General features: G+C 35.4%; 8 protein-coding genes across 8 annotated transcripts in view; 1 reads left to right on the forward strand and 7 right to left on the reverse strand.

Annotated features, from left to right (window-relative positions):
• The window catches only part of LOC129004370 (ATP-dependent RNA helicase p62-like), a 19384-nt gene extending 13093 nt beyond the window's left edge, over nucleotides 1–6291 (reverse strand). The window contains exons 1-2 of the mRNA XM_054432938.1: nucleotides 6184–6291; nucleotides 5943–6049 (exon numbers count right to left, since the gene is read on the reverse strand). Of these exons, the coding sequence (XP_054288913.1) occupies nucleotides 5943–5944 (2 nt within the window). The 5' untranslated portion in view covers nucleotides 5945–6049; nucleotides 6184–6291. The remainder of the gene's footprint in view (nucleotides 1–5942; nucleotides 6050–6183) is intronic.
• A 5542-nt stretch (nucleotides 6292–11833) lies between these two features.
• LOC129004025 (10 kDa heat shock protein, mitochondrial-like) lies at nucleotides 11834–13211 on the reverse strand. Its single transcript, XM_054432398.1, has 2 exons — nucleotides 13189–13211; nucleotides 11834–12285 (listed from the first exon to the last, which is right to left on the reverse strand). The coding sequence occupies exons 1-2, from the start codon at nucleotides 13194–13196 to the stop codon at nucleotides 11904–11906; spliced, it is 390 nt and encodes a 129-aa protein (XP_054288373.1). The 5' UTR covers nucleotides 13197–13211; the 3' UTR covers nucleotides 11834–11903.
• Nucleotides 13212–13358: 147 nt separating this feature from the next.
• Nucleotides 13359–20411, forward strand: LOC129002861 (galactokinase-like). Its single transcript, XM_054430961.1, has 8 exons — nucleotides 13359–13641; nucleotides 14683–14866; nucleotides 15564–15690; nucleotides 16169–16294; nucleotides 17439–17620; nucleotides 18073–18223; nucleotides 19110–19230; nucleotides 19970–20411. The coding sequence occupies exons 1-8, from the start codon at nucleotides 13483–13485 to the stop codon at nucleotides 20087–20089; spliced, it is 1170 nt and encodes a 389-aa protein (XP_054286936.1). The 5' UTR covers nucleotides 13359–13482; the 3' UTR covers nucleotides 20090–20411.
• An 866-nt stretch (nucleotides 20412–21277) lies between these two features.
• On the reverse strand, nucleotides 21278–40241 carry LOC129003521 (protein arginine N-methyltransferase 7-like). Its single transcript, XM_054431817.1, has 16 exons — nucleotides 39593–40241; nucleotides 38281–38529; nucleotides 35700–35849; nucleotides 32564–32791; nucleotides 31758–31975; nucleotides 30669–30813; nucleotides 30141–30343; nucleotides 30013–30102; nucleotides 29885–29974; nucleotides 29757–29827; nucleotides 29501–29609; nucleotides 29031–29301; nucleotides 28026–28172; nucleotides 25707–25940; nucleotides 22364–22506; nucleotides 21278–21671 (listed from the first exon to the last, which is right to left on the reverse strand). The coding sequence occupies exons 1-16, from the start codon at nucleotides 39863–39865 to the stop codon at nucleotides 21386–21388; spliced, it is 2907 nt and encodes a 968-aa protein (XP_054287792.1). The 5' UTR covers nucleotides 39866–40241; the 3' UTR covers nucleotides 21278–21385.
• Nucleotides 40242–44596: 4355 nt separating this feature from the next.
• LOC129003522 (threonine--tRNA ligase 1, cytoplasmic-like) lies at nucleotides 44597–48285 on the reverse strand. The gene is made up of 2 exons (XM_054431818.1): nucleotides 48282–48285; nucleotides 44597–46716 (listed from the first exon to the last, which is right to left on the reverse strand). Exons 1-2 carry the CDS (start codon nucleotides 48283–48285, stop codon nucleotides 44672–44674), a joined length of 2049 nt encoding a protein of 682 aa, XP_054287793.1. The 3' UTR covers nucleotides 44597–44671.
• A 1379-nt stretch (nucleotides 48286–49664) lies between these two features.
• Nucleotides 49665–54150, reverse strand: LOC129002809 (NADP-dependent malic enzyme-like). Its single transcript, XM_054430884.1, has 2 exons — nucleotides 54006–54150; nucleotides 49665–51667 (listed from the first exon to the last, which is right to left on the reverse strand). The coding sequence occupies exons 1-2, from the start codon at nucleotides 54148–54150 to the stop codon at nucleotides 49899–49901; spliced, it is 1914 nt and encodes a 637-aa protein (XP_054286859.1). The 3' UTR covers nucleotides 49665–49898.
• Nucleotides 54151–54535: 385 nt separating this feature from the next.
• LOC129003523 (facilitated trehalose transporter Tret1-like) lies at nucleotides 54536–89478 on the reverse strand. Its single transcript, XM_054431819.1, has 11 exons — nucleotides 89280–89478; nucleotides 88060–88319; nucleotides 80929–81105; nucleotides 80076–80245; nucleotides 79745–79811; nucleotides 78325–78399; nucleotides 73058–73258; nucleotides 63712–63855; nucleotides 62207–62618; nucleotides 55107–55175; nucleotides 54536–54546 (listed from the first exon to the last, which is right to left on the reverse strand). Exons 1-11 carry the CDS (start codon nucleotides 89371–89373, stop codon nucleotides 54536–54538), a joined length of 1680 nt encoding a protein of 559 aa, XP_054287794.1. The 5' UTR covers nucleotides 89374–89478.
• Nucleotides 89479–94820: 5342 nt separating this feature from the next.
• On the reverse strand, nucleotides 94821–105550 carry LOC129003792 (facilitated trehalose transporter Tret1-like). Its single transcript, XM_054432093.1, has 5 exons — nucleotides 105302–105550; nucleotides 103774–103950; nucleotides 100000–100200; nucleotides 96069–96212; nucleotides 94821–95554 (listed from the first exon to the last, which is right to left on the reverse strand). Exons 1-5 carry the CDS (start codon nucleotides 105542–105544, stop codon nucleotides 95027–95029), a joined length of 1293 nt encoding a protein of 430 aa, XP_054288068.1. The 5' UTR covers nucleotides 105545–105550; the 3' UTR covers nucleotides 94821–95026.
• Between the last annotated feature and the right edge of the window lie 4773 nt (nucleotides 105551–110323).

A 110323-nucleotide genomic window follows, 5' to 3' on the forward strand; every position in this document is an offset into this window, starting at 1 on the left:
GGTATTGGAATTGCATTACAAGGAATGTGAGTCATGTAAGGCCCAGCGCACACGGTGTGACTGTTTTACAACAAAAACAACTGTTGCAAACCAGTTGCGTCTGGAACCAGTTTGCAACTGAAACAAAACTTCTGTCCGCACACGGTGTGACTGTTTTACAACTACAGTTGCGTCTATTGTGCAATCAGTGGAGTGCAAATTTAGTGCAGTTACGTTGTTTTAAGGCCTTAAGTGCGCTTACTACGTCGGACTCAGACGAAGAAGATGTTATTAGCGTTATCAATACCGAAGACAGCGAAGGGTACTGAGAGAGCATTGGGTTCACCCTTATTTGAGCAAAAATGTTAGTACTAGGCTGTTTGTAGCAGATAGAGCTATTCAGATAGGAAATTAAAACACTATACGGCCGTCAAATTTCCAACAAAATACCACCAAACACCACAAAAAAAACCCCCCGTGGTCTCGTGCAACTGAAGTCTGCAGCGCAACTGCAACGTCGGGCCCACGGTTGTATGTAATTGGTTTCAAACTTTTTTTGAAATCGCATACAACCAGTTGCGTCGTGTGCGCCTCCCCACTGCAATATACATTGCCGAGGTCTCCAAACAGTTGCACGCGCAACTGGTTTGCAACGAAAGTTGTAAAACAGTCACACCGTGTGCGCTGGGCCTAAGGAGAGATGAGTGTGTGTTGACCTTTGATTTGTTATTGCTAGGTAACGTTTGTTAAGTACAGCATTTATGTGTATTTTCAAGATATATGTTTTCCCAACTTTATTGTAATTAAGTTATTAGGCCTACCAACTTTATCACTGTTTACAGTTGATAATTCGTAAATATAACACAAAAAATGTCATGTTCAGCAGTTCGAAACTGACTCAGTAAGCATCTAACATCCATTTTCTTCCAATAAATTTGTTTCAAAGTACCTACTAAATCTTTGTGAATTTTTAAACTAAACAATTTTAGATGTAGCCTAATAAGTATCAATTTTTTAGAAGTTTACAGTTAATCGTTTGTAACAGTAAATATGGTAAATAGGCCTATAACTCAAAACAAAAATGTTCGAAACAGCTTCAGTAGGCCTAGGCCTAAGAGACTCATTTTCTATTAAGAATATCATTTAAGTTAAGTAGCCTAATGAATCTTCGTGGAATTTTGGAAAATAATTAGGTACAGATTTTATGACAGTTAACAGTTTATAGGTAATAAGTTAAAGTTTAAATTTGAGTAAATAATTTAAAACGAAAAACATAACGTTCAGTATTTGGAAGTGCTGTAGCCTAATTCCAAACTTGTGTTCGGAACTTACGCTTGGCATATATTTTGGCATTCTAATTCTGAGCGACTTAAATTAATCTTACAAGAAGTTAGTCGCTATGTCTTTATCACAGTTTTAAATAAAAGAAACCTGTTTAAATCATAACATTAACAACTAACTGCTCTTAATCACAAGTTATCGTTATTAAAGCCTGTGGAAGTTGACCGTTATCTTAAGGAAACGGTTTTGAAGGAATTTGCCAAAGATGTGAACAGTATGTAAGTAACCAATGAGATATTGATATATATAAAGTAGCCTGACGTTGTAGGCCATTCGTGGCGCGACTAGGCCTACCAATTGATATACTTAGTCAGCACTGAACGTGTTAGCGGAAGATAAAATACTGAACATTTTGATGTGACTGACGCCTTTGTAGGGTTGATAGTTACTTAGCTGTAAGTGGTTAAACCATAGACTAAGCAACACAAGTAGACTCCTCATCCCATTGTAAATTTTGAAGCTTGTTTTTTGCGTCTAGTTCATGTACGTCCACACTGATCGCTAGTGTAGACAACATTTTGTTTCTATTATTTTAGGGTTATTTTCATGATTTGTGCTTTACTATTTGGTTATATAACTAGGAGACCAGTTATTGCTTATGATTATATCGTTTTATTAGGTTAAACAAGGTTTTAAATTATTGCAATAACAAGAAACTAATTGTAAACAAAACATAACCTCTATAGTTGGACGTACAGAACTAACAATAAAATTGGCTTCAGCTGTTCCATTAGGATGACTAATCTACTAAGGGAGTATGTTTTATCTATGGTTAAACTTAGACATTTGTATTTGTACGTTTGACGCTGTGTGAGACGGGCCACAAGGTCAGAGCGTGACATCACACCTAGGTCGGCTCGAGGTTCCACGCGTCTTATGGCATCGAGGCAACCTCCTATATACTAACTTGAGGGTAGGCAAGGCCCATCCCAATTTGCTAAGTTAATATAACTTAAGGGTGGCAACGTTGGGCAGCATTTAGAACAAGTAAGTTAGGGCACAACCAAACTCACTAACATTTCTCGGCCATCAGATATCATCATATTTCCCGATTGCGGCAAAATTCAGTTAATGTGTTATCTTGCGGTCATGTAGACATTACCATCATCTTCTGCGGTCCAACGTGACAGTTGTATAGCACAATCACGCCAAAATCATTAACATCTCCTACGGTCGAGTCTAGACAACTTCATCGCCACCCGCAGTCAAGGTAAAGTGGTCATCTTGACTTAACACAATAGCGAACAATATCATGAAAATCTCCCGCAGCTGTCTAAACAACATTATCATCTCCCGCAGCTGTCTAAACAACATTATAGTCTCTCGCAGAAACGAAAACGTGATTGTTGTCTAAGTTAGCGCGATTGCGGCAAAATAATGAATAACTTATTTAATTTGACATCAACTTAAGTTAAGTTACGTGGTTCATAAAATTCCAGACTGTGACAACAAAATAAGCTAACTTACTAGGCTAACTTAGACACCCAGCAAACACAAATAAGTTATGTAGGTATAGGCTAGCTACTTAGCAGTAAGTTAACATAAAATAACTCAAGTTAGGCCTAAATGTAGGCCTAACCAATGTTGGGGAGTGTGTTTTATTTTAATCAATGCTAGAAGAGTATGCGGGTTAATGAATGAGGTTAAATTCACTTAATTAAATGACAAAAGATCAGAAGAAAATCTAGCCTATAAGTTAAATTCATTAACTTAATGGTGATCATCGATGGTCGACCTATCGTTAACCCTTAGAGTGCCAGGCGAGAAATAAAAGTAACGCTCAAAAAATGCTGATGATTTTTCCCGAAGGTCGCGCTAAAAATGCCGAGCGCGATCTGGCGATTTTTAGGTTAAAATTTTGTAAAAATCGAATTTTCGATATTTCGACCAACGAAAATTGATGTATCGCATCTAGTAACTTTCGACTCAATGTTAATATATGGGTTATGACAACTGTTCGATCATTACGAAACGTCCGGTCAGCCGGACGTTGGCACTTTTGGCTCGTTTTAAAAACGTCCGGTTCCCCGGACGTTGGCACTAAAAGGGTTAACTTAACCCTAGCAGTGGCCGATCGACTCCTGGTGACGATCTGACGTTGATGCTTAGAATGGCCAACGACTCCTTGTGACGATCTGGGCCGAAAATTTTTTATCGGTAAAAAAAAACACTTACAATCAACTCAGATGAGAATAATATATATACCATTCGAAAGATCACATTCTGAACTTTCATTTTATTACATAAACAAACTCTGTAGCAGGTATATAACAATGTCACGACGATTAGAAATCAAATGAATTTTCGACGCGGCACGACTTTTGCAGCAGACACTTGGGAACTGGCTAAACACGTTTTGTTTGGCATTACCCTGCTCGGGTAATTTTCATCGTGGGATGTTGCGAGTGGTACCACTGGATAGCCATTGATTTTATCTTCATTGTGGTAGTAATATTTATAACGAAATATTGATTGCACAACCGGTACGATTTTATGAAAACAGCTGTTTTCGAAATTTTTAACAAATGGCCAATCGACTCCAGATGACGATGTGGAAAATACGAATTACATACAGTGTAATTTATTATTACTAGTCATATAGTATACCATTTTGAAGAGGAAGAAATTTAGATTCAGAGAGTGGCAGCCCTGCACTCAGGGTTATTTCTAAATGCTCGCATGTAGACGACGGAAGTGAGTCATTACTGCTGCAGTCTGTCAGCTGTCTTGTATTGCCATTGTTTGTTTGTGTTGTTGCCGGTAATAGTTTTATCCGCGATTTATTACTAAATATGTTATTAGTTCGTAGTGTTAGTGTTAGTGAAGTGTTGTGTGTGTGTGTGTATAACAGTAATCTTCATGCATAAATATTACTGAATAGTGTGAAATAGTGTTCATAAAAGGTTGTATTTTGTTAGCATCATGTCCTAAAATGACGATTCTGACATTCAGAGATTGTTGTACCTATATAATGATATACCCAAGGTGTTATACATTTTTATAAAGGTAAATGAATACACTACAACATGTTTATAATGGTTTGGGGGTAAAACACTTTCTAAAAAAGTTATAGCCTATACTAAATAGGCCTAGGCCTACTACTGTATTTTGTTAGCATCATGTCCAAAAATGACGATTCTGACATTCAGAGGTGCTTTATATGCTATATAATGATTTACCCAAGGTGTTATACATTTTTATAAAGGTAAATGAATACACTACAACATGTTTATATTGGTTTGGGTGTAAAAAAATTGGTAAAAAAATTATATAGGCTAGGCTACTAAATACTGTACACTCCATTTTTTCTAAATGCGCAAAAAATTCAAAACGTTCTCAAATTGATACATAATCATAGGTGAAAATAACTTTTTACCATCATTACCTATGACTTTTTTGGATTCCTTACTTCATTTAGCTTTACAAATATGTAGGCTACATATCATCAGCCTACATAATGTTTCACAACACAAGAAAACACTGTAGGCTATAGTTTACACTTATTTGCGGTTTTGCGGTTATTGTATTATTATGTCCCTATTGCGTACCTACAAAAAAAATATTTCTAACATGTTATACATTTTTATGTAGGTAATTGAATACACTACAAGATTATTATGTTGGTTTGAAGTAAAAAAATTTGATACAAAAGTTTTATACTAAGTACTGTGAATTTTTTTTCTCGGGAAATCGCTAAAATATAAAAACATTATTTTATATACGTATGTTTATAGGTAAAAAATTATTTTTACCATAAACTTTATGACTTTTTTTGATTCCTTACTTTATTAGTTTTACAAACATGTATATATTATTAGTATACACATATATTATAGAACTTTTTACAACATAAACTAACACTGTACGGTTTTCAATTTTTTCGGTTCTCCGTTTGTCATTATATTTTGCCTCAAAAACTTATAAAAAAAAAATATTTTCCTAACATGTTAGGCCTATATATTTCTATGTAGGGAATTAGATTGTCTACAAAATGTATATAATGAATTTCCCATAAAAAAATCCGTAGAAAAAAAATACCGAGGCCGCTTTTGAAATTTCAAAAAAAAAAATCAAATTTTTTTATTTTTTTCACTTTACCGATAAAATACACTGTCTAAATCATTATGATATTACTATTTCTAGATTCTCCTCTTCTTTCCGAACAAAATGAATATCCTAATGTGAAAAACATTAATTATCAAAGCCAATCCCTGCCAAAGACAAGACCTACGGCCTAACCTAAGTTTTGCAATAGGCCTACCTAAGTTCAGGAAATAGCCTAAGATAGGCTAGGCCTAGGCTAGCTTACCTCAGACTGAAGAAAATTTTCTACACAGCATTACAGTAATCTAAATAGGCCCTACCTACCCTAAGATTTCCCCTATATAAGATGTAGGCCTACTAAAAACATTTGCAGGGAATATAGCCTAATTACTGGAATTATTGGCTGTGGCCATGGAATTAATGATCCACCAAAATGGCTGCCAAGTGAATTAACTTGAAAATTCAGCTTGAAACTCACTAAAATTGCAATCGAGAAACCTTAAGAAGCTGTAAATTGTTGTGGGTATACAACCAAAAAGGTGTTAAGTAAAATAGATACAGTTAAAATGTTAACTTACATTGCTGCAATATGTTCCTTTTGAGCAAGCGAGAAATGCCCCAACACTTGCACGGGTGGTGTATGAAAGAGGGAAATAACCCTCTATTTATAAGTACAGGAACACGCCTGAAACAAAATACACTAATGAACAATGATATAGTTCTATCCAGCGAATAACTATGTACACAATTAGGCCACACAATGGAATCTAACATCAAAATTCGATAATTAAGATAGAGTAGGACAATAGATCAACTTACCACGAAGACAGCAAGATGGCGAAAGGGAAGTGCAAAATGTTGGAACAGCAGAAGTGGCCAAGTGGGCTTTGTGAAAGGTGGATGAATTGATTTCCTTTTCCTTCCCCCTCCACTAGATTTCCAAAACATGCGAACAAAGTATTGAACGAGTCAACGTGGTGCAACCACTGATTATATACAGTATTTAATCATACAAGTCATGCACTGGGATACGGCCGCCTGGCCCCACGTATGGTGAACATCTCATATAATCAGCATCTCATATAGTTGACATAATCGGAATATTTCAGTCTTGGCCATTGGAGATGTTGACCGTCTGACTGGGACCCCACTTTCAAAAGTGAGAGTGAGCCCATAGACCCCAACACAAGCAGCAGACCACTCATCCCATTCCCATTGTAAATTTTGAAGCTCGTTTTCGTGACTAGTTCATGTCCGGTGACACTTATCGCTAGTGTCGTCAAAATTGTGTATCGACAATGTTATGTTTAATAATTTGTGCTTAACTATTTGGTTACATAACTAGGGGACAAGTTATGGTTTATGAATAAATTGTTTAATTTGATTAAACAAGGTTTTTTTTTAATGACTGAAATAACAAGAACCAAATTGTATAAAAAACACGACCTCTACAATGCACCAGACGGAACTGGCAATAACGTTGTCTTCAGCTAATTCAAGAGGATGAGAAATCTTCTAAGAGAGTACAGTATGTTTGATCTATGAGCCCGATCGCATATAGAAACCTGCAAAACTTTGATTTTGCTTAAATCATAGCCTCCTCTATAATATGCGTTGACTGAATACTGCACTAATTGTAAAAGATATAACTGATACTCTTACGTATTGTGGTGAGGAAAATCTTCTTCGTCCACCACCATATTACGGAAACATAATCATGGTTTTCCATGATCACAGAAACGTTTATTGTCAACCTCTTCGTGGCAAAATAATGAACGTCTTCGCGGTCACGCGGGTCAGCCAATTAAACATCAGTATATCATCTCCAGTGATCTTGGCAAAAGTGCTAAAAATCTGCAGTGCTCACGGGAGCATTATACCAATCCTCCACAATCACATGCGATCAATAATGTAGGAAGCTAATTTTTTGGTAAGCGAATTTCCCATATAGGGAATAAGCTATTGCCGTAGTACTCATGGTAAGACCTGGACGCGGGGCCGATTTTTCTTCGTTTTGAGGTCCCTAGAGGCAAAAAAACCATCCGTTCAAATTCATATATATATATATATACAGGGTGACAAAAAAGTCTGAAAACAGCTTGATATCTTTTTAACTAAATTCGTTATAAAATTCAAACCTTTCACATCAACTTATGTATGAAAACTACTTTTTGCAAGCATTACCAATTTTTGACCTTCACCAGGGGACGGCCCATGAGGAGCAGGTACATAATCTTTAATAGGTTGATATGCACGTCACTTAATAGGTCTGGTCAAGTAGAGTTCATTGCCGGAAACCGCGTCAAAAAGGTTCATCCATAAGTTGATGTGAAAAAGGTTTGAATTTTATAACGGACTTAGTTAAAAAGATATTAAGCTGTTACCAGACGTTTTTGTCACCATGTATACATTTATATATATGTGTGTCCGTTAGCACGATAACTCGAGCAAAAATGATCCGATTTTTATGAAATTTGGTATAAACCTGTAAACCTACATTTATTCGAACGAGATCGCGAACCAGCATGATCGGACAAGGGGAACGGGTGTTTATGAAGGGTTTTATGGGGTAAAAATAGGTTTTTTCCCATTTTTACCCAAAATACATAAAATTTAGCAATTTCTTTCCAAACCATTTTGTAGAGCTTAAAAAACAAATAATTTAGTATATTGAAGCGTTATTATGCGCCTAACGGTCAAGGAGAAAATTCCCAAAAATTGTAAATTTAAAATTCCTATGTTATTCTTATGGGGAATAAGCAAACAGTTTGCTTGTCTATGAACATATTTTGATCAAATTTGGAAAACATTTTTATTTCTTACTAACTATTAACAAAAAAAAATTTACCCTCCCTGATGCAGCAAACCAAAGTTTGCACTACTTGTTAAACTAATTCTATTTAAATAGGGAAATAGGGAATACATGTTATATTTTTAAGTAGACATTTTAGTGTAAATCCAATGTGGCAAATGGAAATTCGCTTAGTCTGTAGGTTTGCTGCGGTGGGGGTATTTTAATAATGCTCCTTATTTGATAATTTGCCGTTTCACTGAATTAGAGTCTACATATACGAGCTTTGCTCATTTTTTTCACTTAAAAGGGTACTCAGTTTAGTCCAAACTATATGTGTGTGTCCGTTAGCACGATAGGTAACATAAGTCAAAATCACCCGATTTTGATGAAATTTTGTACAAACTGCAAACCTATCTTTATTCAAAAGAGTTCACGAACCAGCATGATCAGAATATTGGGATGGAATCTAATGGGGGGTTTAAAGAGTCAAAATTATTTTCCCCATTTTTTACACTCAAAACGTTACATGCTACAATTTATTTTATTGAGCTTATAAGTAAAAATATTTTAGTATGAAGCGTTTTTTTTAATGTTAAATGGTCAGGGAGAAATTAAATAAAACTGTAAATTTATACAATTCCCATGTTATTCTTTTGGAGAATAAATTATCTACAGTCATTATATTTTTGAAGATTTTTTAAATTATGATGACTTGGATAAGGGATTTTGGAAGTTTAGCTGGAGGATTGAGTGATTGGTGGCTGGGCATGGCATTAATTGAGATCTTAACCAGGGAGACAACCCCTCCCCTACAACCTCCTTCCCATCAAAATATAACTGTCTGCTGCCCAATAAGGACACACACACTGCTGTCCTCGTCCTGACCTGACATCAACAAGTGGATGGTAGCCTTGTGCCTACGTGTACTATATTAGATTTATTTTATCTTAAGTTCAATACAAAAATAACACACACACACACACACACACACACATTATTACTTTCTATGTAGCAGCAAACCTAAGTACTTGTTTAACATAATGTTAAATAGGGAATAAATCTGACATAAAGAAAATATTTAACTGAGAATCCAATCAGGCTAAGGAAATTTGCTTAGTCTACAGGTTTGCGGACAAGGGTATTATTTGGTTAATACAAAGTTTAACTAATTGATAGAAAAAAAAAGTATTTACAACTGCAGTACCCTACTTAAAAATATTTAAATTATGTACAGGAGTTTAAATGATTTTGATGGCCCATACCAGTTTATCTGTATATCTGGGACTTAATTATGCTTATAAAATAGTTTGTTTTAAACTTATCTTTTACAGTAATATTAATTGAAACCCTTGAGACAGGCATGTTAGGGTATTTAAATGAATAACACAATGTCATTCCACTTTTTCCACAATATATGCTATGAGACCGTCTACAATGCATCATTGGTTAAAATGTTAAAATGAATGAAAACTGTAACAATATTAGTTTTATAAATATTTTATAATACGTATTTCTGTATCCCTCAATCATTTCCCTATCAGGAATCATCAGAAGTTTCCAATATCTCCCCCTGTGTGTCAACCGGGATTCAATTTATTTGTTTACTAACGGAAAACTCCATTTTACATATAAATGGAAAGGTGGCAGAATAAAGTAATCATTCTACATCTGACACTACATATTCAATCTAAACCATTGTATTTTTTCAAACTTGAATAATTAGGCCTAATATAGTTTGGTAAAAGCGAGAAGGTAGCCTAATACCTTTGACTATTAATACAACAATAGTATAGACAATAGATAGTGTAATATAGTATAATAGACTTCTGTATCCAATAGTCAATGCTAATGCATAAATTGGTTAAACAAATTTTGCTTGAAATCAATTTGATTTATACATTTTTATTCAGATGGTACCTTAATTCTGTGATGATTTATGCAGAGATATGGCTGGGGTAAAGGTCATATCAAACATTCTCCTAATCAGCTGTAATGATAACCCAAGCTGTACCACAGAATGTAGAAAGTGACCATAACAAGTTTCAAGAACAACTTTATTTGACCTTTAATTGGGAGATTGGAGATCGAATAAACCAAATGAAAAGGGATTTCAAAAAGCTGTTTAGTTGAATTTAATGCAGATATAATAATTTATGCAGATAAATATCAAATGAATAAGTTGCAGAAAAGTAGTTGTTAGTTTATCTGTAGATCGAGATCGCTAAATAAAAAAAAATCGAAGTATTTAGGCCTACTAGAACACAAAGAATAGTCTAGGGGTATTCTTGACCACCTTAAAAGCTCTATAGTGGCTAAGTTATTGACTTAAGAACCTCAACAGAAAATTGGGTGCTATCTGTTGGGATTTTTTAGTTTTATGATTGTTTTACATATAGAGTGTCCAAAAAGTTAGAGACAAGCAAAAAGTTTACTAAACATATGACATAATATATTATGTCCTATATCGTTTCCTTGTTTCTTTGGCATCTGTCTTAACTCGTTAACGGTTTGAGCTATAGCTGATTCTGCAAAAACCGATAATGTTACCAAAAAAAATACCAAAGGTCCAAGATACATGACATTTAGTTAATGTCATGTATATCAAAACGATATTTTCAAAAAACGGGTCGATTCCAAAAGAGGCTGGTTTTGGAACCATATACCACGTTTCAATGGAATATTTATGAATGACTAGCTGTAACCCGCGGGCTTTGCCCCGTTTAACTTCTTAATTTTCAAGATTATCTCGTTCGCATGGCTCAATCACGTCCTGGTTGAAGTTTGTTCGCTACGCTCACTCACCTTTAGGTTGGAGCTCGTTCGCTACGCTCACTCACCTTTAGGTTGGAGCTCGTTCGCTGCGCTCACTTGCCTTCAGGTTAGCTCGTACGCTACGCTAACTCGCCTCCAGGTTGAAGTTCGTTCGCTACGCTCACTCACCTTTTGGTTGCAAATTAGCTGTTGTCATAAATGTAAAAGCAATAATAGTGCTGCACCCTGTTGGTAATCCTTGTAACTTTAATGCTATTGAACATCAGAACAGAACCAACTTGTTTAATTGAAACAGCTGTTAAGATTCAATAATTCCATTTCTCATAAGGTTAACATGGGAAACTCCAGAGCCACTGGGGCGGAGCCCGAAAGGATTTTTGAAATAAGAATATGTCTATATGTTAATCGGGAATGTGAACTATCATCATGCCAAATTTCAGCCCAATCCGACCAGTATTTTTCGCGTTCACTTGTCACAAACATACATCCATACATCCATACATCCATACATCCAAACTTTCTCATTTATAATATTATTAGTAGGATGTTATCTAACAACTAGTCAATGTCATAGATGGCAAATATTCTGTACCCAGGTCTTGTCGTACTCTTACAAAAAAGTAAAAAAACTAAAAAATGGCAAGCATTGAGAAACAAAATAAATATAATTTTATTGCAATACCAACTTGTAAATATAGAGCAAACTTTTTTTACAACTGATTTAATAATTTCAATTAACAAGCGTAAACTATAGCCTAATGTTTCAGTAAAAAATCAAGAATAAAATATAGTTTTGTAACCCTTTTATCAATCACATACATAATCCTAAATCATCCCCTGAAACTGTTTGAACAGTAGCCTTCAATTTCACGAACTCACAATTTTCATTATCTCGAAGTTTTTATTACAACAAAATAAATGAAGGCCTGCTGAATCAAGTCTTCTTGTTCGTGTTCATTTCAAATATCTCATCTCATTCTAGTTTAGCAAGGATGGAAGACTCTCTGAAGAGTTGGTACTCGTTGTCATCTTCCAGTGTCACTCTGGTGCCCCCGTAGTCCGGCAGAAGCACCTTGTCTCCCACCTGTACACTCGGAGGTATAAGCTCTCCTTGGATGGTCCTAGCGCCAGGACCAACAGCCACCACCAGCCCATGGACGACCCTTCCTCTAGACTTTTCGGGAAGATAAATACCTCCCTCAGTTTTTGAACGAGCCACAGCCTTCTGGACCAAAACTCGGTCCATCAAAGGCAAAAAGTTCTTCAATGATGACCCTGACCCTGCCATGACAATTAATGAACTTGATGAAATTAGGCTATGTTTCTGAGTTTGTTTTCTACGTTTTTTGACAACACTAAAACCACACAAAATTCAAACACTCTTATTGTTGTTAGGAACGTTTGTTTTGATGAACATGTGTAAATAGTTAACTGTTGAAAACAATAGGTTGGAAATAAAAGATGTGCAGCATTGGTTATAGAATATGTCTGTTATATGATAATAATAGGCCTAGTGTTATAAAAAAATGTTTGAATAATGAATACACTCTTCTTCACGTTTTCTACTTGGTTGGCGTATGTCTGATTTTCAATTGATGAACGGCCAGTTGTGCTGTTCTTATAAATAAAATATTTGCCATTAATACCGATCAAGTGAGAGTGAGAATTTGAAATCCAATGTGAAATGGGATACAGTCCCGAATAGACTAGCCTAACCCGGAAAAGACAAATCGGAGGAATAGGGAATAATTTATTTTTAGGTGATAGCAAATATTTGATTATTTAGAATTTTAAGGGTCAAAACCTTTATCATAAAAATCGTTTACGATTAAGTTAGATGACAAATTAAATATACATGATACTTGTTGAGTTTTGGGTCAAATATTGGATGTTATTATTGTTTGTAAAGCATACTATTCAATTATTAGTATTTGACCTATACAAATTCTCATTGATGAAATTGAAATATTGACGGACAATCATAGGTACTATTAATAATCGTATAAATATAAACAATTAACAGTTAATTCACTATACTAAATTAACATAATGACAACCATGTAGGTCTGACGGTATCAAAACGTTGGTAAGTACTGTATTCTTGTTAGTTAGCGTCAGCTCAAGTGTTAGTTATTTTTTGGTTGTCCACTATTCATTATACGGAATATATTATTGTATCACTATGTATTTTACATTCAACTACAACAATGCAAAATATCAGCTGTTTAGCCAAGAACACTAAAAACAATATCCCCTACCCCAACATCGTTTGAAGCAATCATTCGTTGTTGAGTGAAACAATGGACCAATTAATTATCACAGAGGTTAAAAATACTTCACTCATGGCTGCTAGTGCGCCTGCCTCTGCCACATACTGAACCAGCTGTTCTGTTGGCAGCCATTAAAGTTTATCACGTTGACAACTCTTTGATAAGAATGACCTTCCTTATCCAAATAAAGTCATGTGAAGGACCGCCTTATCAAATCTGGTGCTGATCGGTTACTCTTGCAGTTGGTAACAATTTATTTATTTCCTTTGGTTTGGATAAAACATGGAAGTGAAAAACAATTTGGAGGAATTATTAAAAAAGGCTGTCGATTTTTTCCGTTCAGAGTTTGGTTTAATTCCCAAGTTCGCTGGTTATGGTCCCGGCCGGGTGAATTTGATAGGAGAGCACACAGATTATAATGATGGATTTGTTTTGCCAATTGTAAGTACTTTTTGTGGTTTATGTTTATTATAGATAAACTGTGCACAATAAGCAATTTTTGAGGAGTAACCAAATTTCCCTGATATTTCTACACAGTAAAACAATATAAAACACATGTTTACATGTGAAACATGTGTTTTTTAGTTAAATTATGATTGTTGTAACTTAGTTGTTGCCAGGTTGGATAAACAGCTGTATATTTTTAGCAACTCAGAAAGTTCTAAAATAAAAACAAAAAAAAGGGGGAAATGTTCTAGCTATTTTACTTTTAATTTGATTACTTTATGCTTATCATGCAGGAATAGATACTAGCCTATAGAAATTAATTGTAAATTTTAAACCTCAAACAGAATTAATATCAAACACATTAAAGTTTTATTTTAAGGTAGTTTTATCAAGTACCGGTACCGTATTTTATAGTTTTAGAGAATAACAACTTCAAACTCTCGTTTTTTTTGAGGTATTGGAAACATAAAGGTACCCTCACCATTTAATTAATTAATTGTTTTAACAGAGAAAAAAATGACCATGCTTTAATAAACAGTCTTTCTAGTAGGCCTTTTATTGACAGTATATTTTTACTGAACAACTAACCAGGAGTGGCAATTTGGTGTCTCCGCCCAGACTGATTTTGACTAAGAAAAAATATTACTAGAATCTTTATATAATTTACTACCATTTTGATTACTGGTATTTTGATTTGACAAACGATGAAATTTTGTAAAACGATGAATAGGAATGAACCCATAAGTTACACACTTACCAGTTAAAGATGGCACATTTTTAAATACATTACTGTTTTTTATCAGTTCGCTTACTTATATAAGTCAAATTTATTGAGTTTTATGGCAAGCTAATAGCATGAATTTAATCATGCTATTAGCTTTGCCATAAAACTAAAAACTATTTGACATTTTTCTATCAATTTTCTAATCCTGCCTTTGAAGTCTTCTGGTTGCTCATCAGAAAGCTAAAATGCAGTACGCTTACTTACAAGTTTTATTGCCTAAAGCATTTAAGTTTATAAACATATGTTTTCAGGCCCTGAATCTCGCAACGCTTGTGGTGGGAAGTGCCAACAACTCCGATAAATGCAGGGTAAGAACTTGTCTCCAGCTGGAAGAAGAAGCTTCTGCGGAATTCATGATACCTTCTAAACAAAAACTAACTCCTGGCAACCCACAGTGGGCTAACTACATTAAAGGAGTTGTAGCGAATTTCAAAGGTAAACCGAGTTTAGTAATACTCTCATTAATGTGGCTGGAAGATTTTATAATATTATTCATTAAGCGTGTGGACAAGATAAAATTATGTCTTCCCATTGAACCCTTGTGACCCCAAGCTCAAATAATGGGCGCTAAGCTAAGTCTTGATTCTAGAGTGACTACTAAGCTGAACAGTGATAAAATATCCCTAGAAACACAGAGAGGAGGGGAACAAAGGAAACAACAAACTACATTGTTTTGGTTGACAAGTCTACCTGTTGAATCTTGATGAGATGGCAACAGGAGCATTGCCACTTGATCTTTCTATACATATATAACCAGTAGTAGGTCCTAGCACTGCCCAGCGCATCAACTATTGTAACTATCTTAGGACTGTCTACAGGACCTAAAAAATATTCTTTAATCAATTTTCTTTTTATCTTTACTTATCATGATGAATCCTAAAAATAACTTCCCAAAACTACCCTAATCTCTTAACAAAATTAATCTTCAATACCATAAACATTATGGTTATCTCATACCCAATGCAAATCTAAACAATGTGATTTCTGCAGGCTCTCTTGTTCGATTTAGTACAGAACAAACACCCTGATTCTAAAAACATTTCACGTTTTCATAAGCTTTAGAGGGGTATCAATGCAGCTCATGAATAGATTTATTTTAGTTTTGGTTTAATCAGGATAATATGTGTGGCAGGAGAAGTACAAGGGTTCGATGCTGTAGTGGTGACAAGTGTCCCTCTCGGAGGAGGACTATCTAGCAGTGCATCCCTGGAGGTTGCCACTTATACCTTCCTTGAGGGTCTGTTTGGAAAAACCACCAGGTATAGTCGAGAGGTATCAAAGATATTTCTTACGGTAGTAATCACAATAATTTAGTATTACCATAGACAAAAAGAATTAAATATAGACTGTCAGCCGTGCTGCGGTTACCATAGGTTCCGGCGCACACCGCTGTAGTTTACGTAGCGCGTACGCCGTAACTACATGGCGCATCAAGCGGTGTGCGCCAGAACCTATGGTAACCGCAGCACAGCTGACGGTCTATATTTAATTCTTTTTGTCTATGGTATTACTAGGTATGCGGCCTCAGGTATGCCAGTTGATGAAAACTAATAATATTATGTCTAAATACGATAAAAAATATATATATCATAGTATATGATATTTTCATATATGGCGACACCTTACAGGATGCCATATTGTATGTCATGTTCTATGAAGTTTTAGTGATGAATTATTGTTTTTAAGCAAAAGATATATGTATGTTCAGAACATATTCAGATATCAGACAATTTTCAGCCCAACAGACAAAGCCTTGGCCTGCCAGAGAGCTGAACATGAGTTTGCCAACACGCCATGCGGGATCATGGACCAATTCATCTCAGTCTTGGGAGAGAGGAACAGCGCACTTCTGATTGACTGTTTGTGAGTAAACATAGCCTTGTGATATCAGCTGCTATGATAATACAGAGGAACCTCGATCAAGTTGTATTTAATCATCCCAATGAGAGACTTGTCGAAGTTCTAATGTTGTTTCGTTGAGGATGCAGTCCCAAGATTGATATTACATATTTATCAACAACTTTAGATGATTAGTGCCCTTGAGGTCACAACTCACAACGGGTTTGTGAGAGTCGTGTCACTTAAAAACCTATTTTATTTATCACATGGCTTTCTTCCATGGTGTTCTCCAATTCGGTAAAGGTTATTCTCGTCTGGGGCACATCCTTTATTATTCTCTAGAGGAGCTCTGGACCACCCGGTACTATCATGGTTAACGCTATCACAAGGACAGTCATAGTACATTAAAATTGCAAACTATTGGCTATAGCTAGTCAATGCTAGTACTGATGTTTTTATACGTTGCTAGGACTACTGCCATATACTGCTAGTAGTAGTAGTAGATATATCCAAGTTTGCAGCTTGAAAGACCTGTGCTGAAAGCGTAGCACTCCAAAACCGCGTTTTTGCACTATGTGGAAAAATATGAGTTATGCATAAAACATGTTAGTTACCTACTTTTAGCGAATTTCCTATATAGGGAATAAGCTATTGCCGTAGGTCTCATAGACCTTGACCCGGGACCGATTTACTTTTTCGTTTTGAATGGCTTCTCCAGCAATTTATGATGATTAATGATCCGTTAAAGAAAAATATGCTTCCAAAACATGATATTTAACAAAGGCCCTAAGTCATGATAGCTAAACTTTTTTTCAATTTTCATAACAGTTAGTTACTAGATGGATTTTTTTCTTACAGATACATCTAAAATATATTTAATTTATTTGATTCTCTCAATTCCCATACTGAAACCGAAGTCTCTCTATGGTCCCCATTTCTGAAGGGAGATGGTTACAGTTGGAGTGTTATTCCAGGCCTGTTGAAAATTAATTGTACATTTTGACCCTCTTAACCTCCAAACTTAAACCTAACTCTCTCTACATTTCCCATTTACTTTCAAACGCAACTTTTCCATATTTCTTCCCAAATCAATTATCAACATGCATGACAGAAGCTCTGTGGCAACATCATTGCTCCATCAAGTGGTTATAACCTTTTCCTTCCACAGGGAATTGACCAGTAAGCTGATCCCCATGCATATGACGGACCATGTCATTGTCATCACCAACTCCAATGTGAAACACAGTCTCGGCTCCGGTGAGTACGGTGTGAGAAGGAGCCAATGTGAGGAAGCGGCAAAGAAGCTTGGAGTGAAGAGTTTACGCTACGCCACTTTGGACATGCTGCTTGGTTAGTAGCTGATACTGTACATATTATATTGATGTTAGGCTTTCAGAGGTAAGGTACAGAGGACAGACGTTTATGGGATGACCGTGCGCTTTCAGCTCTGGTATGTCGAGCTGGAAATATACTTGTGATGGGCAAGGAAGAGTCCAAACGGCGAGAACTTTGCTGAAATTCCGATCGACAGGGCACACAGTCATCCTCCACTGTGAGCGTTGTAGTACATAAGGCATGAGGGCAAGGTGGTGGTGTCGGACTTTGCCCTAGACACCAGTATTAGTGCTAGACACCACTTAAGTGTAACATTGAATGTGTTTCTCTGTACCTTACTTCTCTGTGGCTTAACAGTTACAACCCCAAGCAATCAACTTGATTTTGCTGATTAAAATAAATCTTAGAAGAGAGTTTCAACAGAAAAGAGTTGTTTGGTAGTCTTACCACTTGTTTCTGCCAGGCAGCCAAGAGGACGGAGTTGCCTGATGTGATTTTCCGCAGGGCAAGACACGTCGTCACGGAGATTGAGAGAACCAAAGCTGCAGCCGAGGCACTGCCAGCCGGGGACTTGATCAAGTTCGGACAACTCATGTACCAGAGCCACGAGTCATTGAGGTTAGAAAATATTGAAATCCATTAATAAAAATATATTTGGACATGCCCTTTCAACTGTGCTAAGCTATTCATGGTTAAAAACCAACCCTTTTTGCTCTTAAATACAATTTAAAAATTTATTTACCTTTACCATCTTGCAAATATTTACATTATAAGCTTAGACATTTTGAGGTGTGTATGAGGGTGTATTTTATATATTCATGAATTCATGTGAGTGTAAATTCAATACTTTTGAAATTGACCATTTCAAAAATATTTGTTAGCAATTAATTATTACCCATAGTTAAAATTTCCCTGTTTCAGCAATAGAAACACATTATTGTGTGTTTATTGTGTTTAAACACTATTTGATTTTACATATCAGTAATTTTTAAGACTATCGTCAAGAAACAAGTTAAAATATATTTTATTTTTTATTGAAATTTGTACTGGTAACCTATTCTCTATTAAACACAAATAATGAACAAAAATTGTTCTGAAATTTGGATACTTCTTTGCAGGTTTAGCTATTAATAACATTATTATATCTTTTAATTAGAATATATATTTCTTTGTGTGAAGCTAGGGTTTTTACAATACTATTAGTTACTCCAAAGAGAAGTAAACTGCAGAGGAAACAAGTTTATGTAGAAGAAGACCGTGCGCTTTCAGCTCTGGTATGTTAAGTCGGAAATATACTTGTTACAAGCAAGGAAGAACCTGAATGGCGATCCATTATGTGGAAATTACTATCGATCAGGACACAGGGTCTTCCTCCATCGTGAGCGTTGTAGTACATGAGGCCAAGGGGCAGTGTTGGACTTTGCCCTAGACACGACTTAAGTTTGAATGTTTCCTCTTAAATTAATTTCTCTATGGTTACTCTACCTACTGATGTTTTGTGTAGACATGACTACGCAGTGTCGTGTCCAGAACTGGACGAGTTGGTGGCTGCGGCAAGAGAAGTGGAGGGAGTTTTAGGCTCTAGGATGACAGGAGGAGGATTCGGAGGTTGCACAGTCACTTTAGTAAGTGTACATAATACAGTCTACTCTTGGTAATTAAAATATTTGATAAATCAAAACAATCGATAATTCAAAGTAAAAGCTCGGTCCTTAGAGAATTCTCTTGTATTTCAAAGTTTCACCATACATTTTGATACACTCGGTATTTAAAAAGTTCAAGCAGAGGGCAGGAATGTTCCTTGGACTGACTGTAGCACGCAAAGTAGCTAATTGCTGCATTTACTTACTATTGCCCCACTCCAGGATTACAACCAAACTGCATGCTTTTATTAGGCACGTAATACATGTACGCTTGAAAATAAGTTGGCAACACTTAAAGATACTATGACCACGATAAACTGGTGCAGCGGTGAATCTCATTTTGTTCAACGCTAGGATTTAACCTAACCTAAAAACTTGTGTATAGTGTTTGAAAGTTCGCACACTAGTTACACAAACTATAGCATAGCAAACATTATTTTTGTGTAGTAAACAGTGTCATGATGAATTGCTGCAGGTGATAAATAAATAACAGGTTATTTCATAGTAGTGTAGCGAAAATAAGTATTTTCATTAATTTAGTTCATTAAACCTATGTTGTACTGGAGTTAACAACAAAAATGTTTAAGACTTTTTGTGGCTTTGATCTTTATCGAGGTTCCTCTGTTTTACTCTTAAAAAAGTACAGAATACAACCCATTTTGTAACAAAATGCTAATGAAAAATTACTTTAGTTTTGTCTTATTTCCAATCTCTCTTTCAGGTTCACAAGGATGCTTTAGAATCTCTTAAGGCCAACATTGAGACTAAGTACAGCAGCACTCCTACTTTCTACACGGCCGTTCCATCTCACGGCGCCAGACTTGTGGACCTAGGCTTGTAGATCTTGCCTCACTTGATATCATTTCAGAAATTCTATTTTGATATTCGACAACCTTATCAAGAATTTGTTTTTTACGTTTTATAATACTGTTTAAGGAACCGCATTTGGTGGGTTAACAAAATAAGCAGTAGACAGTTTCAGAATAAAAATATGATTGCCTTATTTTTTAGAAAAAATAAACATGATAGGAAAAATATTTTTTTTATTTATGCTTAGGATCAACTCTTCTATTTTTGTTGCAACCAAAGATGTAATACATAGATTTGTTTATGATAGTTGAGATTTTGTAACTTTTGTTTAGTAAATAAAAAATACTTTGTTACAGGTTGTTCCATTTGTTTCTTCCTGCAGACTTAGCGAACTTTAAGTACAATTGAAAATCTTTTTGTTCTAAAAAATTGCTTTAAAATAATTTATTTGATTAAACATATAATATAATTGTACATTTTATCGCAATATTTTTATGATAGGTACATGAAAACTAAAAACGTAATAGTATATTACATTACTAGTCCTAAAAAATAGGTGTTTAACGGACAAGTGTGGTCGTTCCCGTGCGAGACAAAGTCGAGTGTGTGATTACCGTACGAGTCCGCTAAACACATTTTGGATGAGTGAGGTACGATAACAATCACTGAGATAACCTCATCTAAGAGAGGTTATGTTTTTGTTTATAACCACTCATCACCAAATACAGTATAATCAGCTGGTTAGAGTCCGGTAAAACTCAATGAAACCCCATTTGATTAAGCTGGCGGCAAACAGCTGTTTTCTGGACTATATCCTTGCGTGGGAAGTTCGACAAAATAGTGTGATGTGGCGTAAAATGGGTTTTTAAATTAAAAATGTGAAATATATGTTGGGCAATGAAAAAAATTTAATCAAATAAAAAACTTCTTCTTACAACGTTTGAACAAGAAGCATAAGCACAAAGAAGTAAGGTACAGAGGAAACTTGCTGTTGGGAAGACCGTGCGCTTTCAGCTATAGTATGTTGTGCTGGAAACATACTTGTGATGAGCAAGGAGGAGCTCGATCGGTGAGCATTGTGCAGAAATTACTATGGTAGAAGGTCTTCCTCCTCTGTGAGCGTACTACAGTACATACAGTACATGCGTGTGTACTACAATACATAAGGGGTGAAAAGTGTTAGACTTTGCCCTAGACACTACTTAAGTGTACCATTGAATGTTTCCTCTGTACCTTACTTCTTTGTGGCATCGGTAAAAACTTCAACGTTACTTATGATGTGTTCAATCAGGTAATAAATGGTAGTCACACTGCATTCCCATGTCCTTTAATGTTTATCAGTCCTTTCATTAGTCACCATGCAATAATTTTTTTGCAATCTGAATGTAAACTGTATATCGTTTGCATTGTATTCAAACTTAGCGTTGTACGAATAAAAGTCTTTGTCTGCATGTACAGGGACTTGCGGCATGAAGTAGACACCTTGACGGGTGTACGGGTCCCACTGGACAGGTGACCCGGGCACTACAGGTTGCTGTGGACCCGTCGATACTACAGTGTCCTGATCAAGGTGGAAATCTACCCACAGAGCCATGGCGTTCCAACAGCCAGAACTGAAAAAGTGAATCCAGTGGAAACGTACAAGTCAACAAACCTTCAATTGAGAAAAAAGTGAACAATTTTAGGAAAGGAATAAAGAACTTCGGAAATTAACTATAGGTCAACAGAGAATATTTTTTATTGTATTATACAGGTTGTTACTGAGGTATTAGGAAGGAAAAATACGATAAAATAGTAATAATGTGGTAATGTGTGTGTTAATGTGCCTTACACAGGCAATAACAATATACAATCATACGTTTAGTTGCAAAAACCTCTAATTAATTCTTAGAATCTCCTGGTTTCCCAATTTATTGGGAAATGTGGTGTCAGTTTAGTTTGTAGCCCCACTCATCTCTTGGTCCAAAGTTTAGGTCAATCAACAAATTATAGCACTTTTTTGTCCTTAAGATGCTAGGCACGAGCCTGGGGGATTGTTTTTCACATTACTCCAGTCTAGGCCTAGGGGTTGCGACATTATCACTTAGATAAAATCCATTGGTGATGTGGCGGGATTTGAACCCGGGACCTCAGGGACTGAAGACCCGCGCTCTAACCACTAGACCAGCTCGCTAAGGTCATATCAAAGAATTTCTATATGTTTGAATTTTTATGAACACATTCCTATGTTCTGGGGAAAACCCTAAACAAAAAAAAATACAAAGAATAATACAGTACAAATTGGTTAACTATTTTATGAACTTACACAATGAAATTTGTATTTCCCATGGAGAAAAAAGGCTGTCTCTTTTCAAATGTAGAAATTTTACTCGGTTTGCCCAAGCTAACCCCAGGATACTCCCACAAAGGGTGCACTTCAATGCTGCTGTCGCTAACTGCACTGGAATTCTGTAAAAACACAAAGATTTATTAGCAACAGCGACCCTTCACAAACATTTAGAATATTAACACTACAAACTAAGTCCAAATGGTGACCGACAGAAACCGGATGTTTTTAAACAGATTGCAAACACTTCAGTTATTGTAGCTAGGGGGGTGGGGTGTCTTTCATTGCTGTAAATTATGCTATTTTAGTAGCCCTCTATCATGACAGTGCAGCGTTTTTTTTTTAGTTCACTTTCATCTTGCGCCATGACATCCTTTCCAACCAAAATACAATTCTCAGGTGGATTAAAAATTGTATTTTTGAGACAACAAGATCTATCTCAAAAAAGAAGCCGCTAGCGCCAAAAAAGGTTAAGACGTTACAGAATGTTGAAATGGTTAGGCGAGCTTTGATTCGTGAATGTTTATATGTTCAATAAATTTTTGAGACTATAGAATACAGGGGCTGCTCTCGTCTTTGATGTAGCACTTACAGTAGACTCCCTCTTATCCGGACATCGTTTTAACCGGACTACACTCGGCGGAAATTACATCTCTTTAACCAGAAAATTTTTATCAGTACATTGGTTTGGCCGGACTAGATTGGCAGGAAAAGGGTAGTACAGTACTGAAACGTCTGTTCTCGTGGAAAAGATTTGGGACCAGTGATCACGTGTCTTAATACAACGCTCTCCTAAATTTAAGTTGAATATCACAGTAAACAGTCCGTTTTAAAGAGTTTTTGGGGACGTCGGTTAAACCGGAAAACAAGGACAAAAATGGGGGAGGAGCTTACAGCAGCACTGTCCTGTGTGAGGTAGGAGCTTGTCTATTTTCATGTTTGTCAACAACATAGGTTGAATGATTAAACTTCATCTTCTGAAAGTAATTTTAAGTTTAATTATTTACATTGTTAATTTTGGGTTTTGACTTTTTTCACCTGAAAATTTCATTTGTAAGTCTCCCGTTTATTTCTTTGTTAAAGATAAATATTAATCATGAGCTGTGTGACTCGCCACTTTGGGATGAATAATAAACAACTTGTTGGTTTTATTGAGAATTTTCAGACTAATTATTGAAGTAGAACTATTAATAAACATTTTTCTCACTCAAAGTTTATTCCTATCCCAAAAAGTAAAAAAAATCCTCGCTTAGTGACTTTTTAAAGTTAATTAAGTACACAAATCCAGTTGGCAGGCAGGCAGGTTACTTGCTTCTAGTGCATTTCAAGTTATATACAGCAGGTGAGGATTTAGTAACGATACTCATGATGGTCTTCGTAAACCTTATCATTTTTTCGCTTAAAAAATTATTATTGGTCATAACTACAATATTTTTTGACCATCAGACTCGGTAGTTATAGTCAATGCAGATTACAACGTATAAGTTTCATACGGATAATTGAATTGTGTTAATGTAGGGAAGCGTGTAAATGAGCGGTGTGTATATGGGCCACGCGTTAGCTAGACCTGTGGACTCCGTGCGGTGACGTCACAGCCACACGGCAGTGGAACCACTATGCTCGTCGACAGGAGCCAGCCCCTGTCCTGTATTCTATAGTCCCGTTTTTGAGGTCACAGGCGAGACAGTAATGTTTAATAAACAATTAATGAGGATGTGGTGACAGTTAATGAGTGTGAAATAATGGGACATGTAATGAAAAAATTTAAGAAAGGGATTGAAACCTGATTGAATGAAAGTGGACACCACAAACTTGCATTGTTTTATATAGGTAAAGGACATCTGAAAAGTGGAGCCAACTGTGTTTAGTAATAGTTTATTTCTTAAATGGCAATAGTTTACAAACATTTTAATGTAATAAAAGATGTTCTGCCATAAATTATTCAGTACTTCACTATTCAACACTGTAAAATTCTACATACAGTAGACTCCCTCTAGTTCGGCCACCTCGGGACCGGACCACTGGCCGTACTACGAAACGGCCGGACTAACCGGATGTAGAGCATTTTGCATAATAAAAATACAAATAATAGTATTGCGCAATCGTGATATGTTAAGTCATTAACCATGGTTTAGTAATAAAAACTGTAACGTTTAAAATAACGCTTACTCAAGCAAAACAAAAGTTACACAACACTGTACGTACAGCAATAAATAACGTAAAGAACAGAACAATAGAAAGTCTAGTATTGCAAGCTACTGCTACCGTAGTCAGCATAGAATACTACTACAGTACATGTTGTTTCAGAACATAAGAATGTCGATAAAAACATTAGATAACTCATAAAACAGCATAAAATCAAAGTAATTAGTCTTAAAGATATAATAACGACAGTCGTAAAATAGGATAAAGATAACAATGGATGACGTGAAACTGAAACACCGCTTATTCTTTCTTCTCTGTTCTTGTATTCTTTCTTTGGTTTCTCTTCAGCCACACATTCAATAAGTCGTTATGGTTACTAATCACCCAATCACAAACTGTTGTGAGATATCAAGCGCACAGCAGACATCAGTTGTGTAAAGAGCAGATGATTGTCAGTTGTCAGTGCAAGCGGATAGCTTGACCTTGAAGCTAAACGATGGTTATTTTTTTGTTTTGATTCATATATTTTTGTCAAATAAACCGAGGTGTTTCAAAAACAATAATGGGGGAATCTACCACATAAAAAATGGTCCGAAATATTTAATCATACACTGCATTTCAACATATTCGACTGAAGAAAAACTATAAAATGTTCTTGGGATTTTTGAGGTTATGTAGGCCTAACATAGTTTACCATGGGTAATATGCAACAATTCATCCATATACGCACCTATCAACCAAATTGACATGAACTGTTTACTTCTATGGCCGGAAACTAAACATTCAAGTTGAATCCTGTCGAAGGTCATTCGCCCGTAATGATATGACTTGTCCCCCTGAGACCGGGCCGGACCATCCGGCGGCCGATCCAACCGAAGCCGAACTAGAGGGAGTCTACTGTAACTTCAAATAGGTGTGTAATGTAAAAAATTCAAATTTGGTGAATAACTACATGCATACTTTTGCAGTTCAGTACACAATTTACTTGTTTCATTATTGTTAATGTAAATGAAAGTGCCAACATTTTAAATTTGGAAACTTTTGAATCTTGAAACTTGCCGATCGAATCTTGAAACCAAAACTTTTCCAAAGTTTTGAGATCTGAGATTCGGTTTTGACACATCACTAATAGTTTCCATAACAATAGATTGACTTTACTCTCGGATAAACTATTTACCTGGATAAGCTCGTCAAAAGCAGCCATCTTGAAGCCACTGATGGTACCCAGTGGCGCTCGTATCTTGTGCAGGTGGTCAAACTGCATAGGCATGGCATATAGGGTCGCTGACACAGGCATGCTAACTGCCGCGGGACACTGTGACTTCAACCACCACCAGTTGTGCAAGTGCCATGGGAAAATTGCATTGGAGGAGTACGGTTCTCCTACAACCAGATTCACTGATTCTGCAATCTAAATGTTTCAAATTAGATTGAATTATAAATTCAAACCTGAAACTAAATAATCTGAGTCCAATTAAGTTATTTAAAAAAATATTCAAATCAAATCGCTTGTAACCCTTTGATCCCTTAGGATTTTTCATTGGTTTGAATGCGAATTCATCACAAACAAAAAAATAAAAACCACCAACAATCAAAACATACTATTTGAAGAGTAAATTACAAAGAAACCACCTATCTTGTCATCGTCCACCTGAGCTATCAAGTTTATTTCAGGTGAACCCCTCCTTCGATCTCGCCATAATCATGAACGTTTCATGTGGCCGCGGAGGAATAGTGAATATCTTGCGTAAGTGCGGAGGCATAATCTTCGTCACCTTTATGACGAAATCGTAAAGATTTTCCGAGTTTGCAGGGACATGATCTTCGACTCCCACAGTCACGATAAAATTTGGGACATCTTCCGTGATCGTGGATGAAAAGCAACAATTCCTACATAACGGCAAAATAGCGAAATTCTTTTGCGGACGTGCAAATTTCTTGAACGTTTCCTGTGATCGAGGAGAAACACATTATCGGTGAAATACATTTATCAAGTAAAACAATTTGAGGCCCCCTCCTAGGCCAAGGCAAGGATTAGCATAGTTTGATGCAGCAACCCAATATCCTCCTGAAAATTTTCCATGAGAAATAACATCACTCTGCAAATTAACATTCTGCATGCATTTGGTAGAAAAAAGGAAAGTAAAATGAAAGACCAAAATGATCAAATTTGAGAATATGAAATATCAACACATAGGATTTTAATTTTTCTACTTTTTTAAGTTCTTGGGAGGTTTACCTTCGTATTCACCTTTATGAGCTTTAGAACTAATCTCTTAGCTATGCAAAACAAACCTAAGCCTGGAAAGTACACAGATGAACTATAACGAATCAGTACGGGTAAAGCCTGTGGCAGCGTTAATGATTTTGAAAATAACTATAAGTCAGATAGGTGAACCCCTAACAAGTCACACACCAGACTTCACTTAGGCGGTATTTGAACCCTTGATCCAGCCGGAAGACTTACAAGCTTAGATTGCTCAACCGATCAGCCTCAACTTCTGTTAAACTCCAATACAAGCATAGTATTTATTTATAAACTTAGTAACAGGCTTCAACACAGGTACAACTTTCAGCAGTTTTAGTTCTGTTAAGCCGCGTTCACACAAATCCAGTTGGCAGGCAGGTTACTTGCTTCTAGTGTATTTCAAGTTGAATACGGCAGGTGAGGATTTTGGTAACGATACTCATGATGGTTTTTGGAATTCAAAGGGTTACTTCATATGATGTAATTTATTTTTAAATTAGGGACAGCGCGAACACATCCCTTGAGTAGAGCTTGTTGATTTGAACCACAAACCATGGATAACAAATAAAAATCTTTTTGTAGTTTGTGCAATTTGCCCAATTTGAGGTGATATCAGAGAGTATTGGTTTGGAAAACAAAGCATGAATAGGGAAGAGCACATAGAATACTTTAACGGAAGGGATTGGCGTAAATTAGCAAACTTTATGAGAGAGTCGTGGACAAGATTGTGGGAATTAATTAGAAAATTTAATTACGAATAAATCAAGTGAAAGAATGATTTTTTTCCTTTCAAAATTCAAAATGGTTTCCTTCTCTTTCAAAATTGAAAACAATTATTATGTCATCAAAAACTTGCCATCCTGTCTTCTACATTGAATATTCATAGTAATTTTCATGGATTTTATCCATGCAAATATCTATAAAACCTAATAGTTTTGAAAAGTATTAGATAAATAAAATAAAATTTATGTAAACCATTATGAAATAGTTTATTTTAGTTTTGTATAACATCAATGTAGTTGGACATTTTGTTTGTGTATGCTAGGAATTAAGTGTATTTTGTTTTAATTTTATTTTTAGAAATGTGTTTTATGTTTTAACATTCAGGTGTGCCAACTGCCAACCAAACAGTGGGTTGTAGACCATTGTTTAATTGCTTATGCTATGAGGAATGTTTATTTATAAAATAAAGCACTTTCTTCATTCATATAATGTAAATTTTACTTTCTTGATCAAATTCATACCAACCTTTTCATCAAGAGTCCAAAGGCCAGTCCAAGGGTTATCGGATCCATATTTTATGAGGGTTACTTTAGAACCGAGATTATTGTCCTCGATCAATTCCTTCATTACTTTGTAAGATTGTGAGTGTGAGTCCTTTTCAAGATGATACACCTGAAAATTAAACCATACAATGCAATAAGAAATACCGGTAATCTATAACCACACACTCATATTAATAGCACTCTTATTAAGAATCAAAATATTATGTCTACCAATATTATATTCTTACATTACCTTAAGTTAGTATAAATACCATACAGCTGCATATTTATATTATACAGCCAAATGAAATTGCTTTAGTTCATCAAATTGACTTCACACTCTTATTTTACTCTCTAATTATTATGATTTTTTTCAAAGATCTAAATCAACCATGTAATAGTTTTTAATATGACTTATTAAACATGTTTGTCGACAGTTTTTAAATGTCACACATTATTTAGGAAGGAATTGTATGAATGGGTTTTAGTAATCTACAAAAATCCTTCTATCCTATATTCCACTTAATTTTGTTTCAAAATCGGGCCAACTACCCACACCACAAAGGACAATTTATGTTGCATAGTTTTCCAATAGATTTAATTTTTCCCATGCTTATGGTTCATTCGGGTTTCTAATTGTAATACCTAATTTTACAATTTTACAATTACATTAGACTCCTTCTTATCTGGTCACCTTTTATCAACTAATCGGTTTAACCAAACTGGTTCGGCAGGAAGCGAGCAGTACTAAACGACTTTTCTCAATGGAAATATTTGAGACCAGTGGTCACGGGTCTAGATACAATGCTCTCCGAAATTTAAGTAAAATATCTGGGTTGGTTTTCGAGTGATTTAGGGGATGACGGTTAACTGGAAACACTATATACTAAACTGGCCTTGGTTCCGAGGAGTGTGGATACCTCCCTCCTATCTAGTGTAAATACTTTATTAAATAGTTTTTACCCAACAGTTTGTTTATAAGACTCACATGTTTTGCACCCAGACAAGCAGCTTGAAGACCAAGCAATGAAGTGTCTCCAATGGAAAGCACAACACTGTCTGGGGTCACCAGTTTCTGCAGCACACTGAAGTACTTCTGTCGTCTGCTGGGGTCGTTGAGCATGCCGATGCGCGTGCGCGAACATGTCACATGCATCATACACTCACAAATAGGCTTCTTGGTCTCTTCAGAAGTTGTGCTAGATGAAAATGTATACTGGAAATGTTTCACCAGACTATCTTTCATTGAAGAGCTGAAACTATTGACAATTGCATTAAGGTTATGAAGTGTAGGAAGGAAACATTCTTTTTAAAAATTTTCCCATCTGCTGATATAATAATATGATATTATAAAATAAAAATATACTGATCTCTGCTGGACGGTAGCCACAGTGACTGGCCCTGAGTCATAGTGACAGGGGAAGGAAGGTAGTACACAGCTACAACATTCCTAGTTACCTTCTGCTAGTAGCCAGGTTGAACCACAAGCTGTACTGATCTCTGCTAGACAGCAGCCACAGTGACTGGCCCTGAGTCACAGTGACAGGGGAGGGGAGGTAGTACACAGCTAAAATATTCCTAGTTACCTTCTACTAGTAGCCAGATTGAACCACAAGCTGTACTGGTCTCTACTGGACAGTAACCACAGTGACTGGCCCTGAGTCACAGTGACAGGGCTGGGGAGGTAGTACACAGCTACAACATTCCTAGTTACCTTCTGCTAGTAGCCAGGTTGAACCACAAGCTGTACTGGTCTCTGCTGGACAGTAGCCACAGTGACTGGCCCTGAGTCACAGTAACAGGGCTGGGGAGGTAGTAGACAGCTACAACATTCCTAGTTACCTTCTGCTAGTAGCCAGTTTGAACCACAAGCTGTACTGGTCTCTACTGGACAGTAGCCACAGTGACTGGCCCTGAGTCACAGTGACAGGGCTGGGGAGGTAGTAGACAGCTACAACATTCCTAGTTACCTTCTGCTAGTAGCCAGGTTGAACCACAAGCTGTACTGGTCTCTACTGGACAGTAGCCACAGTGACTGGCCCTGAGTCACAGTGACAGGGCTGGGGAGGTAGTAGACAGCTACAACATTCCTAGTTACCTTCTGCTAGTAGCCAGGTTGAACCACAAGCTGTACTGGTCTCTACTGGACAGTAGCCACAGTGACTGGCCCTGAGTCACAGTGACAGGGCTGGGGAGGTAGTAGACAGCTTGCATCCAGTGATCTCTCCATGGTATGGCATCATATCCAGATGGTTTCGAAGGGTGAGCCCACCATGGAGCACAACTCAGAACTACCTTGCCCTGCACACAATAGATAAAGTTAACAAAGCTACTTTCCATTGTTTAGTTACACCAATATTTTTAAGAGTCAAATATATGCACTCTAAATTATAAAACACTACAATATGAGCGAGAGCTATGGCATTTGTTTCCTTGCCTTTTTAAATTTTCAAATTCCAAAAACAATTAAAAAAAAAACAACTTAATGATTTCTACTGTTGGAAATATTGCTTACTGCTGTAATATCGCAGGACTCGTATTAGATGAAAAAGAATCATCACCAGACCTTCTATTGTGTTTACTGTGATTGATCTTATTTGTGTTACTGATTGAGATTGATTCATACCTGAGGATCCATGTTGAGCGACCACCACATGAACACCATGTGTGCCGTGCCCGACACGGCTGCCTTTGTCTCCACGGCTGTCTTGTCATTTAGTGGGATAGGAGGGCCTCGCCCGCTTGTGTGGTTGCGACCCGTAAAGTCAAACCTGCACATACATTGTGGACAATAAACAAAGTTGTATTGTGCATTACAATTCATACAGATTACAGGAGCAATTTTCAAGCTGGCACATAACTTATTCTACAGCAGAACTTCAACTATCTGAATTGACTGGGTCAAATAGTTAAAAATTCATATTAAGTTTTTTTAGTTTTATTGGATTTTCTAAAAAAGTAGGCACGATGCAGATGACACATGTCATGCTGATTGCCATAACACAGTGACATATAAAAATGTATTAACAGATTACCGATATCACAATTTGCTTAATCTGCCACAAATTTAATTTTCCTAGCCTATTTTTTCTCCTTGACGTGACCCAAATGGGGTCAGATAACTTTTTGAGTTCAACTGTATTTCTAGGATTTGTGATATAAATGATCCTACAAATTGTAAAGCATTAAAGTATATCGTAAAAACATTTTTTATTTTGAAATGAGCTTTTAGACTCATTTTCTCTGTTGGTTGGGATATAAAATTGGCTCATCGTTAAGTCTAGTAAAAATAGGCATAAAGTAGATGGCTGATGATTTGGAATCTCTTGTAAGGAGGTACAATTTAAAAGTTTTTTAATGATCTGAGCATTGATAATTTTTAAAATTTATTTTTTGTTTGGTTCTTGTTGTTTTTTCAGTCTTATAACTATGATTTGATTTAGTTATAAAGATCTAAAAATATATAAAGTTATAAACGAACAAATAATAATAATAATAATAATGAGTTTATTAAAATATAAAGAAATTGTAAAGTCAATCAAATGGAATGTTTGTAAATATGGTTGAAAAAAGGTAATGAGGTGGACTCCCAGCAAATAATTTTACCAAAAATGGATATCTTACACCTGGCCTCACAGATCCATGTTTCGATCCTCCCGTGAAGCCCAGTAACTGCTAGCGCATATACACTCCCTAAGCAACGAAGGCAACTTACCTAAATACAGGCTCGGGAGGTGAGATTGGTCGAAAGTCACTCTGGCGCACCTGACTGAGTTGCACGTCGTGCACGGCCGCTGCACCGGGACACTGCTGGATGGCCTGGGACGGCGCCACATCGCCCCATTGTGCCAGTTTGTTCCATCTCTGCATCCACTCACTCTCCACTACCTGGGCGAACACTGTGGCACTGCTAGGCACCACCAGGCAGTCTTTCTGATAACCAACATTAAAAACCTCAATTTTCCCAAAGCCATGTCTGTTTTCAACATTTGCAAAAGTATTCAGTTGTCATCGAGATTATTTACCCAGGCCTGGGAACGGGACGGGAATATCCTTCCCGTACAATAAGGAAAACTTTGGTTCCTTGAAAATCTTGAGTAAAAATTATTGCAAACAATGTCATTGACAAACAAAATCAATTTTTAGTTTTTATGGTTTTACATCATTGTGGCTGCAATCTGTGATTGGAGCACTGTTGTTATAAAATTTCGCAATCGCAGGAACATAATCATTGTCAACCACAATAATGGAAAAATCCTCAACCACGTTACAGAGACGTTCGCAGAGACATCATCATCGTTATCCGCTACAGCGACAAAGTCGTGACCATCTCCCACAAATGCGGAGATATCATAATATATTACGGTGTACTGACTAGACAAGAGATCCAGCTTATTCATTTGCCATCCTGTTAATTTAAAGCTGAGTTTTCAGGGACAGCTAAACTATTTTATACTTAAGAAATGTATACCTACGTTTAATCAAACCCTGATAAGTTTACTAAGTTTATCACAGATGTACCTCCAGTAAGTGTGTCAGTGCATGATTGAATGTTTCGACTGCCCCCTCACCGATGAGCTCGGTGTCAAAGACCTCCGTCACCAGGACATTACAGCGACGAGGTAGATCTCCTTTTTGTTCGTCTCTCACAGTCAAGTCTGTCGATCGCTTGTGTATCACTGTGATTCGGTCGGACAACCCGTTTTCCTCTATCACCCTTTCTGCGCACTTGGAAATCGGTTCAAATGCCTGAAAATTGTAGAACATAACTTATCTCTTTCCACCAACCCAAAGTAATACATTCAATCGTGAAACTGAAATAACATTTTATCATTGCTGAATGTTTGTTTTGAATAAAGACTGGCATCGAAATGATAGTTTAGGACAAAACTTCAAATATAAAACAAAAAATAAACCTCTCTGAACGTCGATAACATAAATAACATTTCAAACAGCTTTGACACTTTTATATGCAATAACTAAATCTTATCTACTTACCTAAAAAAAGAGCCTAGGGGTGTTAAAATTGACAACTTATTTATCATGCTGTACTATTACAGATACAACTGAATATTTATGTATAAGTCATTCAGTAATTGTATTTGTAAAAATTCTTTCCAACCAAAAATATCTCAAGTAAGAGATGAAAAACAAAAAGTTTAGCTTAGCCTAGGACTGACGATAACGTTCTGACTTAGAAGCCTAGGTCTCCACAATAATGGATCGTAAGGTAAGCCTTAGATTGTAACAATGTTCAATAACGATCCAGAAGCTATATCTCCAAATGACAACTTATCATAAAATATAACATGTTTATGAGACATCAACTATTACCGTAAAAACAGATTACAAGGAAAATGGATTAATAGTCTTTCACAATATGTAAGTGGCTCGTAGAGATAGGAAATACCGTACCGTTAGTTTGCAATAATAGTCAGGAACATTTCTTAACCCTCCGAGTGTTATTTGTCGCTGCAGCGACCCACAAACACTGTTTATGGCGAAGGCTCTATGACTGACAAAATCGGATTGAACTGGATCGAGTTAGGTATCGTTTTATTTTACAGATTCAGAGCTTTCTCCGGAGGTCTGTCTCTAAGCACTTTTCATTTTAGTTCCGAAAATATTGTAGCAGACAGCTGACGTGCGTATTTGTAAACAGCTTGGTTAACCTTGAACCGATGACTGATGTGTTTTATTACGTTTATCATTGTTTTAGTGTTAAAAATCAAAAGTAGTGATATACGTGGTGCATTATAAGAAGATTTAAGTGATTTTGAATGGCTGGTTGATGATCCTGAAGAAGTAGGTAGTGATATTGATGTAAATTATCAGCCAGATTCCTAGCTATGGTTAGGCTATGCATTCTTAGCTAAACACTATGTACTGAAATCTGTTTTTTGCCCATAACTTATTTATTTGCAAATCTACTTCCTTATATTACTATGTATTTGTAATCCTCATAAAATTTAGAACAAAGTGGCTATTTTCAAATATTTATAGGCCTATAATTTACACAATTTCATTGAGCGCAAACTTAATTTTTTTTACCTAAAATTTTTTTTTGAAACAAATGTTCCTTATGTTTTATGTATAATATTGAAGCCCATGATTTTCCAAACAAAATGGTATATAGAACAGTATAATTAACATTGTTTTCAAGCTTCTCAGATCCGTTTTAATGAAACCTTGCAAATGAGCAAAAAATAGGTAGACGTTAAGGCCAAAACAAGGGACACTCGGAGGGTTAAGTTATTGGTAATAGGGGAAATAATACTATTTACAGTAGACCCCCTCTTAACCGACCCTAATGGAACCGGACCTAGGTCGGATGATTCAAAAGGTCGGATAAAACGGGCAATCCCTAAAATCATAACATAATAAAGTGCTATTCATTTGGAATTATATAATCATTATTTTGAAGTCATACTTGCATTATTTATAAAATAAACTACTCTTATCTCCTTTTTCATATTGATAGAAATGTCACAAATAAACACAAAACACGGTTAAGTCAAATAGGCCTACTTTCAGTAGAATATATTATAATACTAGGCAAGAGTCAATAAAATTCCTATTTCAATAACTTTACTACTGTAATGTAATAATTAATGCTTTCCAAATACATCGTAATACAGTACAGAACCTTTTGTGGTCATTAAAGATACAAGCGACCATTTTGTTACAAGACAGGACGTTTATTTATAGCCTCTCACTGGAGGCTCGAGGCAAAAAAACTATCTTGACCTTGGAGTTGTTAACACCCCTTCCCTGCCCTCCCTACAAGTTGTGTTGTTTCTTTACTCCGGCGATAAGATAATCAGTAATCAGTTCTCAAAATCGTAACGCACTTTATGATGTTATAAATTTGCCGCACAGATAACAAATCAGATCAGATGTGCTCGAGCTACGTACGATGATGACAAACTGACAATAGGCTATGCTATATTTTTTGTGATCTTCACAAGATAACTTATTGTTAGTCATATCCTGTGGAGATAAGCGTATGGTTCAGTTCTCATTGCCCAGCGTGGGAGCGGAAATGCCGAGATTCCTAGAAAGCGGCGGTTAAACCGAGCTGCTCTCAAAGCAAGGTCGGTTAAAACAAACTGTATTATTTTACGATCAAAGGCGGATAATCCGATTATCGGTTAATACGAGGTCGGTTAAGAGGGGGTCTACTGTAATTTGTCACCGATTACATCCTCATCCAGTTCCAGCCAGTCGCTGTTCACAAGGAGAAAAAAATCTGCAGATGATGTTATAAAAATTTTCCATATTCTCAGTAATGTTTACCAAGGTACAGTATTATTTCATAATTTTAGCTGTTAATATTAAGACACGTTCAGCGTTATTTTACTAGCTCGTTCTAACAGTCCAGTCGACGTTACACAATGATATTCTCAGTAACCAAGATACGTTTAATTCATTATGCTAATGATAATAGGAAGAGAAATCAGCCAGATAGTATCGTTTGCTCTAGTTCAAAATAAGTTGCAAATATATGTATTCTCAGCTTATTACCAGAGGTTATGGGTGGCAAATCAGTAATAATATTCATCCTACATTAAATAAAACCCACCTTTGGTGGCTAATTCAAGTACGGTTTATTCTTTTTTAATAAAAAATATGCTATGCGTGGTTGTAGGTTTGTTACCTCGCAGGCGTGGATGGTGTCAGCACCACACCGAGCGGCCATCATGGCCAACAATCCAGTGCCAGTACCAATGTCCAGAACATGGGCCTCCTTGCCTTCCTTGTGTAACTGGTCTATTGCCATCTCGATGGCTTGGTAGTACTTTTCATTCTAAAAATATATTTTAAAAAATACAGTAATTAGCAAGAAAACAGTTTAAAAACATGATAACAACATTTACAGTATTGTTTTGCTACTTGAATTGACAACTGAAAAAAAACGGATTAAATAAACAGCTAACAGATAAAGTATTAATGGACCTGAGGTTCAATGGACTTGATCATGTTATAATTATTTTTAAGTCAGTGGGTTATAAAAAAATACCCCCGCCGCAGCAAACCTGCATACTAAGCGAATTTCCATTTGACTGATTGGATTTACACTGAAATGTCTACTTAAAAATATAACATTAATTCTTGATTTAAATAGAATTAGTTTAACAAGTACTTAGGTTTGCTGCATCAGGGAGGGTAAAACTGTTTTTTTTTTTTTGTAAAATGTGACTAGTTAGTAAGAAATAAAAACATTTTCCAAATTTGATAAAAATATGTTCACAAACAAGCAAACTACATCAGTTTACTTATTCTCCATAAGAATAACATGGGAATTTTAAATTTACAATTTTTTGGAATTTTCTCCGTAACCATTAGGCGCATAATAACGCTTCAATATACTAAATTATTTTTTTTTTTAAGCTCTACAAAATGGTTTGGAAAGAAATTGCTAAAATTTATGTTTTTTGGGTCAAAAATGGGAAAACCCTATTTTTACCCCATAAAACCCCCCGTAAACCCCCGTTCCCATGGTCCGATCATGCTGGATCGCGAACTCGTTCGAATAAACGTACGTTTACACGTTTGTACCAAATTTCATCAAAATCGGATTATTTTTGCTCGAGTTATCGTGCTGACGGACACATATATATATATATATATATATAAATATATATATATATATATATATATGAATTTGAACGGATGGTGTTTTTGGCCTCTAGGGACCTCAAAACGAAAAAAAAAATCGGTCCCGCGTCCAGGTCTTACCATGAGTACTACGGTAATAGCTTATTCCCTATATGGGAAATTCGCTAAAAAAAAAAAAAAAAAAAAAAAAAACACTTGTCACAGACCAAACTACAGACTGCTAGTTGTATTAAAGTTCATTAATAATTACAGGCAACATCATCCATAGGCTTAGGCTTATTTCATGTCAAAAGAAAATTGTAAGATCTAATGGCCAAATGATGAGAGGTTGTGAGTCGGTGGCTCAGTCAGTAGCGTCACAGACTTCGGGCCCAAGGCAACAATGTCGTGGGTTCGGATCCTGGTCACTACCGCAAACATTTTATCAGTACAGATCACCTTTGTACTGTACCGGCTCACTCCTTGCTTTGCTATACGATCCACGCATGGGCAGTTAGTCCATATGGACGCATGGACTGGCAAATAAAAGGATAAAAGAGGCTGTGAACTTCTTTTTTTTAAGCGGTTTACCAATGAAATATTCCTACACAAAGCAAGGTTTTTAATCTCAACTGCCTGTAACTATAAACTTGTTGTTTTTTTGTCTAGTCTGTGGCAACTTAGATTGAAAGAAGTAGGCCTACTACCATTACACAGTATAATTTAAGTAGGCCGGTCACTCTTGATTGTATGGGGCTGTCCGTAAATTAAGGTTCTCCCATGAGCTCCCTGATTAATTTTGTCATAGTATTCAAAAAGTTGTGAAAGAAAATTAACACTCACGTTAATTGTCAATATCAAATTAATGACACCTCTCTGGATTATCAAGGACTACAGTCAGCCCTAGAAGTCTGAAACACGCCAGATTATCAAGCAAAGTTTCCTCAAATCCAATTACTGTGTCAATGGAAACTGATGAACACCCACTACCGGCCACGTTGTAAAAATCTTCGATAGATAGATAGATACCTAGATAGATAGATAGATAGATAAATTTATTTGATCATTAAACATTATACATAAAATGCAATAGATCATGTCTTCACAGCCTTTGGCGAGCTCCCTAAACCACTGATGTATATTTACTACGTCACAACACTTTTTTGCATTCACATGTCAACTGGCAACAGTAATCAACTGGTATTGACCGTTTCCAACACAAACTTAATCACAAACAAGATTCATAATCAGGAGCGTTAATTTTTTACACTACGTTTTAGAATACCGGTACTATGAAAATTTTTCAAAACTAAATCGAAGTGGGAACAGTCTAGATTATTAGTGGATGAAATAAGGAAAACAACAGGTCTCAGCTTTGAACAAGCGTTCTTGTCTGCGAAGGTGTGGCCGATGGAGGCCTTAATTTATGGACAACCCTCGTATATAAGATAGTCAGGTAGTCTCAAACCAGCTTGTCTGATTTATCAGCCTAAGACCCTCACCACTGAACGATGTAATCTGTAAAAATCTTGTTCTTTGCTATAAAAGGAGAAAAGATCTCATTTAGCCTGCTACTGAAAAAATAAGAAATGTTTTACTCTTGTTTATTAAGTAGCCTATGACTATAAATATAATCTTACCCTTTCTGAGTCGTGAAGCATGTCAGCAAAGGCTGACCGAGCAATCTCCTGATGATAATCATAAGAATCATCTTGAACCTCCCAACCATACTCCCCAGTTACTGGGTCAAACTTTTGCGTCAAAATATTACTGCTTTCAATTGGCATAGTGTTATTGCTCTGTTGGTATGCTATTTGTTCGCTTGTTTGTTTTGGGTATTGCGGTACCGGTATGTTCTTTATAGTGTTTTTCTTCTTAGCTGACTTTACCTAAAAACATTTTGATACAACTTTAACATGCTGCATTAATTTTAATTTAGGATTTCATCAAGTAAACTTAAAATATTCTCTAATTAATGGACCTATGGAGTAAACTAATGGTAATTGTCATGAAAATTGGAGTAACAAATTACATGTCTTAACAGTAGGCTATTGCATATAGCGCTTTTAAAATCTTGGTGACCAATAGGCAAATTCACTCACTTGCTAACATGGCTATTTATGCCTCTCCATCTCTTTCTATCTTCTGCCTCTTGCACCGCTGCACCGTATCTAATCTAAAATCAGCCCATGTACTCCCATGCTTATTGTAGGCCTACTGCTTTATTGTATTCCTAGTGCTTACTAATAACTTGTTTAAGTAAGTGGATTCGATCCATTATAGTCCCTTTTACGAATCCCGTCTGAGCTTGACTTAGGCTACAGCTACCAACCGGCAGGCAGTGATACGTTCATAGTAGGCCTTAATAGGATTGACTTAGACCTGTCCTAGAAAATAAGTTAATCAATTTTATGGGGAATAAGTTATGTTAGGTAAGCTATAAGTTACCTAATCAATTAATGTCTAGTCAGTTAATTTGAATCTATTTGTATTCAATCATCATGTGACTAAACTGAACTGACATTGAAAAGAATGAGTTGGACGTCAGGGTAGACAGCTAGCTTCTATCCTTGTAACTAAGGCCTGTTAAAATAACATTATGAACGTGGCTACGGCCATAACATTTTGTATTTGGCATAGGCCTATCCCCAACCAGTAGTTAGTGTGTAACACCTAAGGGATAACTCAAAGTTGAAGTCCAAATATGTTTAAGGCTTCAAGACTGATAAGAGTGGCTGCTGGGTCTTCCATTCTACACTGAATTCTCCAACTGGTGGAGCGGCTGAATATCATCCAACATTTTTAATGTGAAGCAATTAACTGACCGGTATGCACTTTGTATTTTTGACACTACTAATTTCAATTTTTGTATTTTTGACACTAGGGTAGGTTAATTCAATCTTGAAGATTGCAAATAATATACCTACTTCTCTCTCTATCTTGCACTCTTACCTCGTTATGTTGTTGTATGCATAGTAGAGGATTTTGGTCTGAGATCCCATTGGTGTGCTCTATGTGCTGATTCAAAAAGTCTTCAAGTGATTCATCTGGAAGCAGTATTTTAGCGGTGCAGGGTGGTCCATTGTGTACCTTAAATGTCTCTTTGTTTACTGAAGAGGTTTCAGAGGCGGGAACATGTCCACATTGAATGGGCTTAAATCGAGATTCTGAATTTGAGCTACTCTGAAGGGTATTCAATTTCCCTTTGGTATTAATTAAATCCATTTCTTTTATTTTGTATTAGGCCATAAGTTAGGTCGATCTGCTGTCCTGGTAGACCTAACTCAGCTTTGGTACGGTTTTTACCTTCAGTAGGGGTACAGTTTCTTAACTGGGCTATGCTAATATCGAAACCAACATTTTAAGACATAGCTTGGAGTTAAAGATTGGAAAACTTAAGCCTTTTAAAGGTCTAGCTAGGCTAGGCCCTACCTAAATAAATTATCTAAAAATTGTATCTCACCAGTTTAATTGAAAATGACGACAACGGCCTTAACAACTTATACACAGTATAAATATTCATATAGACTTAATAATGGTTTTTAAAATAATCAGAGTAGATACTTCCAAATTGGACAGAACAGTTTAATTAATCTAACTAACTAACCTCAATTGCTCAATTGTTTTGTTATTCTGTCCTGTCTCCTGTCTGTTTCGTGTTTCTGTTTCTATTGGCACTGTCCTCTTCTTCTTTAGTTTGCTTAAAAAAGCTAGCTTGTTTGAGTTACCATGTAGCTCACTATTTCACATTAAAACATGACTGCTCTATATAATTTTCCCGGTCTTTTCGAATTGTTAGCATGATGGAAATTATTTTTGTTTTTCTAACAAATTGAGTTTCCCGAGGTTCATAGCTTAAAATTGGTGTGGTTAGATGTTTTTAAGTTTGAATGTCTTGTTTATTTATTTCAAATTCAAGTGGCATAATATTATTTCAAAGTTGGATTTCCGTTTCTTTAAAAAAATTTAGTAATGGTGGCCATAGCTCGCAATTTTTTTTCCATTAGGAGCGTTTATACAGTTGGGGCTGACTGCCAATTAACTTTCTTTATTTTTACGTAAAAGCATTGTCTCATCCTATTGTAGGCTTGACACTCTTTATAAATAAATACTTTGAATATATTTTTATTTTTTAGAAATATGGAAACAATTTAAGTCACAGAGAAGCAAAGGTACAGAGAAAACACTGAATGGTACTGGTACACCTAAAGTGGTGTCTAGCACTAGTTGCTGATGGTGTCTGGGGCAAAGTCCAACCAACACTGTAACGTTGCTAAACTGCTAGTAATGTTTAAAACAAGGGGAAATCGGACTGACCACCCGACAGTGGCCGACAGAGATTATTGCTGTTTATAGGACGCCTTCAATTTCCCCAATACAGAATATTACTAACACAGTTCTTGCAATTGCCACCTCTCCACTGATGAAGGAGCCAGAGAAATTCAATTTGTAGCCAAGGCAGCTACACGTGCCAACCATCAGTAGCCCTCATATCAGGTTTGTGCATGAGTACTGATAAGCCCAGCTGATGAATAAGGAAAACTAAGCATTACGAAATTTGTCTTTTGAACTCCTCCACCATTTCTTAACCGATTTTGACCATTAAGGAAAGAGCTCGTGACCTTACATTTTTGAAAAAGTCCCTTGGGCTCTGTCCCATTGGCTTTGTTATCCTTGAAAAACATAATTGTTTACATTTTGATCAGCTGGATAATTTAATTGCTGTTAAGTTGCAATTCAAAGAAACACATGATACAAACAATAAATTTTACTTACTTGGTTCGTGGTTGAAATGAAATTTTTACTATTTGAATTTGCATACACATAAAAGAAAAAAGTGAGAAAGCCTGGACAATTAGATTTGTTTCATCAAATAAGAAAAACGAATTAACATAGTAATTTATTTCTTGAGCAATCATTGAAAGAAAAGATTTGTAAACTATGGATAAACGTCATAGAATGCCACCAAGTAGAAGAAATAGAGATGCCTTTTTTAATAATTTGAAGATGTTTACAAACAATGAATGAGGATGTTAGCTGAAGTTCTACAATTTTTAGTAGGAAACATGGTAAAGCATAGCAGAGGAAACCCCTCTAAGGCTAAATAAAACTGGTACGGAAAGGACATTAAATATATGTCACCATAAAAGTCAAGTGATTTTAGAAGAGTATGACTACATCTAAGAAACCTTTCTAAATTATCATTGAATGATTCAATTATTATTCACAGTTAAGTGAAACAAAAAACGAAAAAACCATCTGAAAATCATCGGAAATTATTACTGTTATTCGTTTTTAAATAACCCTGTACTACTTTGTAATTGTTCAAATTCGAGCAACATGTACACGTGATAATTCTAACATTGACTTATTTTCATGCATAGACAATCTCAAAAAGCACATGTTTCTAAAACTTTGTAAAATAGGTAAAATATTATTTTTTATTAGGAATTTTTGCTGAAAATCAAAGTAAAATAAACATTATGAGTGTTTAACTTGATATAAAGGATAACTTTAAACATAAAGCTAACTATTTTTGCACATAAAAATTAATATTGAGTGAAGTAAATTACAATCATTGTTGGGCTGTAAATATTATATTGCGGCGGGGGTCATTCATATCTGGTTACAAGAGCATGAGCAATTTATTAAAATCACATTAAAAGTTATGTTTTGACTTACAAAATGTGGGACTAAACTTTTTTTTTTTGAAAAATTATATACCATAGCCTATTCTGGTTATGGTGAGATCATGTAGGTACTATTCAGTAAGGAATTTTGTAGGGTGTTTGTCTACTGCTGCTGGGATTTGATCTGACAGCCTGGTCACTGCTTCGTACCGTACCCTACTGCACTTGGTCTACCCACTAATATGTTTCTGGACATTTGGACCTGGACTGCCTGACTGGTCAATCACCACTGATGCTGTGGACCTACCGACTCCAGACTGAGCACAAGATCATCTGTCTTCAACCGATAAGTCAGACATATTATTATTTAGTCCAAAACATCTTACCATCTCATTTCACAGCTTACCCCTGATTAGCCTATAACAAATCAACTTTTGGCTAGCCAAACATTTTGGAGACTTGGTGCTTGAGTGCCCCTACCTCTAGGTGTGTGTGAGACTAAGTTCTAAGGGAGTAATCGAGTGCCTGGATGTCGTCGGGCATCATCAAAGAATATTTTTTATAAATTATTTAGCCTTGTTAGATTTAAGTATTGTGCATGTTCTTATTTGATGATATATTTATGCTTGTGTATATGTATTTATGAATTTATATGTACCTATTTAAAATGACTTTTCAGAATGATGGACACCTGCAGTTGCACTCAATTTAATTTCATGTTGTATTTATTATTAAATATCTTGGTTTTTAGTTTGTAAAACAACACACTTATCGTTATCTTAAACTTATCGTTACTTATCATTAAATGTTGTGAATACCTTTTTAAAAATATTTTTTGGCTTTAGTGACAATCCTTATAATTAAGATTCAGACCCCGCCCTACTCCAATGACTTGGCCGGAGAACATGGCAACACCACCCCTCTTGCCACCATAATACGTGAAGGTGATTTCTACGAAACACTACTCCTCTGTTAACAATGGACGGAATTTTACAAACGATGTGTCAAAATTAAGTATTTTTTGTGTAGACGCCCCCTTTCACCAATTCCTGTAATAAAAGCCCTCGGGCTTTGCCCCACAGGCCATCAAAATACCAATGTATTTCTTATGAAGAAAATGTACTAACCCAGCTGTTTAGTAAATCTTACTTCAGTAGTGGAATTTATCAAAAAGCGTCAAGATATTTTGTGTCGTAATGTAAATGTTGTTGTTAAGTGAATATAAACGAACAACACATGATTTAATATAAAGCAAGTATTGGGTTAGAGAAAGAAATATCAGAATTCAATAATATTTTCTGTAGATTTTTAAAAACCAAATTATTCTCTTCTATATTCTCACCCCGTAGCGAAGCAAGGCCCCTGGGCAGAGCAACTAGTATCTTTTAATGGTTGTTACATAAAATTGGAGCCATTGAAATTATGTATTTTGCATGTGATGATCTGACAACTGAATAAATATTGTGTCTGCTAACTGGCTATCATCTATTTGCCTGTATAGACACAAAATAATTAGTGTAAATCTACAAAACAATTTGAAATCAATTCTTTTGAATTCTTCTCACATCTTTTGGTATATTTTGAGTGTACATAATTTATTTGCTGAATAGTTGTAAAATTGCATGAACAGTAAACTTTCTTTATCTTAACAGTAATTATCTGCATTACCATAAAAATTATCTTGTTATCTAATGAACTGACCCAACTGGATGGATTCCCCATTGCCATCACATGAACTCAAGGGTAAGATTAATGGGGTGGCGCCCTTTAAAAACCAACTTAACCGATAAGGATAGAGTTTTGGATAGCTTTTTAATATTCCTCAAGGCAAACTTTGGCGAATTAAGATTTAGACCCCGCCCTACTCCAATTACTTGGCCGGAGCACATGGCAACACCACCCCTCTTGCCACCATATTACAATGCAGTAGAGAAAGACCTTGTGCTCTGTGCGACAGGAAATATCCTCACAGTGCTCGGCGCTCAAGCTCTTCCTTGCTTGTCACAAGTATATTTCCAGTACAATATACAGTACTAGAGCTAGAGCTGGAAACGCACAGTCGTCCTTCGTGTCCTATAAGCGTGCTTCCTCTCTACCTTAATTACTTCTCTGGTCTCTGTGGTTAATAAGTGTAAAGGGAATCTTAGCAACATGGCTACATTTATAAACACACATTACACTATAAAGGCTCTTGTGAATTATTGGATAAGAAAATTCATACAGAATTCACTTCAAATCAAATGTTTTTTTTTTAAATTCCAAATAAAGTCAAAATGTTGTAGTTTATGGGAGTCACTAAACCTTTTGGGAGAAATGATCTTTGTTAAGCCAAGATCCAATCCATATCTAATTGGGATTGAGTTTGTTTCCGTACTGTTTCTCAAATAAAACAAAATTATGTTTAGTAGAATCGATCCGTTGTATTTTTAACCTCAGTCAAGTGTTGAAACTTTTGTATAATTTCTGGAACAGTGAAGATACCTTTTATATAATTATTTCTAGATCGAACATTCACAGTTTCTGTATTAACCTCTCTTTGTCCAACAGTCAGAATAAAATTATACCCTCCAACTTGAGCATTTTTCAACTTGTTATCAAAGGGTTTGGTTGGATGTTCATTTACTAAACACTCAAAACCGGCGTCAACAAGCTGCTGCCTCACCTCCACTGCATATTTATTGAACTTTGGCACTACTGGTATCACCATAGCCTGATGAGGAGATAACCAGAATGGCCATTTCCCTTCATAAGACTCTGCAAGTATCCCGATCATCCGCTCAACAGAACCTAGCATAGCTTGATGAATTATGACTGGTCGAGACATTTCATTGTTCTGATTTTTATACGATAGGCCAAATCTGATTGGTAGTTGAAAATCAAGTTGGATGGTGGCACACTGATGGCTACGTTGCTGATAATCTTGAATTTTTACATCGATCTTGGGACCGTAAAATGCTCCTTCTCCTGGACTTTCTTTCCAAGGTTCTCCAAATGCATTGAGGCATTCTACAAGTTGGTTCTCGGCTTCGTCCCACAAGGCTTTTTCACCCATAAACTTCTCAGGCCTAGTGGAAAGGAGAAGATGAAAATCTAAACCCAATACTTCGTACACATATTTAAGAAAATCAAGAGCTCTTGTGATCTCTGATTTGATCTGACCAGTGGTGCAGAATATATGGGCATCATCTTGTTGGAACCGGTGTAACCTTGTCATTCCCAAGAGTCCTTCAGAACATTCCTTGCGATGTAGGACCCCAAAATCAGCCAATCTTAGTGGTAACTCTCTCCATGATCTCGGCTTATGGTCAAATATCAAGCAGTGACCAGGACAGTTCATAGGCTTCAACACAAACTTTTCCTCTTCTGCCTCAAATGAAAACATGTTTGATTGATAGTGTTCCAGAAGACCTGAGATCTCCCAGAGTTTGGCTTTAAATAAATTTGGAGTGATAACCTCTTTAAAACCTCTTTTACAATATTCAGATTTCATGAAGTTGACCAGTTTGTTAAAAATATGAGTGCCTTTTGGCAGAAAAAATGGTGAGCCAGGACTCATCTCATCAAAGAAAAATAGCTCTTGATTCCTTCCTATGGAGCGGTGATCTATTTTAATGATATTCTTTTGCCCCTTTTCCCATTGATTCATCTTTTTTTTGTCTGGAAATGAAGTACCACATAACCTTTGAAGTGGTTTTAGTGTGGGGTCTCCTTTCCAATGAGTGACTAGCGTTTTTGTAATCTTGAAGGCTTTTATTTTACCAGTATGTTGAACAAGCGGGCCTTCACAAATGTCAATAAAAGAACCGACACGATACATAGTTACAGTAGGAGTTATCAGTTCATTTATTATTTTACGTTTATACTCGTTAGACTTAAAAAACTTAAAAACATCTTCCTTCCTTACTACCATTCGCTCAAATAGAAGTTGCTCATTTACAATACTCTTTACCATATTTTCAATCTCTGGAAAGTCAAAAAAAGAGATCTTACGGTCAGGAATGTACATGTCATAGCAAAATTCTGTTTCCCCACACAGGTGACTACAGGCCTTTCCTCCATAAACTCTCTCCAAGGCAGCGCCCAGTAACAATGCGCTAGAATTCTGAAACACTTTCTTTGCCCTGGGATCGTTGTATTTGAGAAGAATTAGCTTGCAACTGGATTCAAGAGGTCGGTTGAAATCCCACAGTTTATCGTCCACCATAGCTACAACCCCCTCTCTAGCTAATCCCTTACTAATGTTTCTTGCTACACTGTATGGCGTGGTTCTCCGAGATTTTCCCATTACTTCTTTGCCATCAGGTAATGTTACTATAATTTTTTCTTGAAAACTTCCGCCTCTCTCATTGTTGTATCTGACTTTAAGATTGCACCATGTTATGACTTTCTCTTGAAGAATGGAAGGAGTCAGTTCAGTTTGTTTAGAATTTTCAAGTTTGACTTTACCTATAAACCAGAATGTGTTCTTATTTATTTTAAATGAACAGCAGAATAATTATGTCAAACTATATCATTTATGAGACGATAAAATACAAGACAATACAGTACAATTTGAATTTCTCTTAATAAATGAACAACACTGTTTCAAAGGTCTAAATAGTCTTAAATTCCTAAATAAATATAGCACAACTGAAAAAAAACATTAATAAGATTTAGATTTTAATTGCAATCATTTTCCCTTTTTGTCATTCACAATTTGTAATTAGGCAGAACCGCAGAACTCATCATTTGAAAATTATCTCCCATGAAGCTTTTAACCTTTTGTCTATTAAAATTAATCATGAGTGTAAAATTGAAGTGTAAAGGTAATTTTTACTAGCATAAATTGTACTGAAAACATATCACTACCCAATCTTATATTGGATTTATTTTTAAGTTCCCTCGACACGTAACCAAAGTTATTAAATGTGGTAACTCTCTACATCAAATAAAATAAAATCAAATCAAAAGATCTTTATTCATATTTGTAAATACATGTTTACATGAATAGTGCTGCTTTGTAGAGCATTTCAGACACAATGAAATTAATGGTGAACATTTTTGTTTATCAAAGTTGAAAATTGAATCCTTAAACAATCAACAGCTTATTAAGGGTTCACTAAAGCTGTCGTCCGTTTAAAAAATGAAAAAAATTGACAATCTCACACTGATCAAATCTATTTCTACGAATAGTTACTGGCATTATTGGAGTGTATGTAGCAAGTTCTTGTAATAAATCCACCAAAATATAAGTGTGAAAAGTGCTCCGCCTTATAGAATTTATGTGGTATTCCCAGATTCACGAACAAATGATTAATTATGTTGTTTACCTTTGATTGCCACTGATTATACTGTTGATATAACTACATTCTGTCCCTACATTTTCGTATCAAAATAAAGGTTGTTGAATATTAAGCCATCAACGGAGTACACTGATTACTGATTTCTGTCACATATGCCAATTTCTTAAAAAATAAAATTGATAGGACAACCTATAGTAAGATATAGCATTTTTTCTGTCTCGTCAACTACCTCAGTAATAAAAACTATGGGTCTAAAATAATTTTAGACTGTGTAGCACAATCTGCGAGTAGCTCATTCAACTACTGAGGCTAGCGAATGAAACCAATCAAATCGAGCAATCAGTAAGTCGCCGGGCGATGTCCAAATTGTCGGCAATCTGATCGAAACGCCCCCTACATTGGGCGATAGGTAATATGGTTGCCGGTGATCCAATCGCCATCGACGGGCGACAAAATCGCCTAATGTATGGGGGGCTTAAAACTGACTGAAAACCTACAATATCCAAAAAGTACATGCTAGTTATTCTATACTACTGAGCTTAATTTGAATCCCTTGTAGATCACTTTGAAAATACCTTTGTTCCAAGATATTTTAGCTTTAGAAGATAAATCTGTTGCCTAATCAACCTTTTGAAAAAAGTGCATCTGCATTTCAAATGCGATTTCTACCATGTACCTTGGTATCACGAGTAAGAAGAAACTGTGTGTTTGACTGCGGTTTCGCATTACCCATTACGTGTTTTCCAATTTGAAGATAAATTTCATGAAAACGTTTCTCCATCTTGCACTTAACCCATTTGCCTAGTCATATGATACATGTTAGATAAGGGTGGAAATTAAATATAAATTTTCTTAATATTGATGCAAGTTAATATGATTTCTGATATTTTTTACACACAATCCTTTGTCTGTTAATGCAGAGTTAGATTAAGTTTCATGATTGATTGTTGTCACAGTCATAGCGGTTTAATCTCCTAAAGTTATTTTTGTTACTGAAAATGTGTCAAAGAAGCAGAACTATTAAAGCTTAGGTCTACACAGCACCATCACCAGAACATATTCCGCTTCTTTAGCTGGTTCTTAAATATATGGTTAACATACATTTGCTTTACCATTGTCTCCCAGGAGCACTAAACTAACATGTCAGACATGCCAAAAATTGGATTGTTGTGAAAACACAACCGTTTATTGTTGGCGTTGAGATAAGAACCATTCCCAAACCATCATTATATATAATACGTGAAGGCGATTTCTACAAAACACTACTCCTCCGTTAATAATTGACGGATTTTTACAAAAGAGGTGTCAAAATTAAGTATTTTTTGTATAGACTCCCCCTTTCACAAATTCCTGTAATAAAAGTCTTCGGGCTTTGCCCCACAGGCCATCAAAATCCCAATGTATTTCTTATGAAGAAAAGATTTTGTTTACTTAAACAGACGAATAATTTGTATTAATTACATCTGTTCAAAGTAAACACATGATACACACTAGAGTGTTCGTTTTCAGAGTGAGTTCGTTTTCAGTTTCGATAGATGGAGTGGAGTGATTGATTACGTTATCTTTGGGATGACTCTTAAGTCAACAGAAATTGTGACTGTTATTCGTAAAAAAAAACACCTTTAATATTTTGCAATTGCTCGAATTCGAGCAACAGGTGCACTAGTTTTACTGTTAAATGATCTACTGATTCTTCCTATTTTATTTCCAAAGGTTCCCCCTTTTAAGATTTAAGCCCTAAGAAGATTTAAATGTATCTTTGAGATTAAAAAGATTTAATATGCAATTTAATTGTTTTTCACATTGAAGTTCTATTTTTGCTCTGTGTTTGTACTTCAAATGTTAGTTTACAAAAGAATGAAATAGAAAATATTAGGAATTTTGGTTATTATGTATATACGTGCATGTCATAATTTAAAAGCTAACAATCTTTAATACTTCTGCATAAAAGGTGCTCAGGTATCAATTTTGTAAAGAGAACCATATATAATTTACTTACGAAGTGTAATATATCCATAAAATAGGGTATGGAGGAAATAAATAATCTTTTATAATTATTTATTGTACAATAAATTGTATTAAAATAAATACTTCTTAGGTAAAAGTGTTGTAACATTTATCTTTTTAGTTTCACATTAGATAACAGTCATAGAAACTGCAGGAAAGCTTAATTTATACAATGTTTATCTGTTAAATTTTATTTGGCAGTACTCTCATTTTTAAAAGTAATAATACTATTTTATTAGGAATCTGAGTTGCACAGTTTGGAAAGCAAACATAATGCTAGTCTCATTTGCCGTTGCAATTCTAAATTCTAATAACTGCCACCAAATAATTTTTACATCTTTAATTTTCTGGCCAAGGGAATACAGTATGTGTTGAAGAAGAGTACGTGGTATCATAAAGTTGGTTTCTAACAAAACCTTCTTTATCAGCAGGTTCGGGATATGTGAATGCTATGCCTTTTTGATAAGCATACTCCATAATTTTTGTGGCTATTTTAATTGAGATAATTTTAATATTGGAGAGAGGTGGGTATAAACTGCCTTTCTTCAAATCATCATCTGATACAGCTTCAGCTAATGCTGAAGCAGCAATGAGGAATATTTCGTCACTGATGTGCCTGATGCCTGCACAGATAACACCAAGTGACACACCAGGGAAAATATACGCATTATTTCCTTGGCCAGGTTTGTACTGACAGTCTTTGAAAGATACTGTGCCAAAGGGGGAACCACTAGCAAAAAATGCTCTTCCGTCAGTGTACCTATACGCTTGTTCAGCTGTGCACTCTGCTTTGCAAGTCGGATTACTAAGTGCAAAAATTATAGGATGCTTGTTATTGGCTGCCATTGTTTGAATGATTTCTGGGGTAAAAGCTCCTGACATTGCAGATGCTCCAATAAGTATATTAGGTTTTATTGACTTCACAGCTTCAGAGAGATCTTGAATCGGTTGATGAGACTGTGCAAATTTGGATTTTTGTCCAGTTATTCCACCCTCTGGGCGATCATTGACAATTAATCCTTTTGAGTCAACCAACCAGATCTTTGCTCTGGCATCTTCCTCAGAAATTCCCTCTGCCCTCATGGCCATCACACAAAGCTCTGCAATACCCAGGGAAGCACCTCCTGCGCCCAGCAACAGGATTGTGTTTTCAGAAAGTTTTGTATTGGTAATCTTCAGCGAGGCTAGTATTCCCGCCAAAGCAACAGATGCGGTTCCCTGGATATCGTCATTGAATGTGCAATATTTGTCCCTGTATGTGTCCAAAAGCCTGAAGGAATTTGTGTTGGCAAAGTCTTCAAACTGTATAAGAGTGCTTTGACCGTAACGGCGAACAACAGCTCGCATGAATTCGTCCACGAAATCATCATATAGTTCCCCTGTAATCCTCTTCTGTCTAAGTCCAATGTACAGAGGATCGTCTAGTATGTCTTGGGTGTTTGTTCCAACGTCCAATGTTATGGGGAGACAATGTTGTGGTTTTATACCCGCAAGCGCAGTGTACAAAGCAAGCTTTCCGACTGGAATCCCCATTCCGTAAGCTCCTAAATCTCCTAAGCCCAAAATACGCTCTCCGTCGGTCACAACAATCGCTCTGACATCTGATTCTGGCCAGTTTTTCAAAACATCGTAAATGTGGCCTTTATCATGAATCGATATGTAGAGTCCTTTTGGCCGACGGTAGATCAAGCCGTATTTCTGGCATGCCAAACCAACTGTGGGAGTATAAACTACTGGCATCAATGTTTCTACATTTTCTGAGAGAAAACGATAGAACAGTTTTTCATTTCTGTCCTGTAAATCCATGAGATATACGTATTTGTCGAGATTGTCCTTGTACCTTTCAATGTTGAGTCGACACAAGTTCAACTGTTCCTCTTGTGAATAAATGCGAGGAGGTAGAAGTCCATGGATTCCCAGCGTCTGTCGTTCCCTCAGTGTGAAGGCCAAGTCTTTGTTGAGTTGAGCGTCCTTCAGATGGTCAAGTCCTCGCACCAGATTGGAGGATAAACTATCCTTGTGTCCTTTACTAAACTGCCTCTGTCCCAGGCGATGCCCAGACTCATCAATACTCAAATACTGATTGTCATTAGGTGTGGCTCCAGTCCCTGTACATTGGCAACGATTTGTCATCGGACGGAACTGCAGGTTTAATCAATAAATTACCCCATAAAGGTGAAAATGGATATTAAAATGTATATGAGTGTTATATGTGTAGTTTAAAAACATAAAAATTACATAAAACTTAAAAATTCAACTAATAAGACATATAACTCAATTTTATTGAAAGAAATTTTGTACTACTCTTCCAATCTCTTTGATAACTTAATAATAATGTGGGCAAGTTTGTCTGCAAAATGGTAATGATAAACATTTTCTGTTTTGAAAACTAAACAAATGTTTAAAAAGTTAATCATGCATTAAGATGTAATGGAAAGGAATAACTAGGGAGAATTTGTTGTGTTTCATTGATAAACTTGGACAACATAGGAATTTCCAAATCTTATTATTTCCTGAACTTTTAAAGTAATAGCTTTGACTATTGATACAACTATTGATACTTCCTGTATCCAATAGTCAATGGTATTAGTCAACAACATTCTTCAACACTCATAGATTTGGATTCTGACAGAATTATTAAATTTAGTTTCCAACAAATATCCTACCATGAGTATATTTTACAGCAATTTAAAGAAACGTTTTCAAACATTTATTTATGACGAAGCTATAGTAGATGTCTGGAGATGCCACTGTGTTGACAAATCATGTCACAAATTAGCCACGAATAGGAATGCTAGGGATTGGTGTTAAATATTTGCATTTATGCGATCTTGTTTGTAGCTGAGTTGCTACCGGTTTCAACTCACATTGGAGTCATCTTCAGGCAGTTAGATGTCTTCTCGCTTCATTCGAAGGTCGTCAATAGATAATAAATAAATAAACAAAACACAAACACGTACACGGACATGAATAAGAACATTTAAGGCCTTGTATCATGTTGATTCTGACCGGCAGTCTAGACATAACTTTCGCCCGATCATGTCGTGTCGTGTCCCGTAGGCCTACCGTTTTCAGTATTTTATAGCCTTAAATGTTGTTATTCATGTCCGTGTACGTGTTTGTGTTTTGTTTATTTATTTATTATCTATTGACGGCCTTCGAATGAAGCGAGAAGACATCTAACTGCCTGAAGATGACTCCAATGGGAGTTGAAACCGGTGCAACTCAGCTACAAACAAGATCGCATAAATGCAGGTATTTTACACCAATTTATAGTATTTAAATGTGATCAGGAGGCTAAAATTCAATATAATGAATGCTAGGGTTTTAAAGTACAATGTACTCCATCCCTTAGTACAAATGGTGGCCAAAGTCTCGCAACTCTATTCTTCAGTCCAGTTTTATATTAGAGGTTAAAACATTGTCAATGTCACCTGTTTCACCAACTGTGCTTAATTTATTTGTGAAATGTATCTATTGTATGAAAATAAACTACTTGACTTGTTGTTTGTGGATGTCATAGAGTACAAGGGTTGTACTCTAACCCTTATACTCTAGTTTTTTAGGATTTTTTGAGAGGATAGCAGACTTATCTGAATGGGAAAGAGTCAAAACTAGCTTAATATTAACTTTAATATTATTTTTGCTGATTCTTCTATATTTCTTCACATAACCTTAAATTTGTAGTTGTGTTGGCTGTTAGTGTACATTTATTATATATATTTTCTCAAATCTGTATGTGGTGAATATTTTTTTTATTTTTTTGTACCATGGGTCAAAAAAGTCTTCGTTTTGAACTTAAAAAATGATCTCGAGGTGGCAAAACCTCAATTTTGGTCATAGGTTCAAAATATAGCCTACTATTATGTATATGATGCACATTTGTGTCTATTGGGCCATTTTGGACTCTTTCCCATCCAGGTAAGCCTGCTATCCTATAAAAAAAATCCTGACTTGTTTCCTTGATTTTTCAACTCTACCACACGTATGTACACATAAACAAAACGGCTCTGTGACAAAAGCTAAGCATATTGTCCACATCACTTTAACTACAACGTACAGAATCAGTGAGCTTTGTGATATGACTTTTTCATTGTTCATTATTGTTTATTGGTCTGCAAGAATAGTGGAAAATGAAATGAGTGAGTTTTGTGGAGGGAGATCCCCCCATATAGTCGCTCTCTTTTTTTTACTTGATAAGAGAATCTACGTCTTGTGGACCTATGAACCACTGGACCCAAGAAACACATATTGTGAATGACTGTTGGGGATTGGCAAGATGTTAACCCTAGACTCCAGAGCTGAAGTCCCACATTACACTTAACTGAGCCCTCTAGTAAATCTTTTACCATTATTGAGATTAGTACTGTAACATAGTAATTTTAGTTAACTATAGTTTTCCTGTTCTAACAAAAGTATCCTGTTTTATGTAAAAAAAACCCTCACCTTCAATTTTATCTGATCCTTCTGTTTGTTTATCTACAATTTCGTAACTGGGACCTGATTTTGACGATGTCCAATCTTTTCTAAATTCAACAAATGCTTCGTTATTCAAAATATTTTCTTTTGTGGAATTTGTCTTGCCATCCATAAACTTATCATTGTGGTTATTATTTATATCATGTCCCCCAGTCGAGTTTTCTGATTGGTTTTTCAGTCTTGTATTTAGGTTATTTATTACTTCTTTTTTATATGTGGCTTGACTTTTGGAATTTCCCTCAGAGCCTGGTGTAAACATGAACAGTTTGTTAAAAATAATATTTCAGTCAGCAAAATTAAATTATTTGAAAATAGGTATAGATATGGATGGTATTCAATATAAAATCAATATGATTGTAATGAATTATAAATTACTAGCTGTAGTACCCGTGCTTTGCAACGGGAAGAGGACACAAAATAGAAACATTTTAATCTTTAAATCTGTTGCATATAATAGTTACACATCCGCCAACGCTTTTAGAAACAAAATTAAACTTTTATGGCTTTGCTAAAAAAATCAAACGATTAGCAAAGAGACACAACATCTACTTGTAGTGTTAGACTGAGATTAGCAGTGAATATTTCAGGCCTACAGTAAATTTGACAACAAAAACAAATTTTTGGAAAAATATTCATTTTAATTATGAGAAAAACTGTGGAAAATACATGTTAAAACACCAATTCTCATGAACATTATTAATTACAAATTTTCTTTTTACAGGCAAAAGAAGGAATGTTTATAAATATTTAACAAGTAGTTTAGTGTTTTTTTCTGTTTGTCTAACTTCAAAACTACGGGTACTGTGTTCTTATATAAAATATACAGTATTTGTTTCAGAAACAATAATTGTTAACTGTTCTATTCGCTATTTATATGTCATCCATAATCTTAACAAATCAATACACAAACAAATGTGTAACTAATACTAAAGCGGAAGATTTTGAATAGCTTTCCTATCTAGCATTATTCGACAACTAACATATAACAAAACAAGCATTAGATGTTACAATGGTATTAGAAAGTTTATGATCTATTCATATTTTATCAATGGTTAAAGGTTTACTTACCCTGAAATGGATCGCCAAAAGTTATTCCACTCTCACTGAAGCCATTTGTTGTCAGATCTTTGTTAATTCCTGGAAAAAGATAGTTTAAGCTATAAACGTAAGCAATAAAGTAAAAAAATATCAATTAATTAGAGTACTTATTAATTAGATTAGATTTCTATTTGACACTGTCACATGACGGCAGATGAGTGTTAAATTAATTAGATAACAGCTGTGTTACTGACTAAGATCAGCTGGTCAGTCAGGATCATTAAAGTCTCATTTGTCCAGATTCAAACCATCAAAGAGTTTGATTTTATTTCAGATTCAAACTGGCAAACTTCTGTTCTGATTACTGGATCACGAACTTTAAAAAATCAATATTGACTTAGTTTTAACACAGCTTTGGAATATTGTTGAAAATTATCCATACTTTTTTAATGCAGTTGGTATTTTTCATCGGCAAACAGTTCTAAAGGTGTGAAATACAGTATTAGCCAAAATAAACAGTACTGAAACTGAATCAGCTGTAGTTGCCTTCTCGATCAGCTGATTCAATAGGTGATTGTTGCCACGGCTTTGCGTTCATTACTTCTTTCTTATTTGAGGTTAGTTTTTGTTAACATGGTGCTAACAACTTTAGAAAAAACTTTTATCGTAGAGCATTATTTTCGCTCATACGAAATTGGACGTGCGGGTGGTCCAAGCTTGTCACACACTGCTTTACGTTTTCAGGAACATTTCCACAAAAACCCGCCTAGTAATGCTGTGATTCTTAGTGTTGTCGAAAAATTTCGAAGAACTGGTAGTGTTTTGACACAGCGAAAGGGCTTTTCAGGTCGCCCAGTTACTGTCTGTACAAATGAAAACCACGGAAGAGTGTTGCAGCAAGTGTTACAGTCACCTAAAAGAAGTATAATGCGAGCTTCTCTTAAACTGAATATTAGCAATACGTCAATGAGAAGAATGTTCAAAAATATTGGTGGTTTTCCCTACAGGATACAAACTGGACAACCATTGGATCGTATAAACAAACTAGCCAGAGTTCAGTACTGTTTATTTTGGCTAATACTGTAAAATTACTGTACTTCAGAAATTTTACAGATTTTTCACATCTTTGTTTGCAATTTATACTCTTAAATAAAATAGAAATATTTAATACTACAAATAAGCCAATTTATTATCTGTTGATTCCTGATTGACTTTGACGAATTATACAATCAGAACAGTGTTCTAAGACTGTAAACTACAATTAAACGATGATTGCAAATCATAAATAAATAAAATGAATGGCCTCCATAAATCAAAAGTATATGAAATGAATTACCAAACCTCCTTTATTTAAATCGTCCTGAAATCCTCCTGATGCACCACTTTCACCAGGCATACTAAAGCTGTGGTTTAATGTATGTTTTCCTGCATATGTTGGTATCATTGGTGCATAGATTCCCACTGCATTAGAGCCAGCACTTTCCCCAATGTAGTGATGAGATGGGATGTCCCTAGAATCTTGAAGTCACACATAGGTTTAGGATTCAAACAATTTATATACGGTACATATATAAGTCTAAAAGCACGATGCAAGTAAGAATTATCAGATTTTGATGAAATTCGGAACAATCATGTGTTAAGGGTTTCGCGAAGCAGAACAATTTTATTGGCTGAAAATTATTTTCCAGTTTTTGGCCCTCAAAACAAAAATTAATTTTGAAACCACCTTGTAGAGCTTGAAAATAAATAATTTTGTTATTGAATGAAGTTTTGTTGTACAAAATACTTACAGAGAAAAGAAAAAAGAAATTAATTGATTAATTCCTATGTTACTTTTATGGTGAGTAAAAATAGATTGGGGTGGTTTAAGTAGATTGCTTTACAAAAGAATAAAATCTGAGAATTTGTAATATTTCACATCCAACTATTAACATTTTACTAGAAAAAAGAAAAACACTTCCTTCTCTGTAGCAGCGAACCTAAGCACTCATCAAACCTATTGTTAATTAAATAGGAAATAAATCTAACTTCTATAAGATAGTATTTTAGTAAAAATCCAATAAGTGAAACGGAAATTAGCTTAGTCTGCAGGTTTTCTGCATCTGGAATATCTTACAGTTGAACTTTCTATGGCGAATAGCTAATAGAATAATAGAAATATCAACATTGCTATCAAACTTTATTGCAAAAAAGAATTCATTCATTGGTTCTGTCATTATTTTGCGACATAACTGCATCAATTGAAAGATTTTTATTTTGAAAGAAGTAAAAAAGTCATAAATTGTTTTAATTTTTAACTTAATATCAGTTAAATAATACTTAAAAGACAAATAGTTTGATAGTTAACAGTAAAATATCTTACCTGCTACTGGAAAATTCCCCATGTTTCTGTGGTTAGTTCCTTATAACCTATGTTCCTAAAAGATAAATAAACTACCTACTATTTAATGTAAAAGAGGTGTTTTTAGATTCATTTTGAACAATGTCTTATTGTTAAGTAGTGTACTAGCCCAGATTTACATACTTCTAATTCTATCTATGTGGGAACATGAATAAGTATGATATAATAATGATTAACATTTTCACTTAGTAAGTTGATAACACTGATAGTATCTTAACTTAGGGTTATCTGTTAGCGGATGTTGATTGTGTTGGTCATTGTCTTTTGAATTTAAGTAACATTTTGTTATTTATTTAGTGGTGATGTTTTTAAACAGAAAAAAATGTTTCATTCATACTGTATCACCCTTTTTGGTGACAGAATAAAATGATCTTTTGTTGCTTTTACTATACTGTGCATAAACTTAAAGAGTTACAGTATAAATAGTACATTTCACTAGGCCTACTAGTCCAGAAAGTGATCCAGTTTGGGGCAAAAGAAAGGGGCTTACGAGAAGCAAAGTAAAGCCCAGTAAACAACTAACCCCTGAAATGGATCTTTCATGACGAGTTGTGAACGACATTTTTCATCTTGATGAAAAAAACCAAAATTCATGTTTTCGGCCCTGGACTATATTGTTATGACAACCATAGGGTTTTTACATACCTCCGTCAAATAGTCCAAAGAATGATTTTGCTCATCAGCTTACGTATTTAGTTGCGAAGACAACATTTTCAAAGCTTGCAACTCGTCAAAAACACATTTAAAACACGGACACGAACACAGAAAACATTAATACGGTACAAATACACAATAAACATTCAGATAGCGCTATTATAATGTTTATCGTGTATTCGTACCGTATTAATGTTTTCTGTGTTCGTGTCCGTGTTTTAAATGTGTTTTTGACGAGTTGCAATCTTTGAAAATGTTGTCTTCGCAATGAAACATGTAAGCTGATGAGCAATATCATTCCTTGGGCAATTTGACTTAGGTATGTAAAAACCCTATGATTGTCAAAAAAAAAACCACACAAAACTCAATGTTGAGCCCTGTGGCACACCACACGAATTTAGTTCATTGAAGCATTACTGTTTGACTGTGTTGATCATGGCATCTTACTGCGCAAACTGCAGTATTACGGGGTCCATGGTGGTGCGCTCAGTCTCTTTGAGACCTACCTCGCGGACAGAAGGCAGGTGGTTTGCATAGGAGGAGAGACTTCCTCTATTGCTACTAGCAACTGTGGCGTTCCCCAGGGGTCTGTACTTGGCCCTCTATTGTTTCTTATTGCTGTGAATGATCTACCTTGTAACTTAAATGGAAATATTTTTCAATATGCAGATGATACGACCATGCTTAATATTGGTAGAGATATATCTAACCTCAGAAATTCTGTGGTTCATGGTATGAATAGGGCCACAGAATGGTTTGCTGCCAACAGCTTTCTTTTAAATAAGGACAAAACCTTGGACCTAATTTTTAGTCTTAGGGAACTTCCATATACTATAGTGTCTAACAGTCATGTAAAATTTCTTGGTGTTACATTGGATCAAAAATTGTCTTGGGAGCCTCATATAAACCAACTTTGTACTAGGATGAGTCGATTAAAGTGCCTCTTTAGAAAATTAAGATGTGTAATCCCAATAGATTGTCTGTTAAATGTTTACTATGGCCTCTTCCAATCATCAGTAAGCTATGGAATAATTTTTTGGGGAAATAGCCCACATGTAAAAACGGTTCTTGTAATTCAGAAAAAGATTCTAAGAATAATAGCCAAAGTAGATGTTATTGAACACCATAAACCAATTTTTATTGATTTTAAAATTCTCACTGTTGTTAACTTGTATATTTTTAATTTATTGTTAACTAGTTTTAAGAATTTAAATGCTTTCAACTGCCGTAAAGATGTCCACCAGCACAATACTCGATTCAGAGATAAACTTGACATTCCCTATGTTAGACTGGAGAAATCTAAGAAAAGCTATGAAATAGTGGGCATGCAATGTATTCTACTTTTATGTTCTCTCTCCCATATAATTCTTTTAAACATAAAATGTTCCAATGACTAGCTGTTAATCCTTTTTACGAACTCAAAGACTTTTTAGACCTTCCTTCGTCAAAGTTATGTTTTTAGTTGTCATTGTCTAACTTTTATGCCTTCACCTAATGCCTTGTAGTACAACCTGTCTAATTTTGTAATGTTTTGCTAACTTTTAAATGGTTTTTTTTACTTCTCGATAGTGATAAACTCTGTGATATTAGTTTAAGACCAATAACTAAATAACTTAAAATGCATTATTTTTTCGTAGACTTCAAAGAATACTTTGTAACTTACTTCTCAATTTGACAACTGCTCTGCATGAAAAATGTTTTGACTCTTCCAATGCATTTGTAATATGTCTACTGGAAATAAACATGTCTTATGTCTTATTATTATGCGCCTAATTGTTACAGAGAAAATTTGAAAAAATGGTAAATTTTAAATTCTTATGTTATTTTTATGGATAATAAGTAAACTGTTGTAGTTTTGTTGCTTGTTTTGTTTATGAACTTATTTTGATCAAATTTGGGAAATGCATTTATTTCATACTAAACTATTAACATAAAAAAAAACACTTTTCTACCCTCCCTTTTGCAGAAAACCGTGCTCTTTAAACTAATTTTATTTAAATAGGGAATAAAAATGTCATATTTTTAAGGAGGCATTTTAGTGTAAATCCAATCAGGCAAATGGAAATTTGCTTAGTCTCGCAGGTTTGCTGCGGCGGGGGTATTTTATCTATTTAATCACAATAACAAGAATTCAATTCGGTCAGTTCCAACCTTCATTTTTAACTCCAGTATTGTAATTTAAACCTAAAGGAAACACATTGAGGAAACAAACATATATGTAATGGCTAAATACATTAATTTGGAAAGCAAGTTATAAATTCTCAAGAGTTTTGTTTAGTATTATAGAAGAATTTATTTGTAAAATAAGAAAACAATGATTTTTTAAATCTGACAAACAATATTTTTTTAGAGGAGGGTGTATCTTAAAAATATGTAAATCAAATTCCAAACCAGTTTTAAAAATTCAAAAATAAAAGTACAAATATATCACTAAATAAATATATATATCACTAAATAAATCTGGATTGCAGAGAAAAGTGGGAAACAGAAAAGTAGTTTTATATTGTCAAAGGTCTTTATTAGTTAGTGTCTTAATGTATATATATATATACAGTATACAGGGTGAGTTTTAATTCCCCCACCCAACTTTTTTCTATATTTTTTCAAATATCAATCCCAGACCACTTCCAAACATTGTTGGGTAGTAAGTACTTCATTTTGACAAGGTGGTCATTTCCGGCCGCCATCTTGGATTTACAATGTTTTGTTGAGGATTCAAACGTGCTCGCCATATTGGATGCAAAATATTTGTTTCAAATGTAAAGGTGGAGTTGTGACCCATTATTTCAAACTAAAATTTTACCCTGATTACAATGCCACAAACTGTTTAAAAAAATCTTGATCCATTCCAAAGTTATGAGGGCTTTTCAAAACTTTATTTTTAGCCCATTTTAACATTGTGCATTTACAAACTAAGACCATAATCTCAAAATGGTGATAGATAAAGATAAGGATACACTACCAGTCATTGTTGACCTATTTTCACTTGGTTATGACGGATGTATTTTTTCGGCCGCCATCTTGGATCTACCATTTTGAAGTGTGATAAATTATTTTAAATATGAAGGGGGGTTGTGACCCATCATCTCGAATTACTTTTTTAAGCTAAACTCAATGCCGCAATCCATTTTTCGTTATCAAGTTTTATTTGTGAAATATTGCAATTTTATTGTAAAAAATGTCAATAGTTCAAAATCAAAATATCAAATGAAAAACGGGTCATGGAATTGAGTTCAGCTTAAAAAGGTAATTCGAAATGATGGGTCACAACACCCTCTTCATATTTAAAATAATTTATCACGTTTCAAAATGGCGGATCCAAGATGGCGGCCGAAAAAAATAAATCTGTCATAACCAAGTGAAAATAGGTCTACAATGACTAGTAGTGTATACTTATCTTTATCTAGCACTATTTTAAGATTATGGTCTTAGTTTGTAAATGCACAATTTTAAAATGGGCTAAAAATAAAGTTTTGAAAAGCCCTCATAACTTTGGAACGGATCAAGATTTTTTAAAACGGTTTGTGGCATTGTAATCAAGGTAAAAATTTAGTTTGAAATAATGGGTCACAACTCCACCTTTACATTTGAAAAAAATATTTTGCATCCAATATGGCGGATCCAAGATGGCGGCCGGAAATGACCAACCTGTCAAAATGAAGTACTTACTACCCAACAATGTTTGGAAGTGGTCTGGGATTGATATTTGAAAAAATGTAGAAAAAAGTTGGGGGGACAAATAAAACTCACCCTGTATATATAGCCTATATGGTTTCTAAAAAGTCACAGACACAAACGTTATGGGAGAATGTTTCATTGGACAAGTATAAAATTAAAATATTATGACAACAGACCAGTGTGAGTATCTGTTAAAAACATTCAGGCACAGATACCCCAAAGAATCTCTTGAATGATTTGTTTGTGTATAGACTTGGGCTATAACATAATACTGTAATTTACTATTCTCCCAACTCCTTTACAATTTGTTCTAAAGGTTTGTTTTTTGTCTCAATAACAAAAAAATGTGCAAACAAAATACCTACAAAAGTGCAGGTTGTACAGATAAAGAAAAGACCTCCTCTGCCGATCGCTAAACTTATTACTTCAAAATAAAATGTGACTATAAAGAGTGAAAAAGAACTGAGACAAAAAACGACTGAAAGAGCATGGGTTGCGATATTTCTTGGAAACGTTTCACCAAAAAGTACTGTCGGAACGGGTCCGAACCCCAAAGAAAATGAGATTACAAAGATACAAATAATAACTAGGGGTAACCAAGCAATTGACGAAAGGTCGTAATTTCTATCTTTGAGGAAGAAGAAGAGGCCAAGAAAGAACGTAGAAGTAGCCATTCCTGCTCCAGAGATGAACAATAGAGGTCGACGACCGAGCTTGTCAATCACCGTAGAGGACACCATAGTGAATACAAGGTTTAAGGAGCCTAGAAGAATAGTCTGTATGTTGGGGCTCAAGGAAAAACCAGCCTCCTGCAAGAATTTGAAATAAATTAAATGAAAAAAGTGTCATTGTTGTAAAAGAATAAACAACACAAACATATTAACATTTTTACCTAGGACCTAGACAGGTTCTTTTCAATACATTAAAATTATCAGGGTTATTAAGTACTGGTTCCATGGCTATGGCAAAAGTACCTCCATACTTTGTATGGCAACACATTGAGCATCTAGGACAAAGGTTTATAAAGTTTTACAATTTATAATGATAATAATCTAATGATAATTTATCTTTATGTAAAACCTACAAAAAAACAAATATCTGGTTAACAAAGCGATTTAAAAATAGTTATTTGTGCATTTTGCAATTTGCACTCGAGTTGCACATTATATTTTTCCCCCAATTACCATAAAACAAATAAATTGGTAAAGAAACGTGACTTCACGTTGCAAATCTGGAGTGAGACAATGTTAACATTGTCTGACTGATGAGCAAATTGGCCAAATTCTCAAATCAGTGAGAGAACATGTTCATTGTTAGGTAACTGTAGGAAAAAGTCATTCTTGATTTCCTCTTTATTTTGACCCATAGAACCATTCCCCGAAGTTTGGCTGTTTACTTAAACGGGACAACCTGTGTATGGATTTCTGTCTTTATGATGTTGTGTGTACATTTTTTACTGATGATATAGCTTTTTATTGACTGGCTCACTGACATTTTACAACAATTAGGTTTTCTCTCTCTGCTCTCATATTTTTCATAATTTTGAGTTTCATGGGGTCCGTCCCTGAGCAGTTTTTTTTTTTGAATAATTGAATAGTTTTCTAAAGTTTTTAGGAAAAAGCATTTAGCTTGGATTAAATAAGTATATATGATGGAGAGGACACAGCTAACTCACCTGATGAAAGTTGCAGACGAGTCAAAGAACACATAAAAACACACACATAATAATACTTGATATTTCACCTCTTTCAGAGGCTTCTTCAGAGTATTATTTGAAGGCCATTAGGCCTAGAAGGCAGTTACAGAAACAACAGTTTAAAGTAAATAATATGGCCTGTTTAAAGAGTTTAAAAAATATAGTATTCTTTGAGTATTGTAGATTTATCAAGCTTGTCAACTTACGTGAAATATTTTGGTATTGTAGTATATGATACCAGGCATACCACTAAACTGCCGGATTAACACAAGTCCTAAACAGATGACCAATCCTTTTTTGGCAGCTTTGGTGGAAAAGGCTTCAATGAATTTCAGTTTGGCTGCTTTCATCTAATAAGAAAACAATTATTATTTGTAACGTTATTAATTCTTAAAAAAAGATTATAGATAACTTTAAGAGCAGTATTATTACTTTCTCCCCCTATAGATAGTGTATAAAGAAAAAAATTGAGAAAGTATATTGTTTTTGTCAAAATTGTTCTGTTTGAGTTTTAGGGGAAAATGTAATAGTTGGGTCTCCCTGAATCCAAAAAAGTCGTTTTGTGTGTGTGTTTGTAGATGTGTACAGAGACTACTTAATTCTATACTGTGGACAAGGTACGATTTTGATTAAATTTGTTATGTTGGTATTAATCTTCGGTATCCCTGGAGTTTTTTAATTTCTTGGAAATTGCTAATTTTAATTGTAAGGTTTTTATAAAATAATGTAAAAATCAGATTTTTACAAAAAAACTGCTTGAAATTATTTTACTTAAAATGGTTTACAATACCTGCATATAGTAATCCTTTGTTGCTGATTTTGGCAACTAGTTTTGGTTCTTCTGAACCATCATCAGGCCTCAAGGTAATCACTTCATTCGAAGAGCGTTAACAAACAGAGTTTTTTTCAATTATCAATTATCAATTAGTTAAGATGGGGACGCCACTATGTGCGTATTTTAACCCAAATATGAGTGAAGGATGAGTGTAGGATGAGTGGCGCGATCTTGTAGTCTTGTTAGTGACTAAGGCCGACATGTTCCTTAGACACAGCTGTTTTTTTTTTTTTTTTTTTTTTCATAAACAAAGCTTGCTGCAAAAGCCAGGAAAAATTGGCTTGTCTGCAGCTCATAGAGATAAACTTGTTCTAGATAACAATGTACTTTGTCCCTTGGTCAGTCTTCTCCATATTACACTCTGGTTTTCCTTGTTTCTTGTCAAGATCTGCTATTTGTTGTTTTGACTTATTCTCTACCTTTCTATATAAGACTAGCTTGCTTTAAAAACAACTTGAAACAATTATCTTAAATAAATAAAATATATAACAATAAATAACATGCATTAAATACTTCTCAACTTTAACAATAATATAATGAAATAATTTTTTAACAATACAACAATACATAACTAAATAAATAATTAAATAATTTATAATAACAACAATATTAAACCAGTTTTAATGGATTCCTTGAGATGACAATACTAAAATAAATAACGTGCATTAAATGATTTTAACTTTAACAATAATATAAAAAGAAAGTAATGTAATAAACAATGTTTAAATGAATTTATTGAGATAACAATGCTTAAGCCTAGATTTCAAGACTCTAAAACTAGTTATATTTTCTATTTCAGTTGGCAATCTATTAAAAAACGTTGGAACTAGAAATTTTCTAACTCTTTTTGAAAATTTGTTTGTGGTCTTAGGAACAATATAAAACTGTTTGCGTGAATTGTATCTATGGTCATTTTTTACTTTAAATTCATTTGAGAAATAGTAATCAAGTAAAATTATATACTCAAATAATACATCCACTGGTAATACCTCAACCATCCTATATCCGAGCAGAGGGTTTTCTGACAAAACAGTAGAGTCAAGCTTTGTCATAGTTTTTATGATTCTATTTTGCACAGTTTTTATTTGATTTATGGCTGTGGGTGATGCTGATCCCCATGATCTTAAGCCATATCTAATCACTGACTCACATATGCCTGAATATATGATTTTCATTGTTGTAAAAGGTAAAAAATCTTTTAAATAGAAAAATTTTGCTGCACAAACTCGTAGCCTGTTTGTTACTGTCTTAATTTGTAAATCCCATTTCATATTGTGGTCAATTGTTATACCTAAATATTTGTAATTCACTACATTCTGTAATGGTAGGCACCCACATGCAGCATTTTCAAATTGTTTATTGTGTAAGCAGTCATGACAATGGAATTTCACATTTATTTCTGAGCATTTGTATGACGGTGAATGTATGTGCATCAACTTTGATTTATCTCCATTTATAGCTAGACCATTGTCGTGGCACCACATGGTTAAACTTAAGAAATCTATTTGCATTTTTTCGGTAGCTTCCTGAATGTTTTTGTGGGATAATACAAGCGCAGTGTCATCTGCATACATATATATTCTACTAAATTGTAATATTTCAGGAAGTGAATTAACATACAACAAGTATATCAATGGCCCTAATATACTACCTTGGGGTACCCCATACCTTAAGATTTTTTCCTCTCCATATGTACTCTTAATTCTAACCTTACATTTTCTATCCATTAAATAACTTAAAAACCAGTCTTTAATTTGCCCTCTTACTCCTGCTGTGTCCAGAGCCATTGCAATTGTCTCATGCTTTAAAGTATCAAATGCCTTACTAAAGTCTATAAATATTACTAAAACCTGTTTTCCTTCACTAAGCTGTTCATTTATATAATCTGTAAAATCTAAAAGTAGCTCGTTTGTTCCTTTCTTCCTCTGATATGCATATTGCTGTTTGCTAATAATACTATTCCTTTCTAAATGGTCAATCAAATTATTTGCAATATATCGCTCCATTAACTTACTAATAGCTGGTAAAATAGATATTGGACGATAATTCAAATAGCTCTCATGACTTCCTGCTTTATAAATTGGTCTAATTACTGCAGTTTTTAACAGTTCTGGAACGCAAGATTTTTTAATTGAAGTATTTATCAGTCTTATTATGGGTTCAGACAGTAAATCAGAATTGTTTTTTATGTCCTGCATGCGTATATTATCTAAACCAGGTCCCTTTTTCTTCATAGATTGTACTAATATATTAAAATTTTCCTTATCCAGGTCTGGTATGGTTAGAGTCTCCTTACATTTCTTTTGCTCCTTATATTGTGACACAATTATCTGACAGTCATGTAAAGATGCATATACACATTCTGTGAATTGTTCTCCAAAGGAATTGCACACTGTTTCTATTTTGTTGTTCTTATCCAATAAATATTTCTCTACGACCTCATCTATATTTTTTGTTTTATTTTTTCCCAAAATTGTATTTATATTATTCCAAGTCACTTTCATATCGTTTCTACTTCTTTGGAACAAACAATAGTAATAATTTCTTTTAGCTTTATTAATTTCTGCAACTACCTGGTTTCTAGCAATTTTATAATCAACTCTATGTTTGGTTATATTTGGGTAGGCTTTATGTGTTCTGAAAAGTTTGTCTCTTTTTTTAATCATGTTAACTATTTTTAAACTCATCCATGGCTTCTTTGTTTGCTTTTGTCTTTTTATTTTACAAACTGAACTAATTTCATAGGCTTCTTTGAAATTTAATAATATACGGTTGTAAATATCATTTGGATTATTTAAAGTATTAATTGACTGCCATTCCATTTGTCCTAGTGCCTGTTTTAGTACAGCTATATCAATATTTGCTGATTTATTTTTCCTCTGAGTGGATGGACAGCAATGGTCAGTCTGAACGTTGATCACACAGGTGTAGTGGTCTGATATCTTTACCTGTACGATATCTGAGCTGACCTTTGCTCTCTTAGCTCTAAGGAACGCATGGTCTATACATGTCTGAGTCAATTTATTTGCTCTTACTTCCTCTCTGGTAAAATCATTAATATAAGAAATCAGCCCATGTCCTGCCATAATTGATTTATAATCCTCAACACTTTTTTTATAATAATCCTTTAAGTCCAAGTTCATATCTCCAATCACCAATAGATCGCCTTTAATATCTGTTATTATTTTTTCCATTTCAGCTATAAATCTATATTCATCACCTGATGGCTGTCTGTATGTGGCTACAATATTTATCACATAGTTATTTTTTGTGACCTTAATGACTTTGCTTTCAAAACTACTACTGTTTACATCCAACCCCTGTACTAAAATGTTTTCTTTAATAAAAATTACAATACCTCCACCTTTTTTTTCTTGTCTTAAATTGTGCACTATGTTATATCCCTTAATATTAAAAAAATTCAAAATTTCAGACAGAGTTTCTTTTACATTAACTTCAGTAAATATAATTATGTCCACAAAAGTAAAACATTCATAAAAATAAACCAAAAACTGATCCCAATTTTTTCTTATTGACCTAATGTTAAGATGCAAAATTGTTACACCTGACTCATACTGTCCTTCAAAACATGAGTTTTTAAATTCTTGTGTATTCAAAAAAACTTGTGCCCTATATTGATCACTATCAAAAATTTCCATATTGTTTATCAATCAGGTCTAAGAACTAATAATGTGTCAGGTACAACAAATTATAGCTAAATTTTGCACTAACTAAATTATAGCAAATTATAACAAGTATAGAGCTGTTAATTAATAGCCCATACAGCTAATGGCAACTAAGGGACCTACAGTTTATAGTGGAATCCGAACCACATTTTTCCTTGTAATTTACGAATTGGTCTAATTATCAGGATAGTACTGCGGATAGTCGTAGTACTCACTAGTGCGGACGTTAATCCACACCAGGGAGCATCGCATCCACAGTGCATCCCTATAAATATCCACAATTCAATAAATAATATATATACAAAACACGATAACACGGAATGGACACACATTACAAAAAACACGAAGGGACATTGACAATCGATCGTGACTGGGCTGAGGTAAAGTCTTTACCTCAAAGTCAAAGTCAAAGTCAAAGTCAAAATAAACTTTATTCGTATGAATACATTGCAGCATCAGAATAGAGTCACATATAACTAAAAATACCTCATATTACTTATGCAGGTATTGTAATTTAAAGTATAATACAGTAATCCAGAGGCTAAACAACTATTTTTAAAATTATTTTAATTAGAATTCAGTGTGTTATGATCCATTAAATTCTAAACAAAATGGTACAACTCTCTATTGTGTAAAAATTATGGTTTAAATTCAAATTCAAATTCTTTATTAACTCATAACATCATTTGGAGTACAATGTACATAGATAGGAGTTTTGTCAATATTTATAATACCCCCGTCGCAGCAAACCTGCATACTAAGCGAATTTCCATTTACCCGGCTTGATTTCTACTAAAATATTCCCTATAAATTTTCAGATTTATTTCCTATTTAAATAACATTAATTTTAGTGAGTAGTTAGGTTTGCTGCCACGGGGAAGATGTTGAGATGTGTTTTTTTCAATTGAAATATTGATAGCTTAGTATGAAATAAACCAAATTGCCAAATTTGATTAAAATATATCCATAAACAAGCAAACTAGAACAGTTTATTTATTCTCCATAAGAATAACATGGGAATTTTAAATTTACAATTTTTTTAAATTTTCTCCGTAGTCAATGAACATTCAAAAACACTTCAATATACTTAATTATTAGTTTTTTTTAGCTCTTCAAAATGGTCTAGAGAGAAATTTAGAAATTTTAAGTTTTTAGGGTCAAAAATGAGAAAAACCCATTTTTACCCCATAAAACCCCCCATAAACCCCTGATCCCATGGTCCGATTATGCTGGTTCGCGAACTCGTTCAAATAAATGTAGGTTTACACGTTTGTACCAAATTTCATCAAAATCAGATCAATTTTGCTCGAGTTATCGCGCTAACGGACACATATATAAATATATATATATATATATATAAAAATATATATATATATATATATATATATATATATACTAGCTGACCCGGCGAACTTCGTATCGCCTAAGTTATAGGTTTCCCCTAAGACAGACCGATGGAAAGAAAGTACCGTTACGTTTAATTTTCAAGATGATCTCGTTCGCATCGCTCAATCACGTCCTGGTTGAAGTTCGTTCGCTACGCTCACTCACCTTTGGGTTGGAGCTCGTTCGCTACGCTCACTCACCTTTAGGTTGGAGCTCGTTCGCTGCGCTCACTTGCCTTCAGGTTAGCTCGTTCGCTACGCTAACTCGCCTCCAGGTTGAAGTTCGTTCGCTACGCTCACTCACCTTTTGGTTGCAAATTAGCTGTTGTCATAAATGTAAAAGAAATAATAGTGCTGCACCCTGTTGGTAATCCTTGTAACTTTAATGCTATTGAACATCATAGAACAGAACCAACTTGTTTAATTGAAACAGCTGTTAAGATTCATTAATTCCATTTCTCATAAGGTTAACATGGGAAACTCCAGAGCCACTGGGGCGGAGCCCTTTTAAGAATTTCGAAACGGGAAATAGTTTACGTCCGATTCGCATACCTACAGAATTTACACACCAAATTTCATAACGATCGGTGAAGTCGTTCCGGAGGAGTTTGCAGACAAACACTGTGACACGAGAATTTTATATATTAGATATATGAATTTGAACGGATGGTGTTTTTGGCCTCTGGGGACCTCAAAACGAAAAAGAAATCGTCTAGGTCTTACCATGAGACCTACGGTAATAGCTTATTCCCTATATGGGAAATTCGCTAAAACTAATACTAAACTGTTATATTTTTGATAAAACTAATTACAATTATTAAAACTTTAAAAATATAATAGTAATACTGAACAAAAAGAAAAAAATTATCTGTAAATTCCTAAAACTAAGCTCAAATTACAAGACTAAATACCAGTCTGGTCTGTATCAGAACAGGATATAGACTTAACACCGTGGTACAACCTATCCTTCAAAACTATCAAGAAAAAATTCTTCAATGCTATAGTAAGACTTTTCCAATAATAATTTATGTAAGGTTTCGAAGACATTTTTTGATGAATTTTTGCTTATGATTTTTGATAGTTTGTTAAAAATTTTGATTGCCATGTAATTTGGACTATTTTCATACAGAGAAAGTCTATGGTGTGGATATTGAAATAAGTGTGAGTGACGTGTGAAATAGTTATGGTTAATTTTAAACTTATCAAAGCTGTCCTGATTATTGTAGAGTTACTTGACAATTTCTAAAATATATAAACCTGTTACTGTTAAAATTCCAAATTCTTTAAATAATGATCTACAACTTTTTCTTTTGGAAACTTTTGCCATTGTCCTCACCACTAATTTCTGTGCATTGAGAAGTTTTTTCGTTTTGGAATTGGATCCCCAAAGAACAATACCATTGAGTCTAGATTCCATGTAGGCGTAATATACTAGTTTACCAATATCAGTAGATGTTGTATCATTAACTACACTTAATGCAAAACGAAAAGAGTTGAGCTTTTTTGTTAAGAATTGTATATGGTCATTGTATATGGTCATTGTATATTATGGTCAGTTGTAAGTTTAATATTTTATCAGATAAAAAGTCAGAATTTTTACAATTTTTTACTTTAAAATGCATTATATGTGTTTTTGAATTATTCATTAGTAAACAATTTTTTGTGAACCAATCTTGCAGTTCTTCTATAGTTTTTTTAATGGAGATTTCCAATTGTTGAATATTTGAATTTTGAACTATAACGTTGGTGTCATCAGCATATAAGAAAATATCACCAGATATGTGAGAATCAATGTCATTGATAAATATCAGGAATAATAAAGGTCCCAGTATTGAACCCTGGGGAACTCCATGGATGACCTTTTCCCATCTTGATACAAATTTTCTCTTACTTTTTAAAATGACTGTCCGTTGTTTTCTATTATTTAAGTTAACTCCATCGTTTTGCAGGTTTCTATTACCTTTTCCAATTTTAGATCTTCTCTAAAAAGTTTTTCTTGGACATTTTTTGAACTTAATCCCAGTATTATCTGAGCTCTCAACATTTTTTCCTCCTGTTCTTCAAGTTTACATGGTTTGACTAAAATTTTTAGGTCAGAATAGAATTTATTAAATGGTTCATCTTGTTTCTGCTTTCTTTTGAAAAACTTATAAATATCCATGATTTCATTCCTTCTTGGCTTGCAATACTTCTCTAGTGTCTCTAATATCGTTTTTACTGTTTCTGGTTCATCTTGTTTGAAATCTTTATAAATTTTCAATGCTTATTTCCTAGTAGGGTTTTAAGCCTTGCTGCTTGTATAGAGTTAGGTTTCTTTTCGGTTTCAGTGGCTATAAAATATATCTCCACTTCTTCTTTAAATGTCCTAAAAATTTTCCTCCAAGTTGCCTTCAAGGCTTAGGATATCCGGTTTGTTAAATTCCATTTTCGTGTATATTCTTCTGATATTCTTCTTAATCAAATCTTTACCGACTGCGCCATGTTTAATTTTATAAAAAGTAAAAAGTATTTTTTTAACATTCAAGTTGTTTCTCTTTATTCCATAACTGTTTACAATCCAATATCATTGCTTAATTATTATTGACAACATCTGTTAAACAAATTATTTTAAACAAAGACTTGCAAGTTAATATGTAAGTAAATAATATACAAACAGTATGGATGCTCCCTTTACTACCATACATGCTAGGCTATATTATTTGAAGGTTTTTTGCTTGGAGCAGAAGACAGTACCTGGTTAAAATCTTCTCCAAACAATATTGTTTTTTCGCCCATTGGAACTTGTCACAGTACTTATTTAATGAACAAATATATTGCCTGTACGAACCTATTTTGTCTTTATTACCAGGTTGATTTCTAAGAGTGGCCGTTAAGGTTATTCCACTTCATACAAAATATTGATTAAACACTACAATAAATCTCAAATTATAAATGTTAGTAAATATACAAAAAAGTTTAGAATAAATCTTTAAAATATATTTTGAAATCAAAACAAAGCAGAAGCTTTCCATTTAATCTTGAATCGTGTATTATTTAGTCAATGTGGTTATTTCACGTTAAACATTCCTTCAACACAACAATAACCTTTAAATTAGTAGAAAACGTCATTTTTTCAGCCATTCTAAGTTCAATTTCTTTGATTTGAGCCATCTCTTATGATTCTACTACTTATCATACGTTTAACTATTTACTTAAAAAGTTTGCAAATAGCACAGTAAAATATTTGATTTCAACATTCTAAGACGTAACTAAAAAGTCTTAATTATCATAGGTAACGTTATCCCTGGTTTTATATAGTATACAGTACATTGCAGAATTGACTGGCAAATAAGTAATCCAAATGTAATATTGCTTACTGGCATAATGATAAATCACGATCAGCTGTATTGAAGTAAACAAAAGTCAACAGTAAATGGCTTCTAATGCTATTCTTATGGAGAATATTTTACGTTATATGCAATTTTGTGTTAAAATTTAGGAGATTTCTATATTCTTCCCGCCGTCACCTACCTTTAATTTGAGCCCTCTCCCGTCATTCTACGACTTCCCAGTCGCCCACAATTTTGACGCAAAGAATCGGCTTACGTAATTAATATATAGATAGATGATTACTTTTATTATAGCAAAATTGATAATGTCTACTTACTTCGTCAATATTTTGTTTCTTCACAGCAAGTTCTACATCAATGTTGTAATGGCTTCCTCGCAACCACTGTAAGGACTTTCTAGCATCTTCTTCATTGTTTTGTAGCAGGTAGTAAATAGGAGACTCTGGGATGCATATGAGTAAAAAAAAGTAAACTACTACTATTGCTAAACAAATTTCTGTCAGGGATACTACAGGTACCTGGGAAAGAAAAAAAACAGAAACTATTGTAATACGGGTCAGAGAGAGTAGATCTAATATTAATAATACTATACTACAAGTAAACAAGAGTTGTGTCTCTAAATCATTGTTGGTACTGTTTAATGAAAAGTAAAAATAGAACAAATTAGAACAAAATAGAACAGGTCATTGGAAAATCAGTTGGTTTTTATTAACAAGAACTGTGTTGATACCAGGCATTTACCCCTTGTTAATAAAAACATTTTTTGTTTAAATAGAGGTATTAAATTAAGTAAAGTATTATTAAGTATTAGTTGGTAATGTTCATATGTTAGTTATTAACATATGTTCTTAATTTTTATTGTTATTGTTTTTTATTTATGTTTTGATTCAGTTTGTCTTGAGTTCTGATGAAGATAGTTAAATGATATTACAATATTAAAAAATTAGTTTGATGAAATTTGTGTTACTTTATACAAGTAGAGTTACTAACATGGTGTCAGGTATGCAATTTTGAGAATATGAATAATATACAACCTCCTGAACTATTTGATTTTACTGAAAAACGTGATGCAACAGAAAACTGGAAGTTATTCAAATGCCATTGGAAGAATTAAGTTACTTTGGCAGAAGATTTCAGCTCAAAGTCAACCAACTTGTCGAATAAGAAGATTCGGCTTGCGCTATTCCTTTCAGTAAATAGGAGGTAAGGCTGTAAGATTAATAATTTAATAAACAAGTTATGCAATGAACCATCTGATGTGGATGAAATTATCTCAAGACTTGATGAATATTTTCAAAAAGCAATGAATGTTACTTACGAACGATACAATTTCAATAGTGCCAAACAAGATGCTCAAGAATCATGCAAGGATTACATTAGGTAACAAACATCATGAACTTGTTGGTAAATGTGAATTTGAAGCCTTGGCTAATCTTTCAAAAAAAGGAGATTGAGAAGCAGCTGATATGCGATCGTTTGGTTGCTGGGATCGCTAATGTTCGTTACGGAAACGGTTATTGGCTAAATCAGATTTGAGCTTAAACAAAGCCACACAGTTGTGTATTGCTGATGAGCACTCGGAGAGCTTAGCATTGAAAATTAATTCTAGGAATACAGAAGAAGATTTAGAAGAGAATAAAGACAGTAGTTTTAGAGTTGAAAAAGACACTAACATGCAGATTTGCAAATTTTGTGGAAAGAATCATATTTGGGGCGCCAAGAACTGTGCTGCATATGGAAAAGTCTGTAGTAAGTGTAAACAAAAGAATGCAAATGTGTGCAAGCAAAATATACGCAAAGTTTATCATGTTGATCGATGCGGCTAGTAGGCCCAAGGATGACACATCCACATATGAAGATCGTTCAAACTCGGATGATGACATATACCATGTCAAAGAAGAAATACTGAAGAAACGCTTATTCATTGATCCCCACTCTGCATGAAAGACAGTGAACCTTTTATCAAATGCCAGCTAGACAGTGGATCATCATGCAACGTCATTGGCTACGAGACGCTAAAGAAGTTAGTGGGAATCCCAAGATTGAAGGAGAGCAGTACAAGACTTACTTTCTATGGGGGTGAATCCAGTTTTCCCTTGGAAAAGTCCAGTTGAATGTTAAGTGGAAAAATAAGAAACACAAATTGATGTTTGAGGTCATCGAGACACCTCACAATCCACTACTCGGTGCTCAAGATTGTATCAACCTTGGTTTGATTTAATTTGATGAAATGGTCTATCAAATCCAAAGTTGTAAAGTCTCAGAGAAAATGCTATCTTCTTTTCCAGATATTGGAAATGGTTTAGGGTGTTTTGAAGGACAGTGTGAATTTAAGCTGGATACATCAGTACGTCCGATTGTCGTTCCTCCACGGCGATATCCTGTGGCTCTAAAGAAAGAAATACAAGATAAATAAAACGTTTGGAAGATCTGCAAGTGATAAAAAAAGTAACAGAGCCTACCGATTGGGTTAGTGCTATGGTAGTTGTGAAGAAACCAAACAAATTACGAATATGCATTGATCCTCATCAACTCAATAAAGCAATAAAACGCCCGAACTACCAAGCACTGACTATCGAAGAGATTGCTCCCCAGTTGAGTAAAGCCAAAATATTCAGCAAACTAGATCTCAAAGACGGATTTTGGCATGTAAAATTGACAGAAGATTCTAGTAAATTAACGACATTTTGGACACAGTATGGAAGATACCGATGGTTAAGACTACCTTTGATCAGCTCCAGAAGATTTCCAGCGGCGTGTGAATGAACAGTTTGAAGACCTGGAAGAGGTCATTGCGATAGCAGATAATGTTGTTGTATTTGGCAGTGGAGATACTGAAGAAGAAGCTCGCATTGACCATAACAATAATTTAAAATCACTATTTCAAAGGGCTCACGAGAAAAATGTTAAGTTTAACTTATCAAAATGTATGATTGGAATTAAGGAAATTAAATATATGAGTCATTTTGTCAGCGCAGACGGATTGAAGTCTGGCCCTGAAAAGATTTCAACCATAAGAAATATGAAGGCACCACAAAACAAAGAAGAACTGCAAAGATTTCTAGGATTCGTGAACTATTTAGGAAAATTTGTTCCTAATCTCTCAGATATATCAGCACCATTACGATCACTTTTGAAGGAAGGTAATCTGTGGATATGGGAAAAAACTCATGATGAAACATTTCAAAAGTTAGTCCATTTGGTAACATCATCTCCAACCTTAAAATACTTTGATATAGAAAAGCCAGCAACTGTGCAGTGTGATGCTAGCCAGTTTGGATTGGGAACTTCCTTGATGCAGGATGGCAAGCCAGTGGCATACATTTCCAGGACTCTCAGTAAGGCAGAATCTCGTCATATGCTCAAATTGAAAAAGAATGCTTGGCAGTAGTATATGCTCTTGAACGATTTGAACAGTACCTGTTTGGAAAACATGACATAACGGTCGAAACTGATCATAAGCCATTAGAGGCCATCTTCAAAAAACCATTGATTTCGGCCCCAAAGCGGTTGCAGAGAATGCTTCTCGGACTGCAAAGATTTAATTTCAATATAATATATAGACCAGGAAGAACAATGTTCATTCCAGACTTTTTGTCTCGAACACCCATTACAGGGATTAAATCGCATGAAGATAAGAGTATTCAAATCTTTTCAACAGACAGTCTGAAGTGTTTTGAAAACTCCAGTTCAAGAATGTACTTAAACGTGACGGACAAAAGACTAGACCAGATCAAGAATATCAACAAATTAGATCCAACTATGAAAAGACTAATTGATACGATATACAATGGATGGCTTATAAGTAGAAAGCAACTATCCGAGGATCTCAGACAATACTGGCCATTTCGTGATGAACTAAGTGTAGAGGATGGGGTCATTCTGAAAGGAGAACGAATTGTGATTCCAGTTTCATTACGAAAAGAATTAACTCAAATAATACATTCCTCTCATCAGGGATCAGATGCATGTATCAGACGTGCACGAGATGTGTTTTTCTGGCCCTGTTTGAGTAGAGACATAAAAAATGATATAAGTTCCTGCAAGATATGCAAGATGTATGCACCAGATCAACGAAGAGAACCTTTGATACTTGAGAAAACTCCAGAGAGACCCTGGCAAAAAGTCGCTATTGATTTTGCCCAGGAAGATTCAGTTCAGAATTTAATTGTTTGAGATTATTTTTCATCATTTTTTTAGTGAAAAAGGTAACATAATGCACAAGTGAAATCCTGATAACATTTTGCAAAGAACTGTTTGCAAGGTATGGAATACCAGAGGTGGTAGTTTCAGATAGTGGAACGCCACTCATGGCTCAAAGTTTTCACGATTTCGCTAAAAATTGGAATTTCAAGATAGTTTTGACCCCTCCGTACCATCACCAAGCAAACAGTAAAGCAGAGTCGGCAGTAAAAATATTCAAGAATCTTTTGAAGAAATCACGTCAAGATGGAGTGGACTTCCAACAAGCGTTATTAGAACTCAGTGTAATGGTCAAATTTTATTGGGGGGGGGGTTCGTTTTAATTATTTAAAGACCACGAAGTGTTAGAGCGCGCTCGACAACAATAATCGGAAATAAACATGTCCAGTTGTCTACTTGTCAAGGTTCCTAGTTCGTGACTTGACCGCCGCAACCTTGGGGCGCTGCCGTAGACGAGGTGGGGAGAAGCCGAGACCAATGGACAGTGGCCAGTTCTTGGGGCAGTCGATGGCGAGCGCTTGTTCGCCAAACACCTTTCGAGTAGGCAGTCAGCGGCGAGCGTTAGGTTCGCGCACACCAACCCTCCTTAGGCTGTGCGAGCGAACATAAAGTATCCGGACGAAGGCGTGCGAAACATAGAGGCGAATCAGGAAGTATCGTGATACGTAAGTACACTGTTTATAACTACCGGTAGCGTATACGTTATACCCCTACTCGTATCCACTTTAGTGAGGGAAATTACGTTATTTATTAGGCTATTCTAGGCCGTTTATCGTAGTTTAACGACCGACGCTCCGAGTGTAGCGTCGCAGTCACCTACGCCTGCTTTTAGTAATCCAAAGCGGTTTTGTTTTGTTTTAATCAAGAGTTTTTATTTATTTTCCTTAAAGCCAAGAAGAATTGGCATATGCGCCTTCTACGTTTTATTTTATTTCATTATTTACTTATTGCGAGTTAGCGTCGTTTTCTTTTAATTCCGAGAAGATTATTTTTAGTTTTATTTTGAGAAGTGAGACCTTTCGTTAAGCCTAGGAGCTGGTTATTTATTTTTATTTCCTAATCTTCGCTTATTTATCTGTCGGCCCCTAGTAGTTAACTTCGACTTGGCCTTGTCAGCGCGTCGCTGTGCTGACACCAAGTTATAGGAGTAACTATAGTTAGTGTATTCCTTAATAGCAACTCGTGTACGGTGCGTCGACGTGCCGAGGTACACAGTGTGTACTTGTGTACTAGCAGATCGGCGCAACAGTAACATCTACGAAGATCGAGAAGCGGTGAGCGAGCGACGAGGACTGGTAGCGAGACCCTGGACATCTCAAGCTGTCCGAGCAAATCGGAGGTAAGTTTACGATAGGTGCCCTACCCGACATAAACACCTCACATCAGGAACACCCCTGTGCAAGGAATTGGCTTTAGCCCCGCTCAACTCCTCATGAACCGAAGAACACAAAGCAAACTGCCAATAAACAAGAGCTTATTGAAGCCACAAGTTCCACAAAATGCCCAAAATCTATGGGAACGGAAAAAGAGTCAATACCAAAGTCAGTATGACCATGGAACCACAGAGCTGCCACCATTATCGATTGGCCAAAGCGTGTGGTTAAAGAAACAACCCCAACTGAAGAAAGCGACATGGCTTGAGGGCAAAGTTGTTCGAAAGGAAGGGAGGAGAAAGTACATTGTGCGTGTGGAAGGAAAGAATTACATTAGAAACAGACACTTTTTAAGAACTTAAAACATTTTAGAAAAAGGAAGATGTTGGTAATGTTCATATGTTAGTTATTAACATATGTTCTTAATTTTTATTATTATTGTTTTTTATTTATGTTTTGATTCAGTTTGTCTTGAGTTCTGATGAAGATAGTTTTATGATATTACAATATTAAATTAGTTTGATGAAATTTGTGTCACTTTATACAAGTATCAATTATCAATTATCAATTATTTTAGATGGGGTGCGTATTTTAGTCCAAATATGAGTGAAGGATGAGTGTAGGGTGAGTGGCGCGATCTTGTAGTCTTGTTAGTGACTAAGGCCGACATGTTCCTTAGACACAGCTGTTAATTAATAGCCCATACAGCTAATAGCAACTAAGGGACCTACAGTTTATAGTGGAATCCGAACCACATTTTTTCCTTGTAATTTATGAATTGGTCTAATTATCAGGATAACAGTAGAGTTAACAACAGTATAATAAATTAACTAGAGGTATAATAGATTGTAAGATGGTTGAAACAAAACAAAGTACACAATACTAAATCAAATAACATTAGAGAGTCGATTGTCCAAAACAATTGGGGATTAGGAGATGTTTCAAAACGGAATTTTTGGATAGTCGGTCATTGACACTCAAAATTAAATACAGTAAACTTCCTCTTTTCCGGACTCCTCGGGACCGAGACCAGTCCGGATAACGGTTTTCCTGGTTGATCCGACGTCCCTAAAAACTCGTTAAAAGGGACTGTTTTTGTGATATTCAACTTAAATTTAGGAGAACATTGTATTTAGACACGTGATCACTGGTCTCAAATCTTTCCCATGAGAACAGTCGTTTCAGTACCACCCACTTCCTGTCGATTAAACTAATGTGCTGATAAACATTTTCCGGTTAAAGAGATGTCATTTTTGCCGAGTGTAGTTCGTTTAAACCGATGTCCAGTTAAAAGGTATCAGGATAAGAGGGAGTCTACTGTACTATATTTTAACTTTCGTTGCTAACAATGAAACACATCTTTATAAGTTTTTTTATTTGTTTTCATTGTCGTCTGCAAAAGTAGCAACACCCGTGAGCATATCTTACGGTCTCGGCGACACCCCAGATCGTCACTCGCAGTTGCGGCAACACTCCTGACCGTCTCTTGCCATCGCTACAACACCACTGACCATCTCTCGCAGTTGCGGCAACACCCCTGTTCGTCTCTTGCCATCGCTACAACACCACTGACTATCTCTCGCAGTTGCGGCAACACCCCTGTTCGTCTCTTGCCATCGCTACAACACCACTGACTATCTCTCGCAGTTGCGGCACCACCCCTGATCGTCTCTTGCCATCGCTACAACACCACTGACTATCTCTCGCAGTTGCGGCACCACCCCTGATCGTCTCTTGTCATCGCTACAACACCACTGACCATCTCTCGCAGTTGCGGCAACACCCCTGATCGTCTCTTGTCATCGCTACAACACCACTGACCATCTCTCGCAGTTGCGGCAACACTCCTGATCGTCTCTTGTCATCGCTACAACACCACTGACCATCTCTCGCAGTTGCGGCAACACCCCTGACCGTCTCTTGCCATCGCTACAACACCACTGACCATCTCTTGCAGTTGCGGCAACACTCCTGACCATCTCTCGCAATCACTACAACAATGCTGATCGTCACTCACGACAACGCTGATCATCTCTCGCATTCGTGGCAACACCGGTATTAATTGATATTTTACTGTAAACTTATTACTTGGTCTAGGCAGGGACGAGGCTGAGCATATCATCACAGCTGATTACAAACACAGACACTCCTGACTCGACATGACACCTGACCATTGTACTCTGACAACTTGTTCTCCCCCGCCCGCCCCCCCACCTATCCAGACACACTTTGACAGCTGTAGAATTCCTGTTGCTAATACAGTAGGCAACTATTATTTTTTATTTTAACTGAATCATGCCACCTAATATTTTTTCACATAGGTAGTTATTTATCTCACCATTTGTTCTTGTAACTCCATTTAGATAATATTTTCAACTCATTTCTGTTATTTATTTTTTGTATTTAATCAAATAATGTTATGTTTGGAAGCAACTACAGTTGACGCACAGGCTTTCTGCCCATGTCGGCTTATTCCCTAAAAATATGTACGCTTTGTTAAACATGGATGTAATACCAAAGGTTAACTTAATTTTTTCTTTTACATATTTGTGTACAATTTCTGTAAATATTTTGTTGGAATAGAGATATAATTCATTCATTCATTCACTTACCAAGCTTCCAACAATATAAGTGAACAGTATGCCTGAAGCGTTCATAACCTGGAGGAAGGTACCCAGAGTGCCTCTAATTTGAGTCTCCGCTATTTCAGCCGTGTAGAGAGGAACAATAATAAAATATCCTCCGACACACATTCCTGTCATAATCCTTCCAATATACATAGTTTTCACCTAAAAGACAAATTACACAATATTAATCATAAACATTTCCTTTAAAACTACAGTTTTGCAAAAAATAACTCTTTAATTAACTAGGTGGCGTTCACAGAGGCATCCATAAAATTGAGCGGAGTCATCAGGGTTCTATAATTGTTATTTACCTTCACCATCGAGCTTCAAAATTATTTTTACCTACAATTTTAAGTGAAGAGAACATTTGTGTAAAGATAAATATTGGTGAAATTAGATTAGCTACACGTTGTTTCGTAATAAAGGGGAGTTGAAAACACAGAGATGTAATTTCAGGCATTTTCGGAGACCTGCATTTACATTTTAATTTTAAACCCTCTGGGTTAGTTATATCAACTTATTCTAAAACAGAACTCAGTACCTTATTGTACAGTTCTAGCTAGTTATAACCTAGAAATCAACCCTTTACAGTTTTGGATTCTAGAAATTTTGCTACTAACTGCATAGGAGGGCTTTATGTGATGGTGAGTATATAAATGTAACCACACAATATATTATCCTTACAAAAGTTATATTAACATTCACATTTGCATTGGTTCAAGCGTTTAAACCATAACCCATGTGTTGATAATTGACACGTTAATAATTAGTATAATCAAATCGGAAGGTGATCGAAGACGAAGATTATGCCGTCGAGTTTTGGCTAAAATTGTTGTGCTTCCTAGTCGTCCTTGTTGATCTTGACAAGATCGAACTATTTGCTACGGATGATATGGATGATATGTAAATTTTGTAAACGTGTATGATTTGCATCACTTTTTGATAAAAGCTAATACTAAAAATTCAGTTATTCTCAAGTAAGCCAATCATACAAAATATAAACTAAGACACTATTACTATACAAAGCTGTATGTATTACCATGTAAACACCTAAACTTTGTTCACATTAAAACACATGTTTCTGTTCTTAAAAACTCCACAATATTCATATACTAACTTGAGGACCTATGCTGCTCCGCAGCGTTGAAATAAATATCATATCCGAGAAATAATTAAATTTATGATATTTGATTGAGTAAAGTATCTGGGAACTTAACTGATTCAAACTATCAATAGCTCAAATTAAAGCCTATAACTTACTGATTATTTTGAGTCTAAAGCATGTAAAAAACATAAACAATACTGAAGCTACTGTAATTGATTTTTAATCATAGAATCCCCTTTTAAAATATAATTTACATGTTTATTGTTCACCTGGCGTTTCCTTGAAACTTCTGTAATTTGAATAACTAATAGCTTAAATGAAAGCAGGTATTTCACTGAAGGTAAAATATAACCAAAATATATAGGATTGTATAGTTATAACTAGTGAAATACATCTCAAATTGAAGTAAGAATTTGAAAATAATTCAAATTTTTGCTTTTTGATCGACTCATACAGTGGATAAATATATGTCAATACTTGATATGAAATCTTCTTCGTACATACCTTCAATTTGGGACCTCAATCATAAAAATCGGTTGGGTAGAAAAGCCAAACAAATTAGAAAAAGAAAAACCAAATTTAACTCCCATAATAAATACATGGGGAGCAAATAACGTTAACGTATAAGCCAAGTGGGTCTGTAGATAAATATATAGAGACCTCAATCATGAAAATAGGTCGCGTAGAAGAGCCAAAGGAACCCGGAAAAGAAAACCAAATTTAGCTCCCATAAGAAATACATGGGGAGTATATTTCGTTTACGTATAAGCCGAGTGGGACTGGACTGTAGATAAATATATGCAGATGCTTGATGGGAAATATGTGCGTGCATACCTCCAATTTGAGACCTCAATCATGAAAATCGATCGGGTAGAAGAGTCAAACGGACCCAGAAAAGAAAAACCAAATTTAACTCTCATAAGAAATACATGGGGAGCGAATTTCGTTTACGTACAAGCCGAGTGGGACTAGACAATAGACAATAGACAATATTCTTTATTTACATATTCGTGGGAGAATAGTACAGGCGTCAAGACAAAAGATTTTAGATTGTCAAAGTTATACAATGCTCAAGATTTTTTTTTTACATAGTTATGTAATGTGATAACACAAAGTTAACATTTTGATGTCCAGAGATAGCTCTCGTCGGCGGTGGCGCTGTTTCAGGTGTTCAGGAATTCTGATTCTGAGTAGTAGGGTCTTTCTTGGAGCCATTCCGTTAGCTGGTTCTTGAAACGTTGGGGTGGCTGGTTTCTTAGATGGTCGGTTGTAGGTTTTTGAAGAAGAGCGCTCCTTTGTATGAAGGTTTCTTCTCGAAAAGCGTTAGGCGGTGTAGTGGGAGGGTGAAATTTGTGGCATGTCTTGTGTTGTATGTATGGAGTTCATGATGTCTTAACTGTTGTGAGGTGACTGCATGCAGAATGGTTTCTCGAATGTAGAGTGAGGTTGCTGTGAGGATTTTTAGTTGTTTAAAAGATTCCAGGCTGCTTTCTTGGTAGTGTAGTCCTGCTAGGCATCTGATTGCTCTTTTTTGTAGAGTAAGAATCTTTTCCATATTGGATGCTGATGTTCCTCCCCATGTCACTATTCCATATCTTAAGTGGGTTTCAAAAAGAGCAAAGTAGGCAACTTTAGCTATCTCCAGGCCACATATTTGTTTAAGTCTTCGAATTACGCGGGTACCTGATGAGAGTTTCTTGCCAAGTTGGTCGATGTGTTGCTTCCATGACAATTTTGAGTCAATTGTGATACCTAGATATTTGGTTATGTTGCTTGCTTCCAGGCCGGGGAGAGGTGCTAAGTTTGTACTTTTATTTTTTGTGTTAAAAATAATTTTTACTGTTTTGTTTTCATTTAAGACTAGATCATTGTTTATACAGTAGTGTTTAGCTTGGTTGAGGCATGCAATCATATTTGTTTCAAGCATTTCAGTAGCTTTATCAGAGACGGTAAGCACGGTATCGTCTGCGTACATTATAGTGGAGCAGGCATCATCCATGCAGTTTGGCATGTCATTCGTGAGGAGGAGGAAGAGCACTGGCCCCAGTACAGACCCTTGTGGAACCCCTCTTTTTACACCAGTAGTTGGAGATTGGATTTTGTAGTTTATGTTATTTTGGGTGTGATTTATTTCAACCAGTTGCTTTCTTCCCTTGAGATAGCATTTAAACCATTCTGCTTCTTTGCCTCCTACTCCTAGGGCTCTTAGCTTTTGTAGTAGCTGGTCGTGATTGAGACAATCAAAGGCTTTGCTAAAGTCAAGAAACAGGCTAGTCACTGAGCATCCTTCCTCCAATTGGTCTATGACATGTTCTGTCAACTGTATCAGGGCTGTTGTTGTTGATCTACCCCTGAGGAATCCATGCTGTTTATTCGAGAGTAGGCTATGCCGTTTGAGATGGCTTAGGAGTCTAGCAAGTACAATTTTTTCGATTATTTTTGAAAATGTTGGGATCAGGGATATTGGCCTATAGCTGCTAGGTACACTTCGTGGCCCTTTTTTATATTTTGGGTATATTTTGGCGGTCTTTAGAGCAGTTGGAAAAATTCCTTGCTGTAGGTTTTATTTATTATAATTGTGAATGGTATTGTCAGTTCTTCTTTACATCTTTTAACCAGTTTTGAAGATAATTCATCGACACCAGAAGAGGTTTTAGGTTTTAAGGGGTCTATGGTCTTTTTTACTTCTTCAAAAGTTGTTAAATGGAATTCTAACTGCTCATTTGTGGCTGGGGCTAGGTCAGGGTATGTGGGGTTGGTGTTGCTATTGTTTGTTTGGAGTGTGTTTTCTGCTATTGTTGCAAAATATAGGTTTAAGGAGTTTGCTATTTCATGTGGGTCCAAGGTCGTTTTTCCATTTAGCTGAAGGCTGAGCTGATGGTTTGTATCAGTGGTTGCCTTTCTTTCATTATTTATTGTCTGCCACATTGCTTTTGATTTATTTTCTGCTTCATTAATGTATGCTACAGTTTGTTCTCGTCTCAGTTGTTTCAGTCTCAGGTTATATTCTCTCTTTCTTTCCGCTGTTTGCGCTTTGTGCTCTGTCAGGCCAGTAAGTTGTTCTATTTCTAGTGCACTGATGTACACATTTTTCAGTAGGTTGCACTCGTCATCCCAGACCTGTCTTTTTTTATTTTGTTTTCTTTTGAGTAGTTTCAGTGGGCAGGTTTCATTCAGTATAAGCTGAAGTGTACTGTGGAAAGAGTTGTAGGCAAGGTTGACGTCCTCTTCCATTAGAATCTCATCCCATTTTTGTGTTTGTAGTTTCTCCTTAAACAGTGTTAATTCTCTATTGGTGAATAGTCTGGACTGTAGATTTATATATATGTATATACGTATTTGACGATGCTTGATGTGAAATCGGTGCTTGCATTCAATTTGAGACATCAAGCATGAAAATCGGTCGGGTAGAAGAGCCAAAAAAACCCGGGAAAGAAAACCCAATTTTTAAATCATATACTAATTCACAAACCAATTCATCGCTAATATAGGGGTTACCAAAATATTACATAAGTTTTCCCCAAGTAAGCCTAGGACAAGTCTTCAAACCCAACTTCAACGGTTAATTTAGTTGGATGGACTCAAAGCAAACATGTTTGTTTTATTATTCAAAACTGTCAATAAACGTCCAAACAAAGATGTTAAGGCTATTAGTAGATTGTATTTGTATTGTAGATTCATTTGATTATATTATTTATGATCCATAACGTTTCTGTTCTAATATCCGTGGAATGATGCTACCAGCTATTTCTTGATCTACTTCATTCAAAAGTCACCAGCTGATCTTATGCCTTTGTTTATGTGTCAAATACTGCTTCCATAAGGATTACTTTTTCTTACTTCATCATCATTACTTTTTCTAAGTACAGAGCCCATTGCAAACCCTTGTTTATTCAGGAAAAAATACTCACTGTTTTTAATTTATTTATTTATGTGTGTCATGTTTATGTAAAAGTTAATATTAATGCTGTAGCCTCGAGATCACATTCACATAGTTATTTTACTAGACATAGGAATAATTTAGAGTTACCTTTAGTCAGGCTAACAAAGTCACAAGAATCTTTTTCTTATATAGGGTTAAAGATGTTTAATCGTTTGCCAGCTGAGGCACACTGTGTTGATATCTTAAGTTAAAAGTAAACTTTTTTGCTGGTTATTAAATCGCCCTTTTTATAGTTTAAGTGAATTTTTCATGTCTGACATTGATATTAGTTTTTAGTTTCTGACTGATAGGCCTTAAATATGTGTAACTTACTTTGTTGTTTAAATTATTTAAAGTAGCCTAAGTTATTGAATGTTATAGGCCCTAATTGATATGCTAACCACTGGATATTTTATCCTTGCAGATTACTGAGACTTCTTAGCCTAAGTTACTCTCATATTGACCTCAACTATACAAAATGTTCTTTTTGTAATTTGTTGTAATAAATTCTTGATTCTTGATTACATTGAAACTTTGAGGGCCCGTGGGGCGGATTCCTAAGAGATTTGGTTGACACCATATAGATGTTGGCACTCACCAATATGGTCTTTATCACCATGCAAAATTTAAAAACGATTGCTTCAACCGTCTAGGAGGAGTTTGCGTATTACGAAATGCAAAGAGTCGACGTATAAGAGCTTCGTTTGCTCCGCTCAAAAAAGGTTCAAATACCTGCTATTAAGCAATGCATTAAATTGTTGTCTTAACTAGTTTTGACTCCTATGTGGAGCCATCATCAGGTGGTACACCGGACGTTTACTCTCTTTACATGAAGAGCATCATGTTTAACACGTAAAAATAAGTAAACATTAAAACACGATACACACACGGACACGAAAAACATTCATGGTAACAGATCAGTTATGACAACAACAGACGACGCTAGCCAGTCGGAGTTTGAGTCCAGACTGCGGGTGGTCAGTGCAATGGTGTATATCTGTTATATTATCCCCTCAGGTTGCGTCATATTTCCCCTCTCCAGTATCCTGATGGCAGTGTCATAAGTAAAATTAGACAAAAACGAGAGTTGATCATTTAACACATTTAGGTGGTTGGATTTTACTTTCTTACATATCTCAAACTCCTCCAAGGTGTTTAATTTAAATCTGTCTTTAGAAAAATGAAAAATATTCATGTTACTATTAATGTTAATATGGCCTTCGGAAATTAAATGTTTGGCAAAAGATGAAGTTTGGTGGGCTGCTGACGCTTTTGGAAGATGTTCCTTGAAATGTTTTGTAAAGGAGCAAATGAAGTATTTAGTTTTTGGCCGATGAAGTATTTAGTTAATCCGTACAATTATTCTTTTACACGCTAGATCTATCCAAAGGTTGCTGCTGATGATGGCTCCACATAGGAGTTGAAACTACTTGCGGCTGCAACTTAAATGGATTGCAATAGCAGGTATTTTGAACCTTATTGTTTGGCAATCAGCAGTCTAGCATCTACAATGAAGTAACTATTTGAGAGTAAAACAAATCCCATGTAACCAAGCTTTTTATTTATTTTAAAGTAAAATTGTTCAAACCCTTCCTTGAAAAAGGATTGACCATTAGAGTCCAAACAAAACATGCTGATTCTGTGGAATTATAAAAATAAAATTAATATTTTGGGAAACAACTTGAATAAGACAGGGTAAATTGAATTTATCAACTATAGTTCGGCCGCTTAGAAAGCGACCTCCTCCAGCATTGGTTTAGCATTAGCGCGCAGGTCGTTTTCGAAGTGGCCGAACTATAGTAATTTTCAGCTGTGGAGATGGTTTACTTATTAAACTAAACTAAACATTTGTTATGATCCAGCATTTTTCTAGATAATAGTAATTCAATTTTCGATGCATATGAGTCTAGCGTTACCTGTTCCTATTTTATGCATTGTATTTTTCTGAAAACATAGTTTCATGTCTACACTACAAAACAATTGAGGGTAATTTATCAGTGGGGTTCGAAAGATGATATGTTATTCAGCTTCTAGAATAAATGGTCTGTAATGGATGTTCATTTAGTTTGGTATTTATTTCTACACTTACGCTGTGGGCTACTGCTACCAAGGTGTAACCTAAAGCTGCAGGAAAACACATCGCCATCATCATCCTTTTACGTCCAAACTTGCTCATAATGTAACCTAAACAAGGTGCGGCAAAGAAGTTTCCTATGGCAACTGCTGACCCAATCCACGCAAACTCATAAGTAGTTATGGAAAAGCCATATTCTTGCTCATGTACCAAGGGGTACTGTGACGTTGAAGTCCATCCTCGACTGCTACCAACAATGAATCCTCCAAGGTTAGCTGTAAATAGTGTTACCAGATAATAAACAAAATGGGACCTATATAAAAATGTCCAACACTGTTATCAAAATAAAGAAAATACTACATATTTAAAGGCTGACATGAACTTGAAACCTAGACCTATAACAGTGCTTCCAAACCTGTGGTAGACGGAGGCCACTGTGGTGGTAGATGACGTTTAAAGTACGAATCTTACATCGGTAATGTTTGGGCTGAAGCGTCAGCACATTGGTTCACGGCCCAATGGTATCTTAAGTATAGTTAACCAGACGCTTGAACGAGAGCAAGATTATTTTGTTAGTTTAGCGCAATAAAACCAAGTGACTCACTTAAAAAGGCACTCATGTGAGCGAAATAAAAACTCTTGCTTATCGCTTTACTTAGTATCCAATTGAGGAAACTCAGACTTCTCAGAAAATGTTTATTCTCGAGACAGGGAAAGGTTGGTTTGTTTGGCAAAATAAATCATACGCTCATTCCATCCATAGTATTATTACCAAACCAAGTGCCTAAATAGTATGCAAAATATTTTTGAATTGTGAGTACGCCAGGGAAAAGGTTTGGAAATACTTCCCTATTATATTGGTTTTTAAAGATTGGATGTTTTGTAAAATTTGTTTTCATGCAATAAAATGTGCTGGTAAGTCTTTTGTATAAAATGATTTGCCTAGCTTCATTGGTCCATCAAGTTAAATCTTTTACAGTTTAACCAGTAGTTTTGTTTTAGTTAATCCATCCCTAAAGTTTGCTTGCTTCTGTGGATCCCCATAGCTAGATTTTAGCTACACATTATTTTAAGTATCTCTATAGCACACTAAATATTTTATTTAGAAATAAGGCAAAATTCTCAAGGGAAGCTAAATTAATTCCTAGAACCATTATCATGCCAGTAAACTTTAAAATGCTCATTAGAATTTCTCCATGAGTTATTTTAATATGTATATTTATTTCTACACTTACCTATGAGAGCAGCTAGAAATTGAGGAAGTCTAGAAGCAATTTGTTGTTGATCATTATTCCTTTCCAATGTAACCATTTCCAATGCAGACGCCATAATAAATATACACTTTTGATGGATTAAATGGCAAGAACAAATTATTATTTCATGTTCATCATCACACAGGGAACATTCTATAAGTTTAAGGCACTGATGAAAGAAATATTATTACATTTACTTCTTCACCGTTTAATTATGAATGCATTGTAAGGAAGATCTTATCATATTTTACTTTATCAGAAATGTTTGTTCAAAAGATAACTATGTTGAAGGTAGTTGGTCACATTATCTAGACTGCGTATAATTTTTATACAGGTGTAAGCATTTACTTTTATGTGTCATAATATACAATGTATATGCGGACATTTAATGTGTGGTCGAGGTGATTAATAAATATGTTTCAGTGTTTTGTGTTCTTAACTCCCTCCAGAGATCTGCAGCAACCAATTCATTTTCCTTGCAATCACAGGTTGTAATACCGACTCTGCATTTCATGGAATAGGCAAAATACCCCCACCTAACCTGCAGATTAAGTGAGTTTCCATTTCCCTGATTTGATTTTAAATTAAATCTATTTCAATAACATTAGGTTCAGTGGCGTCATTTCACCAAATCCTTGGGGGGGCAAACACTGGGGGGAATGGAATATACCCCTCAGCAAACAGGGGGGGGGGGTTCGGGGCCCCCCGGAAAATTTGGCAGTTTTGAAACAAGAAAGAGGGGTTTAAGCTTATTTTAATTGGAAAAAGCACTGCGAAAAAAAAAATTATGAGTACAATTTATTTAAATTGAGGCAGAAAATTAATGAAACTAACAATTATTGAATAACATTTTTTTTTGTTATTAGATTTATGACCAAATTCTTTTGTACAACATTTAGACTTACAGTATAGCAATTAATACGGTTGTATTCATAGCCTATAGTTTATAACAGTTTAATTTGGTTTTTAAATAAAACACAAGTATTTAAGTACGTAAAAGCAAATCAAATTTTACTATCAATAAAATAATTTGACACAATTAATTTGAATGTGCTACTGAGACACTAAAAAATAGTATTTTTGTTTCAAATTACTGTAGAAGAATAGGCAGATTTTTGTCTGCCGTGCTTTTTAGGATTTGACAGGAGAAAATATTTGTATATTAGCTAGTACAGCATTTTTTTCTCTAGTCCAGGAACCAGGGGGGGGGGACAAATGCCCCCCCCCTGCCACCCCCCCAAATGACGCCCCTGATTAGGTTTCATGAGTACCTAGGTTTGCTGCTAGAGGGAGAGTAATAAAGTGAGATTTTATTAATATATTAATAGCTTAGTTTAAATTTAAATTAAATAAATTTGCCATGTTTCATTAAAATATAATCACAAATAAGCAAAGCAAACTAAAACAGTTTATGTACTCTCCGTAATAATAACATGGGAATTTTAAATGTCATTATATTAATAAAATTAGAGTTTTATAAGTCACCTCAATTTAAGGAATTTATTATTGCCAGAATATAGGGTTCGTAACCTCTGCTTAACGAATTGTCAGCGTCTTTCTCTTGATTTAACGACCCCCTATCCCTCCCTTTTGAAACATCATAGATCCTTTGATGAAAATGAAATGGAAACAACGCTTATGCCAACAATCGTCTGCTCAGTCTGTCTGCTGTGCGCTATGTTACAACAGATTTCAGATACAACAGCTGGGGAATCAAGGCTCTGATTGGGCAACAAGTAGGCTTAAATAGTGGCAACTTGTTGAATTTGTGTATGAATTGAAGAGAAACCTAATAAATGACAGAAGAACAAAGAAAAAGAATAACAAGATTGTTCTCGTTACATTATTTTTTTCTAACAAAGAAAAATAATAACAAGATTGTCCTCGTTACATTCTTTTATTGAACAAAGAAAAAAATAACAAGATTGTTCTTGTTACATTCTTTTAGCAAATTTCCCTATAGGGAAGTAGCTATTACCATAGGTGGCACGGTAGGACCTAGACCCGGGACCGATTTACTTTTTCATTTTGATGTCCTCAGAGGCCAAAAACACCATTCGTTCAAATTTTTATATATGTATATATATATAGATTTATGTATCTAATATACAGGGTGATTTGTACTCAGTGTGACAAAATTTTTTGGTGTAAGTACAAAGTAAATGGAGTGTGATGATGCATATCAAATGTTCCAAGTCTAAAAATTAGCTTCACAAAAAATTATTTTATGTTTTTCAAAAATAACCATGCTTTTAAACTTAAATCAGCGATTTCTCAATTACCTGTATATGGATTTGAGTAAATAAAGTCATTTTCGTGTTCTACGTTAAATTTTGAACAAGAATAATAGAAAATAACAGAGGTTCAGTTGTAAAAACTCCATTGTAAATAGATTCAAAGATAGAAATTAAGATGTCTGATAAAAATTTTAAAAACAATGGTCTATTGCATTTTTCACACCCTGTATACAAGAAAGTGTCGGAATATGTTAAAAACTGCGCCATTTTATAAGCTTTCCAACCATATGCTACACTATTGAGGTTTAGATATTTTTTTGTTTGTTATAGTGGTTTGATTATCACAAAACAGGGAACTTTTTACTGTTTTTACTGTTCAAGCTGAAACAAAAATACAACTTTTGCTTAATACATGCCCACTTTCTATGTTTTAAATGTTAAAGACAACATGCTTTGTAGTCTTCAAACCACTAAAGCGTACATAAGCAGACATAAAACTCAATGGTGTAGCATATGGTTGGAAAGCTTATAAAATGGCGCAGTTTTTAACATATTCCGACACTTTCTTGTATACAGGGTGTGAAAAATGCAATAGACCATTGTTTTTAAAATTTTTATCAGACATCTTAATTTCTATCTTTGAATCTATTTACAATGGAGTTTTTACAACTGAACCTCCGTTATTTTCTATTATTCTTGTTCAAAATTTAACGTAGAACACGAAAATGACTTTATTTACTCAAATCCATATACAGGTAATTGAGAAATCGCTGTATTAAGTTTAAAAGCATGGTTATTTTTGAAAAACATAAAATAATTTTTTGTGAAGCTAATTTTTAGACTTGGAACATTTGATATGCATCATCACACTCCATTTACTTTGTACTTACACCAAAAAAATTTTGTCACACTGAGTACAAATCACCCTGTATAAAATTCTCGTGTCACAGTGTTTGTCTGCAAACTCCTCCGGAACGACTTCACCGATCGTTATGAAATTTGGTGTGTAAATTCTGTACGTATGCGAATCGGACGTAAACTATTTCCCGTTTCGAAATTCTTAAAAGGGCTCCGCCCCAGTGGCTCTGGAGTTTCCCATGTTAACCTTATGAGAAATGGAATTAATGAATCTTAACAGCTGTTTCAATTAAACAAGTTGGTTCTGTTCTATGATGTTCAATAGCATTAAAGTTACAAGGATTACCAACAGGGTGCAGCACTATTATTTCTTTTACATTTATGACAACAGCTAATTTGCAACCAAAAGGTGAGTGAGCGTAGCGAACGAACTTCAACCTGGAGGCGAGTTAGCGTAGCGAACGAGCTAACCTGAAGGCAAGTGAGCGCAGCGAACGAGCTCCAACCTAAAGGTGAGTGAGCGTAGCGAACGAGCTCCAACCCAAAGGTGAGTGAGCGTAGCGAACGAACTTCAACCAGGACGTGATTGAGCGATGCGAACGAGATCATCTTGAAAATTAAACGTAACGGTACTTTCTTTCCATCGGTCTGTCTTAGGGGAAACCTATAACTTAGGCGATACGAAGTTCGCCGGGTCAGCTAGTATATATATATATATATATATACGTCCGTGAACGATGAGATAACTTGAGTAATTTTTGTCCGATTTTGATGAAATTTGGTTTAAAGGTGTAAAGCGGGATAAACTTGAATGAGTTTGCGAACCAGCATGATCGGACCATGGGAACGGGGCTTTACAAGGGGTTTTATGGGGTAAAAATTGGTTTTTCTCACTTTTGACCCCCAAAACACAAAATTTCCCAATTTCTCTTTAGACATTTTTAAAGAGCTTAAAAAAACAAATAATTTAGTATATAAAAGTATTTTTGTTCGGTTATTAGTAACGGAGAAAATTTAAAAAATTGTAAATTTAAAATTCCCATGTTATTCTTATGGAGAATATTGTCCAATGTTGTAGTTTGCTTGTTTATGGATATATTTTGATCAAACTTGGCAAATTTATTTATTTTGTACTAAGCTATCAAAATTTTACTAAAAAACACACTTTATTAGTTTCCTTGTAGCAGCAAACCTAGGTACTCGGTAAACCTAATGTTATTAAAATATATTTAATTGAAAATCAATTCAGACAAATGGAAATTCACTTAGTCGGCAGGTTTGCTGCGGCGGGGGTATTTTTAAGAGTATTTTTACTATCTCTAAATATAATTTTACACTTTTTTATTACTTATCTATCAATTCCTATGTTGTGATACAGCACAGTCTACCGGTAGCCTATCCGTCTATCATGAGCAGTAGCTTATAACACTTTCTAAGGTTTAATATTTACGTTATTTATAGCAATGCAGTGTTTGGATAGTTATTAGTTGAGTTTGAGTTAGCTCTAATTTTAAACGTTGCCGTTTGTACAACTGATCCAAGATAAATAATTTGAAATGTCAAAATTGCACAATAATAATGATTGTGCAATATTGAATTTCGTTTATAAAAAATGCAAATCATGACGTTAATGGCTAACTAATGGCTGTTTACAGCGTTTTTAATTTTGTTTGGTTTGTCGTCTGTTTTTATACTATATGGGATTAACCGTATTTTTCATTACCTCCCCCCCCCCCCGCTACTAGCTCAGGTAATCGAGTATCTACAGAATAGTGTAAAGTATTGTAGCCTATGCTACTTGATTGTATTTTAATTAGCTTTATGTCAACAAAGCGTTCTGTGCTGAGTCGCGGTGTAGCTGGACGTGTCTGTACCACACGTTATCTTTATCTATCACAACAGTTGAGCTATTCCGTGCCCTCCCTCTTAGGTCTCGCGTCTGTCTAATTTTGAATAATAACTTCCTACATGAATCCTTAAATATCCTAAAATCCTATTTTAACTAATTGAATTCAATGATATAACTATTGACATTAATTAATCCACTTTCTATCTGGTGACTAGTAAAATATTTTTGATTGTCGTCACGTTGAACACTGTTGCAATTAACTTTAGCCACCCCCCCCCCCATTTGAATTTTTGCAACCCCCCCCCCAAAAATTCAATGACACAGTCTGCGTCACAGCCCCCCCTTGTGGGCACCCATGTCTAAAATAAGAAAACAATGTTTTTTTAAAATCTGACAAACAATAATTTTAGAGGAAGGGTACCTTAATGTAAATCAAATTCCAAACCAGTTTAGAAAATTCATAAATAAAAAATACAAATATAACACTAAATAAATACTTCTGGATTGCAGAGAAAAGTGGGAAACAGAAAAGTAGTTTATAACTTGTCAAAGGTCTTTATTTGTTAGTGTCTTAAAAAAATATATATATATATATACATAAAAAGGTTTATAAAAAGTCACATATACAAACGTTATGGGAGAATGTTCCTTGGACATGTATAAAATATTATGACAACAGACCAGTGAGTATCTGTTAAAAACATTCAGGCACAGATACCACAAAGAATTTCCTTGAATGATTTGTTTGTGTATAGACTTGAACTATAACATAATACTGTAGTTTACTATTCTCCCAGCTCCTTTAAAATTTGTTCTAAAGGTTTGTTTTTTGTCTCAATAACAAAAAAATGTATAAACAAAATACCTACAAAGGTGCAGGTTGAACATATAAAGAAAAGAACTCCTCTGCCGATCGCTAAACTTATTATTTCAAAATAAAATGTGGCTATAAAGAGAAAAAAAGAAGTAAGGCACGAAACAACTGAAAGAGCATGGGTTGCGATATTTCTTGGAAACGTTTCACCAAAAAGTACTGGCGGAATAGGTCCGAACCCCAAAGAAAATGATATTACAAAGATACAAATAATAACTAGGGGTAACCAAGCAATTGACGAAAGGTCGTAATTTCTATCTTTGAGGAAGAAGAAGAGGCCAAGAAAGAACGTAGAAGTAGCCATTCCTGCTCCAGAGATGAACAATAGAGGTCGACGACCGAGCTTGTCAATCACCGAAGAGGACACCATAGTGAATACAAGGTCTATGGAGCCTAGAAGAATAGTCTGTATGTTGGGGCTCAAGGAAAAATCAACCTCCTGCAAGAATTTGAAATACATTAAATGAAAAATTATCATTGTTAAAAGAATAAACAACAAAAACATTAATATTATTTCCTGGACGGGGTCTTTTCAATACATTAAAAACTTCAGGGTTATTAAGTATACTGGTCCCGTGGCTATGGCAAATGTACTTCCATACTTTGTATGCCAACACATTGAGCCACTAATTTATAAAGATAATCTTTATGTAAACCTAAAGAACAACAAATATCTGGTTAACAAAACGATAAAAAAAGTCATTCTTGATTTCCTCTTTATTTTCACCTATAGAACCATTTTCCGAAGTTTGGCTGTTTACTTAAAAAACACACATAATACTTGATATTTCGCCTCTTTCAGAGGCTTCTTCAGAGTATTATTTGAAGGCCATTACGCCTAGATGGCTGTTATAGAAACAACAGTTTAAAATAAATAATGTGTCCTGTTTAAAGCGTTTAAAATAATATAGTTTTCTTTAAGTATTGTAGATTTATCAAGCTTGTCAACTCACGTGAAATATATTGGTATTGTAGTATATGATACCAGGTGCACCACTAAACACCCGGAATACCATAAGTCCCACACAGATGACCAATCCCTTTCTGGCAGCTTTGGTGGAAAAGGCTTCAAAGAATGTCAGTTTAGCTGCTTTCATCTAATAAGCAAACAATTATTATATGCAACGCTATTAATTCCTAAAACAAAACTTATATATATATATATATATACTTGTATATATATATTTGGCAGTGATAAACTCAGACACGGCTGAACCAATTGCCACGAAACTTGGTACATACGTGTAGAATTTCATGGAATAGGTTTATACACCATCAATTTCATGATCCGTCCAATCGGCTCCGCCCCAGTGGCTCTGGAGTTTCCCATGTTAACCTTATGAGAAATGGAATTAATGAATCTTAACAGCTGTTTCAATTAAACAAGTTGGTTCTGTTCTATTATGTTCAATAGCATTAAAGTTACATGGATTACCAACAGGGTGCAGCACTATTATTTCTTTTACATTTATGACAACAGCTAATTTGTAACCAAAAGGTGAGTGAGCATAGCGAACGAATTTCAACCTGGAGGCGAATTAGTGTAGTGAACGAGCTAACCTGAAGGCAAGTGAGCGTAGCGAACGAGCTAACCTGAAGGCAAGTGAGCGCAGCGAACGAGCTCCAACCTAAAGGTGAGTGAGCGTAGCGAACGAGCTCCAACCTAAAGGTGAGTGAGCGTAGCGAACGAACTTCAACCAGGACGTGATTGAGCCGAATAGAAAGACCAAAAATATTGTCTACCCACTAGCATTATTATAAGAGCAATAATAAAGAATCGGTTATCCTTTGTACTATATGTGTTTCATTAGTTGTCGTACGTATTTTAATTTAGTTATAAGCACTTCATGGTTGGGAAGTGACTGTGTTATCAAGCACCCTCACATGTGCCGAGCCAGTATGTCCAAGAAGCACTGCCTTCATACTCTCTCACTCAAAGGCAAAACGTGCTCATCCCAACTGGGCACTCCCTGATCCGACTCTTCCTTCAGGACACTCTCTCCCAAAGGATCAGGGTGCTAAACTGGCAGGCTTCTTTACTATTTCTTTAATTTCTCGCTATTTTAATACTACTCTCAAGGGGGAGCTTGGCCACAAGTATGCGGACTCTGGATACCAGGCGACCTCCAGGTTAAAGCAGCCTTCTCCGGGTAAGCGGGGCTCTGCCCGGGGTGACCCACATTTCCCTAGCTACTCGTGGGACCAACATGGAGAACAATTCAAACAAAAAAGAAAAAGAAAAAGAGGAAGTAAGTATGGAGGTAGAGGAGGGGACAACAACTCCCCAACGGATGGAGACATCTGAGGCGGCCACAGGGTCCCAAGATGTCATCCCCCGAGAACCTAGCATTCCCTCCCAGGAGGTGTCCGCACCTCAGGGAGTGGATGCAATGACACTATCAGAGGAGGAAGGCCTCCTCAATGAAGACGACTCCGAAAATGTCAAGGAGTTAGAGGCAGAAGCTGGAAAGCTCAAGCTCACATCAAGGAAACGTTGGCGGAAGATGAGCGGTTCCAGAACTAAGAGGTTCCTCTGGCTCGTAAGGAGGGGAGTTCCAAGGCAGGAAGCCTATGAGAAGAGCCTCGAGCCACTAGGGAGGAATGAAAACAAAGGGGAGACCAGCAGTAGGCCAAAAAGACCTAGGCAGGACACAAAAACCCCCGAAGAAGCCCGTGAGAGGAAAAACAGAAAGAAAGAGAGCTCAGCAGGGGCAATGCCTACTACCCAGGAGGCACCAGTCAACCCCATAAACTCTCTTATAAACAGGCGACAGAGGGGATCAGAATTGGAGTCATCCACACCAACTACCCCGAGGTCCTGCTTACAAACGAACAGATGGAAGCACTTCAGGAGATAATCTTAACTCTCGTCTGGAGTGAGGCTCCAGAGGAAGGCCTTCGGCCTAGATTCAATGCAGTCTACAGCAGGCAGGGCTATATGGTTCTGGTCTGCGCAAATGAGGAGACGGCTGCCTGGATAAGAACAAAAGGCGAAAGGTTAAGCCTTGAGGGGGGGATAACCGTGAAGGTCGTGTCTGAGGGAGACATTCCCAAGGCAAAAGTCCTAACGGTCTACTTCCCGAACAGTGGCCAGTACTCGACCCAGCACATCCTGTGGGCACTCAACAGGCAAAACGAAGACCTGCCAGCAGAGACTTGGAGGGCTCTGAGCAGAGTTGAAGTCAAAGGAAATGCAGTGATTTTGGTCCAATCCAAGACGGCTGCCAGGATTACCAGGGACCGTCCACTGATTGTGGCCTACAGATTCGGCGTAGTCACGCTTAAGCTGAGGGGCAAAGGTCCGGAGGAGGGAGCTGTTCAATCAGCTCCGGCACCTCGGCCTGAGTTCCACAAGCTGAGTCATCCTGGAATACGTGCCACAACAAAACTTATCTGCGATCGTTTCTTGGCCTTCGGACTCAATTGTGCCTCTCCTGCCAAAGATCTAAGAGAACTAGACATGTTTCTACTCCTCTTGGTGATTTTCATACACCTACAGAACGTTTTTCAACGTCATGTCCACATTGACCTAATTGGCCCACTTCCCTTATCAAAATCTTCCAGGTACTGTCTAACTATCAGAGATAGATTTACTTGTTGGCCTGAAATTTGTCCTATTGATCAAATAACTGCCGAATCTGTTACTCGAGCGTTTATCTCTACTTGGATAGCTCGATTTGGATGCCCACAAAAGTTGACATGTGATCGTGGATCCCAGTTCACATCGACTTTGTTTAAAGACCTAGCGCGACAGTTGGGCATAAAGCTCCAGTTCACTACCAGCTGGCATCCACAAGACAACGGTATGATTGAAAGACTCCACCGCCCGTTGAAAGCTGCTATAATTGCTCACAGCAAATCAGACTGGACCGAAGTACTGCCCTTTGTCCTTCTCGGAATAAGATCTGCTTTCAAGGAGGACATCTCTGCTTCATCGGCTGAACTGGTGTACGGAGAACCACTGCGTCTTCCGGGAGAGTTTTTCATAGTACCTACCCACGAGAGCAACGAGCCGCAAGGATTGGTATCAGGGCAAGCAAATGAATCGTATGAATGGTAGGTTATGAATGGTAGGGGGTAAGCATATGAATCGACTAAGACCTACACCCGCATTACGCCACATCAATCCAGGATCGTTTGTGTTCAAGAACCTCAGCACTTGTGACTTTGTATTTATCCAACAAGACTGTTTAAGGAAATCTTTACAGGTCCCATATTCTGGCCCTTACAAAGTCATATGCCGTGACGAAAAGACAAATTAGCATCATTGTAAGAGGCCAAGAAACTAAGGCATCTTTGGACAGAGTCAAGCCAGCCTTTATTGTTGCCGGTGAAAATCCTATTCCTGAGCCCACAAAACGTTTGGTGCCGACTGGACAAACGGAGGAAACCTCAAACCTACCACCATCTTGTCAAACTCCATCTACGAAGTCTTATACAACTCGTTCTGGAAGACAAATCCGACCATGGGTTACTTTTCAGAATGATGTATAGATTACTTTTCTCCGTGGGGGGCTAGTGTAGCGTCAGCTGATGACGTTGTCATAGCAACGCATTATGATTTAGTCTGGTTTTTGTTTGTCTAAAGGATTGTACACAAAATTAACTCTTATGAAAAATACTTTTCTCTTACTTATTTGGTCGTAATTTTTTTGATGTACACAAACAACCACGACCAAAGTATCAAGAATAATATAATAATTTTTTAACAAGTTTGAGTGCAGAAACCCCAAGAACATCGAGGCTGAAATCATGCACCACCCTAATGGTTTTGTATTTCTTGATTCATTCTCATTGTCTATACATAAAGTAATATAGCAAATGATTCTTCAGTATTTAAAATGTAAATTACTTTTATTAGCAAAATTGATAATGTCTACTTACTGCGTCAATATTTTGTTTCTTCACAGCAAGTTCTACATCAATGTTGTAATGGCTTCCTCGCAACCACTGTAAAGACTTTCTAGCATCTTCTTCATTGTTTTGTAGCAGGTAAGAAATAGGAGACTCTGGGATGCATATGAGTAAAAAAAAGTAAACTACTACTATTGCTAAACAAATTGCTGTCATGGATACTACAGGTACCTAGGAAAGAAAAAAACAGAAAATATTGTAATACGGATCAGAGAGAGTAAATCTAATAATAAAAATAATAATAATAATACACTACAAGTAAACAAGAGTTGTGTCTCCAAATCATTGTTGGTACTGTTTAATTAAAAGTAAAAATAGAACAAGTTAGAACGAAATAGAACAGGTCATGTTAGTTTTTTTTTTTTACTAACTAGAATTGAACTGTGTTGATACCAGGCATTTATTGCACACCCCTTGTTCATAAAAACATTTTTGGTTTTAAAAAATAGAAGTATTAAATAAGGTAAAGTATTATTAAGTATTTTAAATTAACTAGAGGTATTATAGATTGTAAGATATTTCAAACAAAACAAAGTACATAATACAAAATCAAATAACATTAGAGAGTCGATTGTCCAAAACAATTGGGGATTAGGAACATGTATACAAGTTTTTTTTATTTGTTATGATTGTCATTTGCAATAGGTAGTAGGAACACCCTTGAGCATATCTTACGGCCTCGGGAACACCCCAGATCATCACTCGCAGTTGCGGCAACACCGTTGATCATCTCTTACGATCGTGGCAACACCGCTGGTCGTCTCTTACCATCGCAACCACAAAACTGTTCATCTCTCGCTGTTGCTACAACACCACTGATCATCTCTCGGAGTTGCTACAACACCACTGATCATCTTTCGCAGTTGCGGCAACACCCCTGATCGTCTCTTGCCAACGCTACAACACCACTGACCATCTCTCGCAGTTGAGGCAACACCACTAATCGTCTCTTGCCATCGCTACAACACCACTGACCATCTCTCGCAGTTGCGGCAACACTCCTGATTGTCTCTTGCCATCGCTACAACACCACTGATCATCTCTCGCAGTTGCGGCAACACCCCTGATCGTCTCTTGCCAACGCTACAACACCACTGACCATCTCTCGCAGTTGAGGCAACACCACTAATCGTCTCTTGCCATCGCTACAACACCACTGACCATCTCTCGCAGTTGCGGCAACACTCCTGATTGTCTCTTGCCATCGCTACAACACCACTGATCATCTCTCGCAGTTGCGGCAACACCCCTGATCGTCTCTTGCCAACGCTACAACACCACTGACCATCTCTCGCAGTTGCGGCAACACCACTAATCGTCTCTTGCCATCGCTACAACACCATTGACCATCTCTCGCAGTTGCGGCAACACTCCTGATTGTCTCTTGCCATCGCTACAACACCACTTATCATCTCTCGCAGTTGCGGCAACACCCCTGATCGTCTCTTGCCAACGCTACAACACCACTGACCATCTCTCGCAGTTGCGGCAACACTCCTGACCGTCTCTTGCCATCGCTACAACACCACTTATCATCTCTCGCAGTTGCGGCAACACCCCTGATCGTCTCTTGCCAACGCTACAACACCACTAACCATCTCTTGCAGTTGCGGCAACACTCCTGACCGTCTCTTGCCATCACTACAACACCACTGAACATCTCTTGCAGTTGAGGCAACACCTCTGACCGTCTCTTGCCATCACTACAACACCACTGACCATCTCTTGCAGTTGAGGCAACACCCCTGATCGTTTCTTGCCCTCGATACAACAACGCTGATCATCTCTCGCGATCGTGGCAACACCGGTACCGGTAGTCGACCTTTTCGGTTGACCAACGTTTCGGATAATTGATATTTGACTGTAAACTTATTACTTGGTCTAGGCAGGGACGAGGCTGAGAATATCATCACAGCTGATTACAGACATAGACACTCCTGATACGACGTGCTGGGACCTGACCATTGTACTCTGACGACTCGTTCTCCACCGCCCACCCCCCCATCTCTCTGGACACACTTTGACAGCCGTGGAATTCCTGTTCCTAATACAGTACTATTATTATTGATTTTAACTTAATCATGCCACCTAATATGTATTCACATAGGTAGTTATTTGTCTCGCCATTTGTTCTTGTAACTCCATTTAGATAATATTTTCAACTCATATCTTCTGTTATTTTTTTTTTTTATTTGATCAAATAAATGTTATGTTTGGACGGAACTACAGTTGACGCACAGGCTTGCTGCCCACGTCAGCTTATTCCATAAAAATATGAACCCTTTGTTACAGAGCATATTTTAAGGGATTTCCACTGGACGACAGTGTACCTAACCACCTTGTCTTCCATACCCCCCCCCCCCCCACACCAAAAAGGGGGTTGAGGGTTCCCCCCCAGAAATGTTTGCATAAATTTAAGTGAAAATCACACATTTCTACGTATCTTTTAATTAATTTTTCGATTATATTTGCTTGTAAATAGTCCATATAATCTCACTTAATTACGTATTCTAGAACGTTGTAACAGGCCAAGGCTCCCTTCACAACATCTGGGCCAAAATCATAGCGCAATACAGTAGACCCCCTCTTAACCGACCTCGTAATAACCGATAATCGGATTATCCGCCTTCGATCGTAAAATAATACAGTTAGTTTTAACCGACCTTGCTTTGAGAGCAGTTCGGTTTAACCGCCGCTTTCTAGAAATCTCGGCATTTCCGCTCCCACGCTGGGCGATGAGAACTGAACCATACGCTTATCTCCACAGGATATGACTAAGAATAAATTATTTTGTATTGATCGCAAAAATTATAGCATAGCCTATTGTCAGTTTGTCATCATCATTCGTAGTGCGAGCACATCTGATCTGATTTGTTATCTGTACGGCAAATTTATAACATCATAAAGTGTGCGTTACCTGATTATCTTATCACTGGAATAAACAAACAGAAACAACACAACTTGTAGGGAGGGCAGAGAAAGGGGGTTTACAACTCCAAGGTCAAGATAGTTTTTGTGCCTGGAGCCTCCATTGAGAGGTTATAAACATCCTGTCTTGTAACAAAACGGTTGCTTGCATCTTTAATTTCGACAAAAGGTTCTTTACTGTATCAATTAATACATTACAGTACTAAAGTTACGATATTGAAATATTTTTATTGATCAATTTTTATTGACTCTTGCCTATAATTATAATATATTCCACTGAAAGTAGGCCTATTTGACTTAACCGTGTTTTGTGTTTATTTGTGACTTTTCTGTCAATACAAAAAAGGAGATAAGAGTAGTTTATTTTATAAATAATGCAAGTATGGCTTCAAAATAATGATTATATAATTCCAAATGAATAGCACTTCATTATATTATGATTTCAGGGATTGCCCGTTTTAACCGACCTTTTGAGTCATCCGACCTAGCCTAGGTCCGGTCCCATTAGGGTCGGTTAAGAGGGGGTCTACTGTACTCTAAAATATTTACATAATGTTATTTTTTGAATTTTGATACATTTAAAATGAGAAGCATTAAAAAATATATGCCGGCATCACCTATATTCACTGGGCGACAAAATGCAAGCACTGTTATCATGTTATTTTATGCCCTGCTTTGTTAAACATGCATGTAATACCAAAGGTTAATTTAATTTATTCTTTTAAATTCATCACTTATGTTTTTTTTCTCCTTTAAATATTTGTGTACAATTTGTTGGAATAGAGATATAATTCATTCATTCATTCATTCACTTACCAAGCTTCCAGCAATATAAGTGAACAGTATGCCTGAAGTGTTCATAACCTGGAGGAACACGCCCAGAGTGCCTCTAATTTGAGTCTCTGCTATTTCAGCCGTGTAGAGAGGAACAATAATAAAATATCCTCCGACACACATACCTGTCATAATCCTTCCAATATACATAGCTTTCACCTAAAAGACAAATTACACAATATTAATCATAAACATTTTCTTTTGAACTACAGTTTTGCAAAAAATAACTCTTTTAATTAAAAAAAGGTTCAAATATCTGCTATTAAGCAATGCATTAAATTGTCGCAACTAGTTTTGACTCCTATGTGGAGCCATCATCAGGCGGTACAAGGGACGTTTACTCTCTTCATATGAAGAGCATCATGTTTAACACGTAAAAATAAATAAACACGATACACACACGGACATGAAACACTCATGGTAACAGATCCGTTATGAAGACAACAGACGATGCTAGCCAGGCGGAGTATGAGTCCAGACTGCGAGTGGTCAGTGCAGTGGTGTACATCTGTTATCTTATCCCACACTTCCCTTCTCCAGTATCCTGATAGCAGTGTCATACGTAAAATTAGACGAAAACGAGAGTTGATCATTTAAGATTTTTAGATTTAACACATTCAGGGGGTTGGATTTTACTGTCTTATACATCTCAAACTCTTCCAAGGTGTTTAATTAAAATCTGTCTTTAGAAAAATGAAAAATATTCATGTTATATTCAATTAATGTTAAATTGTGGCCTTCGGAAATTAAATGTTCGTCAAAAGATGAAGTTTGGTGGGCTGCTGACGCTTTTGGAAGATGTTCCTTCATATGTTTTGTAAAGGAGCCAATGAAGTATTTCGTTTTTGGCCGATGAAGTATTTAGTACAATCCGTACAATTATTCTTGTACACGCTAGATCTATCCAAAGGTTGCTTCTGATGACGGCTCCACATAGGAGTCGAAACTAGTTGCGACAATTTAATGCATTGCTTAATAGCAGGTATTTGAGTAAAACAAATCCCATGTAACCAAGCTTTTTATTTGTTTTAAAGTAAAATCATTTTAATACTTCCTTGAAAAAGGATTGACCATTAGAGTCCAAGCAAAAATGCTTATTCTGTGGAAATTACAGAAATAAAAGTAAGTAATATTTTGAGAAACTACTTGAATAGCACATGGTAATTTGAATTTATCAACTAGTAATTTTTAGCTGTGGTGATGGTTTAGTTATTAAATTAAACTAAACATTTGTCCGAGACAACATTTGTCCAACTATAACATGATCCAGCTTTTTTTCTAGAGAATAGTAATTCAATTTTTGATGGATATGAGTCTAGCGTTACCTGTTCCTATTTTATGCATTGTATTTTTTCTGAAAACATTGTTTCATGTCCACACTACAAAACAATTGAGGGCAATTCATCAGTGGGGTTCAAAAGATGATATCATCATATTATGTTATTCAGCTCCCAGGATAAATGGTCTGTAATGGATATTAATTTAGTTTGGTATTTATTTCGACACTTACGCTGTGGGCTATTGTAACCAAGGTGAAACCTAAAGCTGCAGGAAAACACATCGCCATCATCATCCTTTTACGTCCAAAGTTGCTCATAATGTAACCTAAAAAAGGTGCGGCAAAGAAGTTTCCTACGGCAACTGCTGACCCAATCCACGCAAAATCATAAGCAGTTATGGAAAAGCCATATTCTTGCTCATGTACCAAGGGGTACTCAGACGTCGAAGTCCATCCTCGACTGCTACCGACCATGAACCCTCCAAGGTTAGCTGTAAACAGTGTTACCAGATAATAAACAAAATGGGACCTATATAAAAATGTTCAACTGTTGTCAAAATAAAGAAAATACTAAATTTTTAAAGGCTCACTTGAACTTGAAACCTCGACCTATAACATTGCTTCCAAAGCTGTGGTGGTAGATGACATTTGAAGTACGAATCTTACATCGGTAATGTTTGGGCTGGTGCGTCAGCATAATGGTTCACGGCCTATTGGTATCTATGTATGGTTAACCAGACGTTTGAACGAGAGCAAGATTATTTCGTTAGTTTAGCGCTATAAAAAAGTGACTCACTTAAAACAGCACTCATGTGAGCAAAATAAAAACTCTTGCTTATCACTTTACTCAGCATCCAATTTAGGAAACACAGACTTCTCAGAAAATGTTTTTTCTCAAGACAGGGAAAGGTTGGTTTGTTTGGCAAAATGAATCATACGCTCATTTCATCCATAGTATTATTACCAAACCAAGTGCCTAAATAGTATGCAAAATATTTTTGAATTGTGAGTACGCCAGGGAAAAGGTTTGAACATTGTTTCTTCATAATATTGCCAAACGGCTTAATCATTTTAAAAATAAACTTATCACACACTTATTTTAAAAATTTCTATATTTCGGCATTAGCCTTCTTCAGGAACAAACACAATAACAAATAGAAGTGTTTACCACTCTGAATCATATGGTTTTAGCAAAAATCCAAAATACATATAATTTATGAAGAAGTAAAAAAGAAAATGTTTTGATACAAAGAAAGAAAAATATATATATATATATATATATATATAAATACTATCTCAAATTTAGACCGGAAGGTGTTTTAGATTTAAGTATTAATTGATGAGCTTGCTCAAGCTGTCTTAATTTTAAGTCTGATGCGTCTTTTGCCAATTTTCTTATTCCTTTTAATGAATAACATTGTTCAAAATTTTGAGAATGTTCTCTCGCATGAATGGCCACAGGTTTTTGTTTATCAGGATGGTTTACTTACGTCATATCTGTGGCCATTCATACGAACTCTTAGAGCATTTGTGGTTTTGCCAATGTAGTCTTTAGGACAATTTTTGCATGAAATTTGGTAAATTACATTAGTAGACTCACAGGTGATGTTACTATTTATGTTATAACATCTTCTTGTTTGCCTGCTTGTGAAAGTTTTTGATGGGATGATTAATTTGCAAGTGGCACATCGTGGTTTGTTGCATTATTTGTTATTGTGTTTGTTCCTGAAGAAGGCTAATGCCGAAAAATAGAAATTTTTTTGGATGTTGACGTTTTTGTTAGAGATGGTATGTTAAAATCCAAAATCCATGTAAAAGATACGAATACAATGGATTACTTAGCTTATTCAAGCTGTCATCCTGCACACATTAAAAAATCCATACCAAAAAGCCTATCAATACGAGCAAAAAACCTTTGTTCTGAAAATCGTGATTACCAAAATTATATTGAAAAACTCAGCAATTCACTTAACAGAAAGGGTTATCCTAAAAATTTAATAGACAGTCAAATAAAAAGCTCAAAAAATCCTAACACAGATAATTTCAAAAAAGATCCAAAATTCATCACCCAATACTTTCCTGGCCTTTACAAAGTTAATAATGTTTTAAGAGTGGCACATAATATTCTTTCAAATTCACCTCTGACCCATAATTTGTTTTCCAAACCCCCAAGACTAATATACAAAAAAGCTCCTAACTTAAAAGACATTCTTTCAAAACCCAAACTACCTCCCACTTCCCGACCATCAGCAAAACCTTCGGGCTGTAATCAATGCAACAAACCACGATGTGCCACTTGCAAATTAATCATCTCATCAAAAACTTTCATAAGCAGGCAAACAAGAAGATGTTATAACATAAATAGTAACATCACCTGTGAGTCTACTGTGCCGAACTTCTAGAATTCATGGGGGCTCAGCAATTTTTTCTCGCTATGACCCATCATGTATCAAAGTAATGGATGATATGAATAAATTATCTGTTGATTTAGACTGTGAAATAGCAGCTGTTGAAATAATAAACATGAATTTATTGCTAGTAACCATATATCGTAGTCCTAATGGAAATGTGCAAAATTTTTTTACCATCTTAGAAAAGTTACTAAGCCAAATCAATCGGCAGAAAAAACAGTCAATTGTATGTGGCGACTTTAACATTAACTTTCTTAGTAATGATAGTGACTCTGTAAACCTTTTAAACCTTTTTAGTATGTATGGGTTGCATATCACAATTTATGAGCCTACGCGAGGTAATAATTGTTTGGACAACATATTCACCTCATTAGAAAATAATTATACAGCCTCTGTGGTTAATAAACATGTTAGTGATCACCTTGCTCAAGTTTTTACTTATAATTATAGGGTGGAAGAGAAGGATTACTTTCCTGTATGTAAAGGTAAAACGGTCACAAAAATAACTGAGGCTGGTATAAGAGAACTCAAGTATTATTTAAGAAAAGAAAATTGGAAAGAGGTATTTTACATTAACGATGTTAACTTATCATTTAGTAGTTTTATAAATATTTTGTGTTTTTATTTTAACCTTAGTTTTGTAAAACATGTAAAAAAATGTCAAAGGAAAAAGAAGACCTCCAACAAATGTTCTTGGTATAATTCAGAGCTACAAAAACTGAAAGAAAGATTGGATTCTCTCTACCATTTATATAAAGACACAAATGTTGTTTGGTATAGAAATGAGTACAGAAAACTTAAAAATGTGTATAGATGTAAGATTAAAAATGCCAAAAAAAGGGAAAACGCTAATGCCATAGAAAACGCCAAAAATAAAACAAAAGCTTTATGGAATATTGTAAATAAACATAAAAATAAGTCAAGCAAATGTAGAGTAGATAATTATTTTAAGTCAGATGAATTTAATGAATATTTTGTGAATACTGCCTGTGATAATGTAAATTCTAGTCAAAATGTAGGAATAAGTAATTGTTGTAACTATACTCATTATTTAAGGAAAAAAGTAGTACCTGATAGTGTTAGAGATTTAGTTTTTAAATATGTGACGGAAAATGATGTTTTAGATGTAGTAAAACAGTTAGCTCCAAAAAAAAGCACGGATCATTTTGGAATGACAAATGCTCTCATTAAGGAGACCATACCTTACTTAGTAACCCCATTAACAATTTTGATTAACAACTGTATGGCTCAAGGTGTGTTTCCTGATATCATTAAAATAAGTAAAGTTCATCCTATTTACAAAAAAGGAAAAAAAGATGAAATAGGTAACTATAGGCCTGTTGCCATTGTTCCTGTTCTGTCTAAAGTTCTTGAAATAGTTATTGGTAAACAGTTAATGCAATACTTAGAATCAAATCAACTCCTTTGTACAGAACAGTTTGGATTTCGTAAAGGGCTTTCAACGACACATGCCATTACTTCCTTGGTTGATGAAATTCTCGACTGTTATGAAAATAAGGATTTTGCTGCAATTACATTCTGTGATCTTAGTAAAGCTTTCGATCGAGTATCACATGAAATTTTGTTAAAAAAATTAGAATATTATAACATTAAAGGTAAAGTGTTAGATTTATTTAGATCTTATTTGTCAAACAGAACACAGTATGTAGTTTTGGGAGAGGATGCATCATCTATTAAGCCTGTGTATTGTGGAGTTCCCCAAGGATCTGTGCTTGGGCCTCTGTTGTTTTTGGTAGTAGTTAATGATTTAAGTGTTAATATCCCTACAAATATTGTATTATATGCCGACGACACAACCATCATTACTAGACATGCAGATCATGAACAACTTTTGGTTGACTCTATGCATAATCTAAAGCTAGCTGAAAACTGGTTAATTTCTAATAATCTGGTTCTAAACAATGATAAGACAAAAACTGTTTTGTTTAACCTTCGTGAAGTACACAGTAGGCCAATGGATGAGAGAAATCCAAAATTTTTAGGATTAACTTTTGATTCTACTTTGACCTGGCATGACCATGTTATAGTTTTAAAAAATAAACTGAGTTCAAGTATATTTGCTCTTAAACAATTATGTGGCGAACTAGAACGGCCTTCTCTCATACAGGCATACTATGGACTTTTTCATAGCCATATAAGCTATGGGTTGCTTGTTTGGGGGTCTTCTGCTCATGCAAAAGAAATTTTCAATTTGCAGCAAAAGGCAATTAGGGTAATAGCTGCTGTAGATAGTCACCATGATTGCACTGAATTTTTTAAAGAATACCAAATATTAACACTGTTTTCTCTATTTATTAAGCAATGCCTGTTATACTTAAGACCACAATTAGATAAGTTAGATTATAGGAGAGATATACACTGCCATAATACTCGCCATAAATGTAATATAAATCTTCCTTATGTTAGACTTGCTAAAACTGATAAAAAACCATTAATTTTAAGCAGTAAATTTTATAATAAGTTACCAATAGCCATAAGATTACTTAATGATAAGGATTTCAAGATTAAAATAAATAACTTTCTTTGTAATCAGCCATTATATTCAATAGAAGATTATATGTCAAGAACACTGACTCCACTAGATTTTAATTAATGTTATATTTTATGACTAATTTGACGTGCCAATGTATTTGTATGGAATATTAACTGGCAAATAAAAATCTCATTCTCATTCTCATTCTCATTCTCATTCTCATACTAATGTAATTTACCAAATTTCATGCAAAAATTGTCCTAAAGACTACATTGGCAAAACCACAAATGCTCTAAGAGTTCGTATGAATGGCCACAGATATGACGTAAACCATCCTGATAAACAAAA

This window comes from Macrosteles quadrilineatus, unplaced genomic scaffold, assembly GCF_028750875.1.
Source record: "Macrosteles quadrilineatus isolate MER2022 unplaced genomic scaffold, UCM_ALF_1.0 Scaffold_9__3_contigs__length_116548681, whole genome shotgun sequence".
In the NCBI taxonomy this organism is placed as follows: domain Eukaryota; kingdom Metazoa; phylum Arthropoda; class Insecta; order Hemiptera; family Cicadellidae; genus Macrosteles; species Macrosteles quadrilineatus.

Excerpts from the sequence above, each read along its gene's own strand:
- LOC129002861 (XM_054430961.1), top strand. The coding sequence starts at position 13,483 with ATGGAAGTGAAAAACAATTTGGAGGAATTATTAAAAAAGGCTGTCGAT. Across the intron at positions 18,224-19,109 it reads CAGAGCCACGAGTCATTGAG|ACATGACTACGCAGTGTCGT; the intron begins GTTAGAAAATAT and ends TGTTTTGTGTAG. Across the intron at positions 19,231-19,969 it reads GAGGTTGCACAGTCACTTTA|GTTCACAAGGATGCTTTAGA; the intron begins GTAAGTGTACAT and ends TCTCTCTTTCAG.
- LOC129003523 (XM_054431819.1), bottom strand. The coding sequence starts at position 89,373 with ATGGCGTCTGCATTGGAAATGGTTACATTGGAAAGGAATAATGATCAA. Across the intron at positions 81,106-88,059 it reads TGGTAGCAGTAGCCCACAGC|GTGAAAACTATGTATATTGG; the intron begins GTAAGTGTAGAA and ends TTTGTCTTTTAG. Across the intron at positions 78,400-79,744 it reads TCTGGGGTGTCGCCGAGACC|TTTGCTTTGTGTTCTTCGGT; the intron begins GTAAGATATGCT and ends GTTTATTGGCAG.
- LOC129003792 (XM_054432093.1), bottom strand. The coding sequence starts at position 105,544 with ATGGTCGGTAGCAGTCGAGGATGGACTTCGACGTCTGAGTACCCCTTG. Across the intron at positions 96,213-99,999 it reads AGAAACAAAATATTGACGCA|ATGAAAGCAGCTAAACTGAC; the intron begins GTAAGTAGACAT and ends TTTGCTTATTAG. Across the intron at positions 95,555-96,068 it reads ACAATACCAATATATTTCAC|GAGGTTGATTTTTCCTTGAG; the intron begins GTGAGTTGACAA and ends AAATTCTTGCAG.
- LOC129003521 (XM_054431817.1), bottom strand. The coding sequence starts at position 39,865 with ATGGATTTAATTAATACCAAAGGGAAATTGAATACCCTTCAGAGTAGC. Across the intron at positions 32,792-35,699 it reads ACACCATCCACGCCTGCGAG|GCATTTGAACCGATTTCCAA; the intron begins GTAACAAACCTA and ends TACAATTTTCAG. Across the intron at positions 30,103-30,140 it reads AACCTGGCTACTAGCAGAAG|CCCTGTCACTGTGACTCAGG; the intron begins GTAACTAGGAAT and ends CTACCTCCCCAG.
- LOC129002809 (XM_054430884.1), bottom strand. The coding sequence starts at position 54,150 with ATGGATGGCAAGACAAATTCCACAAAAGAAAATATTTTGAATAACGAA. Across the intron at positions 51,668-54,005 it reads AGGATCAGATAAAATTGAAG|GGACTGGAGCCACACCTAAT; the intron begins GTGAGGGTTTTT and ends GCCAATGTACAG.